At 36.6% G+C, this 144179-nt stretch overlaps 1 protein-coding gene and 1 long non-coding RNA gene across 3 annotated transcripts; one reads left to right on the top strand and one right to left on the bottom strand.

Annotated features, from left to right (window-relative positions):
• Window positions 1-31276: 31276 nt before the first annotated feature.
• LOC127985410 (collagen alpha-1(XI) chain) lies at window positions 31277-118337 on the top strand. Of its 2 annotated transcripts, none has more exons than XM_052587415.1 (66): window positions 31277-31693; window positions 52698-52865; window positions 58476-58689; window positions 59672-59834; window positions 70501-70632; window positions 73716-73829; window positions 74601-75194; window positions 76126-76587; window positions 76909-76965; window positions 80050-80091; window positions 80500-80562; window positions 81134-81208; window positions 82924-83016; window positions 83106-83162; window positions 83250-83303; window positions 83386-83439; window positions 83523-83576; window positions 83755-83808; window positions 84625-84678; window positions 84787-84831; window positions 85653-85706; window positions 85900-85944; window positions 86025-86078; window positions 86160-86204; window positions 87314-87367; window positions 87608-87652; window positions 87768-87821; window positions 89454-89498; window positions 89825-89878; window positions 91448-91555; window positions 91646-91699; window positions 92013-92066; window positions 94043-94087; window positions 94192-94245; window positions 94765-94809; window positions 94903-94956; window positions 95058-95111; window positions 95192-95245; window positions 98179-98286; window positions 98388-98477; window positions 98680-98733; window positions 99763-99870; window positions 99955-100062; window positions 101451-101504; window positions 101740-101793; window positions 101876-101983; window positions 102910-102963; window positions 103052-103159; window positions 106335-106388; window positions 106475-106582; window positions 107375-107428; window positions 107513-107566; window positions 107667-107720; window positions 107830-107883; window positions 107990-108097; window positions 109109-109162; window positions 109252-109305; window positions 109518-109625; window positions 109732-109785; window positions 110267-110302; window positions 110411-110464; window positions 110833-111094; window positions 111624-111736; window positions 113061-113129; window positions 115459-115692; window positions 115809-118337. In XM_052587415.1, exons 1-66 carry the CDS (start codon window positions 31591-31593, stop codon window positions 115953-115955), a joined length of 6141 nt encoding a protein of 2046 aa, XP_052443375.1. In that variant the 5' UTR covers window positions 31277-31590; the 3' UTR covers window positions 115956-118337. The 2 variants fall into 2 exon arrangements, with proteins under 2 accessions (XP_052443375.1, XP_052443376.1); XM_052587416.1 differs by lacking the exon at window positions 113061-113129 and adding an exon at window positions 113182-113250 and having other exon boundaries at window positions 31313-31693; window positions 115809-118051.
• On the bottom strand, window positions 116635-120090 carry LOC127985411 (uncharacterized). The gene is made up of 2 exons (XR_008160647.1): window positions 119979-120090; window positions 116635-118723 (listed from the first exon to the last, which is right to left on the bottom strand). It is a non-coding gene; the product is annotated as an uncharacterized LOC127985411 (long non-coding RNA).
• Window positions 120091-144179: the final 24089 nt, after the last annotated feature.

The following is a 144179-nucleotide window of genomic DNA, read 5'->3' as shown; positions in this document are numbered from 1 at the left end:
CTGGGTTGTTAAAGCTAAGCTAACTGCTTTTCCACTTCGATCCGACTTCTAGGCATGAAATACGTTTAGAAAAGTAATAAAATCAAGTCAGATGATTTGAGGAATAATTTACGTCTGGAGCACAAACCGAGCAGGGCTACAGGCCAACGTTTATTTTTTAGTGTTAGAGGTTTGCTCAGCTCACTAACACTAAATACTAATGTGATGCTTGACTCCACTAATGAGATGGGTTGATGAGTGATTTATGTTTTGTTTATCAGACTCTTGTGTATTGTTTGTATATTTAAAGGCACATGTGGGAGGCCTGTAAGAAACATCTCAACCTTAGAAAGATATCCAGCTCTTACTGACTTTTTAAGGCAGAACCGTATGAATACAGTGGAGCTACCGTAAGACCATCTTGCTGCTAAATCAGGCAAAACCTCCTTAAAAGGTCATTGAGGAGACAGTCTTTATGCATTTTTGTTGCCCAGTCGAAATAAATGCCCCCTGCTCACTTGCAAACTATTTTCAAATGCGGTGGAGACTGCCAGTGGAGAAATATGGAGTAATCATCCGTAGTCGTCGTTGAGGATGGGTGGTTTGCAGGAGAAAGAGAGAATATTGGCGATATCCTGGAAAGTGTTTGGTGAATATTGGTGTTGGCCGCTGGTTTGGACTCCTGGGTCAGAGTAATGGGCCGCTTTTCTGCAGAACTGTCAATCTTCACTCCATCTGCTTTAATAAATACAGTGTGAGGTTTTTCTGCATGATGCTCCAGTTAGTTATTCCTCTTAAAAAGTGACTCAGAGCTTCAGATGTTCTGATTTTCCCTTGAAATAACATTTGCTTTAACATCGCTTTTAAAAAGACACTTGTTTCAAGCTTGGCAGAGGTCGATGACATCATACGTAATTTTGATTATTAAACTGAAAGAACTGACTTCATCGTAAGAGACCCAAAAGACTCTTTCTTTTGAATTTTAATGAGTTGATTCATGAAACTATGAATGTATTCATTAATTTATTCGCTGACAATTATTTCCTTTAAAAATAGTATGAACAAGAGGAGTGGCTGGCCGCACACCGATCCACTCAAGACTGGATGTCTACAGAAATTATTTTATTTTTCAAATTGCATCGTGCAAAAAGGTGCAAAGTGCATGTGGGTTAAAACAGACTAGACACCAGCAAACGTTTCAGCGCATTGCTATCTTCAGTGCTCATTTAGCAAACAACACTCACCCTTTTCAAGCAAGTCAGCAATTAAGGACAAAATCTCAATTGTCTCAAGTAGAATTACAAACAAGTATACACATTTCAAATGAACAACTTCCAATGATAATACAGCATTACAGACTTGTAATGACCTGTAATGACTTGTAATTACAGACCATTGGCTCTACGTACCTGTAGTACAAGGACCTGCAGTACTAGAACTTTTTTTGTTCTGTTTGGAGCGCTACATATATATATATTTTTTTTTGATATATGCTATGGTATTTCCAGGAACTATTTTGGAATTATTCATTTTATTACCATATTATGAATTTATAGCTATTTACCATTTTATTGAAATAGGTTAGTTAAGCTTTTTGTATCATAGGTAAGATATTTTCCATTGTTCCATAGTATATTTTTATGATTAAAAATGGTTTAAGGCATATTATTATTCTGTTTATTTGTTAATTGATTTTGTATGCATATAATGTTCACAATGTTCCTGCCACACAGTGAAAATCACAAAAAGATGTACGTCTAAAGATGTACTTGTGTGTTTGTACTGAATGACTTGCTTTGTGCATCCTTCGCTCAGATTTATTTACAGTGGTGTTGCCGAGTGACGATCCAAACACGGCCCCTTCTCCACACAATCCCATCAGTGCTATAAAGGCTGCTGACCCATTTGACTTCACACACACACACACACACACACATCTGGACTGAGGCAACTCAATGCCTTTGGGATGTCCAGGTGCAGTTGGGAGTTTGAAGTCAATGAGAGAGAGAGAATGTGTCTGCATGAGAAAGAAACATTGTGTGTTGCTACAGTATGCGGTTTCTGAATGTGTTCTACATTGAAAAGAGTGTGTTGTCAAGCAGTCACCGAGATGTTTTTTTTAATGGGTTCCTAGTCATTGTTGTTGTAGCCGCAGAGGTGTTAATGCAGTGCTATGCAGTTTCTAGGGTATTTTGCGTGGTTGCTGAGGTTTTTGAGTAGTTGGGCAGTTGATAAACTGTTCTGGGTGTTCACTGTATGTCTGAATATGAGTAAATCTGAAGATGTTTTATTTTTAAGAGTGACTAACTGGAAGGTCAGTAAAGGGCCAATGGCAACAAACCCTCAACATCTACAAGAGCTCTTCACTTTATTTATAGTCTGTTTGAGATGCTGTTATAGTAGTAGTAGTATTTGTAGATGTAGTGTGGGAGAGAATGTGTCTTCACACCCTTAAAACTGCTTTTCACAACCATCTATCAGTCTTTCTCTTTTTGTTTCCTCCCCTTCTCTACATCCAAGGCAAATGTTCCCCCTTTTATATCTTCCTCTTTGGCTTTTGTGTGTGTGTGTGTGTGTGTCTGATTGTTGGATGCAGAGACAGTGCAGGAAGCAGAGCCCATGATGACATCACCACCCCTCTGTTCCAGCGCACATCTGGAAATGCTCAAGTTTCAGAACGAAAGAGAGAGAGAACCGCAAGAACGTGAGGGAAGAGTACAAACGCGCTTGGCATATCTGCACTACCAGCACAGATAGTGAAAGGAGGAGAAGAGAATAGGGAAGGAGAGAGAGATGGAGGTCTGCTGCTGGACAGAACTAGGGTATGAATGATCAGAGTCAGAATCAGAATGAGCTTTATTGACAGATATGTTTACAGATATGAAGAATTTGTTTTCATGACAGAAATAAAGAGAATAAAAAATATAACTAAGTAAATAAGGAATAACAATCTACAAAATGACAATCAAATCTGTTATATTTATCTTATCTCCTGTTATAATCAAATATGTGTTAAATATCCAATGTTTAATGTTTTAACCCCTCCAAAGAAAGTCAAAAGAAAGGAAATAATAAATAATCTTAATTATATTACACAGGCTGTGGAATGAATGGTTTAGTGCAGAATCCTGCGGTCTGATTTTCTGTATAATGACAGTAAACCGTATAATTAACTGTTGTCCCAAGCAAATTATTTCACTTCTTTAAGATGTTTGGCCAGTGGAGAGAACTATTACACATTCTGAGAAAAAGAGACATTGTGATTGTGTCTGAGGAGGGAGCACGAATATCGACGACTCAATTCCCACAGCTGATTCTGCTCTTTCGAATACAGGCAGACTGATCCAATGGAGATTTCAGGACTAAAACCTGGTTCTGGAGTGTCTCGGACTTGGTGGGTGGGTGGGAATTCTGACAGCTGGCCGGAGGAAATCCTGTTTCCAGTCCACAATTATTATTTTTTTCCGTTTCACCTCCACAGACATGCACAAACACCTCTCCTGCACCCATTTGGAAGCCATTAACTCATGAGGACATCCAGTTAAGGAAACCAGTCGTATCTCCCCTTGTTTCATTTTTGTTGTCATTTGGTACTGGTCTGTGTTTGCCTTATTGGCATTTTCTTCTGAAAAAAATAAAATAAAAATTATCGTTAACAAAACATGACAAATTCACTTTCAGCCAAAAGTACTGTGATACTGTTGTGAATTTGTCATTAAATTTGGATTATTTACAGTATGGTGCAGTTATGTGTTGTGATGCAGATTGAGCAACTTGTGATGTTAAGTATTGTAAAACTAAAGAAAAACTTCAAGTAGTCATTTTCAGATAAGTACAAATGGGATTAAATTATTTATGCACGAGTAAAACTAATTTATATAAAACAAAGAAGTCTTTTTTTTCATATCCCATGGCGGTGTGCTCTGTTTCTCTGTAACTGTGAGTAAAAGGGTTCGTATGGGGACCAGGAGAGTGTCTGCATGCAGTGTCTCTTATGGCCACTAGTGGGCAGATCTTCCTCAAACTCCACAAGCGGTCACGTGACAAGCTCCGCAAATGAAATCATTACCACACAGGCAGCATCTGGGTTTGTCTTTCTCCCTTTTACTGAGTTTCCCACAATGCATTACTTTGTAAAGAGACACGTTTTAGAAAAGAACAGAACAGCAAACATAAATGTAATCAATATCTGTAAAGATAGTGCTTTTGACATCTTTTAAAAAAATTATAATCATGCTCTTTAAAAAAAAAAAAAATTTATGAGTCATATTTCGGTGCTTTTGAATCCATACACAGTGTTAGTCATAAAACAGACATCATCCACTCCCATAGATGATTATATATTTGGAATAGGCCAACAAACTCTTTCATCTCTTGTTCTTTGTTTGTGTACCAAAGACATGGGGAAAAAACTAGAGAATGAAATTAGTCACTGCAAGCATAAGCGACGAATCGGTCCGCGCTGCTAGCATGTAACATTGCGGTGTACAGCCCAGATGACAATAACGTTGCATTCTCTCTTTCTTTCCATCTTTATCTGTCCTCGACCCTCTCCAAATCTGCACGTTTCTGGATAAACTAACTCATTCATTGTTATTTTTCCCCCCTCAAAGGCAACACACAGAGAAATGTGAATATACACTCACTCCTTCTGTAGTCTGGAAGAGAGATGGTGAAATGATTTGCTTGACCCACGGGATAAGGTGGAAAGAATGTACCACAGATGGTTAACACGTTAAAGAGGAGAGAGGGAAAAAAGAGAAGGGAGCGAGAGAAAGAGGGAGTGAAAGAAGCAGAAACGGCTGATGGGGGGTGGGTTGCTTATTTGTGTGTCATTTTTTCCACATTCTTGTTCTGTGACCAATCCAGCCGCCAGTTCAGATCTCACCCACTCTCTGTTCTGTCTGATTTTTCCGTCTGTTTCTCGCTCCAGGGGAGCTCTGTGAAGTCGCCTCTGAGGGGCAGAGCGGTGCCCAGACAAAGTGCTCCAAGCAGGGATTCCCCTGGTCTTTACTTCCCTGATCCACGTTCAGCCTGCTGGCTGTGAGTTCTGCACTTTTCAGGTGGTTGGCTTTGAGTTTTAGAACATTGATATGATTCACTGTCAGAACTTTTCAGAGGGATAAATGTAGGATCCTGGGGTTCTACACTCACTATCAGTTTTAGAAGATTCACATGGGCCATTGTCAGTTCAGAAATTTTACGTGGGATATAGTATGTAGGTTCAAGTATTTGCACACTGCCTAATGTTGAACTTTGAGTTGGTTTTTTGTGTTCACAAAACATTCACACAGTTCACATACTTTCAGGGTGATAAATGTGGCTTCTTAAGTTTATACACTTGCTATAAGTTTGGGAAGTTGTGGCCTAGTGGTTAGAGAGTTTGACTCCTAACCCTAAGGTTGTGGGTTCGAGTCTCAGGCTGACAATACCACGACTGAGGTGCCCTTTAGCAAGGCACCAATTTATGTGGAAACCACTTCTAACAGACTTACTGCTGTAGGTTTTTGGGTTCTAGAACATTCACGTGGTTCACTGTTAGTTCTATAACTTTGTGGGAGTTCTAGTGTTCTTGTGTCATCAGTTCTAGAAGATTTATGTAGTTCATTGTGAGTTCTAAAACTGTCTGTTGGATATATGTGGGTTTTAGTCCTTCATACTTCGAAAGTGAAACTTTCATTGATTTTTGAGTTCTAGAATATCCACATGGTTTACTGTCAGTTTATGTAGCTTTCGGGGTGATATACGTTATAGGATTTGAATGATTGCTCTCAGTTTGAGAACTACAGCAAGCTGTTCAATTGCATGTCACCACCACATTATTGGGAAAGGCGATTTGCAAAAAATCATTAAAAAACCTTTAAACTCATTTTTGCAGGTGAAGCTGGATCACAAATGACTTGCGCAAAGATTGATGCATTTAGGTAGATCAGGGGTGCATTCCTTTCAAAAACAAATGTAATCCACTGCGTCTTCGTCATTGTGGGGAAGTCGTGTTTTGGGTGTTCACTGTATGTCTGAATATGATAAGCCTAGTGGTTAATAGAGTTTGACTCCTAACCCTAGGGTTGTGGGTTTGAGTCTTGGGCCAGCAATACCATGACTCAGATGCCCTTGAGCAAGGCACTGAACCCCCAACTGCTCCCCGGGCGCTGCAGCATAAATGGCTGCCCACTGCTCCGGGTGTGTGTTCACAGTGTGTGTGTGTGTGTGTTCACTGCTCTGTGTGTGTGCACTTCGGATGTTAAATGCAGAGCATGAATTCTGAGTATGGGTCACCATACTTGGCTGAATGTCATGTAACTTCCACTTTCTTTCACCTTCACTTCAGCGGCTCAGATATCTGGAGTAAATGATGACTGCTATGTTCATTATTACATCCAACAACAAAACACCTCAATCGCTTAGTCGGAGACATTCTTGTCTACACCTGCTCAGGCGGTGAAGCATTGGCGGACTGATGGCAGGTCTAAGGTACGACACCAATCTGTGCTGAGACTTTGCTAGTGTCAATCAAACAATCGTGGGAGGGGCCTGACTGTATGATGTCACACTGACAGGCATCTTTGATTGGCTCAATTTGAGAAAGGGGAAATGATGTAACAAGAAAAAAAAAAACTCTGGGTGTATCTTTGTCATTGGTAGTTGTGTACACACCCAACACACACAAGAGTTAAAACAACTTGTAAAAGTGCATGTAGCATCTGATGGCCACCTTAAAACATATCTCCAACTAGACAACCAATCATCTTTGGGAGTTTTGTTATGAACAAACCAGCATAGCAAATCAACAAGATTTATTTACAGCCTAGCTTGAGGGGGTAGAGGATGGTAAGGAGAGGCTGGAAGTCTGTGTCCCAGGGTATGATCCCTCTGTCTGGAATGACTCAACAGGAAAACATCCCTACTCAGGGTTCCACATCAGCAGCCCCCCTTTGACATTCACGGGTGATTTCTGAGAGGTTGTGTGTGTGTGTTAGTGTTTACAGAAGAAGCTGTCTGGAAAAAGAATCACCTCTCCATTGCTGTCATCCATCAACACTAAACTAAACACACACATGCACACCAATCTAGACACACTAACCTAGAGACAACCAGCTAAATGAAGCAATTCAGCAAAGCTGGACTGTAAAATAACAATGTTTGGCAGTAAATCAGAACATATCCGGACGTTGACACATCAACCAAAACTACACACATTTACCCCCACATTTCTCCACTATCTCATTGCCTTTCCATATGTTTCCCCTCTTTTCCCTCCCTCAATGTTGATCCTGGGGTTTTAGGAGTCGCTTAATAATGGAAAAAAAAGCCAGAGAATATTTTCCAGCTCTCAAAACCCCAGAGCCCTCAGTGATTTTATGGAGTGAGTCAGGCTGTCTACTGAAAAGAGGGAGAGGGGGGCATGAATAAAGAAAAAATGGTGCGAAAAGTCAATTGTCTTTATACAGCAGGAGAAAACATGAAGAACATTCTCTCCCATGCTCACTTAATCAATTGTTTCTGACTATCTCGTTGAAGTTGAATGTTCCCTCCGTGTTTCTCAATCTCTCTCTCTCTCTCTCTTTCTAGCTGGACGTTCTCCATGGATTTCTTGGCTCCTGTGGTTCTCAAACCTAAGGACTGAAAGAGAAAGAGAGAGAAGTTAAGACGTATACGGAACAGAAGAACAACTGAGGTCTGATGAAAGAGAGCCTTCATGATCATCATAATTTTGGAAATGTATCATGAATACCATGGTATTTTCTAAAGTACCTTGTAAATACATATTTCACTACAAAAAAAAGTACTGTAGTGGTGTCAAATGAAATGATTATACTATAGTACCGAAATTTATGTACCATGGTTTGTATGCAGTATTCCAATGGTGCATGTTCAGAATATCCCAATAATATAAGTGACATATACGAAATACCATGATAGTACCATGGTACAGTACTTATCTAAAATATCATGGCAGAATAGGGGTATATATCCAAAATATCAAAATAATACGATGGTACGTGTCCAAAATACACTGGTACAGTTACAAAAAATCATATTAGTACCATTGTCCAAAATAGCATGATAGTGCCATAGTGCTTTTTTGTAGGCAAGCTATTTTTGCTACTTCAAGGTGCTTTAGATACTGTAATTTTAAAGAATTACTATATATATATATATATATATATGTCTTAAATCATGCTAGCACCATTGTACCTGTTTAAAGTCCTCATTGTCATCTGAGAGTCTTTAATGGCTGTCTATGGTGATGTCAGTCTGGAATGTTCTGTCAGGTTTCACTGAAAGGGAAAAACAGCAGAGGAAAGTTGTACTTTGAGTTAAATTGTCATAAATCATGGTTAATGTCACACCTGCTGACATCCAAATGACACAGGCGTCCCCAGGCCAAGGCTTTTCAAATACAGCAGTCCTTTGGTGAACGTGTGTGTGTGTGTGTTCCCAGGCCACAATCCAGAGGAATCTGTCAAACGGTTCAAAACTGACCTGCTCCTCATCTGAGCTGTGATTTACACTGCTGTTGTGTCCGTGTCTCTGAGCGAGAGTGACCATTACTGAACCCTAAATGCTGTCCCACCGCACCGCAGCCCCAGCGGAGAGAAGCCAGCTGATTATAGGTTTAAACTGCAAGCGTGCCGTGTGTTCTTTACTGACGGCTGAGAAGTTTCTGTCTGCACAAATGTGGTGCTGGTTTTATGGTATAGACATATTATATGTTTCAAACTCACCATATCATTCTCTTCAATCAGAAAAGCATCACATTCACTTGTATAGGAAGTTAGTGCAACAGAGTTTGAGAAGTGTGAATCTCAGGAAAATTTGCAACATGGTATTATATTTTGTACAGTTTATAAATCGAGTGAACAAAATATGTATGAATATTTATCAATATACTTCTTTTCACATAGTAATGGTTTTTTGCATTACAGTAAAATGAATTAGGCGATGTTAGGTTTAGAAATTAAGTTAAGAAATTAAGTTTATGTGTTACTTTGTGGCATTATTTTTTGTATTTCACTTCATGTAATGTGCCTGAACTTTTTTACTTTTAAAACTCAACTTTTTCTCAATTGTGAAAATTCCCATAAAATTTAATTTATATAATATATCCAAACATACAATAAATTATATTCACAGCACAGAGACAGCACTCATTAAGATAAATGATATTCGCTTAAATTCTTGCTTAAATTCGGATTCTGGCAAAATATCAGTGCTGATATTGCTAGATCTCAGTGCTGCGTTTGACACTGTCAATTATTACATATTTCTAGAGAGACTGGAAAACTGGGTCGGACTTTCTGGGATGGTGCTCAAATGGTTCAGGTCATACTTAGAAGGGAGAGGCTATTACTGTATGTGAGTCTAAGAGAGCATAAGTCTAAGTGGATGTCCATGACATGTGTAGTCCCACAAGGCTCAATTCTAGCACTGCTCTTGTTTAGCCTGTATATGCTCACAGCTATGCTGATGATACCCAGATTTAGCTAACTTTATCTAACTTTGAAATTTCTTCAGTTAAACAAGGAAAAACTGCCATTGCATTTGGAAACAAAGTTGAAGTTCTCAAGGTGAATGTACAGTATACCTTGCCTCTAGGGGTCTAACAACTAAGAATCAAGTCAGGAATCTTGGTGTGGTTCTGAAGAAAAACCTTATTTTCAGAAGTCATGTCAAAGCATACTATCATCTTAAAACCATTGGAAAAATTAGATTAGTTTTTTTCCAGTGAAGACTTGGAGAAACTTGTTCATGGCTTCATCAGCAGCAGGGTGGACTATTGTAATGGGCTCCTCACCGGCCTTCCCAAGAAGACCATTAGACAGCTGCAGCTCATCCAGAACGCTGCTGCCAGGATTCTGACTAGAACCAGAAAATCTGAGCTTATAACACCAGTCCTCAGGTCCTTAAACTGGCTTCCAGTTACATTTAGGATTGATTTTAAAGTACTTTTACTCGTTTATAAATCACTCAATGACCTAGGACCGAAATACATTGCAGATATGTTCACTGAATATAAACCTAACAGACCACTCAGATCATTAGGATCGAGTTAGTTAGAAATACCAAGAGTTCACACAAAAATAGTTATTATGATCCCACAGTAGGAAACAGCTTCCAGAAGAGATCAGATGTGCTAAAACATTAGCCACTTTTCAATCTCAAAACTCATCTGTTTAGATGTGAATTTACTGAATGAGTTCTGTGCTACATCCGAACTGGCTGCACTGTATTTTATGCAACCCCAAATGATTGCACTTTTAAATTTATTTTAAATCAGTTTTTTAATTCCTTGTTTTATTTTTGTGATTGCTTTATAATTTTTTATGATTATTTTACTTTCATGTAAAGCACTTTGAATTACCATTGTGTACAAAATGTGCTATATAAATAAACTCGCCTTGTCTTGCCTATATATATTTAAATATATACATATTGTTTTATATAATTACTTTTAGCACGTCACAGTGATAAACTGGTCAAATGTGCTTAATTACTGTGAAAATAATGTTACAATGTTCAAAATTGGCTTCACCCTGTTTGATTAATGGTCTGTTCTGATGTGATGTAGGAAATGTAGGTTTCTGTTGTAATCTAATCCTGTTTCTCTCTCTCCTCTCATCCTCCTCTTATTTGTCTTTTCTGCTGTCTAATTCTCAGTTTTTCTCCATTTCAGACCAGTTGTCATTTGTCTCTGGAAAAAAAGTTTGGAAACTCTCAATAGTTCCAGGAAAGCTCTTTACATTCTCGCCAGAGGAGGGGTGTGGGGTCTATCCCGCACTCACCCACCCCGCTTTCATCACATCCAGCCCCCTGAGAGGAGTCCAGATCAGGCAGAACCAGGTCCTCAGGAGCAGAGCGTGTTATGTGTAAAAAGCTCTGACACAAATTCAGTGCCACGTGAGTCATTTTGTCTGAAGGAATCTTGTTTGTCTCTCTTCACTGGCCGGTCTTTCTCTCGTTTATAACTTATGTGTGCTGCTCTTTCAGCATTTCCAAAGTCCATCCCCTTCGCTGTGATTGGCTGTTTTGGGTGGCTCAGGTGTGCTTTCATTGGCTCGGTTTAACATTAGGCTCCAGGTGAAATAGCAGAGCTCCAGTCATGCGTAAAGGTCCCAAGACACACACACACACACACACACACACAGCTAGAACACAGTACATACCACAAACACACAAAGCAATGCAAAAATGGCATAAAATCTGAACCACTATTACATAGAAGCTACATTGATAAATACACATGTATTGGAAGTTGATGCAAAGTCCAAAAGAAGCACAGAAGTTTGTTCTGTGCATTCACCATGCGTCCCCCACCCTCCTGCTGGACCGTGCAGCGAGCTCAGATGATGTCAGAGAGAGAGAGCACATATGTTTCTGCTGTTACAGCAACTGTATGGGGAAAGAAAGGGGGAGGGAGAGAAAAGAAGAAAGCAGAGAGAGGAGGAAAAAAGAGATATCAGAGACAGGAGGGGCTGAGGGAACTGCTAGGTGGACCCTGTCTGTAATAAGCCACGCCCCTCTTTGGTAAACCACACCCTCTCTCACTGCACTGGATGTTAACGAATAGAAGTTCTCTCTTTTCTGACTTTTCTTCTTCTACAGTGTTGGTAAAGCTACAGTTTAAACTATTTATAATTTGTAGTAGTTAAATATTTTAAAATGTAATATTTAGACTAATAAAATAGCTTTTTAAAAATATGTATTCATTTAATAATATTTAATGATTTCAAAATAAACCAGTTTATTTGGTTACTGATTTGTTAAATTATAAAATGTTGTCCATAATCTTAACTACGCTTAAAAATAAAAATAAAAAGCATACTAATGTAGTATATAAATAATATTATTATTGGTTTATGTTTCTTATCCTGTTGGAAAATAGTTTTTAAGCATAAAAGTATCAATATTATTAAATTAGGTTTGTGCTTAAAAGTGAAATTTACTTATTGAAAAATATACATAAATATACAAATTTCACAGAGACTTAAATTATTCAATGAATCTTTTTTTGAGTAATTCATTAAAATGAACAAATGAATAAACTGATTCACTTGCATCTTGGCTGTATGCAATACAATGTGACAAAAACAGCCATGTTGCATTTTATTGCAAAGTGCCATTAAGCCAAATTACATTGCTTTGTTGCATCATCAGCGGTCACTGTGTCATGTCACTGTAATTGCCAGCTCTCATTGAAAATAAATCACTTATAATTGCTTCTTTGCTGCAAATTGGTAAAAGTGCATAACTGTTTTCTGGTTAGTTCTTCCCCAAAACTAGTTCCTTATGCATTCTTTTGTGTCTGTGTTTTGCATTTCTTTCAGATAAACACATGTTGAGAACAAAGTGGGACTTTAACCCTCTCTAAAGTCTTCAGAACTCTCTCTGTATATCCTGCAGTCCATGTTGCATCCGCTCAGGCCATGAGAAAGTTTCAGAAACATGGTCTGTTTGTAAACGTCTTCATGAGTGTTGATCGGATCTGGAGAGGAGCAGCTGTTTTTTTATGGCTTTAAATTTATGGCTTGGTGGTTGTTATGAATTGGGTGTTTGCTATGATAATGATTTGAAGTTCAGTGACTCATTCATGTTCCCCTCGTCATGATTCACCACAAGGAAACGTCGCGTAACGTGCAATGTGTTGCACTATGTTACAATAATTAGTTGCATTAATCCTGTTTTCATTATGCCAACGAAGCATGCGAATGCAGTCGCCTGAAGACTCAATCAGTGTGTAAAGAATTAATTGTTTATAGTTGTGTAATGTAGCATTGATTAGGTTTGCACACGCTGACTCTCTGACCCTGTTTGCATGTTTAGAAGCACTTGGATTGCAGGTTAAAATGATTAAATGTTTCACCGACAGTGACACATGAAATAAAGCTGTTCAGAGCTCCAGATTACAAAGTTCAAAAACCCAAAGGCAATTTTCCTAAAGATTAGACTACAAGTGAGAGCTGGGTGTGTGTGTACATTTGCGTAAGGTGATGTCATGCAGACCGGCAACTTTATGATATATAACTCTTAAAGGGACAGTTTACATCCCAAAATTGTATGAATTTACATTCATGCACTGAAAAACAATTAATTCTTTTTTTTTAAGTATATATTTATATATTACGTGTAATTGTATTATGCATATAACAAATGCATTTAAATATATAATCCATAAATATATATACATATACATATACATATACATATACATATACATATACATATACATATAAAATTCAGAGAATCTGGAACAATCTCTGTGCGTAAGGGTCAAGGCTGTAAAACCATACTGGATGCCCGTGATCTTCGGGCCCTTAGACGACACTACATCACATACAGGAATGCTGTATGTATACTCTATAGGTCAAAAAAGAAGCCATATCTAAACATGATTTAGAAGCACAGGTTCTCTGTGCCAAGGCTCATTTAAAATGGACTATGGCAATGTGGAAAACTGTTCTGTGGTCAGACGAATCAAAATTTGAAGTTCTTTTTGGAAAACTGGGACGCCATGTCATCCGGGCTAAAGAGGACAAGACCACATGCTGCATCAATTACAACATCACGGCTGCGTAGAAGAAGGATCCGGGTACTGAAATGGCCAGCCTGCAGTCCAGATCTTTCACCCATAGAAAATATTTGACACATCATAAAGAGGAAGATGTGACAAAGAAGACCTAAGACGGTTGAGCAACTAGAAGCCTGTATTAGACAAGAATGGGACAACATTCCTATTCCTAAACTTGAGCAACTTGTCTCCTCAGTCCCCAGACGTTTGCAGACTGTTATAAAAAGAAGAGGGGATGTCACACAGTGGTAAACATGGCCTTGTCCCAACTTTTTTGAAATGTGTTGATGCCATGAAATATAAAATCAACTTATTTGTCCATTTAATTGATCCCTTTTCTCAGTTTATACATTTGATATGTCATCTATGTTGTATTCTGTATAAAATATAGAAATTTGAAACTTCCACATCATTGCATTCTGTTTTTATTCACAATTTGTACAGTGTTCCAATTTTTTTTGGAATCCGGTTTTGTATATATATATATCAAACGTTTCTTTCTCTTCTCATTGGCAGAAAAGAGAGTGACTTTGGGCAAACGTGAAACAGACTTTAAACCTGGTGGACAATTATTTAAGATGAACCTTTCCAAACACTGTTAAAAACATTCATTTCCTGTTTCCACCACACACATAAACAAACACACACACGCGTGACACGACACATGTTTACAAACCAAATTTGATTGAAAGATGCCTGTCCTCATTATTCCTTGGGAAAAGACAATACACAGTATAATTCTCTAAAATAAACATGCACTCAAATGAATCAAGAAGGTTTATTTTTGCAACCGCATTTTATACTGAATGTACATTGGAAATATTACTTGTCTTTGCCAGTTTGAAGTGGTCGCTGGAGCTTCTCTCTGGTCCAAGCTGGCACAGATCTTTGATCCACTGGGCTCCAAAACCTGGCATGACCACCCTAAGCTTGTATGACCTGTTTTTTCCTAGCAGGAATTGCTGATGTGGTTTTTCAGCTGGTGCGTGACATGTTACAGATGTAGTCCCCCTTGCGCAGCTCTGTAACTGGCCTCACTGGGCTCATTGCAGAGCTGCTCTGTGGGGTTCACCTTAACTGAGTGGTGTTCTCCAATCTTTATTCACAAACACAACCTACAAAGTCATGTATTACTCATATTTCCCCCTCTAATGTTGGATCCAGTGGGGACATACTAGCAATCACACACACACACTTCCCAGCAGCATGAGTAACCAGACCTGAGCTCTAGTACTTCAATATAACCTCATTAGGAAAAATCAACATCCGCACAATGAAATACAGAGACACTTAATCATACTGGAAACCTGTAATGTAAAGCTCACCAAGTCAACTGACTAACCTTAAAAGGTCCCCTGTCCAAATATATCCCAACAAGTATGCCAAAAGCAGTAAGTGAAATGTGTATTAGCTATGTAAAATTAAGTTTATTTTGTTTTATTATTTTATTGAGCTTCATAATCTTAATGGAGATTTTATATTTTATTTTATTGAAAATCAAAACTTAAGAAACTTTTTATTTTACAATAAAATGTGTAAATTATTTTACTGCTATTCCATCTTAATGGAGATTTAAAACATAATAGCGTTATTTTTTTTATTTGATTGTATCTTTGCAAAATAATCTCATTGGTGTTATGAACAGGCCAATAAACTATTTATTTTATAGATTTTAAATGTCATTTCAAGACAGATTTTGGTTTTAATGAAAGGTATATAAGAGGGAATGTTTAATTTGGTCTTGAAAGTATAAGTTTTGTATGGAGAATGAGTGATCAAAACTGTTGTTTGTGTTTTTCTTCTATGCAGTTGTTCTTTCCATGCCTCTCTTGTAAAGTAATGATCAGGGAGAACAGTTATTTTATTTGCCACATCAGACACAGGCCGTCTTTACATCTGCAGTGGGTATGTAGGTGATGTTTGTGTGTATGTAAATGGTTTCTATCCCCTAAGTGTCCTTAATAAATGTTTATTTTGTCTGATCCAGGGCTTTCATCATCACGGGGAGTGCATGTTGTGTTGGTGCACGTGTGCATGAGTGTACGAGCGGCATGTCGTCTTCTTCAATAAGACTGTGAAATTGTCATGCAAAATTAAAGAAGAGAAAGCAAGCAAGAATATTATGAGGTAAAATGTTTATTGAGTGACACAATTTTTAATTGATTATTGAACAGAAATAGATTATTATTTATTAATTTATATAGGCAAACATGCTCAAAATGTCCTCTTATTGATCATTACATATCTAAAGGAATAGTTCATCCAAAAATAAAAATGAGCAGAAATTTAACTCGTCCTCAGGCTGGATGTAGATGATTTTTATTTCTTCATCAGATTTGGAGAAATGTAACATTACATCACTTGCTCACCAGTGGATCCTCTGCAGTGAATGGGTGCCGTCAGAATGAGAGTCCAAACATCTGATGAAAGCATCACAATAATCCACAAGTCTTGTAAAGCCAAAAGCGTTGAGCTTGTAATAAATAAATCCATCATTAACATGTTTTTATCTTCAAGTTCTCTATCTGTAATATTGCTTTCTCCATTGGAAAAGTTGTCTTGTCTGAACCAGGGGAGAAATATGCACAGACCAAGTACTGTTTACAGTCCAAAACAATTCTAAAAAACAAATAAAATAAAAATATGTCATTGAATTTTGACGTGAGAGGACAAAAGGTGATGAACTTCTTCACTGGAAGAAGAGGTATTATGGATTATGGATACATATTTTGACCAGAAGTGATGCTTAAAATGCCATGATGGATTTGTTTATTACAAACAAGCATACAAACACTTTTTTTTTTTTTTTTGCATGACATTAACTGATGGACTGGAGTGGTGCGGATTACTGTGATGTTTTTATCAGCTGTTTGGACTCACTGCAGAGGATCCTTTGATGAGCAATGATGCCAAGATAAAGTGTGAGTACATTTTAATTTTTGTGTGAACTATTCCGTAATTGTAAATGAATCAGTTGAAAATCCAGATGTGCAGCATGTGATGTGGTTGTTCTTATTATTTCATGCGTTTGTTTGAAAGGAGATTCCAGTGTGTTGACAACAGCTGTTGACTCACACACTGGTGGTCTGTAGATCAACACAGCGAGACTAGAGATTGCTGATTAGCTTCACCCTCAACTGTTCTCAAACAAACAAACCAAAAATATCTAATTCTTGCATTTAATGTTTGATGTAAACATTCTTTGAATGGCTGTAGGTGATCTGAGTTATTTTAGGCTGTTGAATACCAGGTGGGGCTGTTTATTTGCCGGTTCCAGTAGCACTTTTCAGTTATTTCGCTAGTTCATATGTTTATGTAATCTGTGACACCAAACTACACACCGCAAGCAACTTCTTAACCAAAGTTTTATTGTGTTACTGGCTTCTAGTATAGACACGGAAATATAATTAGTCTGAATAATGCATTGAATAAAACATCTTTTTGTTTTGAGGCCTAAAATAATGTTAGTGTAGTCATGCAGTTGAGGTTTATGGCTTGGTATATTGTCGTCTTTAGGTAAAACCATCACAATTGCAACCGAACTAGACTGATCACAATGCAGTTTCACTGTATGAAACACTGAAGTTTTTTTGTTCCTCAGTAAACAGCCATGTGTCAAATAGGTTCCGAGGTGAATCAAATGTCCTGTAGAAAGTAACAGTATTTTAGAAGATATTTTAGAAAATCAAATAGCTCAAAATTCACTTGATTGGACACTAACATCCACAAACACTAACTTAACATAAGTACAAGAAGAGGTCAAATGGAGATTGTACTACTTTTTGTCTCATTCTCTCTGGTTATGTATTAGAGAAGATTCTAGACCATATGGCTTTTCCATCATCCCTCTGTACAGAAAGAGAACACAAACCTTCAACCCTCTCCCTTTCTCTCTCTCTCTCTCTCTCTCTCTCTTTCTCAGGTCCATATGGAGCAATCCGAGCCGATCCGGCATGCTGCTCTGCCCAACGTGCCTTTGTGGGAATAACGTAATCAAAAGTGGGTTTGTATCGGGGGGAAAAACAATTGTGTATGTCTCTTTTGCCATATAATTATATATCCATTCACAAACCTCCAACCCTCTTTCATTCTCTCTCTCTCTCTCTCTTTCTCAGGTCCGTATGGAGCAATCTTAGCCGCTCCGGCGTCCTGCTCTGCCCATCGTGCCTTTGTGGGAATAACGTAATCAGAAGTGGGTTTGTATCGGGGGGAAAAACAATTGTGTGAACGTCTCTTTTACCATATAATTATATGTCCATTCAACGGGGAGAGGGAAACTCTCTCTCTCTCTCTCTCTCTCTCTCTCTCTGTCTGTGTTTGTGTTTAGAGTTCACAGTTTCTTCTCTTGAGGCTGCTGTATTCAGAATTTCCAAGTGTGAGCGGCCAAAAGTTAACAAGACATTTATCATACATCATACCACACGCTCCCTAACCAACACACATGACATGATCAGAGGGAGAGGTGAGGATGGAAGTTTAGGAACAACCTGAACCTTCTTTACAAATCCATCCATCCATCCTATTTCTGTTTCTTTCTATCTGTCTTCTGTCTGTCTGTCTTAATGATACCAAGCATGTTTACACAGATATACAGCATCTCCTGCAGCACGATGGGAATCTTTGGGAGTTTCTGAAAGCGACAGCATCTGTTGGGCACATGTGCTGAAAGGTGAGTGAGTTTGCTAAATTCATGGCCTTTAAAATTGCCCTTACAGGATGGAACCGATCAGTTTTTTTTAGCTGTAAATCTTCTCGTTATCAGTGTAGTTCCACTCTCAGCTGTTTCCTGGCCGAGAATATGACCTTTGACCTTCCCCTCTTGAAATTCAGTTGAAGGGTTTAATCTCACCTAGAGGACGAGAAGTTTGTTTAGTGAGTTTTAGCAGCACAAAAGACTGATGGGTAATTGTTAGGGGAGGACTGTCTGAGCTGAATGACATGAAGGATCTGCGTGTTCTCTGAGTTACAGATGTTCCTCCGAACATCATGTGCTCTCAGTTTATCTGACCGCAGTCTTGGGATGTTACGAAGCAGATGCTCTGAAACTTTTCAACTCCGATTTGTCATTCATCCACTGATCTGCAGAAATGACACAGAAAAATAGGATTTTGGATCTGAATTTGTTTATTTCATTTAAAAGAGAATTAGCTCCTCTTTTGGTGGGTTTGATGTTCATTGAGGAGGTTAATGTCATGATGTCCTGCAGCTTTACAGTAGCTCAGCAGTGCTGAAGACAGAATGCGACTAAACTGTATATAGAAAGCATTTGGACAAAATTTCAAACCAATGTGTTTACAGTACACAAGCAACAGACGGTTAAGATGGCTGACTCCACTGTGTTACCATCTCTCACTCTCTCTCTCTCAGGCACACACACACACGCATGCACACACACACACATGCACGCGCGATGGGCATGTACTACTGGAAAAACTCCACATTTGAACATTCAATAGCAAATACTTAAACTAATAACAAAACATACTTACAGTAGCTGATTCAGGAGCACCAGTTTTAGGGGGGCGTGGCAGAGTCTTAACTTGGATAAAGAATATCTCTTCAAATTTGAAATGTTAGTCTTTCCAACTTTACAGTTCTTCTTTATGCACCAGGAGCTTGCAACACTCCAAAGGGAAAGGAAAATGTATATATATGACCCCTTTAAAGCAACAAAATTACACAGAAATGAGTTCTTGATGATCACTTTTTGTTTATTCATCACTTTGTATTTTCAGAATTATTCAGCAGCATTTTTTGAATTCTGTGACACTTTTTGGAATCTTCAGAGTAACTGAAGTTGCTGTAGAACATCTCAAATGCTTTTGGAAAACAGCTGAATGAAATAATGCTGACTCAGTCAATGCGTGGCTGTTTCATGTGTTCACGTCCCCCGCGGGTGCTTCCACCGCAGAGATTCCACACCACTCACTGGTGGAAAAACACGGAGGACTTTAAACCAGGTCTGGAGAAACCTCTCACGCTCATTCATGAAGGCTGATGAAGCTCCAGATGTGTGGAGTGCTTTTTATAGCATCTATTACTGGCACAGACATGAACATCTTATAGCTGGAGTCACTTTTAGGAACTCAATGTCCTGTTCCAAAAGACACTCTAATGAGTCCAGCGTGTGTTCTGACCGACTAACAAACTCCACCAAGTTAATGTGCTACTGAAAGACACTCTCAGATGTGATGGCAATTTTTAGGTCATACGGCAAATTTTAAGTCGGAGTCATGTTGTTCCTGCACACAGTTTTACTTGTTTTCACAGTGTTAACTACGCACAAAATCCCCATCTAACGGGGAACATTCTCAGAACTTTGGCTAACATTCTTGCAACTACAATTTATGAACAAAATTCTTCCAGTCGCATTAATGGAATGTTTTTTCAAACTTATCCGGTCTTTAATTAAAGTTCTCAATATTAGCACAACTATTCATCATTCATAGATTTTTTACATTTTAGTTAATCTAACACTTTTATAGACATTTTATAATGTTCAGAGAACCAGATGTTCCCATAATGTTTGCAAGATTATAAATGGAATCTTTGTATAATCAAAAAGGTTATTTAAAAAATAAACTGACATTTGAATTAAGTTTTCGTAAAGGTACAGGTTGTAGGACCTGCCACGAGAGGGCGCAATACCAAAACAATAAATGATGGATGGAATGATGGGATTTGTTGTCTTCTACCCAACCGCTGACGGCCATCAATCAGACCGAAAGATAAGTCATGGATTTAACGGATGCAAAGACGTGATCAGACTATGGATCAGACGTGTCCTCGTGCGGGTCTAGAGATGCGATGCCATGCCCCATAAAACTAATCTTGTTGATCGTTATTATGGCATACGTTTTCTGTAAAGAAACGAATCAAAACAACTCACCTGTTGAGTAAAACACAAGTGAAATCGGCATCTCTTTCTAGTAAAAGTTTGTCGCAAAGCTCTCTCCATCTAGAAAATGCAACACTGATATTAAACCTCACTCTTTCTCTCCTCTTGTCCCAATCTCTCCTTGGGTCGTTTGGTTGTCCCGTACACTTACGTTTACAGGAGCTGTCCTCGTCGACAGAACCAGCGGCAGACGGTAAACAGTAATTATGTTCCATAAATAAGTAACACAATCCACCATAAAACGTGCAAGAAGAAGTAAATAAGGAACTGCTTGAAACATGCTAGTGGTTTGCTGGACGCTAGACACTACTTCCGCATTTGTCCACAACACTGTTGTCATGTGGTGTCTACGTCAGTAAAGGCGGTAACAAAGGTTAACTAACGTCATTGACAGGCGACTGCACTGCCCCGTGTCACTGTTTAGAATGGGGGATTTTCTCATGATTTACAAGTAGTTGAAAACATTAGAGATATTGTTAGTAATCAGCTGGACAAAATATATAACACTTGCCTAGTGGTTTTTGGATATTTTACTGCAAATATCTTACAAATTGAACCTTTAACTTAATGGAAAATTTAGCAAAACATTCTTAGAACACATTTTATTACATTTACATTAAATACAACATAAAATAGAACATTCAGATTAGTCTTATTTACTGTAATTGTCTCTTAGTTTTTTCTTCATTCGAGTCCTTTAGTCTAAATATACTCTGATGTGACTATTCCTGAGAATCTCTTCTTTAATGGTCTCTCCTTATTTTAGAACATGAAGTGTGTGTGAATCTGAATTACTCGACACACAGCCTCAGATCTGCCCCTTCAAAACATGCCGTCTGCGACCGCACACAATTAACAGCAACCACACACACTGGATCTGACTGTGGATCAGTTTTAAGCAGCCACACGTATTCACGCTGACACATGAGTGCTGTTCTCGGATCAGTGCTGGTGGACACACAGGGAGGAGTGCAGACAGTCAGTGAGACATGTTCAATTAACATCCCAGGCGACAACTTTCTGTGCTTTCATGTGAGAAAGCACTAAAAAAGCAGTTTGACTATGATGCTGATGCTGCTTTTAATTGGAAATTTTACTACGATCTTATTAGCACTTATGCAACGATTGGAAGTCAACAACTATGGGGAGCGAACATTTAAACAACGAAAATCTTTGTAGTCTGATAATCATCAGGTCAATTTTTCAAATAGGGCAAAAAGATCAACTGAGTTAATTCAACTAAAATTAAATATAGAAATGTTTGCAGGGATAAGCTGTGTGTTCATTTGAAAGTGAAATGATATTCAGCTAAGTATGGTGATCCATACTCAGAATTTGTGCTCTTCATTTAACCCATCCAAAGTGCACACACACAGAGCAGTGAACACACACACACACCCGGAGCAGTGGGCAGCCATTCACCCAAATGGGGGTTCGATGCCTTGCTCGAGGGCATCTAAGTCGTGGTATTGAAGGTGGAGAGAGAGCTGTTCATGCACTACCCCCACCCACAATTCCTGCTGGCCCGGGACTCGAACTCACAACCTTTCGATTGGCTTCCCTTGATGACTTCCCTTTGATCCATACTCAGAATTTGTGCTCTGCATTTAACCCATCCGAAGTGCACACGCACACACGCACACGTACACATGCACACGTACACGCACACCCACACCCGGAGCAGTGGGCAGCCATTTATGCTGCGGCGCCCGGGGAGCAGTTGGGGGTTCGATGCCTTGCTCGAGGGCACCTAAGTCATGGTATTGAAGGTGGAGAGAGCACTGTACATGCATTCCCCCCACCTACAATTCCTGCTGACCCGAGGCTCGAACTCACAACCTTTCAATTGCGAGTCGGAGTCGCTAACCGTCAGGCCACGACTTCCTTTTGGCAAGAAGAGCCAGAGACCGAAAATGTAAAGCTTCCGTTATGAGACAGACGAGACTTCCACATTCAGGAAAAAGGTGGGTAAGATGTTCTTGCCTGACCCACAGTTTAATACACATGTCAAGGTTTCGGTTAGTTTGGACTTTCAGGCCATGTCCACACATAAACTGAGTATTAAAAAAAGTCCCTGTCCACATGAAAATGCAAACATATGCTATGAAGCACTATCAGGAGCATGCTAAACCAATAGGTAAAGCCATGTTGACAATCTGTGGGCAGAGAATACAGCGCAGGCTCTGATGTCACAAGCCAGAAACTCTGGTTTCGTCGTCGACATGCTAACACTGCAACCAGGGTTTTTGAAAATCTTCACCCTGGCAGGCATTTTCAAAATGTTTCGTTTTCAGTGACCTGTTCAACTTGCAAGGTTGTAAAGAGCTAGGGCAAGTTCAAGCTCAAACCGGTTTAAACGATTTGGTTTGAACGACATGTTTCCGGGTAATGGTGTGCAACAGGGTTTGAGTTACGTTTTCTCTTGTTTGTTGGGTGTCACAACTTAAGGTTGACTTTGCACTGGGCCATTCTCTGCAGAATTATTTAAATATTGCACGGAAAAGACAGATGCGATCGGTTATCCAGATAGAAAAGTCAGTTGATGTTGCCAAGTGTAAACGTGCCATGTTCTGATTGACTGATGATCCAATTCCGATCTGCTTGATCGGATCACGGTGATCGCATGTTAATGCAAAGTGTAAACAGCCTATCACACCTGATTCAACTCATCAGCTCATTAGTAGAGACTTTCTAGACCTGGAATGGGTGTGTAAGGGAGACATACTGTACAAAATATGAGGTGGTGCTTGCAGGACTGGTTCGAAAACCCCTGATAAACAAACCATGCAAAACATTTATAAACTGAAAGTGCTGTGAGGCATTTCTGTATAAAGGCCAATTCACACCTCACAGACACATTTGTCAGACATCGGTAAAAAGCTTACAACAGCCTTCTTGACATCCTCAAGACGTACAATGCCACTTTTAGATCAAAAAACACTGAAGGTAAATGCCATCAGTGCTGTCATTCTTGCTGTTGCTGAAAAAATGCTGGAACAAGACTTTGTGTGTTCTTGCAACAAGGATTACAGAAATGTTGAAGTCTTGTTACATTTTTTGATTCCTATTCTTTTCTGCTTGGTCGTGCTTCAATTGTTAGCTGAACGTGAGCAACAAAGCTACATGGTGATCAAGACCTTTTCATTTTCAGCTTTTTTGTGGATTGTATTACTTCTAATTGATGGTAGATACGTTGCATGTGCATTCTTTTCACCACATCCTCCATGTAACAACACAATAGATGTGAAAGTACTTCAATCAACAAACAATTTTTTTCAATCTAAGGTAAGTAAAAATATAAAAATTTGTGGCTACATTGCAAAACGGTTTGAAATAATTCTTAATGTACAGTACACAGTAAATCTGATCTCCTGATCTTTCATTTAGCATGAATTACTATGGTTCGGGTGAACTGAAACACTAATTAATAGCACGTCTCAAAACCAGCAAATAAAAACATTTGATCTGTGAATATCATTGGAGTAATTACCAATTACTATTGCCTTAATAAATATAATGAATGAATATCATGAAACTAATCACATATTTTGGTATGATCCCCAGCTTGTAGGTTTTTTGCTGTTACACTCTATGCTTACACTAGCCTCCCTTACTACAGTTGTTGGATGCGTGAAAAAATGGTGCAACCGGAGGAACAATGCAAATAAAGCATTATACAACAGAATGAATCCTGAAAACACCTACGGGACAAGGGAAATAAGCCAGAGTGTGGACAGTTCCTGAACAAAACAATCAGGAAACCACGATTGAAAAAGGCTGTTAAAACCAGATCTGTTACAGTGTAAGAAAAGTGTTGCCTGTAATATACAGAGAGTAAAATGAAACACCATTGATTTTCGTTGCTTATGTAATTGTTGTACTCTAAATGATTTTTCATAATTTCATCATAAACCGCAAATCATGCCACACTGTATGAATACAGTGATGCTGTCTTAAATGTATGCAAATTCAATTATACTGTGTGACCATATGATAGAATGGAAACCACGTTGTAAAAGGCTGGGTTGACATTTTAAAATACAGGTTAATGGCTCATTTTTGTTTTACTCTTTTGCAATCTGATGCTTGTTTTTGTAGAATCATTAGTAGAATCTAACAGTTGGATTTGTGATTTTAAATTCTGCATCTGTAAAAACAATAAAACTACTGACTGCTGATAAATAATCTGGTTATATGATTTTAATCTTTCATTTTCTTTACTTGCTGACAAATTGATGCAGATATGTTTTGTTTGTCTGGTTAAAAGCATTGCTGAAGACAACAACATAATACACAGATAAAAAAAAAAAAAAAAAAAAAAAAACGAATTCAGCTTGCGAAGTTCAGTTCACATCTAGTATATAATCGCGCTATGGGTAAGTACACAGGTTCGTTAAAATAAATATATACAATTGTCAAGAAATCAACAATTCATCTTGGGAAGTTTTGTAATGAGAAATAAACTTTATACAATTTAATTTATTCAAACCAGACAAGGAGCTTGAAATATTTAACTGGTCGGCACAGTGCTTTTATGTATGATCTTCAGATCATGCTAAAGAAAAAGACATCACAAGTTCTATATCCTACACTGTAAGGCTGATGTTCCTCTTGACAATGAAGGATTCACAAAACCTGCTAATGGGACAATATTGAGGGGACATTCCAACACACCCCTCCCATATTTATTGAAATATTGGAGGAAAACTTGGTTTAGTGAAAAGTTTCAGACAAACATACAATCCAGAGCACAACTCTTTTAGACCGAATGTTTTCACTTTCACTTTCTCTTAACATAAAGTCAATTGTTAGGCTTTTGTAATATCCCTTTAAGACCTTGTTAATGACACCATCCTGCAGGAAGTGACATCATTTTGGAGGGACAACATCACTAAGTAATGGAAGTGATGGATTCTGTGATGTTTTTTTGTGTTTGTTGGTTTGTGTTTCCAGTTAGATATTCTCATATTTTTTCTATTGTGTATATAAGCACTTTTTAATAAAATAAAATAAAATAAATAAATAAAAATGTCCCTGAGCTTATTTGAGAACTTTCTTGTTTCAAACTTACCTTTTATTTATTTTTTTGCGTTAAGAGTAGTGTAATCTAAAAGTGTGATTAGTGTAATCTAAAAGTGTGAAAGTGTGATTTTAAATCTATGACAAGAGACTAATATAAAGAGCATAACAGATTAGTCACTCACTCTAACGGCTCTTTAGAGAAGATTTTCAGTCAAAGATTTCCTCAGGATCCATCTGCATCTCCACAGCCTTCTGCAAACAGACATCGAGGGCTGAGGCCAAGAGATTAGGTCATTAACCGATGACATTTATCAGGAAATCTAACAACATTTAGACTAAGCCTTTCTGCACTTGGAGTGAATTCAGCACAAAGGACCTGAGCCAAACACGCTGGAGATTCCCTCGAAGGCCGTGATGAATCGCACCGAGCTCAAATGAGAGGAGTGAGCAGTGAAGGGTAAAGGCACAGACGGTTTCCACATGTTCAGACACTCTGCTACTCTTGACAGATGAAGCTATATTTGATGTTACGTCTTCAAATAGTTCTTCAAACGCGCTAATGAAATGGAAAGAAATGCTATTTTTGACTTGACCTCACCTTTAATGCTTTCTTAAAGTTCAAACTCAGCTGGTTTAGATATCGTTTTGGAAATGCTAAGTCATCAACTAAAAAGTTTTAAAAGTATGCAGGCATTTAGTATAGATTTCAAGACTTATTTGCATTTTGTTTGCAAAATGTTTGAATTTTTATTCAGGTCAACAATGTAAATAAGACGTATCCTCAGAAGAAACATTTGTGTTTGTGCATGATCAGTCCTGATCTAAAACGGCAGATTGAGTCCAAATCAAACTGTTTGTGGAATATAAAATGCATGAAAACTTTGATGGCTAATTCTATAATTGCTCGTCTCTCATTGCTTTGCATGTCCTGTTAAATTCACCTACATGAGTTTAAGCCGTCAGATGCAGATTTATTAATAAGCACTTATTCATATTAGCGTAATGTTGACTGATGACACCTGAGGGAACCTGATGGATCAGCCGCTGATGTTCTGGGCGAAGAGAAATCGCACTTTGCCAATCTTTCCATCACTGTTATTTTCAGTGTTCTTTTGGAAAGTGTTTCCCCTGATCTTCTGCTGTGTTTTTCCTGGACATCTGAGAGCACTAAAGAACATCAAAGTCTTTTATTATTACATTTTATTTGTTTCGTGTGAGATGGATGAAGCACCGTTCCAGTATTTTGAGTGTTGTGGATTACTTGTGGATTATTGTGATGTTATTATCAGCTGTTTGGACTCTCATTCTGACGGCACCCATTCACTGCAGAGGATCCATTGGTGAGCAAGTGATGGAATGCTGAATTTCTCGAAAATCTGATGAAGAAACAAACTCGTCTGCATCTTGGATGACCTTTAAGTGTTTAACATGTGAAGATTTTTAAAAATCTAGACTGATTGGAAATATTATCCAAGCAAAAGGCAGCTGCCTTAGTGTTTTAGCACACTGAATCCAGTGATGAATATTGTTTACATTTATGAGTTTTGTTTTGGCTTGTTTCGTCTGGTCATGTTTAGTAACTCTCGCTTTTCCATAATTAATAATTTCTGGAGTTTAGAACACGTGCATGTGAATCTCAGATTGTACTTTGGCTGAATCCTCTGCATCAGTCATTAACACTGACTTCCTCTTCAATGATTCTTTCCATATTCAAATCACAGGATTTTTTTTTTTTAGTTCTCTTTGTTCATTTTTTCCATCTCCTCCTCTCTGTCTCTTGTCCCTTTGAGTATTCATAATTATTTTGTTTTCCTCTCCGTCGAGCATCTGATATTAAACCTCAACCACGGGAGCAGTAGAATATTTTCACGATCATTAGAGAAAATTTGGACCAATCACAGCTCAGCTTTGTGCCACGAATTGTGACATTTTGACCGATGTTAAGCATGAATGTTGGGTTAGGGGTTTTTATAGAGGATCCATGCATTTGGCAACTGCATTTCACATGAAAAAGTTTAGAAATTCTGAAAACAGCAGCATGTTATTTTGTCGTCAAACACACGCAATGCATTGATCCGAAAATAATGAGAAACAAGGACGTTTTTCATTTATTATTTGAAATATTTCAAGTGGTATTTTAAAGAGTAAATATTTCAAAGGTTTGGATATGATTATGATTTTTTAAAAAGAAAAATATGATTTTATGCATGCATTAAATTGATCAAAAGTGTGAGAAAAGACATTTTTATTTCAAATAAATGTTGTTTATCCTGAACAAATATATCACAATTTTCACCAAAAATGTTCTGAAGGATCATGTGACTCTAAAGACTGGAGTAATGATGTTGAAAATTCAGCTTTGATCTCAGGAATTACATTTTAAAATATAGAAAATTAGAAAACAGGTATTTTAAATTATAATAATATTGCATAATATTTATGTTTTTGTATTTTTTGATCAGATTAATGCACCTTTGGTGAGCAGGAGAAACTTATTTCCTACACATTAAAAATGTATTTACTTTAATAAATGTGTTTTTTAAAAAGGTGATTTTAGGTTACACTGTGAGACAACTTTTGAAACTTATTTCACAAGCAGTGTCAGAAGCATCTGAATATTTCCCAATTAACCCTTTATTTTATTGTTTAAGAATAAATTGTATTTTAAGAGGCTATCACACCTATTAAATCTGTACCACAAATTGGGTTTTGTTCTCAAAAATTCCCATTATAAATCCCAAATAATATAATGCATAGGTTGACATACTGTATATCTCTCTCTCTCTCTCTCTCTGTGTTGGGTGTTTTAGTGTTAATATGTTGATAAATATGTGTGTGAGTGTGATGTTTGCTCGTGTGTGTCTGTGCATGCTTGGGCAGCTGTGAATGGCTGTTCATCAATCTCTGGTTTGAAGGGTTATGTTGGATGGATGAGGAGGCAGCAGTGATTTCTGGCATGCATCTGTATGTGTGTAAACGTGGCTCTTGCTGTGTGTGTGGTGTGTACGTATGTTCCCTGTGCATTTGTGAAGATCCATAATCCTGCTGAATGATCGGGGCTTTGATGAACATATAAGAGCCAAGGAATGTGTGCTGGTGTGTCCCGGCATGTAACGGAGAGAGATGGAGAGAAGACGTCTGCCATAAAGAGTCACAGAGTGCATTATGAATGCTGTACTGTATATGTCATAATCCAGTCACTGATATCTGCCATGTGTGTGTGTGTGTGTGTTTAGACAATGATGGTTTGGACTCAGCCTTATAACATCTGAAACTCATAAACATTCTCCTTTACCAATCTGCACATACAGAGCTGAACACAATACAAATTATGATATAAGTGTTATCATTTTTAGTTTCTTTGATTTTTGCTTTGAAATGAATTGAATTTAGCTTAATTCAAATTATTTTATTTTATAGTTTTGTTTTGAAAAAAATAAATAAAATGAATAATAAAAAAACAATTATATATATATATATATATATATATATATATATATATATATATATATATATATATATATATATATATATACACACACAAATCCTATAAACTATTTATTTTGCCTGCATTTCTCATTTTCATTAAGTTACACTTATTGCACTAAATAAACTGAAACTAATAAATAGAAATTAATAAGACATTTAAAAGAACAGCCTAATCAAAATGGCAAAAATTGCTAAATTACTACAAATTTAACTAAAGTTAAAGTGAAAACAAAACGTAAAAATAAGATTAAATTCAATAGAAGAAAATACAAATCAAATAAAGTTTAGTAGATGAAAACAAACAAAAACTAATGTGTGTGTTTGTGAGACGGTATTTATATTTACAGACACAAAAAGAGTCTGTAAAAATAGGACCCAGTGTGCTGCGTTAATATGAACGATTTTTTAAAAATCTTTGCATTGTCAGGTTTTAGGGTTAAGGGAAAAATAGGCTACACATTTTTCTGGCAGGGTATAATTAAACTGAAAGCTGAAAATGTACAACAAAAATTGTTAAATAATCAAAATGTTAATAAATACCACAATGGTATATAAATAATAATAAGATGTTCAGAACTCGCAATCACATAGAAATTTAGTATTATTAAAGTAACTCAAAAAAAAAAAAGTAACAGCAAACTAAATGTTTTATTAACCTAAAGCCAATTATAGTCCCATTTAACATTTACTGAGTTAATTTTGGCCCTTTTGTCCGTGTGTGTGTGTGTGTGTATGTGTGTGTGTGTTTTGCAGGCTTGTAGAGGAGTGTGTGCCCCCCGCTGGCACATAGACACCCTCCAGAAAAGGATCTGTATTCTTCACACTGGCGTAACCTGAGGTGAAGAGAGACATCAGTGCACACAACACGTGTAACCTGGAGCTCTATGAGTCTGGGATTCTGTCAACACATCATTCTGTTCTGTAAACCTGAGCTCAACTATCATAACACCGCTGGCACACTTACAGTCAATACAAAATCAAAATCAATGCCATATACTTCCTCAGTAACATCCGGGGTCTTACTGCACTTGACTGATTAGTCCATGTGTTCCAAAGAAAGAAAATATTAGTCTTTGTAATCATTCATCAAATGCTCCGCCTCTAAAATGTCTTTCCTTTTATAGATACATATATACTGGTCAGAATTAATTAATTATTATTATTTTTGTTTATTTATTTTTTTGTCACATGGGACAATCAGTTCACAAAGCACAAAATGAATATACTGTACTTGCCATATTATTGCTATGTAATTCAGTATTAGATCTCTTTTTTCCTCCTCTTCTCTAGCTTGTTTATTTACATGTCTACTAAACCTGACAATGTATATTATACATATTGTTGGCTCTTTGAAATGATTTTGTCAATTGCTTTGCATAAATGCATAAGTGTGGGTAAAAGCATAATGCAATAAGTCTCATTATATATGGGATATGGGTTGCAAAAGGCTATTCACATTGACTTTATGCTGACTTAATACACCAACCAAGGCTGTATTGATTACATCCAGTTGTAGTATTTAGATTTTATACAAGCAAAATGAGATTTTCCATATGTATTAACTTAGACAAGACTGCAGTTGAGTTTGTCATAATATTGCATGAGGATTCCTGTCCCTTCTGTACATTCGGACCCGTGTCGAAAGGTCATCACCCTTGTGGCCTTGTGTGCTCCAGCTGTCGCATACGTCACGAGCTCCTGAATCGTTTCAGCCCTAAAATAGCCTGCAAACTTTAATTTTAGGAACGACTTGGAATAACCCTGGGCTCCCATTCACAGCACTGTTCCTAGGCTAGAACAGTTCACAAGGATAGGTAAGACAAGAAGATTCAATTACAAGGAATATTGGTATCTAATCAATATTTCAGGTGCATTTACTCATTTATTTCAGAAAGCAGTCGTGTTGCAAGCAATTAGACGACCGTTGTTGTAAAAACAAACCCCTTCTGGGTTATGCAAAGTCTATTTTAAGTTATATATGTTCAGTTTTCCATGTGTTTTTAATGTTATAACGCCACTTTTGACGCCAGACACATAAAGAACTGTTTTTTCTCCATAATTTATTTAGGACATTATATTAACAAGTGTCTTTTAACTGGATAATTGCCCTAAAGGTTTTCTGCTGCTGGTACACCCATCAAATTAGACGAGTAAAAAAAAAAAAAAAATAGTAAAAGACAGACTGCAATGGACTCAATTCTTGCAGGAAAAGAGAGAGAGTGTCCCACACTGTAAAGTTCCCGCCTACCCACAGCGCCAGCCAATAAGAAGCCGCGCATTGTAGGCGCTGCTTTCCGATTGGCCGCTCGCAGCATGACTGACGGTCCGTGTGAATGAAAGTTTTTTTCCCACTTTGGCTCCGCGAAGTTTCAGTGACGGGGGCATCACTGCAGCGCACTGCAGGGAAGGAAAGAACAGAAGGGAAAAGAAGGGAGAGAGGTGCCCCATCCATCCATCTATCCATCCACTGAATGTTCCCGCAGGACTTTATTAACGTATGGCTGCATGAGAGGCTTTGAGCTGTGGCGCTTTCTCTCTCCGGGACTGTTGGGTTAATGCTACTGTCCTGATTTTAAGCAGTTGTCATAATAATATAACCGAACTCTTCGCGTCAGGACGGGCGCAGGTGGTCATGGATACACCTATCAGATGGAAAGTAAAGCGGAGGTTTAAGGAGTTGCGGCTGTCGGTGCTCCTAGTATTCCTGATGTTTGTCGCCTCACGAGTCAGCGCAGGTAAGCGGCGAATCAGCTGTATCCAAACTGTTACTTTGTGTCTCGGGCCGCGCTCACCAGGAGCTGTGCTTCTCCACGGTCAAGTCAACTGTCCCTGGAGGGGATGGTAGGGGCCCTAGAGTGGGTTTTTTTCAACAGGGGACTTCAAGAGTTTCGTTTTTGCAGGGAAACTTTAACGCAGCGGCGAATAACGGAATCAGGGACGTTTTCCGTTCAGTCAATGCAACAGCTGCGCGAGGAGATCGTGATGCAGCATCTATTGTGGGATGCAGCTCTTTTATGCTGCTCCTAGTTGGTATAAAACTCACTCTTATGATGCAAATGAGTAAATAAACATACAATAAAGTTGAAATCTGGAGTTCCATGCGACTGTTTAGGGTTCTTGATGTTTGCATTATAAGTTCTTCACTTCATGGTATTGGTTTTGGCATCTGCAAAGCATCATAGATGGTCTAGTTTTCTAGAAGCAGATCAAAAAGTGGATCTATGAAACTTTTCAGTTAGAATCAAGTTCCTTTAGAAAACCATTTATGTAGTGATGCTTCAACGGAATCTTTGACATCAGGACCGATTTTGGTTTCAGACTCTGTGTGATGGGTGAAAATAAACCACGCAACCTAGATTTGTAGACTTTTTGGGAGATGTTTCACATGCTTTTTAGGGGATCTGGCAGAAAGTAGTTTTCCTCCAGCAGGCGTGCTGACTGCTGAACGTAATTGGAAAAATATGCAGGCTGAGAAACACACCAGGAGAGAGAGAGAGAGAGAGAGACAGAGAGACAGAGTGAAGTTTATGTTTTTCCATAGGCTCATAAAACGAACCAATCACTCTGGCACTCTGTTTAGTGAAAAACTGATAAATGCTTGTTAGTCTTAAGTCTTAGCTCCTGGTGGATGGTCTGTAATGAAGAACATCAGTGGGTCAGGGTGGAGTCGCCGTGTGTCTTCTCTAGTAGATCAGAGATGCTCGAGGTGAAGATCGCAATTATCTTGTAAACTACCTATAGAAGGATTTACCCAGGAGACTATGTAAAACAGTTATTGTACATGCATCACACACACTCTGATCTCATCTGCAATATGCCATGAGTAAACACCCAAGACTTTTTTTAAATCATGCATGCAATATGCATAAAAATGTCTTTTTTTATCACACAAGAGCCAACTTTCTATGGTTGCATCAGTTGTTTGACATCTGGTTTTCGTGTCACTTCATTACGAAGCTCTGTGCATCACACTCATATTTGATAGTTTATTAGTTGTGAACGTGAATCTGTGGTTTGTACAGTAACAACGGAGCCAAAGCAGACAGGATATGATCACTCATTCTCATCCTCTTCGTTTCTCCAGCCTGTCCCAGGGAGTACCCCTCTCTCTCTCTCTCCCTCTGTCTTTTTCTTCAGGCTAGAGGGGGAGGGATAGAGGGAGGGGGTTGGAAATTCTGCTCCGCATGTGTGATTAGCTTCGTGTCTGGTCATGGCCGCTTGGCTGCTCATTATAGTGATGGAATTATTGAGAACATTTTGGTCCAGGAACTTCTCAAGAACACGCTGACTTACAGTTTTTAATAGAGAATTATTCTGGCAATGATACCAAATCTTAGCAGATGCTCTAAGCAAGATTCCAGTTAGAAGAGTTTTATAACCTGATTATATAATCTCTAGTTTTTTTTAAAGAACCCAGAAAGCACAACACTGAACTGAAGACTCTATAGTGAGACACAAAGAGGTTTTTAATCTTAGAGTGAACCACATCACAACTCAAGAGCCTTTGTTAGGTCATGGAAAACCTGGAATCTTAAAACAGACCTGCTGGAAATGTCATAGAAATTAACATTTTCGGGTTATGTTAAGCTCCGAAATATTTCACAGAAATTTATTTTTATAACCCTAATCATGAACATCTGGGAAAACCATGGAAATTCATTGGTCAAATGGTGTGAAAACTTGTTTTAACAGCCAAAGGTGTTTTTTTGCTGCCCTTGAGAGCCATTAATTTTCAGCGTCTGTTTTAACTGTTAAATCACTCCACTTAATCGCTTTTGCTTGAATGAGTCAGGGCTGAATTAATCGGAGTGATTCATCGACTTGATTGATTGTTTTATATATTAAGAACATCTGTCACTGAGCATCTGTTGAGTACATTTCTATAGAAACATGCTCATTAGTCACATCAGATTGAAATTTTGCCTATTAGTTGTTTAGTTCGCTTCAAAATCTAGCTTGCTTTGGGCTGTGTTCTAAATACAGCTGTGACACCCTATGTAGTGCACTTGGGGCCTATAATACACACGACGCAATGTGACGCAAGGTGCAGCGCAAGTGTGTTTGCTAGTATCAGTCTGGTGCCGTTCGCATTTTCCCATCCAGTGCCACGTTGTTTAATTAGCAAATGCATTTGCACCAATTTGTGCGCCCATGGGCGTGCTGGTCTAAAAAAGGTGTGATCAGGTGCATTGCTGGCGCATTGCTATTTTAACGAGATGAAAATAGACTGCTCCATAGACCAACTCAAACCTGGTCAAAGTCTAAAGTCAATGGCGCGATATTTTTTTGTTATTTAAAGAGTGCGTTGGTAGAAAATGCGCCTCTGGGCGGGTCCATAGTGCGCGATGACTTTGCTAATTACACACAGGGATGCGCATCACACAAACAGGACAAATATTAAAAACTAAAGGAGTACAGTGTAAAAGAATATTGTTGTGTAAGCTACATAAATATAAAAATTTAATGATCAGCTATTCCGCCAACAAATTCCGCCATGTAAATATTGCATCTCGCTCTTAAAAGGAATGGGAGATGACACTCTGGCTGGTGTATTGAACGTTACGCCCATTACTCCTTAAGAGAATAGGGACAACCCATTCCCAAAATGTGCACGGACCGTTTTTCCATCGTTAAAATAGCAAAAGTGGATTTGGACACGCCCTGAGTGCACCTGCGCAGCACGCTTTACACATTTTCTGTTTAAATCATTAAAATAGGGCCTTCATTTCTGTATGCTTCCAATTTTATTTAGAGCACACATGTAGTGGGATAATGCAGAAAAGATGGTGGACTTGATCTGCAGCCAGTCTGGCAGGGATACACAGAAACACTCACTGCTTCCACGACATGTGGTCTGACAGTGATGTCATGCAGTGGACGGGACTAACCCAATGGCATCTGTAGGTACAGAATGATGTGCTGAGTTTATGGTTGGACTAGCGGTGCATTGTGGGATACAGTGGTGCTGTTAAGTCACAGTAGACTGAAGCTTGTAAAGTCAAAAATGGCTGATGGGGATGCTGCTGCACTTCCTGTGTAGGGCCGTTCTGCTTTATTACTCACACTAGTGCTGTTTTATGAGAGTTTTACGAACACTCTCGATGAACCGGCCTCGCTCATTCAGCCTGCTGGGTGTGTGCTTCACGTTTGAGACTAAACAAATTCTTTTTAACAAATGGCATGTTGTTTCGATTGTTTATTGCCCACGTGTGTTGTCTCTGGTTTTGGTTACTCTTGTAGCTGTTGTGTTCTTCAGACCCATGAGAGGAGAAACTCTGGAACGTTTGGAGCTAAACTTTCACACCGTTGGAGCCTTCCAAAATGTTTCTTGAGTAATGAGAGCAAGCTGTCCATTTCAGCCGTCTCGATTCCTCATTCAGAGTTTGATTCAGTGAGAATCGTAGAGAGAAATATTAACATTGAGGAGAAATTAGGTTTGTGTTGCCTTTGGCTCCATGGCTCCCATTAACAGAACAAGCAGTGTCCCCCTTTGGATGTTAAAAGGTACCAGTCCAGTTCCAACAGGAAGTAGATGAAGGGTTTCCCACCTAATCAAACTCCCAGAATCCCCATTTCAAACTAACTAGTGTGCAAGATTAAGATTAGTACACTCCAAATCACTCCTAGCTGAATGGCGTATTATTGAAGATGGATTTTTTTTTAAGTATGAATGAGTTTCATGCTCTAAATATTAAATAAATAGTATGCATGGTTAAGAGTTAACTTCCTAAATCTTAGTATAAAGAAAATAGTATGTCAATAGTGACTGGCTGCCATAATATGCAAGTATGCATCTATTTACATACTATCTCTCTTATATAGCATTCAATATTATAGTGAAGTGAAAGTGATATCATAGTATGTCAAAAGTGACTGAATTGCATATTATTTACAAGTTATATTTTTAAGTTTGCATCAGTCTCATGTTCTCCATATTAAACTTTATAAAAGATTCAAAGTAAACCACCTAAATCACAGTATCTCAGTAGTGACTCTAGCATGCAATATTAAAATTAGTGCATATCAAATAATAATAAAAAAAATGTAAATGCATTAGTATTAGTATTTGCAATGAATTTTATAAGCATGCATTAGTCTCATGCTCTCCATATCAAATAGTTTGCCAGATTAAGGCATATTATGTCAATATAATTACTGTATAACACAGTATGCAGCGATGCATCTATTCACATGCTATCTATCTTACATAACATGCAATATTAAAATGAGTGCTCCTCTCAAAAAGAGTTATGTTGAATATGTATGCATGGGTGGTGTACAATTTACAGTGGGTTTTTGAAGTATGTATCGTTTTGCATCAGGGTTGATATGTTCACACACACAATGTCTTTAATAGCATGCACATGATATTATTGCATCTCAGTGTTGAAAATAGTATGTTGATGCTGGATATATACTTCTTTTCCAGTTCTATTATTCTTATACACTATGCAAGATAAAGATTGGCTTGTCCCAAATCATAGAAAATGGTCAAATGTGTAACATACTACATACTTCAGAGTATGCATGTTTTCACTCACTATCAATCTTATGTAGTATTCAATATTAGAATGAGTGCATTCCAAGTCATGGTACTGCATGCTGAAATAGGTTTGAAGCATGTATAATGCATAGATGGAGTCTTTGCAAACTTGTGTCAATCCATAATTTTATGGCAATGTAGTGTGTATGCTGTGCTGGCTTGCTTCGTACTTAAAAGCATGAACTTTTCCTTTGAAAGCACAGTATGCACTTTTTAAAGTTGGTAGAAGTATGTGAATAGTTACCGTGTCAGCAGTTATGATTCTGGGTGTCACACACCTGGACTCATTTAATGTGTTTTTGCCCGTGACCCAGTTTCTGTCTTTCCGTGTTTGATTAGTTCCCAGGTGTGTCCATTATCTTCCTCATGTGTTCCATGTCCCTGTTAATTTAATGATTCCATCCACCTGTGTTTCCCCAATTATCTGTTGTACATAAGCCTTGTCCTTCAGTTCTGTTTTGTCGGGTCTTCTCACTTGTTCTCACTTGTGCTCACTTGTGACCACTTGCTACTTACGTGTGTCTACCTCTGTGCTCCATGTTGGATATCCCGTGTTGGATATATTAAAAACCTTATTCCGTTTACCCTCGACTCCGTATTCCTTCAGGCAGCGTAAAACCGTGACAGAAGACCCGACCTCAAAAGAGAAAGTAGAAAACCGCGTCTTTCCCTCCGTTTTGCTTTCGTTTTTTCTCAGTCTTTTTGTTTTGTAGTGTTTCTATGGATCCCCTCTATCGTCCCGAATTCCTCATCCTTCTGCTGAAGCAGGAAGGACGTTCTCTCGAGGACCATACCAGACAGTTTATTCTATTAGCTAATGCCACCAGCTACCCGGACAACGCGCTCTGCACCTTCTACAACACCAGCCTGAACTCCAAATGCAGAGCGTTGTCGTCCGAAGATGGTCCTCGAGAGGATTTCGCCGCATTCGTGGAGTGGACTCTGGCGAGAAATGGGTCACCTCTCACCGTCTGCCCCATAGAGGACCTCGCCAGCCCCACTCCCGACCCAGAGACCAGCCAGCCACCATCACGCCGCACGGAGCCAGAGCCCACCGCAGCCGCAGAGTCCGAGCCATCCACTGACAGGGAGCCGGATCTCGAGAGCGCGACTGACCAGGTGTGTGAGCCGGCAACACTGTGCATCGTGGGAGTCCTCGTGGAGATCGAGGGCGTGGAGGAAAGCCCTGCCCACACTCCTGCGACTGAGGGTGAGCTATATGCAGTCTCTGAAGGTCATAAGGAGCAAGCTCTGGATCTGATGGACTGGTCTATGGAGGTAATCTCTAATTTTCCTGTTTCCCCGCTGGTTCCGTCCAGCCCTGATTCCCCTGTAAACCCTCTCAGTCTCCCACTCCTACCTCCTCCAGTCATTTCCTCTGCTCCATTTCCGCTGGTTCCGCCCAGCCCTGAGTTTTCTGTTTCTCCGCTGGTTACGCCCAGCCCTGAGTTTTCTGTTTCTCCGCTGGTTACGCCCAGCCCTGAGTTTTCTGTTTCTCCGCTGGTTACGCCCAGCCCTGAGTTTTCTGTTTCTCCGCTGGTTACGCCCAGCCCTGAGTTTTCTGTTTCTCCGCTGGTTCCGCCCAGCCCTGAGTTTCCTGTATCTCCGCTGGTTCCGCCCAGCTCTGAATCTTCTGTGTCTCCGCTGGTTCCACCCAGCTCTGAATCTTCTGTGTCTCCGCTGGTTCCGCCCAGCTCTGAATCTTCTGTGTCTCCGCTGGTTCCGCCCAGCTCTGAATTTTCTGTGTCTCTGCTGGTTCCGCCCAGCCATGATTTTTCTGTTTCACCGCTGGTTCCGCCCAGCCCTGAATCTTCTGTGTCTCCTGTATTCCCTCCCAGCCTCCCTCTCCCGCCTCCTCCCAAACCTGCTGGTCCCTCTACTCCTCTTTCGCTGGTTCCGTCCAGTCCTGATCCTCCTGTCCTTCCTCCCATCCTTCTCCTCTCTCCTCCTCCTAGACCAGCCAGTTCCTCGTCATCCCTGCTGGTGCCAGTCAGTCCCGCAGCTCACCCTCAGTCCGCGCCATCGGGGCGCGGTGGTTCGCCGCTGGACTGCCAGTCTCCAGCTCCGCCTTGGCGTGTTAAGGCCCTGTCTCCGCCTCCAGCCTCCGAGCCCTGGACTCCTCCTCGGTCCTTCGACCCAGCGGCTCCGCCTTGGCTCTTAGCTCCCTCGTCTCCACCGTGGCCTGTCATCCCACCTGCTCCACCGGGCTCCCTCGTCCCTCCGGCTCCACCTTGGTCAGTCGTCGACCATCCGCCGCCTCGGGACTCCACTCCTCTGGTTCCACCTCGTCACTCCATCCCTCCGGCTCTGTCAGGCTCCTCCTTCCCTCCAGTTCCACCTCCATCCTCGGTCACTCCGGCTCCACAGCGGTCTGCCAGGACCCCGCCTCTGCCTTGGTCGCCTGAGCCTTCAGCTCCACCTAGGCCCTCCGGATCCTCGACGTCACCCTGGCTCTGCGGCTGTGCTGCTCCATCTTGGGCTCCTCACCCACCGGTGCAGTCTCCGCCTGTCGGCCCCCTGGTGTCGTCGACCCTTCCTTCACCATGGCTCCTCCCGCCGTCGACCCCACCTTGGATCTCCGTCCTGGCTGGTCTCTGGTGGACCATCTGGCTCCTCCTGCTCCTGTCTCCTCCCTGGCTCCTTCCTCCGTCGTCTCCTCCCTGGCTCCTCCTTCTGTGGTCCCTGTCTGCTGGCCCCCTCCTGGAAGTCCGTCCTCCACCGGAACCTCCTCCCAAGTTCCCACCTACGCCTCCCCCTGTTGTTTCTACGGTGCGAGGACGCACCTACCGGGAGGGGGGAGTACTGTCACACACCTGGACTCATTTAATGTGTTTTTGCCCGTGACCCAGTTTCTGTCTTTCCGTGTTTGATTAGTTCCCAGGTGTGTCCATTATCTTCCTCATGTGTTCCATGTCCCTGTTAATTTAATGATTCCATCCACCTGTGTTTCCCCAATTATCTGTTGTACATAAGCCTTGTCCTTCAGTTCTGTTTTGTCGGGTCTTCTCACTTGTTCTCACTTGTGCTCACTTGTGACCACTTGCTACTTACGTGTGTCTACCTCTGTGCTCCATGTTGGATATCCCGTGTTGGATATATTAAAAACCTTATTCCGTTTACCCTCGACTCCGTATTCCTTCAGGCAGCGTAAAACCGTGACACTGGGTGTGTTACGTAAGACCAGATGAGACCACCCCTTAACCCCGTATAAGCCTTCAGCATGTCTCAGGATCACAGGGCAGAAATGTCATATGTTTTGTGCTGTATTAGACAGTGCTGTTTTTGTGGCCAAATGTAGAAGTTGGTTTGTGTGGTTTGGGCTTTATAGTGTGTGTTTTAGAGTCACATTGTTTTATGATTGCAAGCGTTTCAAGTCTCCCTTCAATCTAAAGCCACATTTGGGAGGGTGATAGCTGGTGAAACCTTCAAGGTCTGAGTTCACACACTATAAAAACCAGATATTGCCTCTTTCAGACGTGAGGACCAAACCCTGACCCACATGTCTGCTGGGTTCAAATACACATAAAGTTCACTGGAGTTGTTGGACTCCATTATATATATGAAACACACTGAAGACAAGAGAGCAAATGAGATTTTTTAATTCAATTGTTGTGGAGATAAATACATTATTTTCAAAATGCATGAAAACATAAATTATAATATTGTGTATTCTAAAATAAAAATGATAAAAACTTTTAGTGTAGTGATTCAGTTCAGATTCACGAAAAAATGCGATAATTGCAATGATCTACAGATGGAAGATAATGTATTTAAAAAATGTTAACATTGAGCGATGAATCAAATGAATTTAGCGATTCATAATCTGAACCAGTTAACTGAATCGAATCGTGTGAATTGCTAAAATGAATCTTCTAATGTGAAAGGGGGTTGAGTGTTCAGGACTGTGCGTGTATGTTCCTGTTTCAGAGAGAAATGGCAGGGGAAAGTGAAAAAAATGAGCGATTGAGGGGGAAGAAAGGAGGTGAGTTATAGTAGTTATTGACAGCAGACCTACAGGAGATGAGGTCACGAGGTCAGGGGTTAAAGGTGGCATACTGTGGGTGGTGACCTTCAGATTGTGACCATCCTAGATGTTTACAGTGCTCCAGCCTGAGACCCAGCATCTGGAAAACACATCACTCTAAGTGCAGACACAGACAGAGATCCATTTCACACTGTTTTGACATGAAAAGAGATACCTGTACTTAAAGTGTCACATTATAAATGTCTTTACCTCCTTTAATCGAATCCAGCATTTTATGAATAAAAGTAAAGTAAGTGTCAGTCATCCCAGCTTTTTGAGCAGTAGTAAATGTAGTGATAATGATTTTGACACTAACCCTAAGTCTTACAGTTTTTCATGTCAGCTTAAATCATTTAACTTGTCATGAAGAAATATGTGACCCTAGAGCACAAAACCACTTTAAGTCTCTGGGGTATATTTGTAGCAATAGCCAAAAATACATTGAATGGGTCAAAATGATCGATTTTTCTTTTATGCCAAAATCATTAGGATATTAAGTAAATATCATTTTCCATGAAGATATTTTGCAAATTTCCTACTGTAAATATATGAAAACTTAATTTTTGATTAGTAATATGCATTGCTTAGAATTCATTTGGACAAATTCAAAGGTGATTTCTCAGTATTTCGATTTTTCTGCACAGATTTTCAAATAGCGTATCTCAGCCAAATATCCTAACAAACCATATATCAATGGAAAGATTATTTATTCAGCTTTAAGATGATGTTTATCTCTCAATTTCGAAAATGTGACACTTAAGACTTAAGTTTTGTGGCCCAGGGTCACATATGGTATTGTGCAATTTTTGCAGATGATAAAAACGTAAAAAAAAAATCCCATAGATTTTCACGGACCAGAACTGTATCTGTAAACCAGAATATCATAGAGACTTGTGTATGGGCCACATGCTAAAAACCTCTCAGAACATCTTAGTAACTGGATAGCAACCACATAGAATGCCAAATAACACCTTTTGCTACTTGCAACATTTTTAAAACCTCCCAGATCAACTCAGCAAATGCAATAGCAAAACCCTAGAAACCACATAGCAACATTCTAAAACCTCTCAGAATAGCTGCTAAGCAAGCCCCTAGCATAACAACCCCCTGGCAACCACATAAACACCCTAAAAATCCCACCTTTTAGAACACATTAGAAACTGCATAGAATACCCAGAAACCCCATAGCAGCCTTTTTACAGCATTGCAACACCTTATTAAATAAATAGAAGACCCTAGAAAGTTCTCAACCTAGCAACATTCTGAAAGTTCTCATAGCACCGCAGTGGTGAGTTCTGCATGGGTTTCTGCTCGGCTTTTCTTTTTGAAATCAGTCTAGTTGCATTAGGATCGTGTTGGATGGTCAGGGTTTTAGTCTTCAGGATTACACCTGGTCTTGATACAGCCCACCACCCCTGCTGCTCACACACACACACACACACACATTGTTGTCTGCCATGCATGCGTGCAAGTGTGTGTGTTTAGATCTTTGGTTCCCAGAGTTTTAGAGTTGAAGTTTTTGAGTATTGTATTTCTGTCTACTCGGTTCTGTATGAATGGACTCTTTCACAGAGCTTTTAAATGGACGCCATGTTTGGGCTTTGCTAAGGCTTTGTTGTGATTAATTGAGGGGGGTCAGTGTGTGTGTGTGTGTGTGTCTGGCACCCCTCCGAAGCCTGAGGTTCCCCTGGGCTGTTATGAATCTCACACATGTGCACACACTTCCTTTAGAATAACATTCCCTACATACCTGTGCTTGAGCCACTAACTCAGTGTCAGCATGACTAGAGCACCCCGGAGCATCATGGGATAGGTGTGTTTTTGCAGCGAAAAGCCACAGATGGACCAGCATCACTGGTTTTCTTTTATTTCCTGGCGTTTGGGATTCGAGCATTGAGAGAGCGAGAGTTTGTGTTCTCACATCTGGAAGCTATAGCCGTCATTGTGATGTCTGCTGATCCCAGAGAAAAAGAGGGAAAAAAGAGCAGGGGAAAAAAGGTAAAATGTCTTCCAGATGTTTTCTTCCCTCCCCTCGCTGTGGAGTAGCAGAGGAATAAAATACTGTTTCATTAAGACAGAAGAAAAATACACGTTCCTCCCATAGAAAAAGTGAGATGGAGGGTCGCAAAACGTGCTCCGAATTCACACCAATCACAAAACAGCACAAAGGGCTCATGGAGACCCACTGACCTGACCCGCTTTTTATTTGTAGGTTTATGCTTGCATATCTGTTTATTTGTGTGTTTTTGCACGTGTAAGATGGAAAGAGAGGGTGGGACACGTCCATCTACTTTTCAAGGTTTTTGCTTTAGAGTATTTGAAATGTTTTTCTAACACAGTAAATAATCTCAAAAAGAATTTGTCATTCTGTTAAGTGTTAACACGTTCTGAATGAAAGGAGTGTTTTGCATTATGAGATTTTATCACTGAAGGTCAGTGAGTGAGTGGCCCTCCTGCCAAATGACTTCCACTGCAAAAAATCATGACCCCCCCCCCCCACCACCATGATAATTATCAAAACATCTTTAATTTATCTAAAACATTGTACAATTGTACAATTTACTGTGTGTGTGTGTGTGTGTGTGTGTGTGTGTGGTGACCTCTTTTGTGGCATGTAAGAACCCTAACCAAGCATAGTTTTTGCTATAATACCATAGTTTCCGTACTATTGTTATTGCAAGATTAGGGAAACAGTGTTTATTGTTTTGTGTGTTTTCTTTTTTTTATTCAACAATCGTCAAAAATACCCATTTACCTGAATTACAGAAACAAAAACTGTAGTAATGATGGTATTTTGCTAGAAACTATGACTGCTGTGGTAAATGTTTGTAAGGGTCAGTACACATGATCTTTCATAAGGTTATCATTATCCTGTTGATGAGGAATCACTGGAGGGCAGCAGTTGGTCCTGTAATGCTTCATTTGAGCAGTATGCTAAAGGTCACGTGTGTGTGTGTGTGTGTGTGTATTTTACAATGCTTTGCCATGCTGTACATATCAAACAACCACTCACACATTTCCAGAGTATTTTATTTTATGAATTTTTTTTTTTTTTTTTTTTTTAAGTATGTTCCCATTGGCTGTGATTTTGTCACTCAATGCACCACTTAATGTGGACAGAAAAATGATGTGTTGCACCTAATGTGCATAAAATGCAATACTATAGCAAGCAATTTTGTGCCATGCATCCAGTACAAGACAGTATGACATCATCAGCTCCTGCACACCTGGAATACGTTCATGCAAATTAAAGTTTTTGTGTTCTGTCAATACCTGCTGGTTTTTCTGGGTTACACCGATACGTGGAGTGGGTAATGAGTGATCAATAATGTTCAGTGGGTTATTCATGAGATGTTTAGGGAACCCTACAGGTCCAGACATGCGAGAAGAACTTTAGGATTCTGGAGTGGTGCGCGGAAAGCTGACATTCCTTCCATTGGCCTCATACTGAGAATATAAAATAGTCTCTCTCTCTTTCTGCAGTAGCACATTATGAACCGGCCACAAAAACCACAGAAACGTTCAGCTCTCTCCAGAAAGAATCAAACACACACACACACACACACACACACACACACACACACTTCACTCATGCTCGAGTGCAGGACAGAGAGGCTCTTGTTCCAGAGTTGTAATAATCTATACTATATGTCATGTTGTATATGACTGAAGTCATGTTAATGAAGCTGTGATGATGTCTTTTGATGAGCTGTTTTATGATTCATTATTTTTCAGCTTTTATGATCTTGGTTTTGTGGTGCAGAAATAACTGCAACAGAATATAAACATAAAAGATGATTATGTTAGAGTTAAATGAACATTTTCTTTGTATGAGGTGCCAAAGAAATACAATGTTTTTTATGTTACCCTGGTTATACTATACTTGTTGTGTGGTAATACCTTGTTTTTTGTTTATGATACCATTGTAATACTGTGATTTTAGATGTACCACGATTATACCATGATTATTTGGACATTTATTTTGTGTATTTTGCTTAAAACAAGTGTATTTTGCTTATCTGATGGCAAGCATGTAAAATAATTTTATTAAGCCCTACTCCACAGGCAGATCATTTTACTTGGTGTAAGCAAAATTCACTAAATGCTGTTTTTTCCCACTGGAAACAAGGCTATCTTGTGTCATTTTGCTTACCAAGTGCATTCTAATTTAAGATTTTTTTTTAGATATTTTATCTGGAAACAAGACAAAAATACCAAGTAAGATTACCATTGTACCATTGTAAACATGTGCTTTTACATGTACCATGATTAAACCATGCTTTTTGCACATTTACCTTGGTAAAACCATATTTTCTCTACACAGCACCTTTATAAGACTTTGTTTTTACATGTACTATGATAATACCATGTTTTTTTGTACATTTACCATGGTAAAATCATGTTTTTTGTACATGGTACCATGATAATACCATGCTTTGTGTACATGTACCATGGTAATATTGTATATTTGTACATGTTACCCTGGTAATAAATAGATTTTTGTACACGGTACTATTGAATTACCATGTTTAACCATGCTTCTTTGCACATTTACCATTTTTTTGCACACGGTACCATTTAATACTTAATTTCTTTGAACATGTCCTATGCTAATACCATGTCTACAATCATATATGGTAATCATTCAAGGACATAATTTATGTCAAAATCAATCAGATACTATCTTTGTACCGTGGTACCATCTCAGTATTTTTATTGTGCTGAAGTTTTCTTCAAATCTGTCTGCTTTGATCTTAGCACGAAGCGGGTTTTTATAGGTTTGGATGAAGTTGTAGTTGACTTTGATTATTGTGTTGTGCTTTTAATGTGTGTGAGAGGTGACTCTGTTTGCACTAAATGTGTGTTTGATTTCACGGTAAGGGATGCACGCTGTTTTCTTCAAAGTGTGCATTTATCCCTGCATGTGCCGATTAAATTGGACGCATTTGTACTTGAATTGTGTGTGTGATTGAGTTGTGGTACAGCACCACATGAGTCATGGTTTCCAGCGTCTAATGCACATGCTGAACACCAGCCAGCCATTCAGTCAGAGAACGTGAGCTGTTCAACACGGAAAAACTCTACACAGGCTGTTTGCTGAAAGAAAGGCTTTATTAGACAATCAAATCTGATTAAAGTGTCTACGTTTGTGTGTGTGTGTGTGTGAATGTTGCAGACAGACGAAACAGTTTTTGCTGAATCAGTCGGTCTTGATTACTGCTCTAGTTAGTGGAAACCAATGAACACCACAAAGTCTAACCAAACCACTAAACCATACCATTATGGTGTACTTCAAAAAGCCCTCTGAAAGAGCGAGAGAGAGAAAGCAGAATATATATATATATATACATAAAACATGTTTAAATGTGTGCCAAAGGAGAGGAAATCAACTTAAGAAGAAGTAAGAAGCTCAACGCACCTGGTTCAATACCTGGCTTTTTACCCGTTTGCCCTCTGAGCCCTGCCCTCCCTCTCATTACAGCTCTGTCCATGTCAAAGCTCAGCTGGTGTACAGTGACGTCCTGCATGTGGAAGAAGTGAAGTGGTAATATAAAAGGCCATCAGCATCCGTGCACCCACAGGGCACTCCTCCCACTTGATTGGCTGCTGTTGGTTGAGGAGCTGTCAATCACTCAGATTAACCTATCATTAAACTGTCAGCACAGGCTTCCTAGCAGCCTCTCAAAACAACAGGGTAGCAATTCAATACCATTGCAACCATTCAGAACTCTTTAGCAATCATTCAGGACAGCACAGCAACCAATAACAGCCATTCAGAACACCATAGAAACTTTACACTAGAATACACAACCAACAAACGTGTTAGCAACTGCTTAGCAATGCCCTGGAAACACTCAGAGCACCAAGTTCACTTTAACAACTACACTGCAACACCCTGACAAACACTCAAAACACCTATAAACCACATAGCAACATGTTTTCTTCAGAAAATCTTAATAGATGCACCACTGCCCCCACCAAACACACACACACACACACACACACTCATGCTCGCTCAGTGTCACTTCAGCTTTGAACCAAACAATGTGTTTGATGAGTGATGTGTTTCAGAAAAGGCCTGTAAACTGTTGTCTCATGCAAATCTCTCTCTCTCTCTCTCTCTTTCTGAAGTCATTGCTTCAGAGATCTTACTTTTTCCTGAAGTGCTTCCAAACCACTGAAATGTGTCAGAATCAAATGCCACTGTAAAGCTGCAGCACATTGCCGCATGCTTTCAATCAGCGATTTGCGCCATTTTTAGGGTCTGACTGAGGGTCAGATTCTCACGGATTTATCTGAAGTAGCAGCGTATGTGAGCGGTTCCTCCATCTTGGCGGTGTGATGTGGTTTTTGTAGTTTAATGCAGCATATGTTTCTGATATATGGAACATTCTAGGCATCCTGGAACACTCCGAACCCGTCTCGCTTCAGATTCCGTTGCACAGAGCCGCTGTAACCATCAGACGCTTCACTCGCTCCAGATGTGCTGTAGATACACACAGTCAAGTTTTGTGAAGCAACCATGCTTTTGGGTCTGGGTGAGAATGTTGCATTGTGGACATTTCTTTCAAATGGTTGTGGCTATTAGTGTTAATACTTTATAATAACTTTAATGCTAACTTTAATGCTAACTCGTGTCTGATTGTGTGTTCAAGAGCAGCTACACAGCTGGACTCCAAACTGTTTCCCAACCCTGCATGCAGATTGAAAGAAACGTGCATGTCCTGCTCAAGCGGAGGTCATGAGGATTCAGTTTAAACAGAATGACCTCAGTGACCCCGGCGGAGCTGAAGCTCAGAGCCAATCGGCCGCCCTCCGCTGAAACCAAACATGTTTCTGGGCTGAATACTGAACACTGGTTTGATTCTGTGATGGAGATCTGGGCTGGCATCATGTGATGGGTTCGTCGTTAATTACCCGTCCTCAGCGAGAGGTCAACCTCAGAAGAGGTTTAGTGGGAAAGAAATTACACACTGCAATTTTTAAGCTACAGAGACTTCATTTTGTCTATAATTTCAACTTTAGATGTGCTTCTTATTTTTGTAGACTTTATAGCCTACTTCTAAAGACTGCATAATAACTGCATATGATATTACCATTTATACATTGCTGTTTAAACTGTGTGCATTAAACTGATCAAGAGTGACAGTGGAGATATTTATGTTTCAAAAGATATCTTTTTCAAATAAATGCTGTTTATTTGAAATAAATAAAAAAATCAACTTTGATAATAAAGTTTCTTGAGCAGTAAAATCTGCATTTTAGAAGACTGGAGCAATGATGCTGAAAATTCAGCTTTGATCACAGGAATAAAATACATTTACAAATATATTCACATAGAAAACAGTCATTTGAAAATCAAATAAAGTGAACTTATTTTGGTGATCGACATAAAAAAACAACAACTTTTTAACAGTAGTGTATATAATATTCTTATGTGAATATATGATTGCATTTAGAATTGTGGTATGTCTTTTTAAATCTGCATTCATCTGCATGCAAACCAAATTTCATTCATACAAACTTAACAAATGTAGACTTGCCTGAAACGTTCACATTTTTCTTGCTGCTTGGCAGCACAGTTATTTCCTTCAGGAAATTCAGATCAAGTATTAGCCTTACAGTAAAGCTCTTTAATTCAATATGATTTGGTTTAATGAGCTTCTGAGAAGCTTAAACGTTTATAAAGTGATCAAACAGTCATGTTTTGACCTGTTATGATCTTTTAGGCATGTTCAAATGAGATGTGCTGTTTTTCTTTTTAATTATTGTACATTATATGTGCATAATTTCAGTAGTTTTTTTTTCAAACCAATGTTAATTTATCACTTTTTTGCTTTACAACTATTTTTACATTTTAAAGCAGAAAGTCTCTAACTTTTAATTTGAATGTTTATATCTAGAACAGGGTCAGATTTCTGAAAATAGGAGTTGTTGGTGTGTGTGTGTGTGAAGCAGTGTGTATTTTGTGTGGCATGCGGTTTTGGATCTGGTTGTTTTGATGTGTTTTTCTGTTTGGGACTGTGTGTGTGTGCGTGGCATCTGTTATGCTGTCAATATGTAATTAAAAGTTGACACTGAAGCCCAGCACGTTTAATGCTGAGACAAACGGAGAGATTAGTCATTACATTCATTTGATTTATGCTTATTTCCTGTGTATTTGAATTGCTGACATTTTTGTCTGATTATAATAATCTCAGGAAACGTGTGTGTGGCGGCTGATGTTTAGGAAAAGGAATTGGTCTTTCTAATAAGTGTGCTTTTATGAATGGGAGTGTTTGCACACACCTGAGATGCGGTCTGTAGGGTGTTTGCTGAGGGAAATACTGCGGTGACGGAGTAAATCTCTACAGGTGATGTTTGTGTTCCCCTGGGACGGGTCTTTAAGAGGGCAAACACACACACACGCAGTGTAAACACTCCTGCTGAGTGACTGTAAGGTGAACCCGAGTGCTCCACCTGAGCAGGTCCTGTATGTGCGGGTGATTTTAACATGACATTTTACAGGGTGTTGAGAGATCCTACTTAACCTGAGCTGTAAAACATGTTGTAAAAAATCAGATTTAATTACAGTCTAAATATGTAGATAATAATACAAAATTATATATCTGGTTAATTTAAAAAAAGTGGCTAAATGGTAAAAAAAAAACATGAATTTAAAGGAAAAAGACTGTAAAAATGCTACAGTAAAAACCTAATTTACCTTAACGGTAAATTCCACTTCTATATACGGTGAAAAACTGTAATGGACATTACATGTAATTTTACAGTAGTATACCGTTTTTAGGAAGTGGAAAAAGACTATAATTTACAGTGAATAACCGCAAAATTACATTCCCAGAATTCCCTGTAACATTTCAAAGTCGATGTTTTTTTTTAAATAATTATAATTCTTCGTATTTTTTTGGTTGGTAAATTAACATTATAGCATTTAATAAAATTATGGTATTTAACTGTAAATTTAAGTTAAAACCGTAAAATGTTCTACTGTATTTTTTACAGTAAAATTCCAGCAACCACAGCTGCCATTTTTATAGTGTAAGTCACTTGTGACAGTGTGCTACAGTGATTTATTTATTTATTTATTTATTTATTTTTATCATAGTAAGAGGTATTTTAGACCTGAAACCCTTGATCCAGTACGAATTAGAGTCAGAACTCAGAATGTCATTATTCATTCATAAAGATAAAGGTTCCAATTAGAACACACACATTTGCATCTCAGGGATACGTGACATTCTACAATATATTCAAATAGAAAACACTTATTTTAAATTGCAATAATATTTAGCAATTTTACTCCTTTTACTGTATTTATAATCAAATAAATGCAGCCTTGATGAGCAGAAGAACTTCTAAAATAATAAAAAAATCTTACCAGTCCCAAACTGCATTTATAATGAAACTGTTTAAGCTTTAGAGAACCATACAGCGAAATGTTCTAGAGAAGCACTGTATTTTAAGAGTGTTGGTCTAGATGTGTTTTCTGGGTTACTGGATCACAGTGTGTCTGCAGGTCATGATTCTCTGCTGTGGGGAAAAACAGCTGCAACATCACATCCATTTACAGCTCTCCCACTAAACATCCTTAACAATATATATATATATATATATACACTTCTGTACGTGTAAATATTGGAGTAAATATTAGCTCTGCCTGCAAGCTCTCGTGCCCCCCCACCCCCCAAATGTTGATACGAGCAGCATCTTGTGTGTGTTTGCATGATAGATAGTTCATTATATACACTCTATAGCAAAGCATTTGGGAAGTATATGTGCGACAAAGCTTTATATTGCCAACTATTACCACATGTATTTATCAAACCATCAAGTTTGACCACAATTGTGAAGTTCAGGCATGGTTTTCATTTCCACAGCTTGCTAAATGATAACAAAATATATACCATTATTTTGACTGACACAACATATTATCATCGAACTGTTAAAGTGTGTCATTTTAAGTCCTATTTATATATATTTATAAAAGAGCTCATTTTGGGGAAGCCCTCAGTTCGCCTTAAAACATTCCTTTATTGTTAAACCCTAGCAGTGTGTTTTACCTTGGCAAACCTCATTGCTACTTTGACAGGGACGGCTGAATAGCTTTGGCTAACCGGAGAACCTCAATGTGGTAACGGCGGGTTTCCACAGGTGCTTATCACAGCTCAGAAAACGAAGGAGAATATCATTGTAATCAGTTGAATTATCGCAGTTGCTGTGTAATTTTAGTATGTGCGCCTCAAACTGCAAGCATCTCTGATTATAGTGTGCTGTTCTTGATGATGTGTGCTAGATACGTGTGTTTACATGATCTCGTCTGTTGATATTACATTTATTCTTTTATCTGACTGTGGCCAAAGTCAGTTACATGAGATTCGATGTCTGATTTACAATTGCTGCAAATTAATTCACTCGAAAATGAAATGATCTGAAGTCTTTGGTAATGTCTGGAAACATTAAAAGCTAACTCTGCTCTGAATTACTGTCCTGTTGAGTCTATGTGTTTAAAGTGAATTCATTTTGTAATATTGCCAATTATATTAGTTGCATAGTTTATTATTGTAGTCATAATGTGCATTATTTTTTTGTTGTCTTTTATGCCAATCCTGTGCATTTTATAGGTTGTTCAGTAGCACTTTATTATAACTTTCATTTAAATTATATTATGTATTTGGCAGGTACTTTTATACAACTTATGGTACATTATATAATCAACTTATGTTGCTTTCATGATTCATATTTTATCAACGTTATGTATTTCATGGGAATAAAATCCAGTATTTCAGCATGACAAATGCCATGCTCTACTGTTTTAGCTACAGGAATGCTATAATACAACAAAAAATATTCTAAATGTTTTTTTTTTAATAAACAATAAAGAAATTATTAATTTATAATTATTTATAATTTGTATTTTACAAAAAAATATATTATTTTTTATTATTATGTATTATTTTTTATTTTAATATAAAATATTTTATACTGTATACTAGATATTTTTTCAATATAATAATATTAAAAAAAAAAAAATTTTTTATTTAATTAAAATAGTCTGTAATGTGAAGTACGTTTGAGTGAAAAAAAATAAAAAAAATAAATAAATATATATATATATATATATATATATATATATATATATATATATATATATATATATATATATATATATCTGGCTGAGATACAACTATTTAAAAATCTGGAATCTGACATTGCAAAAAAATCTAAATACTGATAAAATTGCTTAAACTTTTTCCAATTTAAGTCTTTAGCAATTCGTATTACTAATCAAAAATGAAGTTTTAATTTATTTATAATGGGAAATTTACTAAATATCATCATGGAACATGATCTTTACTTAATATCCCAATGATTTTTGACATAAAATAAAATTTTATACTGTTGCCCAATATATTGTATTGTTGGCTGTTGCTACAAATATACCCCAGTGACTTATGACCAGGATCATGTTTGGTTTCATGGTGCCTTAAATAAATGACACACTTTAGTTTTAAAGTTGCTCATTTTAGATCCAAATATTTTTTTTAGTCGCTCTTCGCCAGCAGCAGTGAAATGAACAGACGGACTTTAATGTAAATAAATACCTCAAGGAACAATGTAAACGCTGTGCAGCATCTCAACGCTGTCTTCTCTTAGACCACATCAGACTGCACTGATCAGAATCACAGCGACTGCTCGTGATAAACACTGTCACTCTGACTTCATGGAAATAGCAGAGGAACTGTGTGTGGTCTGCACTCCATATCTCCACTAAAGAGAGTGGAAAGGTTGTGTGTGTGTGATTTGGAAGACTGTTCGTATGGTCAGCTGACCTCTAAATTTGTCGTTCTGTGGTCGCTTGTTTTGATGGTGCTTTAGGTTGCTAATGATAATAGTAATAGTATACTAATTTGTTGTCACATTTTTTGTAAAGTTTCTTTTGCATGTTTAATGTATTTATTTGTTTTTAAGAGACATTTACATTTACCTTAAATAAAAACAATAATGTAAAAAAGTACAAATATATGAAAATGCTATATAATAGAATATAATGTGTTATAGCGTGAAAGCTGTTTGAATGTGTTACAGGTTTTGAGGGAGAGTTGTTGGTTTTTATATATGTCTTGAAATGGCTGTAAACTAATTTTGTGTCTCTCTGTCTCTTTTTTTGCAGCTGAGCCAGCCGATCTTCTAAAGATTTTAGATTTTCACAGTTTGCCGGAGGGTGTAACGAAAACTACAGGCTTCTGCACACACCGGAAGTCGTCAAAAGGTCCTGATGTCGCCTACAGGGTCACAAAAGATGCACAGCTTAGCGCTCCTACTAAACAACTCTACCCCTGTGAGTACACACACACACGCGCACACACACACACACACACACACACTCACACATAAACACATGCAGGTGCACCTGTTTACTTTTCTTCCCCATCTTTCCAGTGTTTGGGCTGCTGCTGTCTGTTCAGAGCACACAGACTCTCTGTCCTCAATAACTCTTTCAGAAACTCTTTCATCCTCCCATCCTCACAGACATTCTGGATAATCTATTTAGGAAGATGAGAGAGATGACTCAGTGTTCTGTTAATGTGACCGCATTGGGCCAGAAACGCTGAGCCAATGCATGGTCCCGTTGCATGTACAAATTTATTTGAACATTTTAACATAATTTTTTTTAAATTGTGATATAAATTATTTAATTGTAATTTCATTAAATTTAATGTCATTAAATATTTGTATAATTTTTTTTATTTTATTTTTGGCCTTTATTCTATCTGTCGCTCTCTGACCTGTCTGTGTGTAAAAATAAATAAATTAATTAATTAAATTAATTAATATAAAAAAAATTAATAAAATAAGATTTAATTTAATTTAATTATTTTATTTTTGGCCTTTCCTGTATATGTCGCTCTCTGACCTATCTGTATGTAAAATAAATTAATTAATTAAATTCAATGAATTAAGATAAAAAATTAAATAAAAAACATTTAATATAATTTAATTTACTTTTTTTTGGCCTTTACTCTATAAGTCATTCTCTGGCCTTTCTCTGTTTAAAAATAAATAAATTAATAAATGAAATTAATTAGATAAAAAATAAAATAAAATAAGATTTAACTTAATTTAATTATTTTATTTTATTTTTGAACTTTCCTGTATGTGTCACTCTCTGATCTGTCTGTGTGTAAAATAAAGAAATAAATTCAATTCAATTAATTAAGATTAAAAAAAAAAAACATTTAATTTAATTTAATTTACATTTTTATTTTATTTTTGGCCTTTACTCTATATGTCGCTCTCTGACCTCTCTGTGTGTAAAATAAATAAATTAATTTAATTTAATTGATTAAGATAAAAAAAAATTAGATAAAAAACATTTAATTTAATTTAATTGACATGTTTTATTTTATTTTTGGCCTTTACTGTATGTGTCACTCTCTGAACTGTCTGTGTGTGTCTGAGCACCTCTTCACTACACAGTGGGCCGTAGCCACAGTGCCCTACACTCTCCTTTTGGCAGGGACTCTGAAAATCTGAAGAATTTGATGGAAGGAGGGAGAGGAGAGGCGAGGCAGACAAGGAAAGAGATGCAATACCAGCATTATGAGACTAAACTAGATGAGACTAAATCACACCGACTGTGTTCCAAACTCTAGTATGCTGCCTACGTAGACAGTATTTCTAAGCTTCCTAAGTCTGTTACTGCTACAAAGGCTTTTCTAAATATATATATAGCATATACATACAGTATAAAAATACTTAACGGCCCAATATTTGCAAAAAACTAATGCATCATATAGCAGTTTTAAACTATTTTAAAAAATAAAACAGTTTTATGTCTTACATTGCCACTATATGTATCTTTCTGCTTAATGAAGTTTTAATAAAATGTGGACTTTTTCTAGGTGTTCCCTTCCGTTAAGCTTCATCCAGCAATGTCTGCCCTTAAAAGGCATCTGAGTATAGTTCGTCCAGTGTTTACACGTTTGTCTATCTATTCAAAGCAAATTCGACTTGTAGCTGACTTCTGTTGCATTTGGTTTCTGCTGAATATGCTTGCTCATTTTTTTTGTCTTAATTCTAAAAAAACACATCCCTTCGTAACACATTTTACCTTTGAGGACGTCCCCAGCTGTCCCTAGAAGGGAGGTTTTGTCAGATTGAGCTCACTTCTGGGGATGATTTTGTCCCTTAAGTACAGCTAAGAAAACACACACGCCTGACTGCTTGAGAAATGTACAGGGTGAGTGAAAGCATATGGAAGAAATGAATCATCTGTCGCTCCAAATACAATGCATCTGTTCTTTCTCTCTGTACACTTTTGACTTAGATGCTCAAGATTAACTTCATGCACACACACACACACACACACACACGTAGCGGACTAAGAAAGGCTCTCTTTGCCAAGAAGTTCCTTTTCTTACTCTTCATCTTTTCTTAACTCCTCCTCCTCATGCATACCCATAAGGCCATTGTCTTCCTCTTCCTTTTGTGGCGTGTCTCCAGAGTAACAGAGAGGGGTCGTAGGTCACTGGAGTTCTGGTGATGGTTTGTAAACCTGCAGGAAACCTCTATCAAGATGTCCTGAACAACAGAGCCAGATCACAACAGTACAGACAGAGATGATTGTTCTAGATTTAGACATAGATATATTTCAGACTCTAAAGAGGATATGCTCCAAGTCTGGTCAGATTGGCTGATTTTAAAGGGGCTTTGAGAACTTGGCCAGGCTCGAAAACCAGTTTAAAGACCAGTAAGGGGCTAGACTACACTGTAAAAAGGAAATTAGTTTTTCACAGATGTAAATAAAACAAAGCTTACTGGAGTATGTTTTACAAGAAAATACTATTTTAATCTTTCTGCTTCAAAATTTCACATTTAATACTTAAAAAAAAGATGTTTTAGAAAATGTAATTATAAAAACTTGCTTTAATCTAAATAAATAAATAAATAAATATTTCTTATGTAAAGTTTACTTTTTTTAAGATACAAAAATATGATAATTCATTACATTTAATTTAATTCAATTTTATTTTATTTTAAGATATAACCAATTGAATTTTATTTTATTTGAAGATATAACCAATGGAATTTTATTTTATTTTATTGTCAGTGTATCAACTTTTTATTTTCAAACATTTTCAAAATTTGACGTTTTAATGCTGATTCTAACTTATTTTAATCTAATTAATTAATTATAATTATTCATAAAATAAAGAAATATTTATGTATCCATTTATTGATTTATTACTATATAAAACAAAATAAGATAATTTATGATAATTGTTTTTTGTATTTTAAAATATAACCTTAGGAAGCAAATTTATAATTTAATTTAATTTAATTTAATTTAATTTAATTTAATTTAATTTAATTTAATTTAATTTAATTTAATTTAATTTAATTTAATTTAATTTAATTTAATTATTTTATTAATTTTTTTTTAGTGTGCCACTATGTGTAATTGAGTGTGTTAATTTCTGTTTCTTTATAATTATTTATTATATTTACTAGCTTTTTTTCAGTGTAGTAGCTAATTCACATCTTTTCAGTCATACTAATGGGCATGACCAGCAGGATGATCTATAACAGAGGATCTTGAAATCAGGATTCAGGAGTAATGTGATTCCCATGCGTCCGTAGACTCCAGCATTCCTTTAGGATTCTGCATAAAGACCTCTTTCTGATTGGAGGGGAAGGGAGAGATGAGACCGTAGATATGACGTCCTCTCTGAACTCTGGTTTTGTTTCATATTGCCCTGGTGACGGGCAGACCTCGTCTCCGGAGTGATGGCCCTTAGCTCTTGCCCTTTGACCTTCAGTCTTTAACACAGGAAACCAGGACAAAAGCATCTCTTGTGTGAAGCTGGTGCTTGTGTGAGCATGTAACAAACCTCATGAAATCATAAAAGCATTATGTAAAGTTACATCACACACATGCACAGATAGATAACTGCCTCCCTTGGATTTAAGAAATTTCCATTTCAGTCAGACGTTAAATCTTGAGGTTCGTCTGGTGGCTTTATTTTTTTGACATTCATACACACAGTGTGTGAAATGAAGCACTTAATGTAAACGAAAGCAGAAACGAACCTCTCTGTTCTTGTTCTTGGACAGCTCCGATTATTAACATTCAGAAATCTGTGCAGATCAGACCTCAAATAACCTCATCAGTGTTTTATGAGGTTTTTAGAGATGCAGACTGTCTGTAATGGTGTGACTCGAGCAGAATCACATCTGAAGACTCAAAAAATATCCCCAGACATAAACAGAGGAAAAAAGGAGGAGTTAGACGATGGAGACGGGATTCCAGGAAGGCCGTTGTCTGAGAGTTTTTAGTAACATGTTCTCTCTAAATCATTAGAAACTTTGTGAAATCCAGTACTGGACTGTAAACCTGTGCCGTTGATCAAATAATAAACACTAAACACTGCAGCAATCATCAGGTGTGTTTACTGCACTTATGTATGGATAACATGAAAACTCACTTCCTGTCCAAGATTTTCCCAGAGGTCTTGTCGAAGGGCATCTGTTTGGCACATGTTGTGTGTGTGAGAGAGAGAAGTCATGTCTGTTCTTCTCGTTTTAGAAGGAGACTGTTTGATTTCGCCCTTTTTTCCTTCTCTTTATTTGTTTTTTTCAAAGTTTGACTGGACTTAAAGTTCAGTCTTAAAGGAACAGTTCACCCAGAAGTGTCAATCTAAAAGCTGCTCTTTTCCAGACAGGAACAAGGAGTTTCAAGCTTCATAAAAATTACCAAAAAAAAGGAACATAAATGTCTTGTTTGCTGTCAGGATAAAATGCAAATACATTATCTGGTTAAAGGTGCTGTCAGAAAGTTTGCATTTTTAAGCAAAAAAAAATTGGGTCTCTAGGATTTGTAATGTTTTTAAAAGAAGTCTCTTATGCTCACCATAGCTGTATTTAAATGTGTATACAGTAAATATTAGTATTATACAGTATAATCTGCAGTGTTGTGAAATATCATTACAATTTAAAATAATTATTTTCTATTTCAATTTATTTGAAAATATAATTTATTTCTGTGATGCAAAGCTGATTTTTCAGCATCATCACACACACATGATCCTTCAGAAATTATTCTAATATACTGATTTGCTGCTCATGAGGCATTTATTGAAATTATGAATGTTGTAACAATCTTTTGTAACTTAATTAATGTCTTTACTGTCAGTTTTGGTCAATTTGTTGCATTCGTGTTGAATGAAAGTATTAGTTTCTTTCAAAAACAAAAAAACTTCCTGACTCCAAACTTTCTTCTGAAAAATATAGTGCACAAATCAAATGGACCACTTTAATGAAAATGTAATGATACTTTACTGGTGTTTTTGGAGCTCGATAGTCCTCATTCACTTTCATTGTGTGGAAAAGAGTCAACTCTGAGATTCCCTAAAAACAGCTCATTTTATGTTCCTCACAAGAAAAAAAGTCATAGTCTGGACTGGTATTATGGTGAGTAAACAGTGACAGAATGTTCATTTTTCATTGAGCTGCTCCTTTAAGAATGTTGCCGTATATTTTCCTCTCTGTTTGTACTTGTGATTCTCTCTCTGTTTGTTCTATCCACCTCTCTCTGCTAGATGAATTAGAGTAATAAAATGTCTTTTAGGGAACAGCTGTTCTCCTCATTACTCTGTCCATCTCTCTCGCTCTCTATACTCCCTCCTAGAAGATCCAAGACTCTTATCAACACACACACACACACACACACACACACACACTGTTACAGAGTTTCCCAAAGATGTGCCAGAGCTCCAACCGTTTTCCATTCTGCTCTTGTCCATGTCAAACACTTTATCTTTGTTACCTGTCAGCATCTGTCCGCTCACAGACGTGATGCAATGCTCTGTCACACACTGTCCTCAATATTTTGTGCCAAGTAAACCCCCTAAAACACTGGATTTTCAAAAATAACTCTCTCTCTCTTTAGCGTCCGTGTTTCCTGAGGACTTCTCCATCTTGGCGACGGTGAGGCCGAACAAAGGCAGTCAGTCCTTCTTGCTGTCGGTGTATAACGAACAGGGCATCCAGCAGCTCGGTCTGGAAGTGGGACGCTCTCCTGTCTTCCTGTATGAGGATCACTTGGGCAAACCCGGCCCGGAGGACTATCCGCTCTTCAGAGGCGTCAACTTGGCAGACGGAAAGTAAGAACACGTGCACAAGCTGTGTATTGATCATTTGAAATATGGTGTGTGATTTTGACACGGTATTTCACTGTCAGGATTTATTTTCTTGACACTGGACACTTTAGGGCTGGTTACGTAACGTGTGGTTAGGATTTAGTGTGTTTGGTTTTGATGTGCGACATATTTAATCTATCACACTGCTGTAGAGCCAACACCTGCACAGGTGAGCAGACACAGGTGTGACGCCCTGTTTGACTACATAAACACTGCAGAAACACATCAATAACACATGTGCAGATGGGACACTTCGGGTGGATAGATAGATAGATAGATAGATAGATAGATAGATAGATAGATAGATAGATAGATAGATAGATAGATAGATAGATAGATAGATAGATAGATAGATAGATCTATGGATGGATGGATGGATGGATGGTTGGTTGGTTGGTTGGGTGGGTGGGTGGATGGATGATAGATGGATGGATGATAGATAGATGCATAGATAGATGGATGGATGGATGGATGATAGATAATAGATGGATACAGTAGATAGATAGATAGACAGATAGATAGACAGATAGATAGATAGATAGATAGATAGATAGATAGATAGATAGATAGATAGATAGATAGATAGATAGATAGATAGATGGATGGATGGATGGATGGATGGATGGATGGATGGATGGATGGATGGATGGATGGATGATAGATGCATAGATAGATAGATAGATGGGTGGGTGGATGGATGATAGATGATAGATGGATACAGTAGATAGATGGATGGATGGATGGATGGATGGATGGATGATAGATAGATAGATAGATGGATGGATGGATGTATGGGTGTGTGGATGGTTGGTTGGTTGGATGAAAGATAGATTCATAGATAGATAGATGAGTGGGCGGATGGATGATAGATGATAGATGGATACAGTAGATTGATAGATGGATGGATAAATGGATAGACCCTGATTGGTGCGTGTGTTTCTGTCAGGTGGCACCGTGTGGCGATCAGTGTTCACAAACAGAGCATCACTCTGGTTTTGGACTGTAAGAAAAAGGTGACACGGACGTTATCCAGAAGCCCTCACCCCATCATCGACACTAAAGGCATCGTGGTCTTCGGGACGCGCATCCTGGATGAGGAGGTGTTTGAGGTAAGACGCAGCTCCAGAGTCTTTCCTACAGAATATTAGTCAAAAAGTTCTTCACCTCTCCTCAGAGCAGGGATCCTCAAATCTGGGGCACGACATCCACTTTTCTAACCCCAATCAAACAGACCTGAGCATGCTAATCAATGTCTTCAGGATCATTAGGAAATCACAAGTATGTGAGATTGATCAAGGTTGGAGCTAAACTTTGCAGCCCATTGGCCCTCCACGACAAGATTTGAGGAACCCTGCCTTAGAGGCTTCTTCATTGCTCTTTCATGGGTTATCAGTTTGATGAGAGTAAGAACTGAGATACAGTACAAGATATATTTCATTTGAACTGGGCTTCTTTGGACTTGTTGTCAGGGTCTTTAGCAGGGATTTGTGGACATGTGTCTGTGGTCTTCACTGAGTGATGAAATGTTTCAGCATCTTTCTGTGACTGTGTCCAGTGGAGATGTGAGAAAGGAACGTGTGCATGTTTGTTTAGCACCTAGTTGTGGTTATGTAGTGCTAATGTAAGATTGTAGGGTTAACCTGTGGCACAAGGGTTTATAGACTGTCGTGTGTGCTTGTGTGTGTGTGTAATGGTCAGGTCTACCATAAATGTTTAAAATAAGTATACAGTACATGTGCAGTGTGGTTAGGCTTGTATTTGGTCAGACTATATTGCTCAGAAAGATATGTCATAGTACTCATGTTATTTCTGCAGTCAGTGTGCCCTCTAAAAGACATAGTGATAATTAAAAATGAGATGGGATAAAAAAATATATATTTCAGTTCTTTTGTGTTTGCTCGCAAAATGTTTGCATTTTCCTGAGAAATTTTAGTTTTGCTTGCAAGACTTTTGTGTTTGAATTAATATGAGGTGGTGGGAGGAAAAAGGATATTTGTGTTTTTTTGTAAGAAATGCAACAATTTTGTTAGCGAAACCAAATATTTTGTGTGTAAAAGCAAAGTTTTGTAAGTGTATTGCAAATATTTAGCAAGAAAACGCAAAGTTTCTTGAGAGAAATGCAATACATTTGCGAGAGAATGCAAATATTTTGTGAGAAAACGCAATGTTTCTTGAGAGAAATTCAGTACTTTTGGGAGAGAACGCAATTATATTGTGAGAAAGCGCAACATTTCTTGTGAGAAATACAGTACTTTTGGGAGATAATGCAAATATTTAGCAAGAAAATGCAACGTTTCTTGAGAGAAATACAATACTTTTGTGAGAGAATGAAAATATATTGTGAGAAAACGCAACATTTCTTAAAAAGAAACAATACTTTGGCTAGAGAATAAAAAAAATATTTAGGAAGAAAATGCAATGTTTCTTGAGAGAAGTACAATACTTTTGCAGGAAAATGCAAATATTTTGTGAGAAAATGCAACGTTTCTTGAGAAATACAATACTTTTGCAAGAGAATGAAAATATTTTAGAATATAATTGTTTTGTTATGTTAGATTAGTCAAAAGTTAAGACGTTTTTGCACAATATTGGACAAAAAAGCAAAATAAATAATGCAGTGCAGTATGCAGGAAGCAGTTCTTTTTATAAACACATGCAAATCCAAAACATCTGAGAAAACTGAATTTTTGCTGTTTGTTTAATCTCAGTGTCTTGATAGCAAAAACTGAAGGATTGTGGGATTGGAACGGTCTGTCAGTGGATGTGAGTCATTCAGAAGGACTGTAGGTAATGTTAGTGTTCATCCCGAGGGTTTTGACCGCAGACGCACAGGGTTCATGGAATGCTGATGTGTCTTTAAGGTTTGGTCTACCTTTCTGTTTGAAGTTCAAGTGTTTGGAGAAAATGGAAAGAGGTGCGTGTTTTTTTCCACAGAGCGAGACACAGAGTCACCACAGAACCTTAACCAAACCCCTGTCGTATACACACAGAAAATATACTTCATATTTCATTTCAGAGCCTGCACGTGTAATTCAATTCCCTTAAATGCTGACACATTTTACTAAGATAAACAGAAAGAGAGAGAACAAAAGACAGAGAGAAATAAGAGGGAATCTCAAAATCAAGAGAGGAAATGAACAAAAAGCATACATTAGATGTTGTGTTATTTGCATTAAGTTGACCTGTTGGGTTTATTTGGATTTACTGTAAGTGCTTAAATTTACCTAGGTGTTTCTTTAAAATGATATAAAATACTGCATGTTCCAAAAACTGTGTGAGCTTCCTACTTAGACAACTTTTTTTTTTTTTGCATCATAGTCACACTTTTTCTAATTATACCTTTCATTTTGGATGAAATCGACAGCATGTATACTTTATAGATAATACAATCCCAGAATGCATTGGGATGAGCTCAGTGATTTCAGCCGACATGGCAGATGAGTCATTTTAACTGTAAATAATAAACTTAATTTGTGGGGCTTTAATGGAAAATACTGATATACTGTTAATAGTTCTGTTTAGTTAAAAATGCACTCAATATTTAATATGTTTTCATACTCATTTAATGCTACCATCATAATAAAATGATAAATGATGCCCTTTAATTGTAGCAGAGAGTTTTGCATAGGAAAGCACTGTTTGCTTCATTATTATTATTATTATTTTAATGTAAAAACTAAATTCTTGCCTTTGTTGCACAAATAATTACAAAGAAACAGCAAGTAACACATTAAATGTGACATTTTGAGGTGAAAATATATATATTTTTTATAGTGAGTTTCTGCACTGTAGAGCATTCTGAATGTAGACAGTAAAGTCTCCTGCAGCATCTCACTGTTATCAGTTTTAGGTTTGTATCAGATGGAAAATATCTCACTCACGGAGGAAAAGGTGATGTTTTTGTGGAAAGTTCTGGTAAGAATGAGGAGTTTGAAGCTCATGTCTCATGACATCATTGAGGGGGTTTCCACAGCACACGTACAGGTCAGCAGAAGTGTGTGTGTGTGTGTGTGTGTGTGGGAGAATTTCTCAAATCTTACAGACGTGTGGTTGACATCAGCATGATTCACATGTCACCCATTGCACTCGTCTGCTTGATCTGTATCATCATTCTGTCTAACCTGACTGAAAGAGAAAATGAGAGAGGAAGAAAGGTATTTAAAGAAAGAAATGCTGAATGTTTAGAGTTTCTCTTTTAAAGAAGGACAACAGCAGCTCTAAAGTCAAGAGAGATGACATGACATAAATCTGCATTCACTACACATTTAACTTCTATTATGTGCTGCATTTCTGAGTGGAATGAAATATTGTGTAGAAAATAAAGTGGGCGGGACTTAATAGTCAGGATGCATTAAATTGATCAAAAGTGACAGTAAAGACGTTATGTTGCAAAAATTCAACATGGTTTGGTTTTTCTAAAATTTTATCAAAGAACCCTGAAAAGAATTCCGCAAAAATATTAAGCAGCACAACATTATTCAACATTGATAATAATAGGAAGTGTTTCTTGAACAGAAAATCAGCATATCAGAGTGATTTCTGAAGGATCATGTGACATTGAAGGCTGGGGGAATGATGCTGAAAATTCAGGAATTTTTTTTATTTTAAAATAGTTTGAAGAAAAACATTTATTTAAAAATATTTCACAATATTACTGATTTTACTGTGTTTTTGATCAAATAATTGCTGGCTTGATTACAATACAGTAAGAGACTTATTTCAAAAATGTCCAAATAGTCAAGTAAATTACATATTTGTTTACATATTTTGCCATTCAATTGGGTGCTGCTTAAATTTCTAATTGCACATTTAAATATGATTTTGTATGTAAATAGGTGACTAAACTTTCTCAGGCTGAATGAGGGAGAACATTAAAGAAACACTGCACAGATTTTTTGGTTCAGTAGTTTCCGGCATTCCAAATTAAACTTTATAATGGTTCCTCGTGAAAACATAGTTTAAATAATCCATCATTCAACGCTGCAGTTAAGGAAGCTGAACATTTCAAGACCAAGAAACTTTTGCTGTAGGGCCAGATATGGCATTATAATCAAATGGAGAAGTGAAAGGGGAGTTGAATGATGGAGAAAAGGAGAAATGAAGGAGTGAATGCTGACGGAGGGTTGGTGGACAAAAGGAACGCAGGGAAAATGCAGTGGTAGACATGCTTGTTGCTTTTGGCAAAGATCTTAAAGGTCTCCAGACGCTGCCACTGTGTGTGTGTTCACGTCATTGGATGGCTAGGTTTCTGTGGTTGGTTTTTTTGACTCTTGAGAATGGCCAGACACTGCCTGGATCTGTGTGTGTGTGTGTTTGTGTGTGTGTGTGAACACCGTCACACGTGTGAGCGTCTGCATGTGGCGACTGCGGTTTCCACACGGATATTCCGTCGCTCTTGTGGAGCGTTTCATGCAGCTTCGTTAAAATCTTCCGCGATCGCTCCCACAGCGTGAGTCCGTGTTCTAATGCGGATCACATGCGGCCTGATTCCCGTGTCTTGGGCTGATGAGGTCATAAGCAGCTGCGATTATGTCATTTTTAAACAAACCTAATAAGTACAAGTCCTCGAGGTTTGAAACTGATTAGACCGGATCGAGTGTGTCTGTGTGGCTCAATCAAACACAAACTGTCATGAACATGTCTGGGTCATATTAAACTCCAAAAAACTGTTTTTAACATGTTTAACCTTTTCTGTATATACAGAATTACACAAAAGACTGCCATGAAAATTATGTCACCGTGCTAATCCAGAAATAAAATGAAAAAAAAAATGTCAAAAAAAAAAAAATGTCAAAGACCTATCATACAGGTTTCATTTTCTTTAAGCATCATATGTAAGTAGTATTATTAAATTTGAATTTGAATATATATGTGTGTGTATGTTATAGAGTATAATATGTATGTGTATACATTATAGATTATAATATGCATCCTTATAATATTATTATAATTCTAATAATTGTATATGTATTATTATATTATTATTGTGCCTTAATTCTAATATTATTTGTATATACACTGTTAATATATATTATTTAATATTCATCAATGTAATAAAAACATCCTCTCACATTCAAAGGCTTTTATTGCAATCAATATATAAATCATATATATATATATATATATATATATATATATATATATATATATATATATATATATATTATATATATATATATGTATGTATTATATAATTTGTGTGTATATAAAACATGATGTATAAATATAAAGCATATGTATAATAATATGTATTTTAATAATATTATACATTATAATCCTTGTAATTTCTGTATTTATAGTATTATATAAATAAGAGAATAATTTAATTAATAATTTATACAAGTGACTACAGCTGTAGTATGAGTCAGACATGTTTTAATGAGATTCATCCAATGCGTGTGTGCAGTACATGCACTTGTGTGTGTGTGTGTGTGTGTAAACATGCAAAATGAAATATGGACAGAACGAGGAATCGAGATGTTTTCAAGTACTGAAGGGAACGTGTTGTACTCTGGGCTCCCTACCAGAAGTAGTCTGGGATCCTTCCTCCATTTTTGTTCATTTGCAGCAGTGCTGTATATCGCCCCCTTCTGTTGACTGGAGCCATTTGAGACTAATTTTTGTTAGAGTGTTGTTTTGAAACATTTCAAAAGTGTCTATGTGTGTGTGTGTGTGTGTGTGCAGTGTTTTGGCTGTGCACGTCACCACAGGCAGCTGCTCAAACAGTTAGTTCAGACTCCAGAGAGAGATGTGGAGAGCTTTTGGGGAAAAAGACGCTCGTATTTCAACGCTGCTGACAATGCAATGTCTATTATTCTCTCTCTCCCTCTCTCTGTCCCACATTAATGTGATCAATTTCTCTCAGACACACAGAAATCCTAGAATAGATCTCCGTACACCTCTGTTTCTTCTTTCCTCTTGTCTGTTCTGCTCCTCTTCTCCTCGCACGCTATGCAAACAGAAATATTGTGTGTTCAAATCTGGAGTAATGTGGAAAGTCCAAGGGATCGGTTTACAGACCTGATTTATTCCCGTTTCAAATATTTGCAGATGACGGAGAAATAAGTATTAGAGAAGACAGCCGGTTCAGTTTGTACTATTTTTAGATTATGAGCAGAAGAGGATGAGTGTGATTAATAATAGCTTCAAGGGATTATTGTATTGTCTATGTACTATGTATTGTCTAGAACTGCCAAAAGTTTTATTTTAAGGTTAGGGCTCATCTGAATGTGTTTGATGGTGGTGAAATAATAATTAAAAGCTTACTTGTCAATGTAATTTGCTTCGGATAAGAGCTTGTGCTCAAATTAGCACTCAGTGACTATATTTAGTTTATGTTAAGAATAGTAGATTTGTCTGTGTGTGTGTGTTGGGCCGGTTTGAAAGGGTTGAAGTGTGTGTGGATTAAGCAGACTCTGGATTTTGGATCTGAATCTGGTGTCAAGTTCAAACACATGTTTACTCTGGCAAACAATCCAGAGCAACAGCCAGCGAGAAATGACTACAATCATTGTTCCTACAGTAAAGCTTTAGGAAAATGTCACGAGGGACAAAGAGAACAAAAACAGGGAATGAAACCAGGAAAGACACTGATGCTACTTACACTGTTTTTTTTATTTTTTTAAGAAGACTCTTATGTTCTCCAGTGCTGCATTTACCTGATAAAAAAATCCAGTGAAAACAGGAATATTAAGAAATCCTATTCCAATTTCAAATAGCTGTTTTTTTATCTAAATATATTTTAACATTTAATTTATTTCTGTGATCAAAGCTGTATTTTCAGCATCATCAAGGCAGTCTTCAGTGTCACATGATCCTTCTGAAATCATTTTAATAGGCTGATTTGTCAAAAACAGTTGTGCTGCTTCATATTTTTGTGGAAACCATGATGCTTTTTTTTTTTTTTCTCGGATACTTTGATGAATAGAAATTTCAAAAGAGCAGCATTTATGTCATTATGTCTTTACTGTCACTTTTCATCAGTTTAATGCATCCTTGTTGAATAAAAGTAATTTTTACAATAAAAAAAGCCAAACTTTTTGTGCAAACACAAGAACGAAATGCTAATTTCATTTTACATGCATTTTTGAATATAAGCTATAATTTAATAATCTAATTTGCAGGCACTCATTTGCATGCAAAGTACATGCATAAAGATTCATAATGCAGGCCCATCTGTCTCATTAAAACAATTATTGTTTTTATTAAATTAAAATCTGTGTTTTTTGTTGTTGTTTTTTGTTTTTTATTTTTACACAAAGTGTAATATAATGCTCCATGTTGCATTTGTTTATTAAAAAAATATATATATTATGTCTCCTGGATTTCCCATGTTACGTTATATGGCTAAAGGTAATTTTCATAAACATAATTCAGTTCAAAAGAACAGCATTTATTTGAGATAGAAATGTTTGTAATGTTATAAATGTCTTTACTGTCACTTTTAGTCAATTTAATGCATCCTTGCTGGACATATTTTGCTTAAAGCAGAACTTAAAGCATGTTACCCTGCACCAACGTTTCCCTGAGAACAAAAGTACCCATAATTCTCTCTGTTATGCAAGCTCTGTGGAGCTCTGTGTTCAGCTGTTTGCTCGGCTCCAGAAGCGTTTTGTTCTGCAGTATTCTCTGTGGCTCTTGTGTTTGCTGTGCTGACTCTGTCTGGTCACTCTCTCAGCCAAATCTCCACACGGCCTGGAGAGCCTTCTGCACGACTCTCTCTCTCTCTCTCTGTCTCTTTGTCTTGTCTTTCCGTGATGATTTCGATCTCCTTCATTAGATAATCTGTTTGTGTGCTCTAGTCTCTTCATGTTTGACTCTAAACTCGTGTCAGTTCCAGACATTCATCTTCCTGAGTTCACACTCACTTTGCACACATTTTCTCCGCCTGCTTGTACAAGTTTCCTCAGATCGCTGTGGGAAAAATGTGTATTAGTGCGTGTATAACAAGGAAGAATCACCGATTAGACTGATATATGAATCTGACTGGTATAATAAATCAGTGCCATTTAGAAACGGATTGAAATAATAGTATTTTGAAAGTGATGATGCAATGTCAGCTCTTGAATAAATCACGCTTTATTAATTCAGTTGCACACACACACACACACACACAATGAGTGGAAAAACTCTTAACCCTCAAAATGAACTAAAAATATCACTTCAATTAAAAATCGCTGAATATACCAAAACCAATTGCTGTTATAAACACTCTAACTATAATAACAAGCATTAACAATCAACTTGGCAGTGCATTATGGGAAAGAGTCATTTGTTCATGAAGCAGATTATTGTGGTCATAACTGAAAGGATTGTGTATGTTTTTGTGCATGTGGAAATGAGAGAGAAATGCTCACAAATTATAGTAATTATGGACAAGTGGATTATTGTTTTGCAGTGAGCACATATTGTAAAGTCAGTCAAACACGAATTACCTTTTCAGATGGTAATGGAATGTTTCTCTCTCGTAGTGTGTGTGTGTGTGTGTGTGTGAGTGTACAGGTGCTGGTCATTGTGCCCTAATTCAATCAGACAGTTTTGGCGTCTGCTCAGGTTCTGACTCAACCCTCTCCTCCCAGACTGTGACCCACTTTCACTGTGTGTGTGTGTGTGTGTGTGTGTTTCCTGTCCTATTGCAACAGGTGTTTCATCCCTTTTCCATACTGTATTCATTATTTTTTCAAAACCCATGGTTATTGAATGAAAGGACACAGCTGTTTCTCTCCTGTTTCTATGCGTGCTTTGAATTTTAGATCAATTTAACATAATGCTGTTTTGACTCTGCTTCATATGAAGACTCATCATATTTGTGCGATTGTTGTAAATGTTTCTTCATGCATTAGTATACAGTTCAATGGTAGGTTTGGCAAACCAAGAACAGCTCTTATTCTTTTCTTCTGTTAACAGTTCTTGGACCTCTGCACTTTTCCAAAAACTTACGAATCAGTCTGAGCAGTTGCTGAAGTAATCGGACTCACTTACTCAACTGCTATATAAAACGAGAATGACTAATTATCATTTCAATCATCATTTGGCAACATAATGAGAACAGAAACATTTATGAATAATATTTACATAATTAATTATATTCAAATTTATGTTTTAATGAATTATAACTAGGGCTGCACGATGTGTCGTTTAAGCATCGATATCGCGATTTACGATCCCACTATAGTCACATCGCAGGATGTGTGATGTAAGCTGTCGTAGTTGATCCGTTATTCATTAACTGTACGGGCCAGCTGCTCCCCGGCCCTTGACGAATGTGATTCATGGATTAAAGGCAAGAGAGATTGCGCGCGAGAGAGAGAGCGAGCGCGCACAAGAAAGAGAGAGAGCGCAAGAGAGAGAGCGTGCGAGAGAGAGAGCACGAGAAAGAGAGAGAGCGCGTGAGAGAGAGCGCGCGAGAGAGAGAGCGCGCGAGAGAGAGAGCACGAGAAAGAGAGAGAGCGCAAGAGAAAGAGAGCACGAGAAAGAGAGAGAGAGAGAGCGTGCGAGAGAGAGAGTGCACGAGAGAGAGAGAGAGAGCACACAAGAAAGAGAGAGAGCGCAAGAGAGAGAGCGTGCGAGAGAGAGCGAAAGAAAGAGAGAGAGCGCAAGAGAGAGAACTTGCGAGAGAGATCGCGCGCGAGAGGGAGAGAGCGCGAGAGGGAGAGAGCGCAAGAGAGATCGCGCGCGAGAGAGAGAGCGAGCGCAAGAAAGAGAGCGCAAGAGAGAGAGCGCAAGAGAGAGATCGCGCGTGGGAGAGAGAGCACGAGAAAGAGATAGAGCGCGCGAGAGAGAGCGTGCGAGAGAGAGTGCACACGAGAGAGAGAGAGAGCACAAGAGAGAGAGCGTGCGAGAGAGAGTGCACACGAGAGAGAGCACGAGAAAGAGAGAGAGCGCAAGAGAGAGAGCGTGCGAGAGAGAGTGCACACGAGAGAGAGCACGAGAAAGAGAGAGAGCGCAAGAGAGAGAGCGTGCGAGAGAGAGTGCACACGAGAGAGAGCACGAGAAAGAGAGAGAGCGCAAGAGAGAGAGAGCGCGAGAGAGAGAGACAGAGGGAGAGAGAGGGAGAGAGGCCGCACGCTCACCGTCTTCAAACAACACGAGCGCTGTCTTGTTCTCTCTCCCTCGCGCATATTAATCAATTGACACGATAGTGTCGATGTTTAAATCATTTAAAATGAGAATGTATGCTCACCCCATTTTTATTTGCAAGAAAAATTTGATTAGATTTCATATCGCAATATATATCGCAGAAAAATAAAATATCCCAATGTAATTTTTCCCCAATATCGTGCAGCCCTAAAATCAATTAACATTATTTTATAAATATATATTTATAATTAATTCATTAATTGTGTGTGTGTGTGTATATATGTTATTTTTTTATTGCTAAAATGATAGTACATTATTATGTAAATTATACGTTATTATGCATACATTTTTGGAATTATATAACTTATTTTTATCTAGCTCTTTTTTGATACCCTTGCTCTTGCTGGCTCCTTAAAACATTATGGAAAGTAAAAGTAAATCACAATACTTAGTAAATGTTAGTAAATTGTAAGCTGTATAAGATGTAACTCTTTATTAAAGGTGCATTGAATGAACTGTACTTCTTTCCCTCACAGCATCATTGTCATTTGCATCAAATGAGTGGGAATTATGCTCGCTCTGCTGGTCTTATTTGTCTCTTACATGGCCTGTAACAAGCACAAGGATGTTTCAGTCCTTCATATTTGTTTGTGCTATTTTTACAGAAGTTCTAACAGTTGATTTCTTTGTTTCCAGGGTGACATCCAGCAGTTGATGATTGTATCGGACTATCGCGCTGCGTTTGATTACTGTGAGCACTACAGCCCCGACTGTGAGGTTCCTGCACCTGAACAGCACCAGAACCAAGACCCAAACACTGATAAAGATGTAAGTTCATACAGTATACTGTTCTTCCTCCAAGATTCATTCTCTTAGAGCTTGAAGAGCATTGAGGACATTCCAGAAAAGCTCTGTACAAAGCCAAACCAGCATAGATGCACCTCTGTTGAACTCAAGAACATCTTACCAAAGCTCTTTTAAATCTGAAAATCAAAAATAAAATCAGCCAAGTACTTAACAAAGATCCCTTGCCTAAATGGTATATGATTTAGTGCAAGTGCTTCTCACATTCTCTTCTGTAAATATAGAATCTGGTTTTGGTGTTACAGTTGGCATATCTGACAGCACAAAGCGCTCACTGTCTGAATATTAATACATTTATTCAGCTTTCATACAGTATTTGGAATGGAGTAATAAAACATGCCTCTACTCGTGTGCGTGTTTTTCAGGCGTATTAATTCTTTATGGCTCTTTCCATCTCATCGGAAAAGACCCAGTTGCATGCTGTCTGTTTAGAGTGTATTTTTCCAACCGAACATATGAGTTCATCAGTCAGAGAAACGAAAAGAGAGAGAGATAGAGGGAGGAGAGGAGAGCTCTGAAGCAGGTCTCAGCCTGTGCAGTATTGCTGACATACTGTATTAATAATGTACTATTTTTTTTTTTTAAAGAAAATACATTATTTTGTCACTAAATTAAATGCTAAAGTAATATTCAAGTCTTTCTGTTAAAGTACGACAAGCAAAAAAAAATAAAAAATGTCACATTTATGTGATGAATTAAACTTTAAGATTTTGCCAGTTGTGCTTTTCTAAGGGATTCAGTGTTAAATCGTTCAGATATATTTAAAAAAGAAAAAGAAAAAAAAAAGGTACATTTGTACTGCATTTGAAAAAAAAGTTTTTCCAAATCTAATCTTACATTTATATTTAAAATGTGAAAAATTTAAATAAATAAATTAATTAATCAATTAATAAAAAAACATTATTTTATTAAATAAAATGCTTATTAATTAATATATATATATGTCTTTCCGTAGAAATATGAGAAGACAAAAATCCCATTTCACATTTATTTGACGATAAGATTTCAAAATTAATGCTTTTCTAGTGTTTTTGATGCTTAAATCATTAATTCCAGTTAATTCAGGCTGGGTTAACAAAATTGTGTGTTAATAATGTAAAAATATTTAAAGAAAAGTCATTATTTTGTCACTACGTAAAGACTGTCTTGTAGAAATATTATACATTTAAAATGTGTCAAATGAGTGTTACAACATACAGATGAGAAGAGATGGACTAAAACCCACAAAAGTCCCATTTTTATTTCATGGGATCAACTGAGTGCTCATATTCTCCATAGTCTCTGTCCATCTGGGTTCACTCAGATGCCAATATCCTCTGAGAGATACGGAGAGAGGAATAGAAGGCATTAAATGAAAGACTGAGAGATTTAGCATGTGAAACAGACGAGAAAATAGTTTAAGCTGAATAACACAGAGATGACCAACCGTTATCAATTGATTCTCTATGGGAGCCTAGCAAAAGGCAGGCTGAAGGGAATTGTGGGATTGACCACGGGGCAAAACAAATGGCTAGAATGTCAAAAAGTGGAGAAATGCTGAATTTAATGCAGACGACAGGTGCAAAATCACACTTTATATTAATGTGACCAATTACACTCTTTGTTATTAGTGCTGGAGTCTCTGGTGGATTCAAAGTTTGCTGTTTATTGGCAAAAACTTAGTTTTTCAGGCACTGGTCAATTTTGAGATTTTTCATGATGTGCTGTTTCAAACTAGTAGAAATAAAACATTCAAAATACTTTTAAAATACTGTTTTATTGCACTTTCTACAGTATATTACAGTCTTTTAGATTTCACTTGCAGTACATACTGTATCTTTAAAGGTTGTTTTCTCAAAATATAAAAGTTTTTGTCCATTTAGCAGCACTTACATACACCAAACTTTCTATATTCTGAAAGTTTTTACTAAGGGGTTTGTTCATATACCATGTGCCTGATTTTATACAACACGTATTCCTAAAAACATGGAAAAAATTCTTAATTTTTAACAGGCTGTGATTTTTTTCTTGCATGCACCGCAGTTTATAGCTTTAATCCTAACCATAGTCTGAAGGTTTTTACTGAAGGGTTTGTTCTTATATTATTTGCCTGGATTTATGCAATATTTTATTCTCAAAAAACATGGTGATCTTTAAAGACTGCGAGTTTTTTTACACATCAGGAGTACTTGCATGCACCAAAATGTACAGTTTTTTTAAGGCTGGGTTCACAAATGTCTTGAAATGTTTTCTCAGCTCTAAATCGAGCCCATGACTTTGCTATTGCTAGCTTCATGCTTTACCATTTGACATTCAGAAACATAAATGAACAGAACACCACCAAGAATCGAAAAAATAAAACAGTAATATTCGTAAAAAGCTTTTCGATCGGAAAAACTGGTGTGGCCAACATATGGTAAAGTTGTGTCTGAGCTATGCCTGTAAAATGAAATGATATGCAGGTGACTGCAGCATGTGGTGCGTTCTGGACATCTTTACATCTTTCAGGGCTTTGATGTCAGCATGCTGGCACAGAAACAGCCCTCTGCTGACCTCACGTTCACCTTTTTCAGTTTTGTGTGTGTCAGGAGCTGTAAATCTGAGTGTGGGCGGCAATATGAAAAAACCCTGATGCACCTTTGACCAGCCCTTCAAAAGCCAAGTCTGCTGTTTAACTATCAGCGAAACCTCTTTACAGATGAAAACGTGATGAGTTATCTGTTGCTAATGTGTGGGAATTAAGGAGAGAGAGGCAAAACGGTGAATTCCTTGCGTTCTTCTCTTTGTCGCTAGATAAGAGAGAACATGGATTTCCGCTGGACTCAGTCAGAGGGAATCCCTCCTTCCCTCAGCTCTTTCTTCTCAGAGAATTCGAGTCTATTAAATCAAGACAGCTGCTTGAATGGTTAAATTAGCACGCTGTGAGAGTACCGTGTATGATCATATGAACATTGTGAACTACCAATGCACACTTACAAAAGAACTAAGAAAGCTGAAAAGGAGAAAATGCATGCAAACACACAGTATTTTAAAATCTAATAACACTTAGTTTCTACATTTCTCTTCAGAACACAGAGGATGACTACTATTATGAATATCCCTACTATGAGGACATGGACAACGAAAAGAGGGAAGAAACGACAACCGATGAAACGACTGGAACCGAAACTGAAGACCTAACGGTCAGTCTTATTTAAGGATTATTTATGTACTATTGTAGTATTTATTCTTTTTAAATTAGCTTTTATTTTTTAGTTTAAGTTTTGCTTTTGTCATTTTTATTAGTTTTATACACACACACACACACACACACACACACACACACACATATATATATATATATATATATATATATATATATATGTATATATATATATATATATATATATATATATTTCTGTTTATATTTAATTGATTGTATTGTAGTTTTTTAATAAATTTTTATTAGATTTTGAGTTTTACTAATTTTATTTCATTTTCAGCTTATATTATTTCAGTTAGTTGCCTAGGCTACATCTGTAATTTATTTTTTTCAGATTTACGTTAATATTCTAATATTTATCTAATATTTTAGTATTACTTTATGTCCACTTTTTTAATTGTCAAAAATTTAATTTTATAACAAAATAATTCATAATTCATAATAAGGCTAGGTCAAGTAAATATTTTACATTTCATATTTCTAATCCAACATTAAACCATGTCCGTAGCTTATTATTTTCTTCCATAATATGGCATAATTGCTAAAATATATTATTTGATTTAAAAATGTGGAGTGGGACAACTACTCAAAATAAGAATCAATAGTTCAGTTCCCAGCATTAGTCTGTAACTTTAATATTCCTAACTGGGATTCGGTGAATTGAGAGTGAATCAAGAAATCAGTGCATTCATCAAATCATTCATTTTCAACTATTTATTCTAAAGAAGTGTCTCTTTCCTGTGATGACCAGGTGTCTGTTCCGGATAGCGGTCGTGTGGTTACATCGGTTATCAGTGGTGGAACAGGCGGCTCCAGCAGTTCCTCGAGTAGCTCCTCGTCCTCCTCTTCTTCATCCTCTTCATCCTCCAGCTCTACCACGACTACTGGCGAGGAACCGTACGACGGCTACGATGGATATGAGACTGGATATGACACATATTATGACGAGTCGACCTCGGCGCCTGACGGCTCCCGGACCATCAGCATCACTAGCACAGGCACAGGTACCGGCGGAGAAGTGGAGATCGGACTGGGCGGTGAGGTGGATTTGGGACTGGGAGGAGACCTGGACAGGCGGATCATTACATCATCATCATCATCATCATCATCATCATCATCGTCGTCGTCGTCATCATCATCAGGAGGAGGAGGAAATGGAAGAGTGCACTCAACTGTCACAGTCATTCACAATGGAACGTCTGGCTCTGTTTCCAGCTCCGGCTCTGGCACCGGCTCTAGCACCAGAGTCATTACTAGCTCCAGCTCCGGCTCCAGCTCCAGCTCCGGCTCCAGCTCCAGCTCTGGAGTCAGCACTGGCTCCAGCTCCAGCTCTAGTTATCCCACGGTGAGTTTAGTTGGAACTAGTTATCCCAAACAGTTTCACTTTTAAGTGAGAATTAATAAAGATTTATTAATAATATTACATTATATAATAATGAAGGGTTTAGTATAATGTAATAAGATCATGTTTTACAGGGATCCAGTCAAATTCAGGCATAGCAGACTTTATTGCTTTTTAAATAAATTGTATTTTATTTTATTATTATATATTTTTAAAATGATATTTAAATGATCTTTTAAAATATTTTATGTTTTTCTTATTATTGCAGTTCCTGCATTGTTTTGTTACTGAAGTTTCTGAAGTTTAGTTAACGTTTTATTGTTACCAACGTGGGATTGAGTCTAATTCAGATATAATAGATTTTATTGGTAACATTAAATAATACCTTTTATTTTATTTAATATATTTTATTTTTACTATGTTTTAAATAAATTTTCTACGTTTTGCAACAAGTTGTTCTTATTACTGCAATTACTGCATTGTTGAGTATAATAGTGCATTAATATCCTTTTTACTGAAGTGGATTTTACTGAACTCAGGAGTTAAGTCGTGTCTTTAATAAAGTTTTGCTTATTATTGCAATTACTGCAACATTCTCTTTTAATCAGAGCCTGTCAGGAACATGTCCAAGTTATAATACATTTCAATTCATAAAAATAGACAATCACCACTTAAAATACTGGGCAAAACCCTAAGAATAAACTATATGTGCTTTTTGGTCATAAAAATAAAAAGTAATCTTATTTTTCTTTGTTTTTGTGATATTCACACATATGAGAATCAATTATTACACACTATTTTCCTATTTAATATTGTAAAGCTGCTTCGACACTATCCATATTTTTAAAAGAGCTATATAAATAAAGTTCACTTGACAAAAATTGTGTCGTGAATGGTTATGATGTCTGAAGCCTTGTGTTTGTCTGATGTGTAGGTGGATGGTGGTTATGATGATACCCACTACGGCGAGGGTCTTGATCTGACCTATGGAGAGGGATATGAAGAAGGATACGGAGAGGGAGATTATACCGTGGAAGGAGGCGCTAGCAGCAGCAGAACTTCAGTGTCCGTCGGGGGCGGGTCTGTTTCTGTAGGAGGCGGGTCTGTTTCTGTTGGAGGCGGGTCTGTTTCTGTTGGAGGCGGGTCTGCTTCTTCAAGTGGCTCAGTTGGGGGCGGATCCAGCAGTGCTGGGGCCAGTGTGGGGGCGGGGTCTGTTGCCTCCGGTGGGCATGGAGGAATCGGTGGAGAGGCAGATTCCGTCGATATCGACAGGTTCAAGGAGGAATCCATCACGGATTACACTGACGCAGAACTGGAGAAGATGTATGACTATGATGACCTGTACACCGACGGTGACAAAGCACTGCCCGCAGAGACCGACGAGGGCTACGGACAGGTGATCTCCAGCTCCGTCCCACCTCTGTGCTCACCTCATCCAAAAAATTGTCTTTTTTTATTCTTCATGTTGTTTCAAACCTGAATTGGCTTACTTTTTCTTCTCGTTTAACACAAAAGGATAATGTACCTCCCACTAAATAAAATTGCAATAAAATTCCCCACTTTGGGTATCAGACAGGCTTTGAATGACTTGAGGGTGACCTATAGTTTATTTTTTGGTTAGAATTGTTCGTTTATTACCTGCTCTATTCCATATTGCGTTTACACTGATATCTACACTGGATCTGGATTGAATTAAATTGAGTTTGTGTTTCCAAAGGTGGATGGACTGAGGGGAGAGAAAGGCCAGAAAGGAGAGCCTGCCATCATTGAACCCGTAAGTGTCACTTACTATATGATACATATGTACTATCCTTTCAAGGTTTTGGCTCAGTATTTAACATGTTCACACCGGGCCTGCATCTACTTGCATTCTGGATTTTTTTCCTGAAGTGGTTTGGCATATCGACAACCCTTTATTGACACAAACCCAAGGAAGTGTAGTCTTGCATTTATTGCATCTTCCGCTCACTTTCACATCCGTCCAATTTTACATTCATGCACCTGTTCGGGCAGCTCAAAAACACATCTTGAAAGACACCTGGATCAGTCGTCTGTTCCGGATGAATGTGGATTCACCCCTGATTTGCATTTGCACTTCAAACGGAGCGAGTCACTCCTGTTTCAAACGCAGTGCTATTTGCATGATGGGAATCATCATCTGTCCTTGCATACAGTCTCTACTGCTCACATGGCTCTTGATCTCTAACATCTGTGAGTCTTCAAACAGATGTCACTGCAATCTCAGCGGGAAAGAATGACATCTGGGTTTATAATCAATGAACATCAGGAAGGAGAAAGAGACAAGATCAGGCCATATAATATCATATTACGGACTATTAAGATGCCTGTACACTATGTACATTATGATATATATATATATATATATATATATATATATATATATATATATATATATATATATATATATATATATATGATATCTATTTAAAAGTGCATCAAATAGCTTTCTTATGTAAAACATAAATATATAAATAACACTAGAAAACTTTATAAAACCCAACCACCCATTTAAAAAAAAAAAGTTCAAATACCTGTTACACAAAATTAAATAAAAATTCTACACTCAAATAAACCATATTGTGAATTTATATACTCTACAGGATAAACAAAACCATTAATTGAGCTACAACACAAAAATACCTACCATTTCATCTCATAAAAAAAAATAAAAAATTACCATTAAATCCAAATAAATAAATAATAAAAAAAAAAAAAAAAAAAAAAAAGCTTTTTTTCGGGATATCTCCCCTTATATCTTATATTTAAGTTTGATGGAGGTGTGCTTTTAGACAAACTCAAGAAAACAGATTTAAACTAGAAACCATGACTTTTAGATTCTACCAATATTAAGAATACACTTTTAAGAATAAAGACACGTTTTTTTCAGGGTAGTGTTAGTTCAGAGATACAAGAACCGATCAATGAGAAGATCCCAGTCGAGGAAAAGCACAAACATGCAGATCAGAACAGCTGCTTTTAATGAAGGATGACCATGTGGTTTGAAGAAAAAAAAATGGCCAAATCACATGCTTCTTTCTGCGAACGCCCACATTCTCTCTCGTTCTGCTCTCTCTTTCACACACACACAAACAATATGTCCACTCTGTGTTTTTTGGCATGAAAGGAAAGCACCAAAAACAAAGCGAACATGCCCACTGCCACGACGGCACACTCGGATGATGCCTTCGGGACGGAGCCAAGACCCACAGCATCTTTAAAAAGCACCAGATTAGACCACGATGTTATGACAAACCAATGCCATTTGTCCTTTTTTTATTGAAGAGTTTTCTGGATCTACAGAGAGGCTGAGCTCTTGTGCTTTGGGCTCTGGACCTCTCAGTGACTGCAATTCAATCTTCACAGGCCTTTTGTGGTTATGATGCAACTCATGCAAGCACATTTTGATCATCACTGATGACTTCCAGACAAAACAGCTTGTATGTCCTGATACAGATCACAATATTTGGTTACAGTTGATCTGTTTTAATACAATTTTCCCTAACATATGTGCAATGATGAAAATCGTGTGCATGTTTAAACAATATGCAGTGTTTTAAACACCCTCTAACTTTGACTTTTAGCCTCCTCTATGACAGTATTATGCACCAATGTTTAATAAACACAGTATTTAATAAACACATTTATGCATTTAGCAGCCACTTTTATCCAAAGTGACCAACAATGTACAGTTCTTTCACAAACTAATATATTTCATTAGTATAACTGTATGGAGTGACAGTTTTGTCACACAAGTTTTTGTTACTGGCTGAAAGTCCTCCTTTTTCTTCCAATATCCAATATTTTTGAGGTATGATTTAATAAACAGTGATGGTTTTAAATCCTCTTTCAGTTGACTCTTATGAAGAATATACAGTAAAATATAAATATTAGATCAAAAAGCTTAAAAAATAACTAAAAGTACTAAAACAGAAATTAAAATAATTTAATTATATAAAGTTGTATATAAATATTAAAAGGCTACTTCGAAATTAACATAAAAACATTATTTATTTATTTATTCGTGACTATATATCAGATTACTGCATGTAGTCTAAAAAAATTCTGGCACAAAACAATATTAATTATGAATTATTTTAGCAATATTAATGATTATTGATGATTATTAATTATTAAACACCTAAATAGAACTAATAAAACAATACTGAACTAAAAAAACTAAAAGTAAAACTATCACCAATCTTTTCGTTTTTTTTTTTTTTAGATATATAAAATAAAATACTATTTAAATATTAAAAAACAATGTCATCTTAAAAACTTCTAAAACAATTAGAAATAAATTAAGTTGAAGTTGAAGCACTAAAATTCCAAAAATGTAAATGGAAAAGAAAACAATTAAAGTTATATAGAAATATTTTATTTAAAAAATAAATAAATAAAATGATAAAACCACATACCAAAATTACTTAACTTAATTACTTAACTCACTTAAATTACTGAAAACTAAATTAACTAAAATGAAAATAAATGCCAAAAATATAAAAAAAATGTTCCCCTCATCACATTATGCTTCATTTGAAACTGTTTTCCTCATTAAATAGCAGTAGTTGATGGCATGGCATTCCAATCATTCAGTCCGATTCTAGCAGTGGAACTGTAACTATCAGATTAATTCCGGAAGTTCCGGAATGTTCAGTCAGCTGTGCTGCAGTCTGAAGATCATCTCACATGCTTCATAAACTCGAGAGACTTCCTGATGTTACAAGCACACATCTCACATACACAGTCCACAGAAATCGAAATGATTCTGACTCTCACGCTTCAGATCTTATGCTTATGCTGTTATTCTAAAGCATTTGTGTTTTTCCTGTTCTTGTAGGGAATGCTGGTCGAAGGCCCACCTGGTCCAGAGGGTCCCACAGTAAGTCTGCTTTCCTTACAAAACCAAACAGTTGAGTCCCAAAAGACTGTGCTATACTTTGCAGCGTAGAAAATGGAAAACTGAGCTGAGTAGCTGAGTTGCTAGGAAGCTGATCTGTTTTCTAGGTCCTGTGTGTGTTGCTGACAATGCTAAACAACTGTATGTCTGTTTTGTTGCCACAGTTTCATTCTTGACCTACTTATTTCTAAGGCAACTCTTCTCTCAGCTGGAGTATTGCTGGATCTGGTGGCTCTTTAGGGACTAGAACAACACGAGTTTGAGAAATAGAGCAATGGAAGGAGTCCAGCAGTGATCTAGAGTCTGACCTCACCGGACCAACACCCATGTGTTTGTGTGTTTGTGATGCCTTCATATGTGTTCCTCACAGTACCCTTGTGTTGTTTTTAGGGCCTCCCCGGTCCTCCAGGTTCAACGGGACCCCCAGGTGGTGCTGGAGACCCCGGTGAGAGGGTAAGTAACCGTGACAATAAATACAAGATACTCAATATGTTCAACAGCACTGGAAATTGTGTTGTGAAACATGGTCTACATCTATCTATCTATATAAAATTATCAAAAATTATATTAGATTTTAAATATTCATTTATTTGTTTATTTATAGAATTTTAAGGTTGCAACTTATTTAATTGTCAGAAATAATGTTAGACACACACACTCACACACACACACACACACACACACATATATATTTATGATTTACAATAAAATCTAAATTTCCTAAAACGTATATTTTAATATTTATTTCCTATTTCTTACACAAATATATATATATATATATATATATATATATATATATATATATATATATATATATATATATATATATATATATATACACATTTATTATTATTATTATTATTATTATGAAATATGACGTTTCTTAATGTGATTGTGATTCATCATACTGTATAAGATTACATTTTAACTTTAGAGAGCCTGATTACAATGATTGAAAGCGATTATATTATAGATCACAATGCTGTTTAATGCATTACCCATAATGCTTTGCTTTTTTTGACAGGGTCTTCCTGGTCGCCCTGGTCTGCCTGGAGCTGACGGTCTTCCAGGACCTCCAGGGACTGTCCTGATGTTGCCTGTATGTAAATCTGAGCACAATCTCCAGATAGACACTTACAAAAACTACACATTAGAATGACACAGATGATACACGTTTGCATGTCTTTTAGCATCTACAGTTTAAAGCCCCTTTTCACTGTACTGAGGTCAGTTTTAGCCTGTGCATCATGATGTATGTCCAGAGGCGTTAGTTCTTGTGCCGGCTTGATTTATTTTTAGAGTGGTTTAAGAGAGATGATTATTATCAGAGAGATATCAGAAACATAATGCTCCCTTTGCTGCTGTGATTGCTCATCAATAATACGCTGGTTAATGCAGTGAGAAATATCGCAGATTCCACATCGTACTCTCAGACTTTCCAAATGTCCTCTTTCCCAGCTGTTACTCCAATACAGGTTTTTTACATTTTTTATTCCGGAACGTGTATTGACTTCACTATGTCAAGAGTTCTGGAATGCTTCCATGGCAAATCCAGATGTTCTGAACAGCACATTACAAATGATGTTGTCCATGTTGTATATGTTTTTATAGTCAACTTGTGATTGTAATTAAACCGCATCCTAAACACTACCTCTTCTCACCCATCAGTACAGAGCCATGAAGCACAGATTCGCTTTGAAACTAGTGGTCATACTCTTGGAAGTGTAGTGATTGAGCTCAGCCACCAGATGGCAGTGCTGAACAACTTGACTCCTGAACACAGACAAATGCACAGAAACACTGCATACTGATCCTACCATACCACTAGTCATATTATTTCTGCCTTATCTTTACATGGAAATATGAGTAGTACACTAGTCTGAAATTAGCTGAATAACATGCTACCACACATTTTGTTTTCATGTAATACAATTGTATGTAATTTTTATTTATTTTTGCAGCAGGTAATGTACACTACTTCAATTTCCAAAAAAAAAAAAAAAATGTGTTTAGTTTATTTTAAATATAATGAACTTTTTTAAATCGATTGAACAATTTAGAACAATTTTATTTTTTATTTGAACATAAAAATGAATATTTAACTTTAGAGCTATTTTATTTTATTTTGATATATACTGAACATTAACAACTAGGTGAAACACTTTAGATCTATTTTATGTTATTTTATATTCAAACACATTATTTTATTTTAGTTTATTTTTAACATACAATAAAAAAAATGTATATAGATAAACACTTTGGAACTATTTTATTTTTAAATGCATTATTTTATTTTATTTGAAGACATAATACTTATTTTTTTAAATAGATGAAACTCTTTAGATCTATTTAATTTTAAACGCATTATGTTATTATTATATATATTTTTTATATGAACATATAATGCATATTTTAAAATTGGTGGAATTGGTGTTATTTTATTTTAATTTATTCTATTTCATTTAGTTTTATTTTATTTGATGATACTGAGCTTTTTTTTTAACTAGGTGAAACACTTTGAATCTTATTAAAATCTTTAAAAAAATGTTTTAGAGGAATACATTTATTTAATTTTTTTTGCTATAACCGGAGGCCACTCATTGAATATAGCATGCAACTTGTTTTTAGAATTCCACACAATTTTTTTTTTTACAAATTATAATAATTATAAATAAAAGAAAAAGGTAAATGTTAAGTTAATTTTAAAATTAAGATAAAATAAATGTTTATATTTATTTAAAAATGATGAATTTTGAAATATGTTCTTTTCAAGTGATTGTATGTAATGTTGATGAGTTGGTTCTGTCTCTGTAGTTCCGCATGAGTACAGGAGGCGACAGCGGACATAAAGGTCCTGCAGTTTCTGCCCAAGAGGCTCAGATGCAAGCCATCATGCAGCAGGCCAGGGTAAAAACACACACTTCCACCAGTACACACTATATTTCACACACACACATCTCGATGCAAGCTAATTCCTCCGTGTCATTGTTATATAGCTGGCGATGAGGGGTCCAACCGGACCCATGGGTTTGACGGGTCGTCCCGGTCCTCTGGTACGTCTGTGAATCTGTTTCCAGCCTGTCGAAATGATGATATTATGATGAGTCTGATGTGTTTCAAGCTTGGTTTGATTTCCCCAGGGTCCTCCTGGTGTTCCTGGACTGAAAGGAGAGTCTGGGGAATCAGGACCTCAGGTAGGCATCACGGATTACCGTCAATACAGCTATCTGACAGTATTTGAAGAGGCTGTTGTGAGACCTGTGTGTGTGTTTTTAGGGTCCTCGTGGTCCACTGGGATCCCATGGCCCTCCTGGAAAGCCTGGTAGAAGGGTACGTTTGCGTTCTGTTGTTGTTATTATTAATCTGATCATTCTGTAAAATAAGATTTATGAAGAAGAATCGTGTTGGTTTAGGGTCGACCCGGCTCAGATGGAGCCCGAGGGATGCCTGGACAGACGGGACCTAAGGTAAAACGAATGAGAGGAACCAATCTATTTTAGCATAACACACACTAATACATTGTGCACAATAAGAGGCTAGAAAGTAAACATTTTGAATTCATGTCGAGAAAGTCCAGTAGTTTCTTATTTATAAAACGCTCATATCCTGCGGTCCTGAACTGTTTCCTGTCTGTGTGCTTCACAGGGTGACCGAGGATTCGATGGACTCGCTGGTTTGCCTGGAGAAAAGGGTCACAGGGTAAACGCATTCAAATTAGTCTTATCTGAATTTAACTGAGCTCAATTATACTTCCGTTTTTATAGTTGTAGTAAATTTCTTATGTGTATGGAAGCCCGTTTCCACCACTAAATAAAAAATAAAATGAGGTAATTGCTTTTTATTTCAGAATTGCAACTTTATATCTCGCAGTTGTCCGAATTTTGAGTTCTAAAGTCAGATTTGTGAGATACTTTAAAAAGTCGTACCTTGTTTTATGTTTTATTCAGTGGCGGAAACGGGCTTCCATCTCTGTGCTTGTCTTTTTTAATATATGTCTATATTATTTTTATTCATTTTTATTTCAGTTATAGTTTTAGTTTCTTTAGTATGTCAAATGAAACTTTAAAACTCTAATTAAAATAGACATTGAGCCAAAAAGGTGCATTTTTTGTTATTTAATTTTATTTTATTTCAGTTAACAATTTTTTGAGTTTCTGTTTTAGTTTTAATTAATTATAATAACCTTGCTTTGATTGGCAAGTCTTAACAAAATTCTTTCAGTTGAGAGCGACATTTAATGTCCATTTGTTACATTTATAAACACATTTATGAACATTTTAAAATCACTTCAGCTGAACAGCTATTTAATTAAAAATTTTATTTTTTCAAAAACATTTTATTTTATTTTATTTTTAAATGGCTTTCCGCAATACATGATTCATGATTTGGCCAATTGTAATAAAATGTAATACATTTCAAATCTAATTAAATGTAATATCTGTGTGTTTGTTTGGCAGTAAACATGTGAAAAGGAGGGTTATTCGGAGACTAATGAGTGTGTGTTTGTTGTTGTAGGGTGAGACGGGTCCTCAGGGGCCACCTGGGCCTCCAGGAGAGGATGGAGAAAGAGTATGAGCTTCTTATTTTAACCCTTTCCTGTTGCCTTCACCATCAATGTTATTGCTATATATCTAAATGTGTCTTAACGTCACGATGACATCATTTCCTGTATCCCAGGGCGATGATGGTGAGGTCGGACCCAGAGGTCTGCCCGGAGAACCGGTGAGTTCATGTTTCCTCCAGTATCCCAGCATTATCCTCTCTGTACTCTTCCACATTTTACTCACTGTGGATGTGAAGTGAGAGACACATTCAGAGACAGAGAGTGTAGTAGAGATGAGAACATTCAGTCAATTAACCAGCGGTTTAAGACTCTGTCCAGCAGGTGGCGCTCCATGTTCAACACTGACTTCATCTGCTCTTACATATTCACATAAACACAAGCAGTAGTGTTTAAGGCTCCTGCTGGAAAATGTAGCACATTAGATGAAGAGTCACTTAAGTGGCATAGAAAACTGTTTTTTCTTTGTATTAAATTTTTTTTATATTGACATCACACGGGCTACCACTATTTTATTTTATATTTAATTGTATTATGCCAACATTTATTAAACATTTAAAAAAGGTGGAACACATATCTATTTGATCTTGTTTCTAAATGCATTATTTTATTTTTTATTTTATAAGATAACACAGCTGGGTGAAAGTTTTATTTTATTTATTTGAATTTATTTTATTTGTGCAAATATTGAACATTTCAAAATAAATGGAACACTTTAAAGTGTTTTTATTTTTTAAATGCATTACTTGAACATGAAGGTAGAACACTTTGTTGTTTAAATACATTATTTTATTTTTATTTCATGTAAATGAGAAAAAAGTATTACTTTAGGCGAGTATGTTTAAAACGAATGACACAGAAAAAAGCTGTTTTATTTATGTTTTGGTCACATGACCGGGCGAATGCTAGCCACTTTATCCATCTATTATCAGACACTTTCAGCTGAACACAACTCTCTGTTTCTCCGTCTTCTCTTTTTCAGGGTCCTCGTGGTTTGTTGGGCCCCAAAGGTCCCCAGGGGCCCCCAGGCTCTCCTGTGAGTTCAAACTTCATATTTATCTGAATTAGTTTGTTTTCATCTTTATCAAGTCATTAACCTTCATGCTATTTATTTACTTAGAGCTTTATTAATGTTTTAATATATATTTTTTTATGTATGTAAATGTGTAAATATTTTTTAAACGTTGAATTCGTTTTCATTTATTTTGATCCCTGTTTTATTGTTTTAGGGTGTGACTGGTATGGACGGACATCCTGGACCTAAAGGAAACATTGTAAGTCTGAGACATACACACACACACACACACACACACACACACATTCACATTATTATGCTCTTGTTTTCACCCGTCAGGGTCCTCAAGGTGAGCCAGGACCTCCAGGACAACAAGGCAACCCCGGAGCTCAGGTATTCATCAAGCCACACCCACTCACCCATCACTGACTTCATTAACCAGTCAAAATCCTCTAATTCTGTCCTCTTTCACAGGGACTTCCTGGTCCTCAGGGAGCGATCGGACCTCCAGGAGAGAAGGTGAGATAACATGTGTGGAGGAGCGATGGAAGGATGCTTCTTTTTCGTAATGGATTCATGTCTTTATATAGAGTTTGTATGTGTGTGTGTGTGTGTGTGTGTGTGTGTGTGTGTGTGTGAAGTGTTCTATTGATAAAGTTTATGTTTTATGACAAGAAAGTTATTGTTAGTGATGTAGATTATAATACATTTAACAAGTTTTTTTTTAAAGAAATTAATCATTTTATTAATCAAGGATGCATTAAATTGATCAAGACAGTAAAGACATTTACATGTAACTGTATAATGTTACAAAAGGTGTGTATGTCAAATAAATGCTGCTCTTTTAGCTTTGATTATAATAAGAAATATTAATTGAGTGGCTAGCAAATGAGCAAATTAGAATGCTTTCTGAAAGATTATGTGACACTGAAGACTGGAGTAATAATCAGCTTTATATCACAGGAATAAATTATTTTTTTTAAATATATTGAAATAGAAAATATGCTAATAATATTTCACAATATTTTAGATTTTACTGTATTTTTGATGAAATAAATATATATATATATATATATATATATATATATATATATATATATATATATATATATATATATATATATATATATTATTTTATTTTTTTTGCTGGGCTTAAAGATTGAAGATTATAATATAGAGTAAAAAATATTTTATTATTATTTATTATTTACAGTTTTGTTTTATTATTATTATTATTAGTAGTAGTATATTATATTTAAAAACAAAAAACATTTGACTGCCACATCAAAGCCATTTTACTGTAATGTGACAAGAAAACCATAAAACAAGGAACTATATTATTTGAAAAAATACACCACTCAATATTTTTTTTTATTGTCGTTAAAGTAAAATATTGATTGAAACTGATTTTTAGTTTTCAACTATGCATAAATGCAAAGTTTACAATATTCGAGAATGAACATTGATAATTCTGGACATTGATATTTGTCATTAACCCTTCGACACACCAACCACTTTAACTTATTGATCGCTTTACTGGATGATCTTCATGCGTGTGTGTTGAATCAGGAAGTGTGTGTGCTGAGTGTTAATGGACTGAGTGCTAATGCTGGTTTTCCTCTTCTCAGGGTCCCACTGGAAAACCAGGCTTACCGGGAATGCCAGGAGCCGATGGACCTCCGGTGAGTCTGGGAAATGCACACACGCTCCACGTCTGATCATCTCAAGCTCTTTAGTTTGTGTTTCAGAGAGATTTCATTGTATTAATAATTACAGTGCAGTGATCTGCCTGGCACTTCTTCACAGACACACATTGTTCGCATCGATTCTCAAGGCCTATTCTCTCCACATTTCATGCTTCTACATCTAATTACTGCAAGCATAACATGTCATTTCTCTTTATCTTTGCGTCACAAACACAGGGCCACCCGGGAAAAGAAGGACCATCCGGAGAGAAAGGAAATCTGGTATGTTTATGCTTCATTCTTCTCTCTGAAGAGTTCACTTAGAGACAGTTCTCTTGTACAAATGTAGCTTCAGATGTGATCAATAACTCCATCGATAACTGACTGTGTTTTACAGGGACCTCCTGGTCCTCAGGGGCCGATCGGATATCCTGGGCCTCGAGGTGTAAAGGCAGGTGTTTTTAAATCCTCATTGGTCATAGCAGAACTCATAACGATCTCTCATTGGTCAGTGGGTATTGCAGTTCTGTAGTAGTAAGACTTCAGTGAAAAGTCACCCAAGTTATATTAGACGGCACCCTGCCAGTGTTTCTAATACTTTCCTGAGGCAGAATCATCAGAAATTTATAGCCATCTTCCAAAATGTCCAAAAGTTGCATTTCTAGACAGCATTTTAGGCGTCAAAAACTACTTCTGAGTTAAGTTGTTTTGGCCAGAATGTAAGGCAGTGGAATGTGATGAGGATACATTTCTCAATTATTATGTTATATTATATTATGTATGTATATTATTTATTGTTAGAAATGTTTAGTAGTTTTTTTGTGTCCTGACCCAATTAGTTAAAAAGGTATTGGTGTATAAACTTTTCTGCAACTAATGAACCAAATGAAAAAGTCATAGTTAGATTTAATTGTTCACTGAAGTCACATGAAGATGAATTTCTGAATTCAAGTGAAATTTATATATATATATATATATATATATATATATATATATACTGTATGTATGTTGTTTAACTCTCATGCGATCATATAAAAAAATCTAAATAAAAAAAGTGTAAAAAGATTATTATATTTTATTATACCGGGCTGTCAATACAATATAGTGTATAGTATAGGGCTGTCAAATCAATTATTCATAGTTATATACGATTTATATTATATATAAATTTAAATAAAAATATATATTAAATGCAGTTTTTATTTATGTGTGTGTATTTATATGTTCATGTGTACACACAAACATATATTATGTAAAAAAACGTTTGTTTTGCTGCGAATAATCGTGGTTAATAGATTTTACAGCACTATTACATTATATTATTTTATGTTTTTTTTTATGCTATGGTATATTGCTATGTTATATTATGCAAAGAAACTTTTGTTTTGGTGCCATTAAAAGCGATTAGTAGATTTTACAGTCCTATTATATTTTTTATGTTATGTTATAATCTTATATTATATTATGTAAACAAACTTTGTTTTGGTGCGATTAATCGCAATGAATAGATTTTACAGCCCTGTTATATTATTTTATGTTATGTTTCATGTTATGTTATATTTTTATGTTATGTAAACAAAATTTTGTTTTGGTGCGAATAATCGATTTTACAGCCCTTTTATATTATTTTGTTATTTTATGTTATGTTATGCTATATTGTCATGTTATGTAAACAAACTTTTATTTTGGTGCGATTAATTGTGATTAATCGGTTTTAAAGCACTATTAAAATATATTTTATTACATTATGTTATTGTTAGAAGATGCATTGTGAAGAATGCATTATCCAAAATGGCAGATGAATCAAGATATGCTTTGCATATAATAAATGATTGCATATAATAAATAAAAAAATTGCAATTGAATTAAAATGCACTATTGTAATCCACTGTGAGTCAGTTTGCTGCCTACAGTATATAGACGGTAGACTGTGATGCAGCTTGCTAGGGTTTGAGAGCTTTTATCACCTTCATGGTTTCTAGTCAGTGTTTGTGATACAGTGAGTCAATCGAAAGGTTTTCTAAAGTTTAGATGGACTCTTTTCATCTTTTTTCTTTTGCTCTTTCGCTCTTTCTGTCCGCAGGGTGCTGATGGAGTCCGCGGGCTGAAAGGAGGCAAGGGTGAAAAGGTAATTTCAGCGTGTGTTTGTGGGTTGTGTTGTGCTGTTGTGTGTGTGTGTGTGTGTGTGCAGAAGGCTAATGCACTGCTCCTGTGTCATTAATGTTTCATTTCTGTTTCTGAATATGGAAACTGCTGTACTCCAGGATGCATTTTTGACCTTCCCGCTTTGGTCATTAAAAAGTTGTATCCTGCGAGAGTGCAGCAGGAAAATAAGATCAGGCCCCGGCAAATAGCAGAAATAGCAGTTGCCATGGAGATCCGTCCCTCGGTATCATGTGCGAGAGGAAGTTTGCAACACTCTCAGTGTCAAATCTTCATCTCTTTCCTTCTCAGGGAGAAGACGGATTTCCGGGATTTAAGGGAGATATGGGCGTCAAAGGCGACAGGGTAAGAGACTTATTCGCAGGTTGAAGAGGTTATTTGTTTTTGGCTTTATCTCTGGAGAATTATGGGATATGATTTCTCTTTTCACTTGGGTCGATCTTTAATTCTCAGAGCATCTCTGAGGAGGCACATAAATCACACTGGGTCTGCGTCTAGTGGTGCATCACTATTACTTTTCCTCATACTTTTTGGGATTTGAACAAATATAGACATACACAGAAAAAAAGACCCTGAGGACCATAACCTGGGAATTCAGCCACATAGAAATGTGATAAAACACCTTAGTGATCACATATCCCCAGTCTATTACAAAGACATTTTACACACAAAATGCAGAGAAATTTGGTCATTTAGGACTCCAGAAGTCGGTCGAAGGGCATGTATAATATTCGTTCAGCCTAATTGATCAGATTTTTTGCAGTTATATAGTCTGCTGACTCAGCTGCGGTGCTGGGTGAATGTCTGTAATGAGCAAACGCGCACCGCTTTAGGTTATTAGGGACCAATATGCACACGCTTCTGGATTTAAGTGGGCGGACATTGTCCCAAATTACCATTTACTCTTGTTAAATGCCACGCACGCACACACTTGACTATTCCCATGCTGCTCTTAAGTGGCAAAAACATTAAACACACACTAACTGTTCACACAAACTTGTTTCTTTATTAAGTTCTAGGATCTTTATTCAAAGATGTCCACCCAAAAACATTCGAAGACAACTCTTTTTAATTTACAGCAATTAGGAGACGAAAATAAGCAATATTAGTTATTACATTTTAATAATAATAAAAAATTGAAGTTGTAGAATTGTAGGAGGTGGATTAAGAAATAATTTTTAGTACATTTTTTGGGGGGTGAATTAAATTAGTAAACATCGTGTGTATGTATATGTATATATATATATATATATATATATATATATATATATATAATTTTTTTTTTTCATTTTATATTATTTTAAAGCTTGTTTTGTCTTAAATTTGGTGCCCTTGGTGCCTTTGGACGTTTGCTTTAATTAAAATAATTAATTGTAAAATTAATTTTGTGGGTGATTTATTTCCATAAATATTACTCTCTAGTTGTTTTACTCATTTTAAAGCTTTTTGTCTCTTATTTAAACACCTTGAAGCCCTCTCTGAAGTTTTCTTTAAATAATCAAATCATTTTAAATAATACAATTTGAACATTCTAGATATTTGGGGGTTAATAAATCAAAATAATTGTAATGTAAAATGTAATTGTTTTTTAAGTGTTTTCGCACATTCTAAAGCTTGTCTTATTTTAACATTTGAAGTCATCTTGAGGTCCCCTTGGAAGTTTGCAGAGGAATTTAAAGGGACTTTACATTTTTAATGCATTTTTCCCCTGAAAGCAACTTTTATTATTTATACATTCAATTAATACATCAGTCAATGTAAATGTAAATGACGTCTTCTCTGATATGATTGGCTGGTATACAGATGTAATTTATCGTATCATTGTATGTATCGTTTATCGGAACAGACCTAAAAAAAAATATCAAAACTCTAGTTTCTGGGTGAAATGTCTCATATAAATCCTAATGTGTTCAGGGAGAACTTGGTGCCGCCGGACCCAGAGGTGAAGACGGGCCTGAGGGACCCAAAGGAAGATCGGGTTTACCTGGAGATGCTGGACCGCTCGGGCCGACCGGAGAGAAGGTGAGTGGATATCTGTACATGCATCGTCAAGTTTGTCAGTGTTTTGTCGCCACTGATTAGTTAAGTTTCTTCTGTGTACTTTGGTTTTAGGGAAAGCTCGGTGTGCCCGGGTTGCCAGGTTACCCAGGAAGACAAGGCCCCAAGGTAAATACACCTGCGATTACCCAGCATCCACAGCAGCGAGTGTTGAGTGTGTGCATGTATTGATAGAAGGACAAGGTTGTGTGTGCGCATGCATTAGAGTGGGACTGGAAGGCAGACATGTTTGAACTTCTTGATCAAAGCTAAGTGGATTTACCCATAATGCCATCTGATGTCAGCCTTCCGTTTGACCGTGACCCAGCATTCACTGCTGCAACAGCACTTTTCTTCTCTTCTTCTCCTTTTATCCCTCTCTCCCTCCTCGCTTTGATGGACCTGTGAATTAATCCCTCTCTCTCTCTCTTTTCCTCTTCAGGGTTCTCAAGGATTCCAGGGATTCCAAGGAGCCAGCGGAGAGAAAGGCACGAGGGTGTGTAAAAAAAGTCTCATTTTATTTCTCTCACGCACCCTTTATCCGCATCTTATTTTATTGATGTGCTTTGAGTAGTGAAAAGATATACGCTCACTGGTTTTTTTCTCGAGTTTGTGGATTTTGAGAAAGAAATGCAGGGTAATCATTTAAGCTAACATAATGCAAAAGATGTGAAGAAGTGCGCAAGGACATGAATTTAGATCTATTCCTGTTCGATTTTTAGATGTTATTTTAAGATATTCAACACAATGCAATTCAGAAATTCAGAAGCATCATTAGGGGAATATTTAACTTTATCGAAAACTGTTAAAAACATTTGAATTGAAATAAAGCAGAAGTAAAATAAATTATAAATATTAGAGGGAAAAACTATTAATTATATCTTGACTTATCTTTGCAATAGAAAATAGCCCAAATGGTAATATTAACAATAATTATAACAATAATAAATTACAAAAGAACCTGAAAATACTAAATGTTCAACTAAAAATAAATTACAAATTTAATATATATATATATATATATATATATATATATATATATATATATATATATATATATTATGTATATGTATATATATGTATATATATATATATATTATATACATATACATATATATATATATATATATATATATATATATATATATATATATATTTTTTTTTTTATATAAAAACAAACAAAAAACCTAAAACTGAAATAAAAGTGAACCTAAATAGTAATATTTAAACAAACAAATTAAACAAAAATTAAAAAAGCAAACTGAAAATCTAAAAATAATACTAAAAAGTATACAAATAATACTAAAATAACGCTGGCTGAAAATGAAAATTGTCATCTTTTACTCACCGTCATGTCACACTATTGGCAGAATAAATAAAAATGACAAAAACACAGACAAGTAATGTAATAAAAGTAATCATTTCAGCTTGTGCTCGCCATTGTCTCGGTGTATGGAAGCTAACAGTCTCTGAGCTGTAGTGTGTGTGTTATCAGAGCCTTTATGGCCAAGAAAAGCTGAGTAAACCCCCAGCTCTCCGCACGGATGCTTTATTGGCTGTATATCATCACATTTGAGCTGAGAGCAGCAGCCGGCTGCCATTAGAAAGACACTGCAGTCTCCCATAAACACATTATAATCCAAAACCAAGCCATTAAACAAACACACACATACACATACACACTCAGACTGCATTCTTTTGTTGATGCAAAACTTTCTTTGTTTCTGCAGAACTATCTCCATGAAGTATTCATGAGATGGAGAGATGCTAATATAATCTACAGAAAAATCAAATTAATCACAATGTTCTACTAGGATGAAAGGAATATTGCTTTTGGTTTTGTTTAAATTACGCAAATAATGGCCATCATTTTTAATGACTGAATTCGCTGAAAAGAGCATATGAACAGAAAGTGATATATTTAATTATCTCTACTTCTACTTGTAAATGTTTTTATTAAAACAGAAGTATGCAATTAATAACTGTGTATACAGTGTAGTTTAATTGTTATATATTTTAATTGCATTTATAATATTTTATATAGTAATATTTTAAATATAGCATACCTTTTAAAAATCAATAATTTGAAATTAATCATTATTCAAATCGATTGACAGTTTAATTATTATATATTATTGTTCACTTGAAAAATATTTATATATTAATTTTAATTTTATTAATTAATACAACATAGATTTCCTTTAGGAATAAATCATATTATATTGATAAATTATTCACGCTGTTTTTAATGTTGATTAAAAATATTAATATTATCAGAACTTATTAAACATAACAAATATCTTTAAAAAAAAATGTATGGGTATCCTTCTTATTTTATTATTTTATTAGAGTGTATTCCTTATAATATGTTTTAAAATAAATAAATAATAATAATAAAGGTAATAATAGGGAACTAAGATATATTCGTTTTTTATTTTTCCATTAATTCGCGTTATGTTCTCTCACGAACAGGGGACAGCAGGAAAGCCGGGACCCCGAGGACAGAGAGGACCCACGGTAAGGCAACAAAGTTTGGACAAAAACAAACAAGTCGTGATGTTTTTGCTGATCAGTTAGGACTGTTTTCACACACTGCTTTCTCAAACTTCTTGTGATCGTAGGGACCCCGTGGTGAAAGAGGACCGAGGGGACCAACCGGTAAAGCGGGACCAAAGGTGAGACTGTGCTTTTTCATCACTATTCTGCATTTGTAAGAAGCTTTTCAGGGTCTTCTGTCTTAGTAAATAAGTAATATGACATGCAAATGTAAAATCATATCATGCATGCATTCAAGCTTACACAAAACAAGTGTTTGGCACATAAAAATTCAATTCTGAAGAGCACATCATACCCTGACTGACTGAAAGAAAACATCTGGGGCTTCAGGATATCTGAACCCTCTTTCATCATTTGTTGTGCTTTGAAAGCTAAACGTGTTGACAGGAGCAAATGCTGCTCCTATCACATTTCAAAACGCAAGCTCAGCTGGAGCCAATCCAAATGCTACAGGGATTTTCCCCATCTGCAAATCAGTCAAACAAATCTTTAATGGCACTCATTACCTCGGGCAATAAGCATAAGTTTTACCATATTATTAATATTTAATCGCATTTGCATGGACAAACATTCTGAAATATTAAAACGTTCTGTTTAATTTCCCTTTTCTCCTTTATTTCTCCTTCCCTCTTTCACAGGGCAACTCAGGAAGCGATGGCCCCCCAGGACCACCCGGTGAACGGGTACGGTTTAAATAATAACCGCATCCTTCCAAAGTATTGATTTTTGCTTCAGAGAGAGAGAGATTTCACGCTCTTTTCTGTCTTTTCTCACAGGGTCCGTTAGGAGCAGCGGGACCGACTGGATTCCCTGGCCCTAAGGGTCCACCGGTAAGTGATGTCAACACTAGAAATAACTATAGAAATCCTACTTTCATCCAATCCAATCTGTCTTGATTTCCCCTCTATCACTCCCTCTCTCTTGTTTTAAGGGTCCTGCCGGAAAGGACGGGCTGCCCGGACACCCTGGCCAGAGAGGAGAGACTGTGAGTGGCGTCTGATAGGAACACACACACTTTTATTCACACACTTGTGCTTAAAACTCACTTGTATTTTCTTCTGGCAGGGTTTCCAAGGTAAAACTGGACCTCCCGGACCCCCAGGTGTAGTCGGACCTCAGGTAAATAGAGCACAGAATGCTAAAGTTCAAATTTTCAAATTTTCAAAATGAATTACACACTAAATAATGCCTTTAGTAAAACTCCAATAAAATGGATTACAAAATGGACGAAAAACCTGAGGATGGACCTCATGAATAATGTCATAAAATGTTTGGCCCATTAAAAATAATAATAATTATATATTCAATTGAAAATATGATTTTAATTACTGTGTTAGTATTTTTTTTATAGTTTTATAAAAAGTATAAAAAATTGTAATAATTACAAAGAATGGCAGAAAACATAACTGTCATCAAAATAATAAAGAAAAATAATTTTTATTTTTTATTTGATTTTTGGATGACAGTGTTGTTATTGTAAACTAAAAGTATAAAATATATAAATATTACATAAAAAATGTAAATAAAATTAAACTGAATTACTAAAATTACTAAACTCTAAAGATTTTCTAAATATTTTCTTTAATTAAAATAAAGTTCAAATATAATTAAATATAAATGTTGGATGAAAAACTAAAAATAATAGTAATACAATTATAAATGAAGCCTTGAAATGAAATAAGTGAAATAAATATGTTAAGCTGAATTATAAAAATTAGACAGTGTTGTTTTTGTTAACTAAAACTGTTAAAATTTTCTGGAACAAAAATAAAGTTGAAATAAAATTAAATATAAATATTAGATGAAAAACAAAAAATACAATTAGAAATGTTGCCTTGAAATGCAAGGTGTATTATCAAAATTACTAAAACTGAAATTAAAAACGTCTTTTTTCTAAAACACCTACAAATGACAACAAGAGCACGTAACAAAATGACTAATGTTAAAAAAAAAAAAAAAAAAAAAAAACCTTTCAAGCAAATTCAAAACATGAATACAATAGTATATGAATAATACTAAAACAACATTGTCCAGACATTTCATTAATCCAGGATCAAAATATTTCAAAACCTGTGATCTTTTGACCTGGACCAGTAAGAAACCACCTAGCAGCCGCCCAGAGCTCCCTAGCAACCACAAAGCTATCCTCGGGTAACCGCTAACAACAACCCAGTGAAGTGACGTGCGTTCTGAACGATCAAGAGCCCCTCAGGAAATGTAAAAATCTGCTTTCCAGTGCTATGCTAATTTGGGCTGTTTTCAAGCATTTTGAGCTACTTCTACTCTGTTGTATCTTTAATACTCTGGAGGCATTAGACGCGCTCCACTCTGGGCTGCATCTACCATCCGCACAAGAATAAAACTTTCTAAAGCTTAGAAAACCACACACCCATCTGTTTATCCAGAGTGGCTACCACAGGCAGAGGCCAGAGACACGTGCTACATATTCATGAGCCATCACTCGCTCATTAGATTATCTTAAAGGTGTCCTAAGGTTGTCACCCGGGAATCAGAATGGCTCCATTAGGTTACATATGAGCCGTTTGTTGGCCTGCCTGTGCTTTGTCTCCTGACATGCTTTTGTTTATGCGGTTAGATGTTGGCGCTGACTGGGTAATGAATTATTCATAAGCAATCATGATATTCTGCTTTTTATGCAAATGTTAAGGTGGGCACAGGTTTCAACAGTGCCACACATACACACATATGGATGTTCAAGTGCACATGCTCAGCCATGCAAATGGAGGCATATAATCTGATTCTTTTTCTTCCGCTCTTCGTGTTGCATAATTTGCATAACCGCTGATCTTCCTGAAACACCTGTAGCATCTTTATTAATGGATGTTTTCCAGAGGTTTCCGTTGCTTTCCTTGATTATGCTGTTCAAACACACTTTTGAACAATGAAAGAACTAGGAGTACAGCCGTTCATTGTGTTCCAGATGCATCGATTTAAAATCGACCTTTAAATATGACTACGTAATAATGAATTATTTGTTTTGCTGTAGATTTAAAATGTTAGCATTTGAATTAATCTTACTTTGTTAAAGTAGCAAAATACATAAATTAATCATTTGCAAACTTTGCAAACTGCTTTGCTGAGGTGAATTAAACTATTCTGGAAATTAAATTTGAATTGAATTGATTCAGCGACAACACAAAGATTCATCTACCCCACTTCAATATAAATATATATAATTTTTTTTTTAATAAAATGTTTTATTTCAATATTAAGTACTATATTTAATATTAATGCTAATTTTTATGTTTATTAATGACTTATTTCTTTAAATAAAATCTCTCTCTTTAAATTTTGTAACTTTCAGGTTTTACAGATATCTTATATAATTTATAAGATATGCAATATGTATTATTCATTTTTAATCATAGTTCATTTTTTATTTAGATTTAAAATGTTATAATTTAAATTAAGTATTCTTGACCTTGGACCACAAAACCATTCGTAAGGGAAAATTTCTCGAAATTGAGATTTATACATCATCTGAAAGCTGAATATATAAGCTTTCCATTAATGTATGTTATTAGGATAGAACAATATTTGGTCGAGATACAACTATATGAAAATCTGGAATGTAAGAGTGCAAAAAAGTCAAAATACTGAGAAAATCGTCTTTAAAGTTGTTCAAATGAAGTTCTTAGCAATGCATATTACTAATCAAAAATTAGGTTTTGATATATTCACGGTAAGAAATTTACTCAATATATTTATGGAACATGATCTTTATTTAATATCCTAGTGATTTTTTGCATAAATAGAAATCTAGAATTTTGACCCATACAATGTTTTTTTGGCTATTTCTAAAAACATACCCCAGTGACTTAAAACTGGTTTTGTGATCCAGGGTCACATTTTGTTAAAATAGCAATATGCATCAATATATCACATGAAAACTTGTGAATTAAGCCGTTCTGAAATAGCAAATCTGTTTTGAATTGATTCACGAGAAATCGTCAATTGATTTGATTCATAATCAACCTAAAGATGAATCTACTCCACTACCTTACCCATAATCCATCTCTCTTTCTGTTCAGGGACCAACAGGTGAAACAGGACCAATGGGAGAGCGAGGCCACCCTGGACCCCCAGGACCACCTGGTGAACAGGGTCTGCCTGGACAAGCAGGAAAAGAGGGAGCAAAGGTGCGAACAAATTCAGGCCATACACACTTCAACATTTACACACAATACAGTTACATTTATCTACAGTTATCTATTCATCAATTCATATCTGGTCTTGATAGGGAGATCCCGGTCCTGCAGGACCCACCGGTAAAGACGGACCTCCAGGACTGCGAGGGTTTCCAGGAGAGAGAGGTTTACCAGGCCCTGTGGTGAGTATCACGAACAAACCCTTTACCCCTAGAATAACACTCGGTGTAACTCGCCCTTAAATTCTGCACGGGCCAGCATCTCTCTTTCATGTTTTGAGCTTTTGGTTTGTTGTTCAGTATAAATAGTACATCTCTGTGTCACCTCTACCCATCAAATGTGTGGTGTTTGTGTGCTTCAGCAGTTTTGTGTGTGTGTTTGCAGGGGTCTGCAGGTTTGAAAGGGAGTGAAGGACCTCCAGGGCCACCTGGACCTGCTGTAAGTAGACATGCTCTTTCTTTTTATCCATCTCTTCTCAAACTGCTTTCTTATTCGCTTGTTTACCTTGTTTTCTCTTTCTCCTTTTGCTCCACACACTGGTTTTCAGTGAGTACAGTGATTCAGTTTGTGTGACATGGATGATTTACAGTATATCTTCAGTATCAGGCAAACATTAGGACTTATCTGATTGAGTTCATGTTTACTTTTTGATACATGTGCTGGAATATTGCAGAAAATGCATCAACGAGGGTTTAACACACACTACCATTTAAAAGAAAAGAACACTCTTGTTCAGCATGGATGCACTGAATACATCAAAAGAGACTGTAAGGATATTCACAGTCTTACAAAATAATAAACACTGCATTGTTTAAACATCCTATTCGCCAAAGAACCAAATTGTTTAATGAATGTATCACAACATATTTCAAAATATTACTGTGTTGCTGTATTTTTGATTGAAGAAATAATGCCTTGTAAAATTAATAAAATAAAACTTTCAAAACCATTACAAAACCTTACTAACCTTAAACTTTTGAATGGTAGTGTACATGTGAAGAGTGTTATTAATGAATATGAATATTTGTATTTAAATGTTAAATACTAAATGTAATAATATATTCAATATGAAATATTTTAATATATGATAATGAATGCATTTTTTTAAGACAAAAAAAAATCTAAATCAGACTGGTGCATGTTTATGATAGATGATTAAAAACGATTTATCTGTTCATCTTTTCTCTCTCTTTTCATGCAGTCTTGACTCCAGGATTTTGAATATTCAGATTTACTGAGATCTTATATAATGCCGCAATATGCATAATTATATAATCAGTAATTAAAAAAAAAAACAGCATTTATTTCTGCATAAAAAATCATATATGCATGCCGGCTGTCAGTATACACCTCCATATGAATCTTTTTCAAGAACAAATGCATAATTAATCAAACAGATCATCAAGCTTTCATTAGCAAATGGCAGCTGGATATCAGTTATGAAATTTCAAATTCACAAACTCATAGGGTTCTCCTGGTGAACGTGGTGCTGCTGGCCCTGCTGGTCCTACCGGCCTCCCGGGCCGACCCGGACCTCAAGGACCCCCGGGACCCTCTGGAGAGAAAGGTGGACCTGTGAGTACTTCCTCAAACACGACCCGTCTTCATGTCTCAGCTTCATTTCACTGTCAAATCATTCAATATATCCTCTCATATTAGGGCGAGAAAGGACCTCAAGGCCCAGCTGGTAGAGACGGTATTCAGGGACCGGTGGGACTTCCAGGCCCAGCCGGACCCATCGGACCCCCGGGAGAGGACGGTGATAAGGTACAGAAGAAAAAGAAGTGATAGAGGAAGGTTGAGAAGAGAGGCGAATGAATTAAAGACAGAGAGATGTGGGCATGAAATTGATGATCATGGATGAATCTGATGGGTTTGCTAGATGATTAAGTGAAGGTCACACACACACACATACACACACATATAGATCAAATGACTCCACTGTCTGATCAATATTTTCTCTAGAGGAATGGATGGATGGTTCAATATTTGCTCTGCGCAATATTTGAGAACCAAAAAAAGCCTATAAATACTAGAGTTTTTAATTTAAAATGAATGTTTAATCACGATTAAACTCAATTTATTTATACCAGGTGTTTTCTGTGTATAGTTTGTGTTTATTAGAGTATCAAACCGTTGGATTAGCAGCATAGCAATGTCACATTCAAATAAGAAATAGATGTGATACTGAAGAAGAATCAAATATGCAGTTAGTCTTATTGGAAAGGATCTCATGTAACACTTGTCAGGGAAATGACATCACCGTGACACTCTCACTCTCACCTACACAAGCAGATTTAGGGTGTGTGTGTGTGCGCGCGTGTGTGTGTGATACCAACATGTGTTTGCATTGGCAGTTTTAAGGTGTGAGCGATATTTGAAGGATGTACGTGTTGGATCTGCCTTGTGTGACAGGTGCAAAGGCTTCTGGGAAATATAGTCAGAGGAGTAAATAACAGTGTTAGTTAAAAAAAATAAAATAAATAAAAGTATTATTATAAGAGTATTATTGCTTACTCTGGCAATAACATGTTTTTTAGGCATGTACCATGTTAATACCACATTTTTATTTCATCATATACAATGGTAATATCATTGTGTTATTTGATTGTCCTTGGAGTTTCATGTAAATACCATATAAATATGAGTGCATTACTGTTCAAAAGTAGATTTTTTTAATTTTATTTTATAATTTTATTCTTAAAGGTTGTATTAAATTGATCAGAAATGACAGTTGTTAAGACACTTAAGATGTCACAAAAAAATTCTGTTCTTTTGAACTTTATGTTAATCAAAGAAAAAAAATAAAATCATTATATCCATAAAAATGAAGCAGCATGGCTCTTTTTAACATTGCTGATAATATAAATGAAAATTCAGCATTACATTACAGAAATAAATTAAATTTTAAAATATATTAAAATAGAAAGCAGTTATTTAAAATTGCAATAATATTTCATAATTTTACTGATTTTACAATATTTTTCATCAAATAAATGCAGCCTTGGTGAGCAGAAGCGATATGTGTCCCAAAAAACAAAAACTGGATTTGTATAATTTGTATTACTGTATCACGTGACGTTTTTCCTGTATTTCCTAGATATTATTTTAGATATCAGATATTTGCACATGTAAATGCTGTGTTATTGTGACAGGGCGAGCTTGGAGAGCCGGGACAGAAGGGAAGCAAGGGTGACAAGGGCGAGCAGGTGAGTCTACATTTCCATTCCACTTGAGTCTGAAAACATCATTTCTTCAACGAGTCCTGTCTGGATTCATCTGTTTGTTTGTGTCGTTCTCCCACGACCATCATTCGTTCTGTTATTACCACTGCACCGTTATGAATATAGATGTTGTCTTTGTTATGAAAATCAATGAGTTGTGCTCGCTTGCTTTTTCTTTCTCCTCATGTCTGGTTTTCTCCTTCTTTCTGCCGTTCTTCAGGGTCCTCCAGGGCCCGTCGGTAGCCAGGGTCCTGCAGGTCAGCCGGGTCCACCTGTGAGTATATAATGAAGTCAGCCATTTCTTGTACACTTGTACTTGTGTAAGCGGTGTTAGTGATGTCACTTCCTCCCTGCAGGGTGCTGACGGAGAGCCAGGTCCCAGAGGTCAGCAGGGTCTGTTTGGGCAGAAGGGAGATGAGGGTTCACGAGGCTTCCCAGGACCACCAGGACCTGTCGGCCTTCAGGTTAGAGCTTCAGGGTTTGGTTTCTGCTCGTTTAAAACACTGTTGTTTTAGTATATTTGATGTCAGAGTTTGATAGCATGGTTTTTTATTCATTTTTATTAATTGATTAAATTGGTTTAGATGTCAATCCTCATTTTTTTATTGCAATCCTTATATTTACCACTCATATTTTGACAAATTTTAATTTGAATAATATTTTAATAATTCAGCATTTTTTTAATTTAATTTTATTATTTTTTAAATGTCTATAGCTTTTATTCATTTTTATTTTAGTACTTCAAATTAAACTTAATTAAAACAAAGTTTTAGTTATTGCATTGTTTTTGTCAATTTTGATTTATTTTCTACTAAGCCTATATAGTTTTTATTAATTTTTATTTCAGTTTTTATTTGAGGTATTTTAGTATTTAACATTATTATTTCAGTTAACGTTAGAAATTGAGATATTATGCTGAAAAATCATCTTTGCATCACACGAATAAATTTCAAAATATATTCAAATGGCAAACAGCTATTTTAAAATGTATTCATATTTCACAATTGTATTGTTTTTACTGTATTTTTTATCAGATAAATGCAATCATAGTCAGCATAAGAGACTTTATCAAAAACATTAAAAACTCTTACTGACCCTGAACTTGTGCATGGAGTTGTATGTAAATATGATAATCATCAAATACCATGATATCATCATCTAAAACCATTACTGCACCATAGTCCACAATATAAAATATTTTTTTAATTCATCAGCAAATTTATTCCAGGTGAGTAAAAGTCTCACCTTGGAAATATGTCAGATTGTGGAAGTAAAATGGACTGCAGATAGCATTTAATATGGACTGTAGATGTGGTTTGTGTAGTTTGTACAGGATCCACCGGGTTAGTTTGAGTTGCGAATGCTTTTAACATGTTGTGTTTGTGTGCAGGGCTTGCCTGGACCCCCGGGTGAGAAGGGAGAGACTGGTGACGTCGGTCAGATGGTACGCATCCACATCAATACAGTCATTCTGATCAAATGTTATTGTATTTTAATAGAAACTGAGCTTTCTTTCTACACTTTTCTCTCAGGGTCCCCCCGGTCCTCCTGGCCCCAGAGGCCCCTCCGGACCCCCAGGAGCCGATGGACCACAGGGACCCCCGGGAGGAATCGGCAACCCAGGAGCCGTGGGAGAGAAGGTGATCCGCATCAGAGCCATGAACAAATCACTATCATTTCATTTTAATTAGAAACTGACATCCTTAATGATCTGAGGGAGAATGTGCCTGCCAGTAATGATCCCAGAGAGTGTGTGTGTGTGTGTGTGTTTCCTGTAGCTTCTCTCTAGAGTTGAAGCTCTGTTTGTGTTTGCTCATGTGTCTGTAAGTTAAATACTGACTGTAAGGAAGCCATTCATTGATTATTATCCTCAGAAAGTGTAAGACGGTGTCTCTGAAGCTTGGTTTGAGCTTCACGATCAGCAGCATTATCCTAACCAGAGATTTGTTCATTCCCATTCAAATGATTTCATTTTATTCAATGATTAAGCAATGACTGTACACCATTTAGATGTCAGTAGATTTGCTCATTCAAATTAGAGTGATTTGCAGTAATATTACATTTGTATATACAGTTTATTATAATATTTTTTAAGTAGTGACTATACATATATAAATATATCAATAGTTTTTTTTAATTCTAATTAATTTATTAATACAATTAATAATAAATGTATATCTAGTATATAATAATTATTAATAATATTAATTAAATAGTGACTATACAACAATTTATCAGTAGATTTGTTCATTATAATTAGAGTAATTTATTGTTATTAATAATAAAACAAACAAATAGTAATAATTTCATTTTTTAAGCATATGTACTATAAACCATGTAGATGTTTCAATAGCTTTGTTAATTCTTATTAGAGTAATTTAATAATAATAATAATAACAACAACAATAATAATATTAAGTAGTAACTATACAAGAAAATGTATCAATGGCTTATGTTAATACTTATTAGATTCATTATTATTAATAAAAATAAATATGTATATATGGCATATAATAATTATATAATTTTTTTTACATTTAATTAGTAAGCAATGACTTAATGAGCAAATGCATCAGTAAATTTGTTAGTTGTAATTAATGATTTATTATTTTTATTAATAATATAAGAAGAAGATTTTTTTAAATACTATAAACTGTGAAGATGTATTCATAGCTTTGTTAATTCTTATCTGAATTATTTAATGGTAATAATAATAATAATAATAATATAGCTGAAAATATATTATGGTATTTTTCTTAGGTTTGTCATAAAAATAGACATTTTTAACAAAATACAAAATTAAAATTCGTCTTTAGCAGATGTGTGAAGTTCATTTTAACCCGTGTTACAAGATTGTTTTTAAGCTTGCAGTAAACGTGCTTTACTTCCAGAATTCAACAAGTAACATGTTTGTTTACTTCAGGTTTGTGCAGTGCAGTGATCTTCAGTTTTTTCTCTGGAGTGTGTGTGTGTGTGTGTGTATGTCTCAGCAGAGCGTGTGTTCGCATGACTGTGCTCCATCACCTCTGTCAATATTATTTAATACGGTGCTTCAGCACTATTGTTCTGCCCCGGATCCAAGGACCCGTTTCAGTTGTGCTTAGAGAGCAGGTTTGCCCAGAGAAACGACCCAGAAAAACACAGACGAGGGGAGGACTTAAAAAGAAAACAGATAAAGATGATAGAATGAGACCTGGAGACAAGGCTTTCTGCTGTTAGTCTGGAGGATTTACCTCAGCTCTTCTCTCTGACAGACCACTCATCCCACTACAGAGAGACAGAGACACACACACACTCACACACACATGAATGAAGCAGTTCAGAGCGGCTGAGAGACTCTTAATCCCTCAATATTGCAGACGTGCAGAAGTATCCACACACACACACACACACACACACACACTTAGCCTCTAAGAGCACAGAAAAGAACTCCTAAACATGTTTATTAGCAAGCATGAGAGAAAGCACAGGGAGAGGATGGACGAGATTGAATGTTTAGTCACAAACTGATCGATTTAATAGTGTTTTATCAGTGGTTTGCTAAGGGAAGCATCACTATTATTTCTTTTTGAACCAGTAGCAGTTCATATTGGGATATTTAATTGTGCCGGCTCATTTTACTTTACTGGTTTTACCTTTCGATTACCTTTGCCATCATCTAATGCTCCCTTTAAGTTAATCTTTGAAAGCACTGATCGTTTAATAAAACTTTAAAAACATAATTTAACAACACTACAATTACTAAGTGCATTATAATGTTGTGATGCGTTAATTCACTTGTTACATAAAACAATTGTTTTTATTATTATTATTTTTAGATAAAAAAACTATTGAATTTTAATTATGGTAATTTGTTTATTTACATGTTTATTTTGGTTTGTTTTTAATCAGACAAAATAGTGGAGAATTTAAATGTTATCTACGAATATATTTCATATTTTTGTACAGACAAAAATAGTACAGAATTGATTAATTTTAAACTTTTTTTTTATTTAGACACAATATTATACATCTGTAATTTCAACCATTTACTGGCTATCAGTCATTGCATGAAAATAATTATTGAAATCAAGCAAAATAGAACAATAAAATGAAATGGAATGTTTTTTAAATTTTTTATCTAGAATTTAAATTTTAGTCATTTATTTACTTAGCTGTTTATTTGCATTTGTTATTTAGGCAGAATAGTATATACATTTTATAAATTTATTTAATGTATTATTTAATATTTAAATTATATATATATATATACACACACACATTAAATAATTAATTAAATAATTATTTAATAATTAATTTACAATAAATAGCATAGAATTTTATTTTCAGCCAGTTATTGGGAATCAGTCATAATATAATTTGCATTAAAATATTCAGCTATACATATACCAGAATATTATAGAAACCTGTGGATGGGCTCTTTTGACTTATGCTAAACAATAATGTTAAACAATCACCAACAACTCTCAAGCAAAATGACTAGTTTTTCATGAGTATCACTCACTTCCTCAGAAAACGTCAAAGTCTAGTTCATTTTTCTAAATGTCATCGCTCCAATTCAGAAGCGTCTAGATACATATAAAGTTTTCCATTCTCCACTGGTGTCTGAAGGAACTGGTCATCATCAGGGAGGTTTGTGGGTCTGAATATCAAGGTTGTGCAGATTTTGGTGCTAGAATGTGGCATTCTGCAGAGGAAAGCAGATTTGCTGACAACACGGTGAATAATGATGTGGATGGGCGAAATCTCTGCAGTGTTGAGGAGAAGAAAGAGCCCTGCCATGCTTTACCTACACCTCTCTCTGTTTGTCTGCAGGGAGACGCTGGTGAAACAGGAGAACCAGGCCCACAGGGAGACGTCGGCCCTCCAGTACGGCAAACAAACAAACACTCATATGCAAAAAATAACAAGTCTCAGAATAACACACTCAGATCTCATGTGTGTGTATGTTTTAGGGTCCAAGAGGAGAGCGAGGAGAGAAGGGAGAATCTGGACCCGCTGGTTCTGCTGGGCCCCCCGGACCTAAAGGACCACCAGGAGATGATGGTCCTAAAGGAAGCCCTGTACGTTCTTATCATTAATACACTCTTAAAATTAAAACTCCCAAAAGGAGGTTTTTGCAACAATGCCATAGAAGAACAATATTCAACCAGCAAAGGTACCTTTCACTGATCTCTGCCATCATCTAATGCACACTCAAAGATAATCTTTACAAACACTAATCATTTAATAACACTGTTAAATGTAATATTTGGCAAACCACATAGTTAAGATTTGATACCATACATCATAATGTTGCGATGCGTAAATTCATGTAATTGTTTTATGTATTTATTTCGCTATTTTTTAATTAGAAGAATATAGAATTTACATTTTGGCCATTTATTTACTTATTTTTATTATTATGGTTAAAAAAGCATAGAAAAGAGACGCCCAGGTGTTTAATATTGTACTGTATATTATTTATCTATCCTCTTTATTATTCTTACAATAAACTTGCCTTGCCTAATACGATAAAAATAAACACTGCAATATATCCAACAATATACAGTATACTGTATTAAAATATATGACTTTTTATTTATTCAAATATTAAACAAAAATGAAAAAAACATCTTTTTTTTTATTTACATTGTTTTTTACAAGAAAGTTTAAACTAAGATAAGTATAAGAAATTAAGATATAATTAAATGTGTTCTAAAACCTTTATTGTTGAAAGTGTATTCTAGGTTCTGCGTGCTAATTGGTCGATGAGAATAGCTTGTGGTACCTTACTCTTGATGCTGATGAGACCTCACAGTCACCGGGTTTCTGATCAAATATTAAAATGTTCAAATGTTCTGTGTGATTTTCAGGGTCCAAGTGGTTTCCCTGGAGATCCTGGTCCTCCTGGAGAGCCTGGTCCATCTGTAAGTACTATTCATGTCAAATGTAGTTATTAAAGACCTTTTCAGATTTGTTCAGGAAGTGAGATGCTTTTTCTCGTCCTGCAGGGTTTGGATGGTGCTCCTGGAGATAAGGGTGATGATGGAGAGCCTGGTCAGCCGGTGAGTCTGATTTAAACACTATCATTTGACATCTCTGCTGTCGGCTGCATGCAAATGTGTTTTATAATGTTTGCTGCTTCTGTAATGTTGTTTCTCTCAGGGATCCCCTGGACCTACTGGTGAAACTGGCCCCACTGGACCCCCAGGAAAGAGAGTGAGTAATGCTTAGAAACATACTTTTTATTAAAAACATTTATCAAAAATATTTCTGTAAATATTCCCATATATCCATATGGCTCTCAACTTTCATCCTTTCTCTTTAGGGGCCTCATGGACCTGCAGGACCTGAAGGAAGACAGGGAGAGAAGGGTGCCAAGGTAATATGCAAATGTCGTACACACTTTTATGAACTCATGTGCTATTACAGTACAGCTATGAATTCATTCCAGCAGTGGTTTCAACGGTGTTGTGTCTCTGAATCAGGGTGAATCTGGTCTCCTGGGTCCACCTGGTAAGACCGGTCCAGTTGGTCCTCAGGGAAGCCCTGGAAAGCCCGGCTCTGAGGGTCTGAGAGGTGTGCCTGGACCAGTGGTGAGGGCTAATGGAGCAGCATCATGCAATGTCACATTACATGCCAAATCTATTTGTTAGTCTCACAAAGCCTGTATATAACCAACCCGGGTCACTACAGAATAAAAAAAAATCTAAACCAAAATATATAAATATATAACTTTCTTGCATCTAGAATGTGACAAAGATCACTTATTGTAAAAAAAAAAAAAAAAAAAAAAGCAAACACTTTCTTCTAGAATGCAAGAATAATGAATTATTTCAATTACTATTAGTAAATCACTATTTTAGTAAATGTTATTACCTTTTTGTACCATTTTAGGTTAGAAATAAATTAGCATTAGTATTTGTATTAGTACTACAACATTGTATTAAGGAATGACACTTCAATTAATTATTAATAATTCAATTCAAAATTAATTAGTATTTTAGCATTTGTTTATTTTTGTAAGATTTATAGTTTAAGATCAATGAAACAACTTTAGATATGTAAATCAAGAAATGGGAGCTGCAGATTAAAGACTCTCAAGGTTTAAAGATCAAGAAAATGCAGTTTCTCCAATGCATTTAAATTATGTTTTATTAATGATTAAAACCTATTTCGTAACATAAAATTACCAAAATTATAATATATATAAAATCATTTATACGTGTGTTTGTGTGTGTGTGTATATATATATATATATATATATATATATATATATATATATATATATATATATATATATATATATAAAGTATATATACATAAAGTATATATACAGTACACATCCTAGTATGATCATTTATGCTACTTTAAAAACTAAAAAGCCACAGTGCAAAAAAATTTTCGGTACCTTTATTCATAATATATAATAGAACACTATAATAAAACATTACTATAACGAAAATACAAATATAATCCTATAATATTTTTTCCTTTTGGTTGAAATAAGAATTATAGAAAGGATCCCCCTTTGAACCCCCAGAATATAACCCCAGATCTCATATACAGTTGTGTCTAAGGCATTGATCTGTTTGATCCTGATGTAGGGAGAACAAGGACTGCCCGGTGCTCCGGGACCCGATGGACCTCCGGGACCCATGGTATCCACACCATATTCCTCTGAGAACCAGTTCATTTCTGTCTTAAACGACAATCTCCAGTCCTCACTCTTCTTATGTCTCTCTCTCAGGGTCCTCCTGGACTGCCTGGACTGAAGGGAGAAACTGGGATTAAAGGTGAAAAGGTGAGAGAAGCAGATCCATCTCTGATACTCTTAATGAACTGGATTATGACTTACTGCTCTGGTCTAGGAACAGGTGACACTCTAGTGTTTGGTACACAGCTGTAGTAATGACTTTACACGTCCAGAACATTCACTGAGCTCTGGCTGGCATCGATGTTATCAAGGAGTATGTTCATTATAGATGAGTTCAGTAATCAAGCGGCTCGTTTCAGGGTCATCCTGGTCTCATTGGACTCATCGGACCTCCAGGAGAACAAGGAGAGAAGGGAGACAGAGGGTTGCCAGGTCCACAGGGAACTGCAGGACTCAAAGGAGACACTGTATGGAAACATGTTCACACACATACAGCAATAAAAACCTAGTATACACTTTCCAAATCCTTTGTATTTTCATAAAACAGTCTTTAATATCTGTCTTTTTCTACAGGGTATTTCAGGACCAGCTGGACCTATTGGACCCATTGGACCTCCTGGTCTCCCGGTAACATTTCTGATGTTTCTTTAAAATCATTTATTATCTGTATCTTCAGTGGTGCAGCAAAGAACTTTTTTATTAATCAATAAACATTTATTGCCATTTGTTCTATGAATCAGTATTATATTCTACAAAAAAAAAATAATAATAATAAATATATATATATTTATATATATATATATATATATATATATATATATATATATATATATATAAATAATAATAATATACATATATATATATATATATAAGTAAAATTTAAAATGGTATAAAACAGTTTTTTGAGTAGTAATAAACCTTTTTATTTCTATGTATATATATATATATATAGAGAGAGAGAGAGAGAGAGAGAGAGAGAGAGAGAGTGAGGGAATAAACAGGTTCTCCATATTTTTGGTTTTAATTGTAACCTTTTTTGTTTTTAGAGGATATTATATGTATAAACGTAATTTATAATGATTTATGTGTATGTTTCACTTCTGTTCAGGGTCCTCCTGGTCCTAAAGGTGCTAAAGGATCATCTGTAAGTTCATGTTCTTATTTAATTATACTGGTTAATTGAATTAGCATTTTATTTAGTCGATTGGTTTATCATTTTTTCATAAGTCTGTTTCTGGTTCTGTCTCTGTAGGGTCAGACTGGACCGAAGGGAGAAAGTGGAGTGCCAGGACCCCCTGGACCTCCAGTACGTAACTACACTAAACCAAACCTCTGTGAGATAAGCACATATTTAAACAGATGATTCTGCAGTAGATGTTACGTAAGTGTAATTGAGCTCTATTATGTGGTGGAAAGCAAATCTGAGGTTCCTCTGAGAGAACCCCTGATATATCACACCTACAGACTGTGTCGTTTGCTGAGTTACCTAGAGAGAAATGCAAGTGTTTCGTTAATGTCAGTGTAAAGGTCTAATTGTTTAGATGGATAATCCTAGATACGGTTATTTTTCAGCTCTATTACAGTAGTTTTTATTACTGAGCTTTTTTATGCCATTTTTTCTGTGCTCTAAATAAAGCACTGTATGTGAATATTAACGGTTGTTTTCTCATCTAGGGTCCACCCGGAGATGTCATCCACCCTCTGCCCATTCTGTCCAGCCCCAAACGGGCAAAGAGGAACATCGACGCCAGCCAGATGATGGACGACGCTGGAGATGCCAATTACAAAGACTATGAGGACGGCATGGAGGAGATATTCGGCTCACTGAACTCGCTCAAACTAGAGATTGAACAGATGAAACACCCGCTGGGCACACAGAGTAACCCTGCCCGCACCTGCAAAGACCTGCAGCTGTGCCACCCAGACTTCCCAGATGGTGTGTATCTCTCTCTCTCTCACACACACACACACACACACACATTTCCAAGCGTGTTAATGATTGTTTTAAACAAAGCAGCTATCCAAACTGTTCAGGCATCACCCAAAGTCATGATGCGCATAAAAACAAAACAAACCTAGAAATATAAAATGTAATACATTTAAAATAAAGCATTTAATTAAAATTAAGGATAAAAAGCAGCAGAAAATATAAGAAAACTTTGCTAAAGTTTCCAAAAAAAAAATAAAATAAAAAAGATAATAATAATAATTCTCAAAAGTTTACAAAAATTCTGTAATGACTTACTTTTTCTGCCACATTGCAACCTTAATTAATATTTGTCTAACAATTATCTTCATTTGGAGGTTTTAATTGAATGCATGGTGACATACACAATTAATTACAATGAATATGTGCCAAATCACATAATTAAAATAATCCGATTTTCAGCCCTGTATTAAATGAGCCTCGTTTGAAAGTATCAGCAGTACATAAAGCTTACGATGACCTTTTTTTCTGTTTTCAGGTGAATACTGGATTGATCCGAACCAGGGCTGCTCCAGAGACTCTTTCAAAGTGTACTGTAACTTCACAGCAGGCGGAGAGAGCTGCATCTTCCCTGATAAAAAGAGTGAAGGGGTAAGAAATGCTCTCCTGAACAGAACACTTTGGGACGGCTTCCCACAAGTCCACATCAAGAGTAAAACAGCTTAGATGTCAGAATCACTAAAAGCAGCACCACTTTAAAAAGCATCACTTATCAAAATTAAGACAAACACACACTAGATTTATCTCACAGTTAGCAGTCCACAGATTCCTGAAAATCCTCCAGAGAGGACCAGAGGTACAGTCTGTTCAATATGTCACACTCTCTTAAGGTCACATCTGATTTAGATGGGTTTTTTTGCATTGGAAACCTATGGGAAGTCATACTCTGCACATCACAATGAATGACATATTGAACCACCCGTACTTTTTTTCACATCAACCTGAATAAGGTCTATACCAGCTATTCAACTGTTCAAAACACTATTCCTGAATTTATAACGAGGGTTCTTGTATCCTAGTCTTTAATGATAATTGTGTATTAGATTCTGCACACAAGTGTGACGAGTTATTTGGTTTAATGAGTCTCAGAAGCATCACTGATGGAGGATCACTCAGTGGGGTGTGAAGGTGACTCTCAGCACTAAATTCAGTTCTTCCACAGGTTCACTCTTCACACCAGCAGATGCAGACTACAACAAGAAGAAAACAAAAACAACAACACTCCTTTAGGCTTATTCTCACCTCGCACTAATATTAACCAGAGCAAGCTTTAAATTCAAATTAAATTCAGACCACTCCAAATGCAAAAAAAAAAAAAAAAAAAACAGAAAATGTTTTTTGTTGGTCAAAATTTGAGTTCTAGGATTTTTCTTTTATTATTCATGATGGAAACAAAATCTGTATCATTACTGAAATATTGAATTGCTATCATATTATTATTTTTTTACAGGCATTTTTAAAACAACTTTTTAGGTTTTCAAGTGGCACTTTTGAAGTTTGCATAAAAATTAATTATGTTAAAATGATACTATTCATTTAATATCAATTTTGTAAACCTTTTTTAGAATATATAGTGATTTAGTTTGCTCAGCAAAAAAAAAAAAAAAATAAGATTGAATATTATTATTTATTTAATTATAATTAGATTTGATTGTGGTTATAAACTGTATAATAGTTGTGTAAAGCTTTCATTGTAGGTATAATGCGTTCATTTACGTATGATGTCAATTGATATGTACAAGGCTATTCAAACATTGTGCAAACTGTCTGCTAGAACATGTCTTATGTGAAAGCCTCTGCCTCGGAGAGATTGACAACTACACTGCAAAACAGATCAAAATAAGTCCCACAGGCAACCTGTAACTTCCTTCTGTCTGTCTGCAGTATTGACTCTAGCTGACTCTCTCTCTCTCAGGCCAGATTCACCTCTTGGGTGAAGGAGACTCCAGGGTCGTGGTTCAGTGAATACAAACGTGGTAAACTGGTAAGAGTGACTCCTCTTTCTTGTCCTCCTGAAATGGTCTTCTATTTTACAGAGCAAAATGGCTCGCTGGCCCAAAGACAGTCCAGGCACATGGTATAGTCGCTACAAGAGAGGGTCCATGGTAAGTAGGAATGCATGAGAGAACGGGCCTGTACCGAGGGTCCACGGATCCTCAGTGTTTCTGGAGAATCGGTCTCTTGGCGGCCCGTGCTTATGCATGCTTCTCGGATCCCTTCGTGGATGAGCATGGTCATCATCAGAACGGCAGCAAAAGTGTGTTTGCTCAGACTTATGGGTAATGTGAAGACTGTGGGTGGAGACGTCAGGTCTGACTGATGGAATCCAACCCGTCTTCTGTTGCTGTAAGCTTGAGGAAATCACCTTGAAGTGACTTGAATCCACTAACACATGATTGCCGCTCTGCTCCAGACGCTAGTGAGATGCAAAAGGTGTTAAGAGTAACCTTATTTATAAAGGAAAAAGGCAGTACAAGAAGTCCTTGTGTCATGCTTCATGACTATTTTGATTATATTTATTATAATTATATTTATTATATAAATTCTGGCTAATGAAGTTAACCAAATCAGTCACTATGAAGCAGTGTTAGGTATACTATTGATATACTATTATAGTTTTTGTTCATATTTACATTTTTTATATAAAATATTAAGATATTATTTTATTGTTTTCACTTTATACTTAAAATATGTTATGAAAACTCAAACTACTAAAACTTTCAAATTAGTTTTTATAAATTTTATGTTTTAGATTTATTTATTTTAGTACATCAAGGTACCTCAATGAAAATGAGAAATGTTGGCAACTTGCTGTAGTAAGTTTTCATACATATAGATTTAGTTTACTGTAATAAATTGAACATAAGCTGCGTTAGAAGAGAGACAGTAGACATTCACCGGTGTTTGGAACAGAGCCAGATCTTGTGTCCATGGCAGATCTCAGTCACTGAGCTTTGGGTTCAGTCTCTCTTGCCATTCAGCTGTGATCATGAGGTAATGTGGTATTGGGCAGGTGTTTATGGTGGGTTGCATGCATGCATGCATTCAAAGTCAATGCATATGACTGTGTGAGAAGACCTCCTAATCGTAAGTATATAATAATGTGTGTGTGTGCGTGCATGGAGCATGCGCTCGCTCTCTCAGTCAGTCGCATATGTGTGTGTTTGTGGATCAGAGGAGATGGAGTTTTCTTCTAAACATGGGTTGGTATATTCAAGAATGAAAACAAAACATTTGCATATTTCCGTAATGCAAATGTTGCATCACACCACAAGGGGAGAATTTGCATATAAAGCAGTACAACTCATTTGAATATATTAGTGATGTTTTTCAGTGGAGTCGGTAACAAAATGAGTTTATCTTCTATGTTTGAATGTGAAAATGAAATTTGGTGTTTAATACATGCAGAGCGGATCTATACTGGGAAAAGAGTTTCCTGCTCTTTCCTGACTGATGAAACATAAGTGCTTAGACATGATAGACAGATCAATGTTTTAACCACATCAACTTGTATGAGGTGATTTTTCTTTTTCTTTTCTTTTCTTTTTTTAAAGATGCATTTATTTGATCAGTAATGACAGTAAAGACATTAATAATGTTACATAAAGATTTATTACGCATATAATAAATGTTGTTGTGTTTAACTTAATACTAAACATGATCACGGTTTCAACTAAATATGAAGCAGCACAACATTGAAAATAATGTTTCTTGAGCAATGAATCATATTAGAATAATTTCTGAAGGATCATGTGACACTGAAAACTGGAGCAATGATGCTGAAAATGCACTTTTGATCACAGAAATAAATAACATTTAAAAATATAATCAAATAGAAAATCACTAATATTTAACAATATTGCTGTTTTTACTGTATTTTTGATAAATAAATGCAAAATGCAAACTTTTGAACAGTACCATATATACATAATTGTTATAGCTGTATTTAATCAAAAAGATTGACAATGGTTTCTGACAAATAATTGACAACTAATTTCACTGCAAAAACAAAAAAAAAATGTAAACAAAATAAGCTTACTTGAGAAGAATATAAGAAGTTCAAGTCTTGTTTTGAAATAATAAAAAAGTCTTAGGCCTAATTATTTTATTTTTATTATTATTTTCTATCACTTCACCTGAATTTTTTTTTTTTTTTTTTGCCATTGTAGAGTTTTGAACCCAAATTTAAAACAATAGTGATCATGAAGTAGTGTAGGATTGGAGAGGTGTGATGTGTAGTTTTCTGCAGAACCTGTAGGGGGCGTTTGTCCAGCAGTTATCTTGACCACAATGCCGTCTGATTGTCTGCGCAGCTCTCATACGCGGATGCGGAGGGCAATCCGATCGGAGTGGTCCAGATGACGTTCCTCCGTTTACTCAGTGCCACGGCTCGGCAGAACCTGACATACAACTGTTACCAGTCGGTGGCTTGGCACGACCAGGAACAGGACTCTTATGATAAAGCCATCCGCTTCCTGGGTTCCAACGATGAGGAGATGTCTTACGATAACAACCCGTACATCAGAGCCGCCGTCGACGGATGCGCGGTAAGAATTCAGAACTGCATACTAATTACTATTTCCACCATAAAAATACATCGTAATATGCAGTTCTGAACTCTCACAAACGATGTTCTTAACTCTTCCTTTCTTTCCTCCCGCAGTTGAAAAAGGGTTACGAAAAGACTATTCTTGAGATCAACACACCGAAAGTGGAGCAGGTGCCATTTGTTGACGTCATGTTCAACGATTTCGGCGGAACGACGCAGAAGTTCGGCTTTGAGGTCGGACCGGCCTGCTTCATCGGCTAAGACTGCTCAGCGAGCAAACGCGAACAAAACATATTCATTTTCTCCGAATACAAAACACACAAAAGAAATAGGACGACTTATTTGTAAAGTTTTGTGTTTCCAAACAAACCCGATAGATACCAAAGTAAGGATAAAAGAAATTTGAAAAAAAAGAATGGATTTCCAAACAATGGCTTCTTATAACAGAGCAACCTTTTTAACCTCGGTGTACCTTCTGCATCACATGCAAGTTTTGAAACTGGATGAGGTCATCACTCATGTCTCTCCAAGCCCCGCCCACTTTACGCTCATCCAACTCTTCGCCCCTCCCACAGGCTGTATAGACCGATTAGATCCATCCTTTTATTTCACCTCCTGTTCTTGCACCTCCAGTTCGGCCTTTCTCATATGAGAAATATTTTCCGTTGGTTTGTTTGCTTGGGTTTTATGTTGTTCCTCTTTCTACTTCTAAACTTTGTTTTTGTGCATACTTGTCTTCCATTCCCTGGAATGGTGATTATATATATAAATATATATAAATAATTTTTTTTCTATGTTTGTAAGTACTTTCTGTATATTTTTTTCAGGAGAAGTGTTTTTTTTTTGTTTTTTTTTGGTTCTGGCTTCAAAACATGCATGTGAACCCATTGAGCGAATAGGACAGAGGTGCTAGTTATTGGGAAAAAAAACGCTTTTTAAAAAAAATAAAATATCCCCCCAAATAAGAGCCTGAGGAAATGTCCAGTGAATCTGAAGAAGAGAAAATAAAGGAAATGATTAAAAAAGCAACTGCAACAGCAACCAAATGTTTTATTCCAGTTGTGAACAGCGTCTTTTTGTAATTTAAACAACAAAATGATAATAAAAGTAAGAAACAGCCGTAATGTGAGCATTAATTTGCTACCTGTCGTGTTGAAGTGGCTTCCCTGGGTCTGTGAGATCGCGACCCGCATGAATGAGGATGACGTTCATGAATCGGTGCTTCCCTGTATCAGAAGAGCACACCATCACACTGAGGAAACACAATATCGGTAAACTAGGTGCTATCTCCTTCTGCCTGTGGTGCTAAAAATATATACCTTTTTTCCTGTACTTGTTTATTGTAGTTGAAAATGGCTCTGCGGTGATGCCCAAAAGCGGTTCCACGTCTTCAGTCCTAGCTTTACTTCCCGAGGTGGGGAAGTATTTTTATGCATGCCGTTAAATCATATTCATTTACTGATGAGAACATGTTTTTCTTCTGTTATCATTCCTCACCACGTTTGACAAATTCCAGATTGTCATATGGAGATCATTTATAGTCCTCTAAAGGCTTTAGCTCACACTTAACATTACAACGTTCGGATCACAGTCAATTCACACGATCTGAAATGGTTAAACGGAGCACAATTACTGTTAATTCTGTTGTGATTGAGGTATCACGTCTAACATGGACCCTGTAATGTAAAGTGTTCTCTACTCGAACTAACAGAAGCGATGGAAATGAAGCATTTAAAACAGCTCTGGAGAATTAGCTTGGGACCTTTCCATTAGATCTTTTTCAAGGGTTCTGTGAATATTTTAACCAAAACGCTTAGAGGAATGAATAGTTAACTCGACTCCTTCCAAAGAGATTTCTCTTAATTTAAGAGACTTGAAGACCAAGAATCAGATTGTCTTGTGTGATTATTCAAGTGTGTTGTACATTACAAAATTTCACTAGCATATATTCTTTCACCTGCCAGAATTTGTTGTCATTGGCTAGAGCCATCTTGTTATTGATCTATCACACCTTTTGCCACTAGACATTTTCCCGCACTCTTTTATTCTGCTTTTTGACCACTAGACCTGCTACTGCAAAATCTTGCTCTAAGTTTTGATTAAATATGACTTGAACTGTTTCTTTTAAGAGGATTCAACATGGAATATGCGGTTTTGACACAATTTTAACAGTACGAAACAAATTCTTCTGTAAATTCCAAAACCAGCAGTAATGCTGCCAATAAAGTTTATTCTGTTTTATTATTTTTATTTTTTTGTCTTTGTAATGTTTGTTTGTTTGTGCGGTCGTGTCAAACCTGTGTACGAGAAGATAGAAGAGATATTGGTTTTGTGTCAATAAATTCAGGTTTACTGTGTCCTCCCACCCTTGTATGTCTTTTAAGCATTAAAACTGAAGCATTAAAACTTTCCTGTATGCATGAAAATGTTAAGCTTTCTCTTCATGTGTCTTCCCACAGCCACGTTTCTCTTTTTTTTATCAGCCGTATGAGACATCCTCTCAGTGCTCCGATGAAAACAGGCCTGTCCTTCATTGTGAAATGGAGAGAGAGCGATGTTTGTTGTAACTCTCTACCAAAGCCCATGTTCCTTTGTAGTATATTTATTGTATTATTTAAAAATAATAAATGTTAATTGATACCAGTAGTGTTCTTGATATCTGATAAATATATAGCTGATATCAGATATACATCTTTATATCTGATAACTGTTATCACTGTGATACATTATGTAGAGTTGCAGAAGAGGAGACGCATTGGCATGTGAGATACTCAAGTGAAATGAATTTTTAAGGCTATCACTGGTTATCTGGAACAAAGACTGAAAAAGCTTTTCTTAACATATGACTTATGCGTATGCATATTTAAACAAACCTAAAGTGACTTACTTGGAGCTGGAATGATCCTTGTATGATATTATTTTGGTGAGTATTTTGATATTTGAACAAACCTGATGATCATGTTCTGCAGCATGACTTGAGATGTTCCAGTGAGGATCTTCTGCTTCAACGGGACAACAACATCTGACCGCTTGTACAAAGAAACTTGATTAGTAACATGATAAAACAATCTTCTCAGATATCTTGGACACCACCATTGAAGAAAAATTCAAGGATGTAAAAAGTTTTGACAAACAGATCATGGATCAAGTCTTGATTTGTTTTTAGTACAGCTGCATCTAAATATATTAATTCAGGTTAATTTGAACATTTTCCCCAATCCTCTCCAATTAAAAATTTACCTGAATTGACCAAAAAACATTTTTTCAGAAATATGTCTTTTTAAGTTTTAAAATGGCACAAACCCTAAAATTGCACTTTGGAATCTGGACAATGAAAGAGCTTAAAACATATTTTTATATCTATATTTTAACTCTATCGTTATAAAATGAGCATTATGCAAGCATGTCCAAACATTTGACTGGTAGTACAGCTTGTCTAACCAATGTAAAACTTGCTCTAACTTCAGTCCATGTCTGAGAAAAAAAAAAAAAAAAAAGATTTATACAGTTTTTTTTTTTTTTTTTCCTCTTATTTGCCCAATATTAAATATAAATCGAATCAAGATCTTTGTCTACAACTGAAGGCAGTAAAGTGCACACAGACAGCTGTAATAACCCAGAGTCTTTTTCTCAAGAGCCCCGTGTCACTGGCCTAGATCCATCTCAAACAGCCCCGGGTGCAGGACGGGTCGCTGGAGCAGGGAATATTAACATATCCGGCACATCAGCCCACCTCAGCTGTGAGAGACCACACTCACACAGCTCACTACTTAATGATACAAGCAGTTTAACATAGTAAAGAAGACAACTTCATCTAACTCCTCTTATTGCTGACAAATCTGGTTCATTTAGTTTTGTCTTTAATGAAAATACCCAAGGTGTTATTGTTTGGTAATAAAATTCATACTCTATACTAATTACACCAACAAAACCAGCCCAGAACTAACATATTCTACACCCAAATCAGTGGATTTGTTCAAATAAGTATGCGTGTTATTAGCCTGTTATTTTAAACTTAGCATATGTGTGACGTTATTTGTGTACAAATGTGATTATAAATAACTTTAGGGTTTGGGTTTTATGTTATTTTTGGTTAAAACAAAGCCTTAGCTTCCAAATTGCCTCAATTTTATCAATATCTATAATTTTGCTGTCTTTAATGTGGCGAGATACAGCGCTCTGTGTTCCTTACTTATCATCTTTCGCCTCTTCACTAGTAAATATTGCATGAGATAAAAATAAATTAACATAAGCGAGTATGTTCAAATACACAACACAACTTACCGAAATGTATAATCTTGTTTAATCGCTAAAACGCGTGTTCCAACTCTGGAAAGACTTGCAACAACTTGTAAACAACATGTCACGTGACGTTACTTTTACCTCAGGAGGACACTTATCTCGTCAGTTCCCCAGAATATCTCTCTCTCTCTCTCTCTCTCTCTCTCTCTGTCTCTCTCTCTCTCTCTCTCTCTCTCTATATATATATATAGGGGAGAGCAGGGGCGAAAGTACCATTTTTCAGAAAAACTTCATTTTAAAAGGTCTAACAATTCCAGGTGGTATTTTGTAGAAATGTAGAAATACTTCAGTATAATTTCACTTTGAACATAAGTTGAACATTGTTACTTTCGACCCCATCGGTTGGGACGAAAGTAACACACAGGTGGGTCAAAAGTAACACAACAATATAAGCTAGATTTTTTTCTGTTGGTCTTATTTTTCTTAAGCATACCTGATTGTGACCTTGTTAATAAATAACTGCAAACATATTTTGTCCTTTGTCTTTGCAAAAAAATTATGAAATTACATTTTCATATTTTCATTTTAAATTTAAGTTTAAGGTTCATCAGATGTCTTAAAACTTGACTGTATTTTTTCATTGTAAATTTCAATGTATTTTTATATAATAATAATAAAATTCTACAGAATGCACAATATAAAAATTTAATCACATTAGCATAATAATAACTCTAAACATAATGTAACAGTAGGCCTATTTATGTTTCCATCCAGTTGTTTTTATGCATGAATTAAAAATGTGCATTAAAACATCTGGAAACACTGCAAATTCACAGGTGGAGGTGTAAAGGCTAAGATACGGCTAAAACCTAAATATAAATGTGACGTAGCAGCTGCCCAGAGAGAGATGTTCCTCTATGTCCATAAACACCCTCTCAAACACATCTGGATAAAACCAGACCTCTGTCTGTCTTTCTGACCCTCACTCAGACATGTTTTTTTGGTATAATATGACATAAACATTTGTAAGAAATGATGCAAGACACAGAAAGTCACTATATAGCTTGCACTGGAACAAAATAACTATTTTTGGTGACTGTAGCGGGAAAAAAGTAACAACTGTTACTTTCGTCCCGACAGGAACTCCTGGCATTTAAACTCGATTTAATTTTATATAAAAAAAAAATTTAAATGCAAACTTTAGGATGTGTTAAAGCACTACATAACCTGTAGATTGATCATTACTTCGACACATGAAAAACAAGAAAAACAACACGACTAATAAAAAAAAATGACCGCTTCAACAATTTACTTTTTGTACTCGAAAACAGTTTTACGGACCTAACTTCGGGAAACGATGAGGAAATCACATGATATTTCTCAGCTCCGTCAAGGATTGAATGCTGAACATGCTGTCATAGCTGGGAATGCAAATGCAGAAAGAGGCTCGGAGAAAATCGCTTTGTTACTTTCGTCCCGTTTTACTTTCGCCCCCGCTCTCCCCTATATATCTCAAAACTGGATTAAAATAGACAAAGCAGTTTTTTAAACAGTGGAAAGATTATATATATATATATGTAAGGCATTTTACACAAAACTGGACTGAAACTGACTTAAAACTGTTTCAAACACAGAAAGACGTGAAGAAAACAACTCTTAAACGACGTCACATGACAAATTTTACCTCAGGAAAGTCACTCAACGTCCAAATCTCAACATTTTTTTTTTAGTTAAGGTATTTTAAACAAATGTAAGGCATTTTACACAAAATAGATTGAAATACAAGATAATTACTGGTGGATAACTTAATAACAATAAACATGCAAAGTAATGGGGTCATTCAAAAACTGCTTTTTGATTTTTTTGATGTTTATTGTCGAATACAGTTTCCTGTATTACATGATAGTAAAAAAAAAAAAAAAACTGTAGCCTATGCAGTATACAATAAACAGTATGCCAGTTTGTTCTGAACATTCAGCTACTGAAATACTGTGTTCTTGAGGTTGATAGACGGCCAGTTATCTAAGCAGCAGAGAGGACGTCATGAAGGACAGCTACAGAAATAAAGGTTCCTATCATTTATGTACAGCATGAATGAAAGAATAAAGCTGTAACGGCAAACATGGCCTTTAGGAGTGTTTGAAATGAAGGCGCACTGCGAGGACACTGGGGTGCGATCACTCTCTCTGAGAGACAGGAAAGCTTTGAAATGGAAAGTGCACCTTTGACGATATTACAGACAGAAGTATCTGTGGAAGTGAACTGAAGGAATGTGCTCCACATTAACAGAAGCCAGAGAACATTTCTCTTTCACAGCCTGTGGAAGGAGGGATGAACTCACAGAAGAGAGAGAGAGCGAGAGAGATGCAGGGGGAGAGACGCGTCTGATGTGTAAATTCATCAGTCTCTGTGTGATCTTCATCTCTGGAGACTCAGGGACTCATTTACAATCAAACCACACACCAATAATCTCATCTATCTATCAAGAAAAAGTCCATCAAAAATATTGATATAATAGTAAAGTAAAATACAGTCTCTATGTTAGAAGACACCTTGAATTTCCTCTTTTCTGCTTTCTTCTATATTTTTATTGTACATAATGTAATAAACTGTCATTTACTTGGCAAAATAACAAATTCTTTAGTCATTTCATGGATATTTTCATTATTCAAGTACATTATTTTTAGCAACCTGGCTGGTGGGGATTTTTATTTACCAGTTTAAGTTAAACCAGCTCTCAGACACACACACACACACACACACACACACACACACACATACACATGTTGGTATATGTGGTTTATGGGGACTCTCCATAGGCGTAATGGGTTTTATTCTGTACAAACTGTATTTTCTATTGCCCTACCCCAACCCTACACCTAAACCTAACCCTCACAGGAAACTTTGTGCATTTTTGGATTTTCAAAATAACTAATTCTGTATGATTTAGAAGCGTTTTGAATTACAGTGGTTTTCCTCATAAACCACCTCCTCATTGTAATACCTGTGTCATACCTATGTCATTATACAAATTTGTGTCCTCGTTAACCACATAAACAAGCTCTCACACACACACACACACACACACTTCCACTGTCATATACGCACATGCTCTCGTCTCATTATTTCACACAGAATCACACTCTTCCTCTCCCTGAAGTATAGAATGGAAAAGTAATTGAACAAATCAGGAGTCTGATGGACCGAAAATCCTGATGCTGCATTTCTGAACTTTCAAAGTCTGTGAAGGCAGGAAACATCGAGAGATGAAGAGGGATGTGATCTCACTGGGAGAGATACGTCCGCTGTCTGGAGGATCAAGCCACATTTAAGGATCCTAACACGACATCCCGATGAGCCCTGGAGCAAGAACAAAAAGATGAATTATTACCGAAGCAGAACCTGCCGTTAATGACAGGTGAATGAAAGGGTGCATTTGGCCCCACTTTGATCAATTTGTTTTTTAATTATTCATCTGCGGATGAGGTGTCATCTCCTCTTCCTTTTCCTGTTCTTGTCATGTCGTACAACAAATGTTCCTCACGGAGTGAAAGATCACTTGATGAAAACCGAAGGCTCTTTGTGTCAAGGAGAAATTGCATCATCAGAAGATGAGAGACGAATGGAAGTTTGTCTCGATCACAGGCCTGAAACAAGGCAATAAACAGCCGAACAAACCTGAATTAACCTGACGAGGCAGGACAAGGGGTTTGAGTGAGTGCTGACAAGTCAAAGAATCTAGTCAAAGCCATACATACATAAGCTAGCATTCAAATGCTTTTTCTTTTTCTTTTTTTTTACTGCATGCATTGATCAAAACTGACAGTAAAGCTGTCATGACAAATGCATATTGTTATTTATTCTATTTAACTGTTTCCATAAAAATATTAAGCAACTCAATTGTTTTCAACATTAAAACATAATAGTTAATGCTTCTTGAGCATCAAATCGTCAAAGTAGATAGATTTCTGAAGGATCACGTGACACTGAAAATTGTAACATTCTTTTTTTTACTATTTGTATCACATTGTCAGTAACTTTTCTGCAAGTAACATCGATTAGCCAGTAGGTGGAAATGAAAGACTGTCTTTATGAGTCATGAGTCCTGCCCCCCATTTATTCAACCGATTCATTTAAAACACTAATTCATTCAGGAATGAAACAAGTGAATGCCTTTATGAGCGAGTCATTAAATCACTCACTCAACCAATTCATTCAAAAACATTTATTCATCCAAGTAATGAAACAAGTGGCTACCTCTATGAGTGAGTCATTAAATGATTCACTCAACTGTTTTGTTCGAAACACTAACTCATTCAGAAAGGAAACTAGTGACTGCCTTAATGATTGAGACATTAAATCATTCATTCAACCGATTGCTTCAAAAACTTGTTGAGGAACGCAACAAGAGACTGTATTCATAAGTTGCTGAATTGTTCATTTAATAGATTCATTCAAAACAAGAGACTGTCATTATGACTGAATCGTTTAGTCATTCATTCATTCAAAAGCAATTAATCATATAGAAAAAAAAAACTATTACTGTGTGTTGCAACAGTTCAGAAACCGGCAAGTAACTGGAAATATTACATTGGAAAAATACTAAAAAAAAGATCTTCTTCTGTATTGAACTGTTGTATAAAAGTAAAATCACACAAACAACTGTCTCGGTGTCCTTCAACTTCTCAGAAACAGCCCAAGCTCTTGTTACTGACGTTTCGAAATAACAGAAAAAATCTTTTACATTTTTGTAACATTACAAAATATATGATACTAATAAAAAAAATTGTTGGGCTACTCATTTGTAAATTCTATTCGCAAATTCACTCAACTGATTAATCATTAACCGACTATTCAATAACAAAACAAACTAGTCAAAGCTACACACTCTTCCTCTCTCTCTCTCTCCCTCTCTCTCTCTCTCTCTGATTGTTTGCTCTGAGAAGAGCAGCCGGAGGATTAGAAGACGTTTAATCGCAGCAAACAGCCCACCTGATCCTCAGCACACACAGATGGTGATGCTGACCATGTTTTCCACTTCAGCACGAGAGAGTGAATGAGGACAGAAAGAGGATGCAGCAGCAGATAGATGGATTAAATGGATCTTTATAGCAGCTGAGCTCCTGAAATGAGACACACTAGCTTTACCACAGAGAAGGAAAGAGAGGACAGTGAAAATAGAGATATGCATGTACCGCGAGGTCAACAAACTCTCATCTCAGTGTCATTAATGTTGTTGATTAACAAAATGACATATTGCAGAGTGTGTTCACTGAATGTTTTAATGAGCTTTTAACAGTCCTGTCAAGTCAGGTTTAGTCATCCTCCAACTTTTAAGTTTCTTTTCTCATATCTTCTGTCGGATACAAGAAGAAGAAAAAAATCCTGCACTTGTTTTTTTGTCAAAAACTCTAGAGCTCTACCTTACAAATGAAGACACAAGACAAGAGACCTAAAAAATTCATGGCATGTCAAAATCGAAATCATACGTGAATCAAGAAACAAGCAAACTGAGGACAGACAGGAAACAATGGAATAAAAAACAAAACCATTACGAGAGGCTGGATTTGAAATCAATTATATGATATGCTAGTCACAATTTGATAATTAAATATACATACATATTTTGCTGAGAAATAAATTAAGAATTTATGACAATTGCAATTTTTTGTATATGAAATATTTCCTTTATAATGAATATTTATTTATATTAAAATTAAATAAAAAAATTAAACATTATTAAATAACATTCTTTAATACTTTTAAAAGAAATCTCTTATACTCATCAAAGCTGCGTTTATTTGATAAAAAAACAGCAATATTGTAAAATATAATTACAATTTAAAATAATATTGTTCTATTTTAATATACCTTAAAAATAATTTATTCCTGTGATCAAAGCTGAATTTTCAGCATCATTACTACAGCCTTCAGTGCTATGTGATGTAATGGATTATTCATTTAAATATATAAAATATTGAAGTACATTACCCATCCCTGAAATATATTATATATACATCTAATGCTTAAACTAGAATTAAATCAGAATTCTCCTCTCATACAGGTAGTGTAAGCTAATATCCCTCCAGGATAAGCTCTTATGATATCTGGTATCTCTCCATCTCTTTCTCTATTTTTATCATTTTTTTTTTTGTCAGGAATACTTTTCTCTTTTTTTCCTGTTAAACTGACTGTGATTGTGGGCGGGTGGATGAGTGTGCCATCACCCTCTACTGACAGGTTTAAACTTAAACCTCTATACTAATGAGCACGACACACACACACATACACACACACACACACACACACGGAGAGAGAGAATCCTGACAGTCATGATCAACACTCCACAGCGTTTCCCTTCCAATCACACCATTCCACCCGCACTCCTCCAAAAGCGATCCCTCCATCACCTTATCAACACAATCTCAGCGCCTCTCTATCCGTCAGATACATTTCTTACCTTCAGAGTGTCGTTCTCTCAGTCATTTCTCAAGTTTTCTTTGTGCCTCTTCGTTCTCTTTGTCACTCCTCCCTGTTTTATCAGTCATACGAGCCTGTGAAATGATGAGAAAGATGCTGTTGAAAATAGTCTACAGAAAAGTTTAAAAGCAAAACAGTCTTGCCTGTGGCGCTTTTCTCCGTCTTTCAGTCTTTGTTTTCCCTTTTTTTAGAAAGCGACGTGTGGTACAAACATCATATGTGATGTGATGATATACAGCAGCTGTTTCTGGTTTGTATTCGGATGCAAAAGATCAGAGATACAGTTCAGAGATCATACGGAAGATGAGAGGGAGTTCACATGTATTTGCTCCGTCACGTAATATGTTCTAACACTCCTCAATCTAGACTTTCAACCTTGAAAACCTTTCTTTTCAACCTTTTTTTATATATAGCATAAAGAAATAGAACAGTGGAGGAAATTCTAGGTCTAATTCGAATAATTATTTTGAGTTATTTGCCAATAACATTTCCAAATATACATACATGCACCATGTCTAAAAGCCCATGTGAAAAATTGAAAATGTTTTGTGACCTGTCACATTCAGGTAATTGCATGAATCATGTAAACTATATTATATTTTCAATTCAAAACAGCCATATTAGAGAAAAATGTCGATTTGTTTGCTTCTATAATGAAAGAGTTTTTAATATTAAATGATTTGCTACTTCCAACTTCTCTTTCAACATTAAAAGCGACGCTTCACACTGGAATTATGGCAAAACATGCTTTTTGGTAGTGTTTTTAAAGTGTTGCCAATATTTCCCTTAATAAACATACAGAAGCCTTGAAAAATGTGCCTGAACTCCACACGGCGGACTAAAAGAAATCCTGTTTCTTATTTAAACAACAGGGAGAAGGAACAGCGGAATAATTCAGTTAAAATGGTTCATTCCCGTCTGCTGCGATTCCTCAGCTGGTGTTCAGAGTTCAGGGTGACAGCTCTGAGACGGGACTCATTAGAGAGGGTCTGTGTGCGCGTGTGTGTGCGTGTGTGTGTGTGTGTGTAGGTGGCTGTGCTCACCAGCTGTTCTCAAACAGGCCTCATTAGAGTGTTTGTGTTCAATGCTGTTCATGTTTGGTCAAAAACATTAGAATAATTTCAAACGGTCGCAGGTTCACTATGAGCTCTTAAGGGCAGCTGTGAGTGTGTGTGTGTGTGTGTGATAGTGTCGTGTTTATGTGTTAACGGAGGTGAATCCCGATGGAATCCAGAGGAAACACTCACTCCCTCATCCAGCAGCATCTGAATGATCGTAATCTGTCGCAGAGAGATTTGAATCCAGGTCAAATATACATAAACCCTTCAAACATGGAACACTGAAACATTCAGAGGAACTTGAAATTCATATGTTTTTCAGTTGCTATAGTATGGACAAATTCATCTAAAGTCGGGATCACCTGATAATGATATCGTTTGACCAATACCAGTTGATTGTAAGTGTTGCATGACCCATACTGTATGTATATTCTTAATAATTGTTTTGATAATTAGACTACAAAAATGAAACCATTGTATACATTATTATGATTACTATATTATAATTGTTATATGTTTGTTATATATTTGTTGTTGTTGTTATAATAAATATCCCATATTCATGTAGAGAGTATATTTTAGAGAATATGAACATAAATAATAACAATAATAATAATAATAATATAATAAGTAGAATATCCATAATGTATGCTTTATTCGAATATTGATGAATATTTTCCAAAAACAAATATTCCCTTATTATTATTAACAATAATAATAGTAATAATGATCATTATAATAAATATAATAATAATAATGCAATTATGACTATTGTTATAATCTAATAATATTTAATCATTATTAACATTCATGGATGTTCACATCCTACAAATTAAAATATTCTCTCTAAATTAATAAAGGATCTAGTTTGAATAAATAATAATGATGATTATGATGATAATAATGCTATTATGGCTTTCTTGTTGTAATCTAATATTTAAATCAATATTCAAAAAGCTCAAAATGTCCATATTCTCCAGATTTATAACATTCTTTCTAAATTAATCTGGCATAGCCTTTGAAGCAGTAGAAACTTTCAGAAATTTGTAAAATATCCAATATTTGCTTTTGCAATAGTTTTAGCAGCTGTATCAGATACTTCAGTGTTAATGAAAGAACTTAACTCTTAGTTCATGCTGAATGCAACTGGTTAGGGATATGAGGTTGTGTGTGTGTGTGTGTGTGTGTGTGTGTGTGTGTGTGTGTGTGTGTGTGAGTGTGTGTGTGTCGCTCCACAGGTGTAATATGTCCTGTGCTGTATTGATCGGTTTCCTTCCAGACTGAATGAATGAATGAACCCATATCGATCTCAGCCATTACTCAATCAGTGTGTTGTTGTGAGTGTGTGTGTGTGTGTGTGTGTGTGTGTGTGTATGTTTCTGACTGTCCAAAACAAATCAATATAAAGCAGGATGAATGCGTCATGGCTAAGAGATTAACTGTCTCACACTTCATTTGACACACAACACACTCCTTTAGCTCCGATGAGAATATAAACCAACATGGACATTTACAACCTCACGGCGGCTCATTAGACACATCTCTTAAACAAGGGGATTTTTTACAGCAATAATCGTGAAATATATTTAATGCTACCATGAACAAATAAAATAATTGTTATGAAATGACATGAGTCATATCACCTCATGATGGCCGTCATGTTGAAGCCCATGCATTGGCCTACTGTAATAAACATACAGTAAGAATACATTATTACAGTAGATATATTTTTATACCATTCTTCATTAAAATTACCATTTTTCTCATCTTAGACATCATGGATGAATATTTTCACACAGCTTGTCACATTCTGGGATTTCATATCTAAACATACACCCAAAATCATAGCATTTGATCCTTTATTACTAATTTGGAACAGCTTTTGTGCTTATGATGCTCAGTTGTCTAGTTAGGGAGCTCATAGGGACTAGAACAGAAAGAGTTTATCACGGTTTTTCTTTGTATTTGTCCCACAGTTAATGAGAGAGAGATCGAGGTCCACATAAACAGTCATTGATTGAGAGTTTTGAATGTTTTATTTCCTCGAGCAGGCCTGTTTTTCACTGCGGCTCACATGACTTATTCATGGAGACAGAAAACAAAAGACATTTGGGTCCCCAAAGAAAAAGAGAAAATCTTTACAAAATCACTATCACCAATGAGAGCACAGAACACACACGCACACACACACACACAGTCTGCTGGGTTTATATTGTCCTGTCATTTCAGTTCAGGTTTTTAATGCCTCTTTTCTCTGTCTGAGTCTTTGTTTATTGCACATACTGACAATAAAACACAGAGAATTTAATTTCCAGTATATTCCCAGGGGAATGAAAGGCAGAACTGTGTGTGTGTGTGTGTGTGTGTGTGTGTGTGTGTAAGTGGTGGAATGGGGTCGAGTGTGAACCATCACCGCATCTGTCCGATGTGTTGCCCATGGCAACAGCTGAAGAAATCGTAGTAATTGAAAGCGCCGCAGACGCGAACACAGCGAACACATTCACACACAGACTTCGACAAACCATTTGCTCATTTTGCTCAACATCAATTATTGAACACACACGCATTCCCGCTGCAAGACAAAACTGGAACACACACGTCATTAATCAACAAAGACTGCTACAGTGCAAGTGAGAGAGCTGCTTGTTTCACATGTAGTCCTAAAATCACTCAGATCTCAAGGAAAATAGGGAAGAATATTCGGTCCCACTTTATATTAGGTGGCCTTAACTATGTACTTACATAAAAAAATAAGTACAATGTACTTATTGTGTTCATATTGTATTGTAAAACACTTTTGCTGCTATTGAGGTGGGATAGGGGTAAGGTTAGGGAGAGAGTTGGAGGTATGGGTAAGTTTAAGGGTGGGTTAAGGTGTAAAGTATGGGTCAACAGTGTAATTATAAATGTAATTAAAGCTGCAAGCAGCGATGAACGGGCCCTCGCACCCGGGCTCACCGGCAGCGAGTGGCTTTAGTTAATAGGTGAACGGTGAGAAATATGCGTTTAAACTCATAAATATAAGTAGAATATATCAATGTTTATTCCATATATGTGCAAATCTTCCTGTTGCCAGCAGGTGGCGCTATCATTATAATGGAAAATTGGCCTTCAGATGTGTTCAGGGCAGGACTTTTATCGAACATGTGAGGTTTGGGGAGGATTGGACATTTTATGCCTGAGTTACAACAACATCCTATTTCATGGCGAAACAATGAAATTTGTCAGGCCGCCATGGACACGCCCTTTAACGAAACCTCAAGATCTTCGCAATTTAAGATCGCAAAAGGCTTTAGATTACACTGACCAAGTTTGGTGTTGATCTGAATAAATATCTAGGAGGAGTTCGTTAAAGTACAACCCCTGAAAATGGCCAAAACAACACTAATTTTGCAGAGAAAATTCCAAATAACTGACTTCCTGTTGGGATTCGGACTTCGTACCAAGAGACTTTTTCGTAGATATTGGTGTGTTACATGTGTGTACCGATTTTTGTACATGTACGTGAAACATAGCTCAAGTCGCACTCCGTTTAAAGTGTATACGCACTCCGTTGAAAGTGTATAGGTGGCGCTATTGAGCCATTTTGCCACACTCGATGGAATATTGGCCTTCAGATCTGTCCAGGCCAGGACCCTTATCACACAAGTGAAGTTTGGGCAAGATCGGACATTTTATGCCTGAGTTATAACATCTTTTATTCCCATGGCGAGACATTGAACTTCATCACGGCGCCATGGACACACCTTTTAACAAAAACTCAAGATCTTCACAACTAAACATCACACAGGTCTTTAGATTAGACTGACCACAAAAAAGACATTGATGTCATAAAATTTCTAGGAGTAGTTTGTCGCAGTGTAAAATATGTAACTTCCTGTTGCCAATAAGTGGCGCTATGACTATAACTGAATATTGGCATGTAGATCTGTTCAGGTCAAGAGTCTTATTCAACATGTGAAGTTTGGGGCAGATTGGACATTGTATGTCTGAGTTACAGCAACTTCCTTTTTCATGGCGAAACATCGAAATTTGTCAGGCCGCCATGGACCCGCCCTTTAACGAAACCTCAAGTCCTTCGCAATTTATTATCGCAAAGGGCTTTAGATTACACTGACCAAGTTTGGTGTTGATCTGAATAAATCTCTAGGAGGAGTTCGTTAAAGTACAACCCCTGAAAATGGCAAAAACAACAGCAATTTTGAAGGGAAAATTCAAAATAACCGACTTCCTGTTGGGATCCGGATTTCGTACCAAGAGACTTTTTTGTAGGTATTGGAGTGTTACATGTGTGTACCAATTTTTGTACATGTACGTGAAACATAGCTCGAGGCGCACTCCGTTGAAAGTGTATAGGTGGCGCTATAGAGCCATTCTGCCACACCCGGTGGAATATTGGCCTGAAGATCTGTTCAGGCCAGGACTCTTATCACACATGTGAAGTTTGGGGAAGATCGGACATCTTATGCCTGAGTTATAACATCTTTTATTCGCATGGCGAGACATCGAACTTCGTCGCGGCGCCATGAACAAGCCTTTTAACGAAAACTCAAGATCTTCACAACTGAACATCGCACAGGCCTTTAGATTAGACTGACCACAAAAAAGACATTGATGTCATAAAATTTCTAGGAGTAGTTCGTCGCAGCGTAAAATATGTCACTTCCTGTTGCCAATAGGTGGCGCTATGACTATAACTGAATATGGGCATGTCAATCTGTTCAGGTTCGGAGTCTCATCAAACATGTGAAGTTTGGGGCAGATTGGTCATTGTATGTGTGAGTTATAGCAACTTCATTTTTCATGGCGAATCATCGAAATTCGCCAGGCCGCCACGGACACGCCCTTCAACGAAAAGTCAGGATCTTCGCAATTTAACATCGCAAAGGCCTTTAGATTAGGCATACCAAATTTGGTGTTGATTTGAAGAACTCTCTAGGAGGAGTTCGTTAAAATACAACACATGGAAATGACCAAAATTACACAAAATATGCTCATAATATTAAAAATAACCGACTTCCTGTTGGGTTTAGAATTTCGCTCCAAGAGTCTTTTTTGTAGGTATTGGTGTGTTACATATGAGTGCCAATTTTTGTGCATGTACGTGAAACATAGCTGGAAGGCTGTTGATTTTCTTGGTATAGGTGGCGCTGTCGAGCCATTTTGCCACACCCTCTTCTGAATCCTATATCAGACGAAAATTTTCACCAGGTTTGACGAGTGTGCAAAGTTTCATGACTTTTTGAGCATGTTAAAGCCCTCAAAAATGCGATTCATTCGGGAGAAGAAGAAGAAGAAGAAGAAGAAGAATAATAAATATAGCTGCAAGCAGCGATGGCGGGCTCAAGCCACCAATGCCATCACCACCCCGGTGGCATCAGGTAAACTGTGCCCAGCGGGCACATGCACTCACAATATCCCTCTGGCAGTGAGGTTTTAAAGGATAGAGGGGAGCGTAGAGGGGAGCGTGCATTTGCAGTGGCTGGGCCACGACTCTGGAATACCCTGCCTTTAGAGATCAGACTGGCCCCTTCCTTGTCTATTTTTAAATCTTTGCTAAAAACTTTTTTATTTTCCTTAGTGTACTGACTACTGTGTTATGCTACATTTTGAAATGGGTGGTTTTAAATTTTTTGTCTGGTCTATGTTTATGTATGTGTAATATTCTTGCTCTTATGTTAAAGCACTTTGGTCAGCCAGGAGGCTGTTGTAAACGCGCTATACAAATAAATTGAACTTGAACTTGAACTTGATATGGCAGTTAAAGGGTTAATCCGAATCATCTAGACTTTAAAATCACATTCACAGAACAATATATATATATATATATATATATATAACTTTAGTAACACTTTACAATAAGATTTCATTTATAAACATTATGTTAACATGAACAATATTTATATAGCATTCATTCATGTCAGTTAATATTCCAAACTTAAACATTAAAACATTGTTTTATTGTGATTTTTTTCCAAGCACATTTTACCAATTCCAAACCATATCAATCTTAATAACTACCATTATTTTTTATTTAATCATTTATGAGTGCTATACAATAGTCCAGGAAAGCTGGAAGAGAAAAACAGGTCAAGAAGAACTGACAAAAGAATTGCAAAAGAATTAGGAATTAATGTGAAGATTAATTTTTAGTCAATTCTGCAAGACAGACTTTCAGGAAAGGAGGTGGAATAAAAATGAGCTCCTAAATCTTAATCCCGGATTCTGGAAGATATATTCCTCAAACCATCAAACAAGAGGAGGTGGTGCTGGTCCTTCACGAGTCAGTCTAATCTGTTCATTAAGCCTATATATAAAGTCTTAATATATAGTATTTCACAATACTTCATGGTATTCTAATTAAATCATTTTTTGGAATCTTAGATCTCTCAGAACCTGACACAGAGTAATTCTGGAGACTCCAGGAAAGTGGCAGTTCTGTAAAATGTTGGCGCTGGAGACTAAATGCTCACTGATAGTTTCACACCTAATTCACTTAAAACACACACAAACACACACACACAGTGACAGAGGGACAGAGTGACATCAGATGTATGTTTTTTAATTTTCTGTCATCCATATAATGTTGTATAGTCATGAAACTATGCATATTTCCTCAGAATGACTTGTCTTCTATGTGTACATTTTTTTGAAGTGTTTAGAAGCTGCACTTTTTTTTACTGGTTCCTTTTTTACTATTATTTCAAAAAATCACCACGACAAAACCATTCAAGCTATCCAAAATTCATTCACACCTGTTCTGTAAGATTAATTCTTTAAACAGTGGTAAAAGAGGATGTGGTGCTGAACCTTCAAGAGTCACTTAAAACGTATCTGTCCATAAAGCCTATTAAGAATTATTCTTAATATACAGTTCACAATACTTCAGCTTGTTATTCTAATTAAGTGAGGGTCATTTTATCAGTAAAATTCCTAAAATACATAGTTTATTTGAAAGATTTCTATAAATTATTTAAATCATACTCGTTTCTCCAATAATTATTTAAAAGTAATCCTATAGCTCCCTCTGGTGGCCATTATAGGTACTAAGAATTGCAAGCTTGATTTATAAGTTATGATAGTTTTAATTTTATGCTGGCTCTTGAAAATGATAAAGCTATGAAACTTACTGTGCTTCCTTCAAATGAGGACTTCTACTTATATAAAAAATTATGAAGAGTTAGAATGAAAAATTTTAAAGATATAGTAAAATAACTATTGTATTTTTTATGTTACTTTAATAAATCTCTATGGCAACACCATTTAAGCTATCCTAAACCCATTCACAATTTAACATCTCAGTATATTGGCATCATGTTGAAAAAGGAGTATGGAGTAGTATGAGGAGGAGTATGAATTCATTTACAGGCTGATTTTAGAGTTCTGTATCAATCTGTGTTGTTGTTGTTTGTTTATTTTTATCTTTTATTTTTCATAGGAAGATAACTGACCCTTTACTCTCCTTTTTAATAAATGTGCTTATAAACCAAGATCAAGCTATTTATAGCTGTATTTATAAACTGCTTAGTATTGACTATTAATGTTAAAACAAGGCTTTATAAAGCATAAACTGACTATTTACTAATGAGTTCAGTTATTATAAAGTGTTACCAATGCATTTACTAATGTTAACAAATTAGACATTATTTTACAGTGTTATCAAATCCTTAAATGATTTATAAGTTTTTTTAATAATGATTTTATTGACCTATAAGCATTTGTGAAAGTTCTGCTTGCATTACAGCTTAGTCTTGATCTGTGAGCTGAACAGATTTACTGTTACATCCATGAGATTATGTAAATTCAAATAAATATCATGTCACAGGATGTCATAGGTCAGTATCAAATGAGTTTGAAATTATTATTTGCAGCACAAATAAGGTTTTTTAGGATTTTTAAAAATCCCTAAAACTGTCAGAAAAGGATAAGGCCTAAGATATCTCTATGTAAGTGGCTAAATGTATTTATGTTTTTATAATTATAATACATAAACTATGAAATTATACAAAATGTATAAAAAAGTAAATAAATAAATACGCACAGACATTTAAAAAAAGCAGCCAAGACGAGTTTCCTTTTTTATATATATAGATTAAAATTGAAGACAGAAGCAGGTAAATGCGGTCACTTAATATTCAAACCGAGTAGATCCACTTCAGATTTATTTCTCAAAAGTTTATGTTCACGTGGTTGTTTTCGTTTATATTAGCCAAGCTATTATGTATTTTGAAATAATCTTGTCCGTGATGTGTTCGTTCGTACGACGAAAGGCAGAACCCTGCTGCTCGAGAGATACATAGTCTTGCACACATAAACGGGTCACAAACACCTGCATTTAGCTTGCTGTGTTATAATGGGTGTATTGTGTGCATTTATGGCAATATTTTATTTGAAAAAGCTCTTAAACGAGAATAAATTAGTTTGTTTTGAACTAGTGACACTGTACACGCTGATCGGAGGCGGTGATTTCAGATAGGCAGCCGCAAATATTTCGTTTTCACACAAACAGTTCAAAAACATCTGAATTTAGCTCTTGGTGTGTTCTAATTGGTGAATTGTGTGATATCGCTGCAATACTTTATTTTTAATAGCTATAAAACAAGAATAAACTCGTTTTTTCTGAGCTCATCATTCCACACGCTGGTGCTCAGAGCGGTGATTCATCTCTCGTGTTTCTCACGTATCACTGACCACACATCAATTATTAATGAGCCCTGACCCGGTAATAATCATATATGTTGGTTTAGCTTGTCAGTGTGAATTAAATCCAAGTATTTATTTGTATTTTAACCGATTTAAAAGTGAAAATAAAAGAGAGTCTCCTCCCCTTTTTTTGCGGGAATTGCACCTGTAGGGACGCTATTTCTCTCAGATAATGGAAGTCTAAGCACACACACTCAAACAGGGGGATAGAGTGAGATCAGATGTCTGACAGTTTTATAATTTTCTGTTATCCATACAATGTTGTAAAGTCATGAAACTATGCATATTTCCTCAGAATGACTTTTTTTCTGTATGAAAAAAGGTTTTGAAGTGTTTGGAATTTAAAAATGCAGGAAAATTAATAATTCCATTTTTACTGTCATTTAAAAAAATCACCACCACTAAACCATCCAAGCTATCCAAAACCCATTCACAATTTAAGTTCCTCAATGTTTTTTCAACATGTAGACAAAGTTTGGTGTGTATAGTGTTACTCTCCTCTGAGCAGTATGCATTAATTCACAGCTAAATGTAAAAAAAAAAAATCCACATTCAAATCAAAATAGCCGACTTCCTGTTGGTCGTAGCTGATGACTGTGAATTAGAAAGTTGTCCGTCTTAAAAAGAACAATTTTTGTACTGAGTTTGGTGTTTGTAGCTAAAACTAACCCCCCCACTTTTGACAAAAGGTGGCGCTATAGAGTGCCTCTTCCACACCCTCTTATGAACTTTTGCCAGTGTCTAGCTGTCACTAATACTGATATGTGTTCTGAGTTTGATGAAATTCTAAGCATGTTATATGCCTCAAAATCACCTGAGAAGTATTCCAGTTTGACATGTTGCCACGGCAACAATATTTTTAGATATCAATATCCCCCCAGCAGATTTATATTGGCTGTGTTTTAACATTATTCTGATGAAGTTTGAAGCAAATCGAGTAAAAATAAGATGCTGAATTCCAAGCATTTTGAAAATGACACACTTCCTGCTGCCAGTTGGTGGCGCTATAACTTTGACTCCTAATAGTCACATATATGTGATCGACATCATACAATGAATAATCTGATGAAGTTTGATTGAAATCAGGAAATGTATGTGGATGGTATTAGACACTTCCTGTTTCTCAATTCTCGCCATAATTTCAACGCCTCGCCACGAGCAAACCGTTCGAGATATCAAAAATCCCCTGGCAATTTTTCATCCCCAATGTCTTGAGATCATGTTGACCGAGTTTGGTGGTAAACAAGTAAAAAACCTATGACAAGTATATCAAATTCCAGAGCATGCGCTTTTTACATAACTCTAAATAGCTGACTTCCTGTTGGGCGGAGCCCAATGACATGCAATACGAAAATTGTTTGGCACAATGAGATCTATATGTGTACTGAGTTTCATATGAATATGTGCAAGTATGTGTGAGCTATACATCAACATTTATGACTGTGTTCCAGGGGGCGCCGTAGAGCCCCTGTGCCACGCCCGGGTCCCAGCCTCTGCAGGCTCCTAAAGGGCACAGATTCCAAAGTGTGTGCAAATTTTCAAGAGTTTTTGAGTATGTTAGGGACCCCAAAAGCCCCCACAACTTTGACCAAAAATATGAATAATAAACCCTAAATAGCCAACTTCCTGTTGGGCGGAGCCTATGACATGCAGTACGAAAGTTGTTTGGTTTAATGAGATCTACATGTGTACCGAGTTTCATGTGTCTACGTGCAAGTATGTGTGATATATGGCCCTCAGTATTCCAGGGGGCGCTGTAGAGCCCCTGTGCCACGCCCGTGTATCAGTCTCTGCCCGACTCTAATGGCCGCAGGTTCCAATCTGTGTGCCAATTTTCAAGAGTTTTCGAGCATGTTAAGGACCCCAAAAGCCCCCGTAACGTTAGAAAAAAATAATAATAATAATAATAATAAAAAATAATCCTAAGGAAAACAATAGGGCTCTCGCCCTCCAGGCTTGAGCCCTAATTAAAGCTGCAAGCAGCGATGAACGGGCCCTCGCACCCGGGCTCACCGGCAGCGAGTGGCTTTAGTTAATAGGTGAACGGTGAGAAATATGCGTTTAAACTCATAAATATAAGTAGAATATATCAATGTTTATTCCATATATGTGCCAATCTTCCTGTTGCCAGCAGGTGGCGCTATCATTATAATGGAATATTGGCCTTCAGATGTGTTCAGGGCAGGACTTTTATCGAACATGTGAGGTTTGGGGAGGATTGGACATTTTATGCCTGAGTTACAACAACATTCTATTTCATGGCGAAACAATGAAATTTGTCAGGCCGCCATGGACACGCCCTTTAACGAAACCTCAAGATCTTCGCAATTTAAGATCGCAAAAGGCTTTAGATTACACTGACCAAGTTTGGTGTTGATCTGAATAAATATCTAGGAGGAGTTCGTTAAAGTACAACCCCTGAAAATGGCCAAAACAACACTAATTTTGCAGAGAAAATTCCAAATAACTGACTTCCTGTTGGGATTCGGACTTCGTACCAAGAGACTTTTTCGTAGATATTGGTGTGTTACATGTGTGTACCGATTTTTGTACATGTACGTGAAACATAGCTCAAGGCGCACTCCGTTTAAAGTGTATACGCACTCCGTTGAAAGTGTATAGGTGGCGCTATTGAGCCATTTTGCCACACTCGATGGAATATTGGCCTTCAGATCTGTCCAGGCCAGGACCCTTATCACACAAGTGAAGTTTGGGCAAGATCGGACATTTTATGTCTGAGTTATAACATCTTTTATTCCCATGGTGAGACATTGAACTTCATCACGGCGCCATGGACACACCTTTTAACAAAAACTCAAGATCTTCACAACTAAACATCACACAGGTCTTTAGATTAGACTGATCACAAAAAAGACACTGATGTCATAAAATTTCTAGGAGTAGTTTGTCGCAGTGTAAAATATGTAACTTCCTGTTGCCAATAGGTGGCGCTATGACTATAACTGAATATTGGCATGTAGATCTGTTCAGGTCAAGAGTCTTATCCAACATGTGAAGTTTGGGGCAGATTGGACATTGTATGTCTGAGTTACAGCAACTTCCTTTTTCATGGCGAAACATCGAAATTTGTCAGGCCGCCATGGACCCGCCCTTTAACGAAACCTCAAGTCCTTCGCAATTTATTATCGCAAAGGGCTTTAGATTACACTGACCAAGTTTGGTGTTGATCTGAATAAATCTCTAGGAGGAGTTCGTTAAAGTACAACCCCTGAAAATGGCAAAAACAACAGCAATTTTGAAGGGAAAATTCAAAATAACCGACTTCCTGTTGGGATCCGGATTTCGTACCAAGATACTTTTTTGTAGGTATTGGAGTGTTACATGTGTGTACCAATTTTTGTACATGTACGTGAAACATAGCTCGAGGCGCACTCCGTTGAAAGTGTATAGGTGGCGCTATAGAGCCATTCTGCCACACCTGATGGAATTTTGGCCTTCAGATGTGTTCAGGCCAGGACTCTTATCACACATGTGAAGTTTGGGGAAGATCGGACATCTTATGCCTGAGTTATAACATCTTTTATTCGCATGGCGAGACATCGAACTTCGTCGCGGCGCCATGAACAAGCCTTTTAACGAAAACTCAAGATCTTCACAACTGAACATCGCACAGGCCTTTAGATTAGACTGACCACAAAAAAGACATTGATGTCATAAAATTTCTAGGAGTAGTTCGTCGCAGCGTAAAATATGTCACTTCCTGTTGCCAATAGGTGGCGCTATGACTATAACTGAATATGGGCATGTCAATCTGTTCAGGTTCGGAGTCTCATCAAACATGTGAAGTTTGGGGCAGATTGGTCATTGTATGTGTGAGTTATAGCAACTTCATTTTTCATGGCGAATCATCGAAATTCGCCAGGCCGCCACGGACACGCCCTTCAACGAAAAGTCAGGATCTTCGCAATTTAACATCGCAAAGGCCTTTAGATTAGGCATACCAAATTTGGTGTTGATTTGAAGAACTCTCTAGGAGGAGTTCGTTAAAATACAACACATGGAAATGACCAAAATTACACAAAATATGCTCATAATATTAAAAATAACCGACTTCCTGTTGGGTTTAGAATTTCGCTCCAAGAGTCTTTTTTGTAGGTATTGGTGTGTTACATATGTGTGCCAATTTTCGTGCATGTACGTGAAACATAGCTGGAAGGCTGTTGATTTTCTTGGTATAGGTGGCGCTGTCGAGCCATTTTGCCACACCCTCTTCTGAATCCTATATCAGACGAAAATTTTCACCAGGTTTGACGAGTGTGCAAAGTTTCATGACTTTTTGAGCATGTTAAAGCCCTCAAAAATGCGATTCATTCGGGAGAAGAAGAAGAAGAAGAAGAATAATAATAATAAAAAACAAAGCAGATACAAGAGGGTCCTCGCACCTCGGTGCTCGGGCCCTAATTAAAGCTGCAAGCAGCGATGAACGGGCCCTCGCACCCAAGCTCACCGCCATCGTGTGGCTTTAGTAAAAAGGTGAACGTTGAGAAAGATGCATTTAATGTCCTAAATATAAGTGGAATATATCAAAGTATATCCCATATATGTGCCAATCTTACCGTTGCCAGCAGGTGGCGCTATCATTATAATGGAATATTGGCCTTCAGAGGTGTTCAGGCCAGGACTCTTATCAAACATGTGAAGTTTGGGGAAGATTGAACATTTTATGCTTGAGTTACAACAACTTCTCTTGCTGTGGCAAGACATCAAATTTTGTCATGGCGCCATGGAAACACCCTTTAACAAAAACTCAAGATCTCCAAAAGTTAACATTGCACAGGCCTTTAGATTAGACTGACCACAAAATATATGTTAATCTCAAAATAATTATAGGAGTAGTTTGTTGCAGCGTATAACATGTCACTTCCTGTTGCCAATAGGTGGCGCTATGACTATAACTGAATGTGGGCATGTAGATCTGTTAAGGGCAGATGTTTTATCTAACATGTGAAGTTTGGGGCAGATTGGACATTGTATGTCTGAGTTACAGCAACTTTCTTTTTCATGGCGAAACATCGAAATTTGTCAAGCCGCCATGGACACGCCCTTTAACGAAATCTAAAGATCTTCGCAATTTAACATCGCAAAGGGCTTAAGATTACACTGACCAGGTTTGGTGTTGATCTGAATAAATCTCTAGGAGGAGTTTGTTAAAGTACAACCCCTGAAAATGGCAAAAACAACGCCAATTTTGCAGAGAAAATTCTAAATAACCGACTTCCTGTTGGGATTCGGATTTCGTACCAAGAGACTTTTTTGTAGGTATTGGTGTGTTACATGTGTATACCGATTTTTGTACATGTACGTGAAACATAGCTCAAGGCGCACTCTGTTGAAAGTGTGTAGGTGGCGCTATCGAGCCATTTTGCCACACCTGATGGAATTTTGACCTTCAGATGTGTTCAGGCCAGGACTCTTATCACACATGTGCAGTTTGGGGAAGATCGGACATTTTATGCCTGAGTTATAACATCTTTTATTCCCATGGCGAGACATCGAACTTCGTGACAGCGCCATGGACACGCCTTTTAACGAAAACTCAAGATCTTCACAACTTAACATCGCACAGGCCTTTAGATTAGACTGACCACAAAAAATACATTGATGTCATAAAATTTCTAGGAGTAGTTCATCGCAGTGTAAAATATGTCACTTCCTGTTGCCAGTAGGTGGCGCTATGACTATAACTGAATATGGGCATGTCAATCTGTTCAGGTCAGGAGTCTCATCAAACATGTGAAGTTTGGGGCAGATTGGTCATTGTATGTCTGAGTTATAGCAACTTCCTGTTTCATGGCGAATCATCGAAATTCGCCAGGCCGCCACGGACACGCCCATTAACGAAAACTCAAAAGCTTCGCAATTTAACATCGCAAAGGCCTTCAGATTAGGCAAAGCAAATTTGGTGTTGATCTGAATGAATCTCTAGGAGGAGTTCGTTAAAATACAACGCATGGAAATGACAAAAATGACACAAAATTTGCTCATAATATTAGTAATAACCGACTTCCTGTTGGGTTTCGGATTTTGCTCCAAGAGACTTTTTTGTAGGTATTGGAGAGTTACATGTGTATACCGAGTTTCATACACGTACATGAAACGTAGCTCGAGGCGCACACCGTTGAACGTGTATAGGTGGCGCTGTTGAGCCATTTTGCCACACCCACTTCTGAGACCCATATCAGACGTAAATTTTCGCCAGTTCTGAGGTGTGTGCAAAGTTTCATGACTTTTTGAGCATGTTTAGGCCCTCAAAAATGCGATTCATTTTGGAGAAGAAGAATAATAATAATAATAATAATAATAATAATAATAATAATAATAATAATAAACGGAGCAATTCCAAGAGGGTCCTCACACCATCGGTGCTCGGGCCCTAATAATTAAAGCTGCAAGCAGCGATGAACGGGCCCTCGCACCCGGGCTCACCGCCATCATGTGGCTTTAGTAAAAAGGTGAACGTTGAGAAATATGCATTTAATGTCCTAAATATAAGTGGAATATATCAAAGTATATCCCATATATGTGCCAATCTTACCGTTGCCAGCAGGTGGCGCTATCATTATAATGGAATATTGGCCTTCAGATGTGTTCAGGCCAGGACTCTTATCAAACATGTGAAGTTTGGGGAAGATTGAACATTTTATGCTTGAGTTACAACAATTTCTCTTGCTGTGGCAAGACATCAAATTTTGTCATGGCGCCATGGAAACGCCCTTTAACAAAAACTCAAGATCTCCAAAAGTTAACATTGCACAGGCCTTTAGATTAGACTGACCACAAAATATATGTTAATCTCAAAAAAAATTATAGGAGTAGTTTGTCGCAGCGTAAAACATGTCACTTCCTGTTGCCAATAGGTGGCGCTATGACTATAACTGAATGTGGGCATGTAGATCTGTTAAGGGCAGAAGTCTTATCAAACATGTGAAGTTTGGGGCAGATTGGACATTGTATGTCTGAGTTACAGCAACTTCCTTTTTCATGGCTAAACATCGAAATTTGTCAGGCCGCCATGGACACGCCCTTTAACGAAATCTAAAGATCTTCGCAATTTAACATCGCAAAGGGCTTAAGATTACACTGACCAGGTTTGGTGTTGATCTGAATAAATCTCTAGGAGGAGTTCGTTAAAGTACAACCCCTGAAAATGGCAAAAACAATGCCAATTTTGCAGAGAAAATTCTAAATAACTGACTTCCTGTTTGGATTAGGATTTCGTACCAAGAGACTTTTTTGTAGGTATTGGTGTGTTACATGTGTATACCGATTTTTGTACATGTACGTGAAACATAGCTCGAGGCGCACTCTTTTGAAAGTGTATAGGTGGCGCTATCGAGCCATTTTGCCACACCTGATGGAATTTTGGCCTTCAGATGTGTTCAGGCCAGGACTCTTATCACACATGTGAAGTTTGGGCAAGATCGGACATTTTATGCCTGAGTTATAACATATTTTATTCCCATGGCGAGACATCGAAATTCGTGACGGCGCCATGGACACGCCTTTTAACGAAAACTCAAGATCTTCACAACTTAACATCGCACAGGCCTTTAGATTAGACTGACCACAAAAAATACATTGATGTCATAAAATTTCTAGGAGTAGTTCATTGCAGTGTAAAATATGTAACTTCCTGTTGCCAATAGGTGGCGCTATGACTATAACTGAATATGGGCATGTCAATCTGTTCAGGTCAGGAGTTTCATCAAACATGTGAAGTTTGGGGCAGATTGGTCATTGTATGTCTGAGTTATAGCAACTTCCTGTTTCATGGCGAATCATCGAAATTCGCCAGGCCGCCACGGACACGCCCATTAACGAAAACTCAAAAGCTTCGCAATTTAACATCGCAAAGGCCTTCAGATTAGGCATACCAAATTTGGTGTTGATCTGAATGAATCTCTAGGAGGAGTTCGTTAAAATACAACGCATGGAAATGACAAAAATGACACAAAATTTGCTCATAATATTAGTAATAACC

Source organism: Carassius gibelio, chromosome B21 (genome assembly GCF_023724105.1).
Source record: "Carassius gibelio isolate Cgi1373 ecotype wild population from Czech Republic chromosome B21, carGib1.2-hapl.c, whole genome shotgun sequence".
NCBI classification, from domain to species: Eukaryota; Metazoa; Chordata; class Actinopteri; order Cypriniformes; family Cyprinidae; genus Carassius; species Carassius gibelio.
The sequence above is the reverse complement of the archived record's forward strand: the minus strand, read 5'-3'. Positions and strand labels throughout refer to the sequence as shown.

Coding starts and splice junctions, on each gene's coding strand:
- LOC127985410 (XM_052587415.1), top strand. CDS start 31,591: ATGGATACACCTATCAGATGGAAAGTAAAGCGGAGGTTTAAGGAGTTG. Junction 81,209..82,923: donor GGACTGTCCTGATGTTGCCT/GTATGTAAATCT, acceptor CTGTCTCTGTAG/TTCCGCATGAGTACAGGAGG. Junction 101,505..101,739: donor AGGGTGACAAGGGCGAGCAG/GTGAGTCTACAT, acceptor GCCGTTCTTCAG/GGTCCTCCAGGGCCCGTCGG.